Source organism: Pongo pygmaeus, chromosome 8 (assembly GCF_028885625.2).
Source record: "Pongo pygmaeus isolate AG05252 chromosome 8, NHGRI_mPonPyg2-v2.0_pri, whole genome shotgun sequence".
Lineage (NCBI taxonomy): Eukaryota > Metazoa > Chordata > Mammalia > Primates > Hominidae > Pongo > Pongo pygmaeus.
Genome location: NC_072381.2, coordinates 72,800,928 through 72,943,496, shown reverse-complemented (window position 1 = coordinate 72,943,496; position 142,569 = coordinate 72,800,928). Strand labels below are relative to the sequence as shown.

Sequence of the window (142,569 nt, the reverse complement as noted above, 5' to 3'; positions counted from 1 at the left end):
CCTGTCTCTGCTAAAAATACAAATATTAGACAGACATGGTGGTGTGCACCTGTAGTCCCAGCTACACAGCAGGCTGAGGCAGGGGAATCGCTTGAACCTGGAAGGTGGAGGGTGCAGTGAGCCGAGATGGTGCCACTATACTCCAGCCTGGGTGGCAGAGCAAAACCCTGTCTTAAAAAAAAAAAAAAAAAAATGCTGGGCGCAGTGGCTCATGCCTGTAATCCCAGCACTTTGGGAGGCTGAGACAGGTGGATCACTTGAGGTCAGGAGTTTGAGACCAGCCTGACCAACATGGTGAAACCCCCTCTCTACTAAAAATACAAAATTAGCTGTGCGTGGTAGCAGTCGCTTGTAATCCCAGCTACTCAGGAGGCTGAGGCAGGAGAATTGCTTGAATCCCGGGAGGCAGAGGTTGCGGTAAGCCGAGATGGCGCCACTGCACTCCAGCATGGGCAACAGGAGCGAAACTGTCTCAAAAAAAAAAAAGTAAAAAAGTTCCAGAGCTGCTTTCACTTCACTCTTTAATTTTGCCTAATTTAATCTTTATCAAATTGATATATTTATATAGTTTAAGAAGTCAAATAATACCATAAGACTAATAGCAATAGAAAGTTGTCTCCTCTAATACTTCCCTAATCTTGATTCCTGTCCCCAGAGGCAATTGATTTCAGTTCTTTTAGTCATTTTTTCTGGAATTTATATCTATATGTCTTAACATAATAACATTATTATTTAATTTTTCTTTAATAGTTAAAAATGTTTTTTTTTTTTTTTGAAACAGAGTCTCCCTCTGTCACCCAGGCTGGAATGCAGTGATGCGATTATAGCTCACTGCAGCCTTGAACTCCTAGGCTCAAGCAATTCTTCTGCCTCAGCCACCTGAGTACCTGAGACTATAGGCATCTGCCACTGCACCCAGCTAATTTTTAAAAATGTTTTGTAGAGATGAGGTCTCAGTATGTTGCCCAGGCTGGTCTCGAACTTGTGGGCTCAAGTGATCCTCCCACCTCAGCCCCACAAAGTGCTGGGATTATAGGTGTAAGCCACCGTGCCTGGCCTTACTTTTTTCTAGTTTTAATGGCTTTGATCAGCATATCCTTCATTTGAAGTCTCTACTTTTCAGAATTTATTAAAATTTCCACTCTAGACAAGTACATGACTACTTTTGGTAAACTTTCCATGGGCATATGAAAAGGATATATATTTTGTATTCGTGGTGTTAAAAATTATTATTATTTTAATGAGATGGAGTCTCGCTCTGTTGCTGAGGCTGGAGTGTGGTGGTGCATTCTCAGTTCACTGCAACCTCCACCTCCCAGGTTCAAGTGATTCTCCTGCCTCAGCCTCTTGAATAGCTTGGGCTACAGGCATGCATCCTCACGCTTGGCTAATTTTTGTATTTTTTTAGTAGAGACGGGGTTTCACCATGTTGTCCAGGCTGATCTTGAACTCCTGACCTCTCAAACTCCTGACCTCGAGCCATCCGCTCACCTTGGCCTCCCAAAGTGCTGGGATTACAGGTGTGAGCCACTGCATCCGGCCAAAAATTCTAAATGTACCTATTCAACTGAGTTTATTGATTTTATTGCTCAATCCTCTATACGTGATTATTGTTTGCTTACTTGATATATCAAGTTTTGAACATGTATATTAAAATGTCCAACTATATTGCTTTATTAATTTTGTCTGCAGTTCTAGAAATGTTTACCTTATATATTTGGCTGCTATGTTATTTGGTACATAAAGATTTCTAGCTTTTCCAAAGGTTTTTCTTTTTTCTTTTCCTTTTCTTTTATCTTTTCTTTTCTTTTTTTTTTTTTCTTTTTCTTTTTTTCTAGACAGGGCCTGGCTCTGTAACACAGGCTGGAGCGCAGCGGCGCCGTCTTGGCTCACTGCAACTTCCACCTCCTGGACTATAGATGCATGCTGCCACTCACGGCTAATTTTTGTATTTTTTGTAGAGACACAGTTTTGCTATGTTGCCCAGGCTGATCTCAGACTCCTGAGCTCAAGAAATCCACCCATCTCGGCCTCCCAAAGTGCTGGGATTACAGGCTTCAGCCACAGCTGCTTTTCCAAAGGTTTTTAAGTTACATAATATACTTTGTCCAGTTTCATGCTTTTGTTTTTCTTCTTCTTCTTTTTTTTTTTTTTTCTTTTTTCTTTTTTTTTTGAGACAGGGTCTCACTCTTCACTTAGGCTGGAGTGCAGTGGTGCGATCACAGCTCACTGCAACCTCCACCTCCTGGGCTCAAGCGATTCTCCTGCTTCAGCTTCCTGAGTAGCTAGGACTACAGGCTCCACCATGCCTGGCTACCTTTTGTATTTTTGGTAGAGATGGGTTTCACCATGTTGCCCAGATGGTCTCAAACTCCTGGGCTCAAGCAGTCCTTCTGCTTTGACCTTCAAATATGCTAGGATTACAGACCTGAGCCACCAGGCATGGCCTTTTCATGCATTTTTATCTTTTCACATTGATACTAATGTTGTGATTCTGATTTTTTTTCGTAGGCTGCTTTTGCTTGGTATCTCTTTGCCTATTCCTTTATTTTCAACTCTCCTTTTGCTTGGTATCTCTTTGCCTATTCCTTTATTTTCAACTTTCCTTTTTCACTTTGTTTTCGGTACATCTTACATTAACCACATATAGCTAGATTATTTTTCAATGCAACTGACAATCTCTTGAATAGGTGCATAAACCCATTCATATTTGTTGTAGTAACTGAAACACTTTTCTTCCTTTCATCATGTTTTACATTTATGCTTTATTTTGTGCAACATGGTTCTTTTCTCTTTATCTCGTTCTTTCCTTTTTTTTTTTTGGTCAAATTCTAGAATACCTGCTTTGGAGTTTCTAACCACCTTAAAGTTTTAGTTCTCTAATAATACATAAAAATTAAATAGCTACATTTTCCCCAATAAGATATTTTACTTACTTTTTGTTTTTCAAGGTAAGTAAAATTTTTAGAAAGTTTTGTGTTCCCTATTCTCTCCTCTTCTCCACTTAAGGTCCTGGGTTTCATTGATATCGTTTAACTTCTTTAGTCTCGGAGTATTTTTTTGTTTTGTTTGTTTTTATTTTTATTTTTTGAGATGGTGTCTCATTCTGTTGCCCAGGCTGGAGTGCAGTGGCATGATCTCGTCTCACTGCAGCCTCCGCCTCCTGAGTTCAAGCAATTCTCCTACCTCAGCCTCCTTAATAGCTGAGATTACAGGTGTGCACCACCATGCTTGGCTAATTTTTTTTTTTTTTTGTATTTTTAGTAGGGATAGGGTTTCATCTTGTTGGTCAGGTTGGTCTCGAATTCTTGCCTCAAATGATCCACCCGCCTCAGCCTCCCAAAGTGCTGGGATTACAGGTGTGAGCCACCTTGCCAGGCCTGTTCATTTGTTTTTAGGGAAACATTGTGTTTAATGGTGAAGCTTAGCACACCCCAGCACCAGGAATGGCATGGAGTCGCAGCAGCAGGGACAGGCAGGTGATCCCCACAGAGCCTCACATGGCAAAGAGGATGAGAAAGGCAACCATCAAACAGAAGAGCCCCGTGGCCTCAGACAAGGCAAAGCCCAGAATGGCATAGGAGAAGAGCTGCTGCTTGAGAGATGGGTTCCTGGCATAGCCAATGATCTAGCTGCCAAACACAGTTCCAATGTCAGCCCCTGAACCAGCCACACCAACTGTGGCTGCCCCAGCACCAATCAACTTGGCTGCTGTGTCAATGTCCCCAGAGACAACACTGGTCTGGAATTCTGTCTGGCCCCTGGAGTAGGGAGTTGCTGTAGGAAGCTGTTTAGATGAATTCTCTGGGCTATTCAAGAAGGAGGCAGACACAGGCCCGATTAGACCCCTGGTACAATAGCGGATCAGAGCTGGAGAAATGAGTAGTGCCCCGGTGGTCTATATTTTTTCAGTCTCCCAGCTTTAACCCTTGGTCTCAGCTGTCTTGGAGTATTTTTAAATATGGATTATTTATTCCAAGAGTTCTCACTTAAAAACATATCTATATCTACACACACACACACAAACACACACACACACACATACACACACACATCTCATACCCAGTCATGTTATCATAATCCATTTAGTTGTTTTTTTTTATTTTTATTTTATTTTATTTTATTTTTTTGTAGAGACGAGGTCTTGGTATGTTGCTCAGGCTGGTCTTGAACTCCTGGGCTCAAGAGATCTTCCCGCCTTGGTCTCCCAAAGTGCTGGGATTACAGGCATGAGCCACCATGCCCAGCCCTAGATTTTTTTTTTTAAATAAGTTTTATTGTTGTATTTAAGGTATGCAAGGTGATATTATGGGATACATATAGATAATAAAAAGGTTACTATTGTGGAGCAAGTTAATATATCCATCATCTCAGTTACCTTTTTTTTGTTTTTATGGTAAGAACAGCTACATCTACTCATTTAGCATGAATCTCATTGACAGTACAATTTTATTACCTAGAGCTCTAAGTAATAAAATTAGATCTACATTTTATTAGATCTAACTATATTAGATCTCTAGACTTCTTCATCCCTCAAGTCTAGTACTTTGTATTCTCTACCTATGTCTTTCCATTTCTTTCTCCCTCACTCCCAGCTCCTGGTAACCACTGTCTGGTTCTCTATCCTTGTATATTTCAATTTTTAAAATGACTCCATATATAAATGAGATCATGTAGTATTTTTCTTTCTGTTTGGCTTATTTCACTTAGTGTAATATTCTCCAGGTTCATCCATGTTGTGGCTAATGGCAAGATCTCGTTCCTTTTTAGGGCTGAATATATGTGTATATATATATGTTGTATACATGTATCAGTTTCTTTCTTCATTCATCTGTGGACAGACACTTGGGTTGTTTCCATATCTTGGCTATGGTGAATAATGACACAATGAATATGGGAGTGCAGATATCTTTATGAGGTGGTGATTTCACTTCCTTTGTGTATGTGCCCAGAAGAGGGATTGCTGAGTCCTAAGGTAGTTGTATTAGTCCATTTTCACATTGCTATAAAGAACTACCTGAGACTCGGTAATTTATAAAGAAAAGACATTTAGCTGACCCACAGTTCCACAGGCTGTACAGGAAGCATGGCTGGGGAGGCCTCAGGAAACTTACAATCATGGCAGAAGGCAAAGGGAAAGTAAGCACATCCTACATGTCTGGAGAAGGAGGAAGAGAATGAAGGGGAGGTATTAGATACTTTTAAACAAGCAGATCTCATGAGAACTCACTCAGTATCATGCGAACAGCAAGGGGAAAACCCTCCCCCATGATCCAGTCACCTTCCACCAGGCCCCTCCTCCAATGCTGGGGATTACAATTTGACATGAGATTTGGGGAGGGACACAAATCCAAACCATATCAGTAGCATTCATTTAGATTTAACTATATCTATTGCTCACTACTGTTTTCTCTTTGTCTTCCCCCATCTTGAAATTTCTGCTCTGATTTAAATTGCCATTTGGGGCCAGACACAGTGGCTCATGTTACAGGATCCTTGAAGGTGCCACTTCGCCAACCGGAAACCTCTGTGGCCGGTGGCGCCTTTGCCTGAGTTTTGCCTGGGCCCACTGGGCTCCTTCCCTGTACTTGGCCTGGCAGGCTGCACTTGACTCGCGCTACTGGCCTGGATCCCATGCCTACCAAGGGCGAGCCAGGCACAGAGCGGTAAATGGTGTGTGAGTGAGTGAGTATGGGATCTGGCCACTGCACACAGCCAGGCATGCCAGCTGTGGTTGGGTGGGCAACTCCAGGCGCCAGCATGGGTGCTGGCTCCCTGCAAGGCTGCAGCTGGACTAGGCATACCACAAGTGGCCTCCAGTGTGGGCATCTGGGAATGCAGTGGTGCCCAGAAGCTTGGGGAATGCCAGGAACCACAGAGCCCCAAACAGGGTGTCACAGCTCTGGCTTGGGGATCTCCTAGGTCTGAGCTCCCCAAAGGGCTGCAGCTCTTCTCTCCTTCTCGTGGTCCACAATGTGGCAATCCAGGGGGTGGGTGTGTTTCAGCCCTGTTTGTGTTACAGCTCTTTCAGTCCTGCCATTTGGCTGGGTCCCGAGTTCTTATCCTGTGTCCAGGAAGAATGAGGCACATGGATAATTGGAGGGTGAGCAAGGTGAAGAGGTGCTTTATTGAGCAATAGTGCAGCTCTCAGGAGACCTAAAGTGGGTAACTCCTTTCTGCAGGCAGGTTGTCCTGGCGAGTGCAGCTCTCAGCAGAGAGGAGACCTGGAGTGGGTAGTTCCTACCCATAGGCAGGTTGTCCTGATGTCTCTGTGAGTCTGGTTAAGTCCGGGGTTTTTACAGGCTTCAGAAGGGAGGAAGTGTGTGCTGATTGTTTCATGGGCAGCCATGGGTGGGCCTGGAAAAAACACCATTAAGTTCTCTCTCTCGGCTGTGGACTCTACCCAGAACTGACAGCCTGGCCCTATGCTTTAGGCCGTCCATGGCTTGAATGTGAGGCTTCACCAGGGACCTGCCCCTTTCCACCCAGGAGTCTATCTGCCTCCTGCCACCATCTACATGTCATCCATGGCACCCAGGCTGTTCCTGCCGAGGCCTGGCAGGCCAGCAGGCCCATGCTGAGCCACACTCAGCCCCACCTGAGCCTGCCTCCCAGGCTTGTTTGTGCCCAGAGTCCGGAGGGGGCTGAGGCGGCAGGGGGCTGGCATATCAGCACCATCCAAGCATGGGCACACCCGGCCGGGTCACGAGAGTACCCGGGCTTGGCCACAACTTTGCTCCGTAATTGGAGCAGCCACTGGGAGCAGGAAGAGGCCAGGCAGTGGGAGCAGGAACTTCGGAGCCTGCAGGGCAGGGGGCTTCCCGGGCCCCTGAGAGTGCAGGGATGCTTGGGTCTGCAGCTGTGGCTGGACAGCTGCAGCTGTGCCTGGGATGGCAGGGTTCCCACCCCGCCAACTCGGAAGGAGGTGGGGCTCCCATCTGTTCCTGGCTCCCACTAGCTCTGGCTGAGCTACGTAGCCCTGGCTGAGCTACGGAGACAGAGTCTTTCTCTCTGTAGGCCAGGCTGGAGTGCAGTGGTACAATCTCAGCTCACTGCAACCTCCGCCTCTCAGGTCCAAGCGATTCTCATGCCTCTGCCTCCTGAGTAGCTGGGATTACAGGCGCATGCCACCACACCTGGCTAATTTTTGTATTTTTAGTAGAGACAGGGTTTCATCATGTTGGCCAGGCTGGTCTTGAACTCCTGACCTTGTGATCTGCCTGCCTTGGCCTCCCAAAATGCTGCGGGTTACAGGCATGAGCCACCGCATCCGGCCGCATTTTATATTTTTTAAAAACCCAGAAAATCTTATCGGAAGCTTATGTCCCATTGGCCAGAACTGTGTCATCCAGCAAGGGGAGCTGATAATGAGTACATTTTACTCTTCCAGTCTCTATAGTGGAGTCAGAGAAGCGAACGGATGGAAATGGGGCTGAGTAGCCAGCCAACAGCAGCTGCTACATTTCTTCATCTTGGATTTCGCCTCCACGTCTCTTCTCTTTCCTTTCAGATTCCCACTTCTTTGTGTTTTTGCTCTATACTGCAAGATGTCTCTCTCACAATATCTTCCAGACCACTGATTCAATTCCCAGCAATTACTGTCTTCTAATGAATTGCTATATTTGAAAGTCATGTATGTTAGTTTGCAAGAATCTTTTTGAGTGTGCTCTGATCACATCTTGAGAGTTCCCATACCCTTTTCCCTCCTTTTTCTTTGAGGTTCTTTTCTGCCTTTCCTACTAGTTCACCTGGGGCTTCCTCCTTCGTGTTACCGAGTCCTCTTAAACAGGTGCGATTTTTCTTTACTTGCTCATGTTTTTTTCCTCTTGGTTCCCCATAGGGACAAGGCTGTTGATATTTCTAGAGTAGGGCAAAACCAGTAAGTGCTGGAAGATCATTTACTTTGTGTTCTCCTGGGCCCATGGCGAGGGAAGGGTCTGGCAAACTGTCACTTCTTCACTCTCTCCATCCCAGTTGTCCTCAGAGTCTCACAGCCAGCTAGGATCCATCAGTCAGCAAGTGCAGTTTCCCCTGCTCCACAGAGGTCAGGCGGGTAGGGCAGGCCCCCAAGGACCACGCACAGCCTGTAGCAGAAGCAGCCCCTCCCCGAGAAGAGTTCTGCTGGTGGGGTCATCTCCAGACACCAGAAATTCCCTGCCATCTGATGCCTTCTCTCTGCTGGCCTTTCAGCTCTCGCTCAGGAGACAGAAGCCCCAAACCTGTTCTTTTCCTTGGAGAGGTAGGGGCTCTCCTGGTCTTCAGGTGCACCTCAGGGCTTCCTGATTATGTTACCCAAAGAGTGAGTGAACTGACAGGGTAAGGGAGGTGAGGAACACTGGCATTTAATGCTTCATCACGGGACTTTCAGGATCACTGGAGCCATATTTATATAGGTTTGACTGTTGCTTAATGCCTCCATATTTGCTGTACAAACAGATGTTGTAAATCCAAGTGCATCTTTCCTGTTTCCCAAAACAGGCCTAGCAAGGCTTCTCTGGAGGCGTTCTGTCGGTAGTTTGATTGAATTAGATGAGTGGGTTATGAATAGAGTTCAAACAAAAGGATGGTATAGGAAATAAAAGAATGCATCACATGGTAAGGGCGAGTTTGTTTCAGGCTCAGTTGCGTGATTCGTATGCGCATTGTGCTGTAGTATATCATACATTTCCAGGTAATGTTAAAAACATACGAGCAATGCTAAGTTAGAGGACGTTCTGGGGGGCAGTTGATGTGGCTTCCCGAGAGAGTGAAATTGGAGGGAGTTTAGATCCTTTACTAAAAGAAGTCTATGACCCCTCTAGCTCCAGCTGACTTTAATTACAAGGTACCCTCACGGCAGTTACACTGCACTATAACTAACCACTAAATAGTAGGTGAAACTGTGCACCCACAGTGAATTTTTCAGCAGCCCCCAGCAGTGGTCTTTACCCAGCCCCCCTACTTCTATCCCCCAGGAATTCAAGGCTGACTTGGTTTCTCTGCAGTCGTTGTGAAATGCTTAGGGCTGTTTGCTCTGGCAGAGTGAGAAACTTTGGGCAAAAAATCTGAGACTGTCTCCTCCTGGGTAAACCTGGGAGAATCCTTCCTTTCTTTTTCTCCACACAGAGTGATTATGATGACCTATGAGAAAGAAAAACAACGGTTCAGTCGACACATGTTGTAACAGAAGATTATATTTTGTTAATGAAGCGTCTTCTGTTTTTTTCTGAACAAGGCTGAGAGGGATTTGGGTGTGTAAGATACAAAGTAGGTGCTGCCACTGAGCTGAGCTCAGTAAACAGGAACGAGGAAGTTAAAATACCCTGAGGGAAAATATAGGAAGTAGGAGAAAGCCAGAAAGTCTGGGAGCAGAGAACTGACACCTCCCAGAGACCCAACAAGATTGTCATCAAATGGTGACTGAATTTCAGGGGAAGCCTGGGGAAGGACAGAATTCTGCTGAATTCTGCAGAAGTCTTCAGCTGCCAGAAGTCTGAGGTGGGACTGCCAGAGAGTCAGCCCTCATGGCTGAGGGGACAGCTGGCTTCCATGTTTAATGAGCACCTACCTGTGTCCGGCACCCCTAGGCACCCAGACACTGGGGTGGCATCTGGAAGTAAGATGGTTCTTTCCACCCACAGTGCTGACAATCCAGCAAGGAAGGGGGCACTCTCCGAGTAAATCTGCACTTGGAAAGTGCTCTAATATATGAGGTGGAGGTGCTTTGTCAACTGCAAACTGTGAAATCCACCTTTAAGGGCTGCTGGTGTCCCATAGCAACCAGCACATGGCCGGACACTGTGTTCGTTTACTGCTGCTCATGAACCAGCAGATCCATGTGTCCATGTGTGTTTTTGAATGTAAAAGCCTTCCAGCCCTTCTTTTGCCCACCGTCCTCTATAGCCACAGGCTCAAATCCAGACCCCATTTCATTGTCCCCTAGTACTCTATCCTTGGTACCCTCAGACTGCCCTGGGAGCACAGCTGACTTCCCTGAGGCTCCCCTCCCCCAGCAGCACCCAACCTTTCCCAGAGTAGATGCCCTGCCCTCCTGAGTGACAGATGGAGCTGCTCGGGCCATGATGCCCAGGCACCGGGGCGTCCAACCTCTCTTCCAGTGTGAGTCAGGCAGGCCTGGTCCAACATCCCATCAGCCAGTGCTCCCCAGCTGCTTCCCCGGAATGCCTGGCTGAACCCCAACAAGGCCAAGCCCCTGCAGGCAGATGGCTCTGAGACTCTTCCTCTGTCAAAGCTCTGCAAGATGTCCCGGCGCAGTGGCTCATGCCTGTAATCTCAGCACTTTGTGAGTCCAAGGTGGGCGGATCACCTGAGGTCAGGAGTTCGAGACCAGCCTGACCAACATGGTGAAACCCCGTCTCTACTAAAAATACAAAAGTTTGCCAGGTGTAGTGGTGGGCGCCTGTAATCCCATCTACTTGGAAGGCTGAAGCAGGAGGATCGCTTGAGCCTGGGAGGTGGAGGTTGTGGTGAGCTGACATTGCACCACGACTACACTCCAGCCTGGGTGACAGACAGAGACTCTGTCTGCATCCCCCCCTGCCCATAAAAAAAAAAAAAAAAAAAGCTCTGCAAGACCAGCCTGGAGTCTCCTCATCTGGAAGGGCCCTCTCCTGTGGAGATAAGAGGTGTGAATGGCATTTTCTCAGCCTGCCAGCCACCTGGCATTGGCTACTTACAAGAATATCTTAATTGGAAAATGTGCAAAGGATAAAAACAGGAAATTTTCAGAACTGTATATCCTCAACCTCACTAATCATCATAGACATGAAAATTAAACAGGGTATTTTTCATTTAGAAAACATTTTATTGTGCAATACAGCACATAAATAGAAGAGGACATAAACTTAAATATATAGCCGTGAGCAACACACCACCCTTTTAGCTTGAGTTTCTCTATCCACTCATGTGGATGTTGGACACAATTATGTCTAAAGATCCTCCCAGCTCTGGGACCTCTTGAATCATCACTACTGTCAGTCTTGGTTTACTGCTAATTCCCTCAATGACCTGGGGAAATAGTCTAACCTGTTTTCTCATTTGTAATTGGGCATACAAACAGCTACCCACCCTGCCTCACAGCACTGATTTAGGTGGGTCCAAAAAGATTAAAAGCTTTTTTTTGGGTATAATAAACTATCAAGCAATCCAAAAAATTTTGACAGAAAGCCAGCCGGAAGACAGATACCTTATAAGGGTGGATGCCAAGTACAGGGCCAGCCCTGCGCTGTCAGGAAGGGAAGTGGCCCTGGGTGGGTCTCTGAGGCTTTCCCTCTGAGGGTGAGGGAAGATTTTCCCTCTACTCTCTGAGGGTTTCATAGATACACACACACACACACACACACACACACACTGCCGAAAAATGAACAAGTCCCAAAAGATGCGCAGTTGCACCTGGGGTCCAGGCTGGGAAACTAGTCATATGGGAGAAGAATGAACATCTGCACTTTTTTTTTTTTTAGACAGAGTCTTCCACTGTTGCTCAGGCCTCAGGCTGGAGTGCAGTGGCGTGATCTTGACCCACTGCAACCTTTGCCTCCCGGGTACAAATGATTCTTGTGCCTCAGCCTCCAGAGTGAGATTACAGGCACCCACCACCATGCCTGGCTAATTTTTGTATTTTTAGCAGAGACGGGGTTTCATCAGGTTGGCCAGGCTGGTCTTGAGCTCCTGACCTCAAATGATCTGCCCGCCTCGGCCTCCCAAAGTGCTGGGATTACAGGTGTGAGCCACCGCACCTGACCTGACATCTGCATGTTTCTATTTGAGGAGAACTCCCTTCCACCTTTTTCTTTTATAGAGGTGTGACCTCATCCTTACAAATGGAGGTACAATATGTTTTGGGAAATAGTTATTATTATATTGAACTTACTGTTGTGTGTCCTGCCCCACATACCCTCCCCACTGGGAGGGTACATCATATTACATCATGAAATGGCCCAGCACCCCTATGCTCAGTGACCCGCTAGCCTTCCCCAACTCATGCACCCAGCCATCACCCAGGGGCAGTGCACAATCAGAGCCTGTTGCCTCGAAAAGACTCACTGGACACAGTAGAACTCTAGTAGGCTCTGCCAGCTCCTGATCCCATCCCAGCCCTGGGACCCCAGCCTGGAGTGACCATCTCCCATAGCATATACCCACTTGCCAGATTCAGGACCCTTTAGTTTGGTTCTGTCATCTGGCCTGGGCCATTGTCCCCAGGACTCCCCAGATGTCCCCTTCTAAAGGCTTAAGATAGTTCCTCTGTGGGTTCCATAGGCTTCATACACCTGCTGGTATCACCTCTCTGCTCCCCCGACCACTGATGGGGATAAAGGCCCAGAAAGCCTGCTGAAGTCTTAGAACTTAAAGAACCTGACTTATGTCACACTTCCACCCCCAAACACACAGACAGAGCCTCAGGGTATGAAGAGAAGTTCCCAGCACACTCAATACCTTTCTACATCACCTTCAATGACTGCACAGGGCTCACAGCATGGTTGTGCCAATCATCCAGTAATAGACACCGTGGTTGGTCAGTTAGGTCATCATGAGGCCATCCACTCTCCCCAGCTGGTGGTCAGGAGCAGCCTTTCAGCAGGGAGAGCAGGGGACAGGAGGAAGGACAGGAGTCCTGGGGTGGGGGCTGCAAGGACGGCTGTTCAGTAGCCAAAGGTAGGAATGGGCCTAGGGATGCATGGAAGAGGATCTGGGCAGTCGGCCTTCTGTGGGGGCAGTGGTGGTGGCTGCAGAAAGGAAGCCAGAAGAAGCAGGGCTTTTAGAGGCAGCTCTCCAGGGGATTTCCAAAACAAGAAGCCACTGGGGTGACCCAGGCCCTTCTGAGTAATGAGCATTTTGCATGTCCTTGGAGGCTGTTGTCCCAAATCCCCTTGGGCCCAAAGTCACTAAAGTGTGCCCATCACCCCATGCAGGACCCTAAGAGGTGTGATCATAGCCTAGTCTGGTTGTTTGACAATCATTGCAGAATAAGTTGTGTAATTTGCAAAGTCAAGCACAAAACATAAATAATCACTGTTGTCTTTAATTTTCCTGTTAAGTATAGAGCATAAAACTTTAAGGAGGTTGCTTTCAACTTCAAAAGAATTAGGAACTAGTGCCATGGGATAGTATTTCCCGAAGTACATTTCAAGATATGCTAGTTCCTTCCTGGTATCTAGGGAAAATGTTGTGTCCTCAAATACAGTTGAGAGAGGCTACACATCCTTCTTTCCTCTTAGAGACACACTATACTGTATCCGTTCTCACTAAAGGCTATGAAGAAGTCCTGCAGTATTTCCCAGGCTTATTTAATGGATCCTTTTTTAAAAACAAACAAACAAACACTTAAAATCTCTTGGAACTACTATTTTGCAGTAACCTGCCTCTCCACGTAAAGTTTCAACTCCAACCACTATTGAACTGCCAATATTTGAGCTGAGTGTATTGTTCCAATTTGCTTTTTAACCACTTAGTTAAATGATTTTATTCTAACATAGCTGGGGCTACAACTGCATTGGAGTAAAAAGCACTTTGCTTGCTGGGTCAGGGGGCACTTTAACTTCTTTTTTTTTTTTTTTTTTTTTTTGAGATGGAGTCTCGCTCTGTCGCCCGGGCTGGAGTGCAGTGGAGCAATCTTAGCTCACTGCAACCTCTGCCTCCCGGGTTCAAGCGATTCTCCTGCCTCAACCTCCCGAGTAGTTGGGACTATAGGCACCCGCCACCATGCCCAGCTAATTTTTTGTATTTTTAGTAGAGATGGGGTTTCACTGTGTTATCCAGGATGGTCTCGATCTCCTGATCCACCCGCCTCGGCCTCCCAAAGTGCCGGGATTACAGATGTAAGCCACTGTTCCCGGCCCACTTTAACTTCTTAATGGAGAAAAATCAGTTTACTTCTCTGAACTTCAGTTTCCTCACTTGCCAAATTCCATGGGTTGTGAGATTTAAGAGGTAATTATGTGAAAGCCCCAGCTCAATGCCTGATGCTAAAGAAATAACTGGTAGAGAATGAATATAGAGCCTTGGGAGTTGAAAGACAGGAGTCATGGAAAACTTGGACAACGGTAGTCCTTTTTCTCCTTTCCCTTTTCCTTTCCTTTCCTTTTTCTTTTATCTCCTCTCCTCTCTTCTCCTTTCCTTTCTTTTCCTTTCCTCCCTTCTTTCTTTTTCTTTTTTAGAGATGAGGTCTCACTATGTTGCCCAGGCTGGTGTCAAACTCCTGGCCTCAAGCAATCCTCCTGCCTCAGCCTCTCAAAGTGTTGGAATTACAGGCTTGAGCCACTGTGCCCAGTGAAGTCTCTTTTCTTTCTTTCTTTTTTTTTTGGGGGGGGGTTGTTTTGTTTTGTTTTTTTAACTCATCACTCTACTAATGAGGATGAAGTCCCACTTCAAGAATAAATATATAGATTCAAAATTACAGTATTTGCGGGGAAGAACTAGAGGAAGAGGAAAAGAAGGGGATGGGTATTTGAGTTCCTTTTTTTTTTTTAAAGGATCTATGATGCTGGGCGTGACTCACGCCTGTAATCCCAGCACTTTGGGAGGCCGAGGTGGGTGGATCACGAGGTCAGGAGCTCAAGACCAGCCTGGCCAAGATGGTAAAATGCTGTCTGTACTAATAATACAAAAATTAGCCAGGCACGGTGGCAGACGCCTGTAATCCCAGCTACTCGGGAGGCTGAGGCAGGAGAATTACTTGAACCCAGATAGCAGAAGTTGCAGTGAGCTGAGATTGTGCCACTGCACTCCAGCCTCAGTGACAGAGCAAGACCCCATCTCAAAAAAAAAAAAAAAGATTTATGAATGTAACAGTTAGCTTTTGCTGTAAAACAAATTACCCCAGAATTTAGTGCCTTAACACAACAATCATGTATTAGTTCGTAATTCTGTGGGTTGACAAATCTGGGCTGGGCTCAGCTGGGTGGTTCTGCTGGTCTTGCCTAGATCCACTCACATGGATATTGTTAGCAGTTGGGCTGATAGGCTGGATGGGCTAAGATGGTTTCACTCACATGTCAGGCAGTTGGTGGCTGTCAGCAAGGAGCCATGGCTCTACTTCATGTGGTCTCTCCAGCAGGCTAGCTCAGAATTGTTCTCATGACAAGTCAAGGCATTTGATTCCTAGGCTTAGAACTCAAACCTTACTTCCATCACGTTCTATTGGTGAAAACAAGTCAGAAGTGCAGCATAGATTCACAAGGTGGAGAAATAGATTCTACCTCTTGATAGAAGCTGTAAGGAGTTCATGGTCATTTAAAATCTCTCAAATAGGCTGGGCGTGGTGGCTTATGCCTGTAATCCCAGCACTTTGGGAGGCCGAGGTGGGTGGATCATGAGGTCAGGAGATTAAGACCATCCTGGCTAACATGGTGAAACCCCGTCTCTACTAAAAATACAAAAGAAAAAAAAAATTAGCCGGGCGTGGTGGCAGACACCTGTAGTCCCAGCTACTCGGGAGACTGAGGCAGGAGAATGGCGTGAACCCAGGAGGCAGAGCTTGCAGTGAGCCAAGATCGCGCTACTGCACTCTACACTGGGCGATAAAGCAAGACTCCAACTCAAAAAAAAAAATCTCCCAAATAGAGGTTACTCTTATGTATTTGGTGTGTTGGGAAGAAGTCCATGTGCAAACTCCCTTGTGAATGGTTTCACAACTGCTTGAAAGAGTGTCTTCTTCCCTGTGTTTCCTGTACTTACTTCCTTTACTTCTTGCCCTTCCTCTCTTTCATCCATTCTAATAAGGCTTTCACCCCCACGCTCTGTGGAAAGAGCTCTCATCAGGTCATTGTGACTCACACCTTGCAAAGCCAATGGATGATTTTCTGTGCTGCCTCCGCTTGACCTCTCAGGACATAGTAGAAGCCTTGGCGCAGGTTGGAAGGGGAGTTCCCAGGACACTTAATCCTTTCCCATATCTCTTTCTCCTTCTCCAAGCTCCCTGTCTCCTCACTGGCCTTGTTTTCCTTCTTCCTTACTGACTGTAGCTTCTCTGTTTTCTTTGCTGCCTCTCTGCTTCTCAGTGTAGGAGGTCCCAGGGTCGGCCTTTGTCTCTCTTTTCTCTTCTTGCTATACTTTCTCCCTAGATGACATCATATAGGCCAAAGTTTAAATGGATCAAATGACTCTCAAATCTATATCATCCAACCCAAACCTCACCTCTGAGCCCCCCAGACAACTGCACCTGGATTTTGAAAAGACATCTCAAAAAATAAAATGGCCAAACAAAGAAATTGCATTTTTTTTTAAAGTATATGTGCTGCTGAAACAAGCACAACAGTAATTTGAGTTTTGGCCTAACCTCCCCTGCCACTCTTCTTTATCTTTCTTGCCTTTGTAAATGACAGCAACATCTACTAAGGGATCATCCTTGCTTTCTCTTTTTCTCACACTCCACACCCAAAGCATCAGTAAGCCCTGCTGGCTCTACCTGTAATATATATCCCCAATGCAACTGCTTGTCACTATTTCCAATGCTGTCCACCTAGTCCAAGTCAAAACCTTCTTGCACTAGGACTGCTGCAACGGCCTCCTAACCAGTCTTCCTCCTCCCTCCCCTTCTGTAGGTTCCCCCAACTCCTGTTCATCCTCCATACAGGAGCCTGCCAAAGCACAAATCAGATTCTGTATCACCTGCCTGCTTCAAACCTACCAATGGCCATCAGTGAAACTGGAAATAAATCTAAACCATTTTTTAAAGCCAAAGGCTCTTTCGTATGTCTCTGACCTTGCCTCCTTCCACTCTCCCAGGAACCCCTTGCATGAGCCACACAGATCTCTCCAAGGCCTTTCCTGTCTCCTGCCTTTGCACTTGCTGTTTCTTCCACTTAAAAGCTCTGCTCTCAGATCTTTAGCAGGGATCCATATCTGAAATTATACTTTTCTGTTTTGCTTTTTTTTTTTTTTCAGGCAGGGTCTTGCTCTGTTGCCCAGGCTGGAACGTAGTGTTGCAATCATAGCTCATTGAAGCCTCAAATTCCTGGGCTCAAGCAATCTTCCTGCCAGTGACTCCTGAGTAGCTGGAACTGCAGGCATGCACCACTGTGCCCAGATGGTTTAAAACATTTGTTTTTGTAGAGACAGGGTCTCACTTTGTTGCCCAGGCTGGTCTCCAACTCCTGGCCTTAAGCCATCCTCCCACCTCAGCCTCCCAAAGTGTTGGGATTACCAGCGAGCCACTTTGCAGGCTGAAATGATACTTTTCATGTGTCTGTTTTCATGTGTTGCATGTTCCTACAACCCCTCACTCTCCAACAGAATAGAACAGAAGCTCTTGTTTATCTTGTGCATCTTGTTTGCAGTTGTATCCTCAGAGCCTGGGCAGGACTTGACTCATAGGAGAAGCTTGTTGTGCATTTGCTGACTCATCTATTGACTGTGAGAATTATAGCTAAGATTGTTAGAGCTGGAAGAGAAACAGGCCAACCTCATTGTTTCACAGGTGGGGAAACAGAGGCACAGACAGAGACCTTTGCCCAGTGGCATGAATACAGACATACCCAAGTCAAATTGGTCATGCGTAATTGTTAGCTTCTTTTTCACAAACTGTAATAGCCATTAAAGGCAAGGGTTAGTCATTTCCCCCTAAATCTCACTGTCAAGTTATCACAAAAACAGATCTCAGGACGGATTCTGCTGCCCATACAAATGTCTATAAAACAAACATTTATTAGCTAGTAGCCACAAAATTGGTTCATACAACCTTTCTGTGAAACTCAAAAAGGCCCAGCTTTCTGTTCTTTTAGGAGCTCTTCCACCTTGCAAGAAGGGTCTGCTGGAGGAAAATACAATATTCTAAAGGCAGGATTCAGTCTGACTGATGGCTGCATTGGAATACTTTGGGACAGAAGCACTCTCAAGCCTTTAGCTCAGTGTATTATCCGTAAGTGAGAATTAGCAGCTTCCCAAGATTCTTTGACACTGTTTGAACAAGGAATGGGTGGTGCCAAAACTGTTTTAGCCAATCTAAATATCTTTAATACTGTTAATTTCTCCAAAGGAGACTCATTTCTAATACCTGTTATGCTAATTAATAAGCCCAGAATTTTACCAATCTATTCATTATGCTAATTAGAAAAGCCCTGGGGTGGATTGAGATATGGATATTTGCATGGGATACTGAGCGATTGTTCCAGACTCTGCACGCCTCTGAACTCCCAAGTTCATTGAAGTGAAGTTGGTAACTTAAAATCAGACATGGTGGAAGTATTTACTTTATGGAAATTAGAATCCCCCACACCAGCTAGTTTTTAAGTATTTACCAGTATATCAGTGGATAGCTGAGTAAGTGACCTCTGGAATGTGGCTTTCTGATAAGATGTTGGCTGACAACCTTACCCTCATGACTACCTCTGTACCTGTGATGCTTAATTCTGGCTGCACTTTAGAAATTACCTGGGGGAGTCCAGACACAATGGCTCACGTCTGTAATCCTAGCACTTAGGGAGGCTGAGGTGGGCTGATGATTTGAGGTCAGGAGTTCAAGACCAGCCTGACCAACATGGTGAAACTCCGTCTCTACTAAAATACAAAAATTAGCTGGGTGTGGTGGCGGGGGCCTGAAATGTCAGCTACTTGGTAGGCTGAAGCAAGAGAATCACTTGAACCTGGATAGCAGAGGTTGCAGTGAGTCAAGATCACGCCACTGCACTCCAGCCTGGGTGACAGAGCGAGACTGCCTCTCAAAAAAATAAAAACAAAAATAAAAATGAGAAATTACCTGGAGAGTTTAAAAATAATACTGATTACCAGGTTCCTGTTGGTGGTGATTTTGACTTGAATGCAGTGGGGCTTGAATATCAGGATACATTTAAAGCTTACCAGGTGCTTTTAATCTGCAGCTAGGGTTGCAGTCACACCTGTATGTCACACTATGCCACACATTCTAACAGTCCTACAAAAAAGTAATGGCAAAACCAGGATTTGCACCAGGCCTGCTGGCCCCTAGGCCAGAGTTCCTGGCTAAAGGAGGAAAAGTGGGAAACAGATGGCCATTTCTTCCGCGGTCTCAGTGTTTGCAAATGTGGTTCAGGAGGAGCCCTAGTGCTTGGGGTCAGGGTCAGGATTGCAGGTGGGGAGGCACAATGAAGGAGCCCAGCAGCCGGGGAAAGGCTGTGCCAGCCCCAAAGAGCTCCAAGGCTCTTTGTAGGGATGGTTCACCTCAAGGGCTTAGGGAGAGCTGAGAGGGCTTGCTAAGAAGCTTGTGTGTCACCAGGGAATATCTGAAAGATGAGAGAAAATGCAGCTGGCTGGAGAGGCCAGAAGGGAAGAATAGAAGTCCGGGGCAACTGGGAAGGGAACCTGTTGGAGGAGGGTGTGTGGCAGTTTCGACTGTAGTTTAAATATGGAGAATGAAAGGGAACTAGGAGGCTAAACTAGCCTTCTAGGGTATGAAGAGGGTTCCAAGCTTCTATGGGTGGGGAAGAGACTAGCGCCTCAAGTAATGGGTGTGGACTTAGCTCTGCAGGGCTGGGTGGAGGCTCTAGCCCTCAAAGAGGAATAAAAAGTTAGTCTTCCTCCTCAAAGGACAGAAAGGACAACTTTTTTTTTTTTGGGACCGAGTCTCGCTCTGTCATCCAGGCTGGAGTGCAGTGGCACGATCTTGACTCATTGCAACCTCTGCTATCCAGGTTCAAGTGATTCTCCTGCCTCAGCCTCCCGAGTAGCTGGGATTACAGGCACCCATCACCATGCCCAGCTAATTTTTGTATTTTTAGTAGAGCCAGGGTTTCACCATGTTGGCCAGGCTGGTCTTGAGCTCCTGACCTCGAGTGATCCCCCTGCCTCAGCCTCCCAAATTGTCAGGATTACAGGCGTGAGCTACCGTGCCTGGCCAGAATGGACAACTTTTAACACTATGGTAAGATGCCTTCTTGGCCCTCAGATAATCATTTGAGGGCAGCTTGCATTACTCTCTGGTTCTCTTTCCACCTTTTCTTTTCCCGGTTGTTTTTTTTTTTGAGACAGGGTCTTGCTTTGTTGTCTAGGCTGGAGTGCCGTAGCACAATCATAGCTCACTGCAGCCTTGATCTTTCGGGCTCGAGAAGCGATACCCCCACCTCACCCTCCCAAGTAGCTGGGACTACAGGCATGAGTCACCATGCTTGACTAATTTTTTTTGATTTTCAGTGGAGACGAGGTCTTGCTACGTTGCCCAGACTGGTCTGAAACTCCTGGACTCAAGCAAACCTCCCACCTTGGCCTCCCAAAGTGCTGGGATTACAGGCATGAGCCACTGTGCCTGGCTCTGGTTCTATTTCTCTACCCCACACAAACATCCTCCCAAGGTTTGTTTGTTTTGTACCAGGAAATTGGTTTCCTTTTACCCTTCCAGGCATGGCACTGCCTCCCTCCCCAACCCCCAATCTTGCTTTCTTCCTCCTAGGGCAGAGCTCTGGGGGCTAGAGCCAGCCTGGACTAAGTCTCTGAGTCTGTCCTCTGTTGAGTTTGTGTAGGCAGGAGCCCTGGGAACCCAGGACTGGGGACTTGTATGAGAGTGTCATTCCTGAAATCACCACTAGGGACCCCACCCAGCACTGCTAGAGCTCATGACCTCTGTGCCATGGATTTAATTACTGAAGGCCACAGCAGGGATTGTCTGGCTCCCAAGTCCCAGGCTGAGCTAGGCTTGGGAGACAGGAAACAACAGTGAGTAAAGCTGGGACCATCTAGCATGAGAGACAGGCTCACAGCTGCCTCTGGTCCCAGGCTGAGAAAAGGCCAGGTGGGAGGAGGCTGGGTTAGTGGCTGGCTATGTGCAAGAGAGGGAGCTGCCTCCCTCACTTATAGTTTCTGTTTGTTTGTTTTTTGTTTTTTTGAGATGGAGTCTCCCTTTGTCACCCAGGCTGGAGTGCAGTGGCGGGATCTCGGTTCACTGTAACCTCCGCCTCCCGGGTTCAAGTGATTCTCCTGCTTCAGCCTCCCCAGTAGCTGGGACTACAGGCATGTACCACCCTGCCCAGCTAATTTTTTTGTATTTCTTAGTAGAGACAGGGTTTCACCACGTTGTCCAGGCTAGTCTCGAACTCCTGACCTCAAGTGATCCGCACGCCTTGGCCTCCCAAAGTGTTGGTATTACAGGCGTGAGCCACCGTGCCCGGCCTTGTTTTTGTTTTTGTTTTTGTTTTGGAGAGAGGGTCTCACTCTGTCTCCCAGGCTGGAGTGCACTGGCACAATCACGGCTCACTGCTGCCTTGACTTTCCCGACTCAAGCGATCCTCCCGCCTCAGTCTCCCAAGTAGCTGGGACAACAGGTGCGCCGCCGTGCCTGGCTTTTTATTTTTTTTTAATTATGGAGTCGGGGTTTTGCCATGTTGCCCAGGCTGGTCTTGAACTCCTGGGGCTCAAGCCATTCGCCCGCCTCAGCCTCCCAAAGTGCTGGGATTACAGGCGTGAGCCACCGCGCCAGGCCTTCAACCTAGTTTGAAGATGGGGTTTCCCGGGAAGAACCCTTCCCAAGGCTGGGTTATCACCTGGCAAAAGTAGGGGACTTCCGAGGTCGTTTGGTGAAGGCCTTCAGCAGATCTGTTTCACGAGCAGACTCCAGCTCCACAGGGGCCTATTAGCCCCACCCTGGTCTGCCTCCCTGAGCCTTCCTGAGCCGAGCAACTCCACTTCCTTATTCCATTCACGTTTAGCACACTCATTTGCACTTTCAACACCTGGGCGATTAATTCTTGCCCTTTTCCCAGTTTTCCCTCTTGACAAGAGGAAAGCTTGTATTTCTATGTACCCCGATTAGGCACACTCGCTCTCTCCCTAGAGCACCTCTGGTTCACCTCTCCCACGCGCCCTGCGTTGCACAGGCGTTTCCAGAGTTGCACGCGAGCTCATTTGCAAGACCGTCTCCCCCTCCTATCCCTTCTTGGTCCCCTCTAGGGCCCAGGGCAGCAGCCCCGCCCCTGGCCCGCCCCTCCCAGAGGCTGGGCCGCCGCGGCCTCCTATTGGCCGCCAGGGCTGGCAGGCTTCCCGGCTGGGGCTGTGATTGCCGATCGCCAGTGTCAGTCCCGGAGAGAACGCCGGTGGCGGGGCGGGTAGCCCGGCAGCCGCAGGTGGGGCCACGAGCGCTGGCTGAGGGACCGAGCCGGAGAGCCCCGGAGCCCCCGTAACCCGCGCGGGGAGCGCCCAGGATGCCGCGCGGGGACTCGGAGCAGGTGCGCTACTGCGCGCGCTTCTCTTACCTCTGGCTCAAGTTTTCACTTATCATCTACTCCACCGTGTTCTGGGTGAGTGACCCCAGTAGGGCCCGGGGATGGGGGTGGGGACCCACAATCCGGCCGCCCCCTCACTGGCCCGGGGTTGGGTCCACTCTTAGCCGCTCCAGGGATTGCGCGGGTGAGCGCGCGCGGACTCCTTGTCTTTCTACCGCACATTCTGGCGGCCAGAGCTCAGCCTGAATTTTCAGCCGCCCTTTCGGGAGTGTTAGAGCCGGTTGCCGACCGACCGAGTGCCACCTGGCTCACCTGTGTGCACCGGGTGGGCGGTTTGCCCGCTGTGCGTCCGCTGGCCGGCTGGCTAGGCCGAGGTGACCGCGCTGGCCGCGCCCACCACGCCTACCCGGTAGGACTGACTGCCTCTGCATCGGCCTGTGGAGCTTAAGTAGTTAGGCTTTGCAGTCGGAGTTGGGAGACCTGGATTCCGGGTCTGGTCCCTGCTAGTTACTTGCTGATGCCCCTGAGCGAGACGCTTCACCGCTGCGTCTTGGTTTCCTCTTTGGTGGATGCACGTGCCTCCTGCGTGGCGAGGAGAAGTCCCCCAGACGAAGTCTCCTGCACTCCTAGGTGCTCAGTTTCCGCTGTCGCTGGGCTTCACCTCCTCCTCTGCCTTGTTAGGGGGCAGGATGGTAGTGTTTAGACATGAACCAAGCTTTGAATTCCGTCGCTCCGAGTGGTATTTTATTTTATATTTTATTTTTTATTTAAAACATTGCTAATCTCTGTATCGTTCCAATTTCAGTTTGTGCGTTTCTGAAATGAGCACTTGCTGAGCGATCTTGGGGAAGTTACTTCATCCCTCTCGGCCATGGTTTCCTCATCTGTAAATGGACACAGTAATTATATTCAACTTGTAGGATGCTCGCGGAGATTAAATGAAATAGGCCGGGTACGGTGCCTAGCGAAGAGCTCAAGAAGTGTGAGACATTATTACTATCGTGGGCAGGGAATTTGGACACCTGTGGTGTAAGCTGCCCCAAGAGATTGGGTTTCTGTAAGGGCGTTTCATATTAGGCTGGGCCCTAGTCTAGAGATGAGGATATCTTCCTATAGGCCAGCTCCGCCCCTGTCACTCCAGAATCGCTCTCTGCCTGCAGTATGCCACAAGAACAGACTTGCCCAGGGACCCAGGGTGGTCACTGACACCCCATTCCCACCAAATATACACACTCTTCCCTGGTGTCCTCCTTAGCCCCTTGCTGGGTCTCTTCTGCTAGCAGGAGCTGCTGGATTTGCCATCAGGACTGGCTTTCCTTGTGACCACTTTGTGGGTGGGGCCTTGCCTGGTAATCGGAGATCCAGATTCAGCTCTGTTACTGACTTATGGATATCTTAGGCAAGTCACTTCCCTGTTTTGGGCCTCAGAACTGTTCATTGACTTTTCCATCTAGAAAACTAGTCTGAGGCCAGTTTCCAATCCAATTCTCTGACTCTAGGTAATGTGGAAGAGAGATGAACAGTATGTTTGGGGGCTGGAGGATGGAGCAAGGACCTGTTGGTGGAAGCTCCAGGGAGACAGAAGGTCATATGTGGGATGGGAGTTGGGGGGTGATTTGAGCTATAAATCAGCGGTTGCATCAGAATCTACAGATTCTTGTGCCCTGGCATAGGTATTTATTTAAATTTACATAAGCTTAATTGTAGTAAATTACTTACTAGTATTAAGGTAATTCTAGTGTGCAGTCAGTATTGAAAACTGCTGCCCTAGATGGTCTCATAGGTCCCCTAAGTCCCCAGGATTTCTGTGCTGCCCTGTGTGGTCTGTGAGCCCTTCTCTCTGTAGATCAGAGTTGAAAGAGCCTAAGGTTGATGGGTGGGGAGGTAGGAAGATGGAGTTGTATTTCCAGCTTCACCCCTTCCCCAGATATGTAATCACAAACCAGTCTCTCTACCTCCTCACACTTCCATTTTCTCATCTATAAAATGAATAAGTGAATCTCTGCCTTGTACCTCACTGAATTGTTTTAGGATTAGTGATATGGGGAAAGAGTGACATATGAGCAAAATAAGTGCAGTACAAACATACGTCATGCAGTTAAATAAAACCGAACTCTAATTTTTAAGGCTTTGTTCTGTCGCGGTCCTTTGCAGCCCCCAGAGAAGCCCACCCAATGGCCCTTGCCTTGCTTCTCTTGGGCAGGGTGGTTCTCAGAACTTGGAATCCCTCCTCTGTCGACTGAGGTTGCCTTACCAAATCCTTAACTCCCATGCCTGGAAGTATTTCTGTTTAAAAGTCTCCACACCCATGCCAAGAACTCAGCCACCTGCCAACTCTGCCAGAGCAGCTCCAGGTGCCAGAGTTTGACTTCAGGGCAGGGCCCAGTGTGAGTAAGTAATCTGTCCTGGACCAGGTTTACTGTTATTTGGAAACCATTTACAGGAAAGCCTATTATCTCTGGTGCCATCTCTGGTGCCATCTCTGGGGTTGAGGGAAAGACTACTTGCTTTGTAAGTCCAAAGTGCTAACAATTTGCATCTCGGTTTTTAGGTCTGCAGGGGCCATAAGTTTTCTGACAGCCTTGTACCTTCTGTAAGACTTTTTGCTTACTTTAAAAATTACTACTGGGGCCAGGCCCGGTGGCTCACGCCTGTAATCCCAGCATTTTGGGAGACTGAGGTGGGAGGATCACCTGAGGTCCGGAGTTTGAGACCAGCCTGGCTAACATGGTGAAACCCCATCTCTACTAAAAATACAAAAATTAGCCAGGTGTGGTGGTGTATGCCTGTAATCCCAGCTACTCGGGAGGCTGAAGCATGAGAATTGCTTGAACCCAGGAGGTGGAGGTTGCAGTGAGCTGACATCGTGCCACGGCACTGTAGTTGGGTGACAGTGTAAGACTCAGTCTCAAAAAAAAAAAAAAAAAATTACTATTGGCCAGGCATTGTGGCTCATGCCTGTAATCCTAGCACTTTGGAAGGCCAAGATGGGCAGATTGCTTGAACCTGGGAGTTCGAGACCAGCCTGGGCAACATGGTGAAACCCTGTCTCTACTAAAAATACAAAAATTAGCTGGGCGTGGTGGCATGCACCTGTAGTCACAGCTACTTGGGAGGCTGAGGTAGGAGGATCACCTGAGCTCAGGAGATGGGGGTTGAAGTGAGTTGAGATTGTGCCACTGCACTCCAGCCTGCATGAGACTCTGTTGCAGAAAATAAAAAATAAAAAATAAATTACTACTGATAGAAATGCATGCATGGGCTTGGTACAAAATTTAGAAGCAGAAAAGGGTAAGGCCGGGTGAGGTGTAATCCCAGCACTTTGGGAGGCTGAGGCGGGCGGATCGTGAGGTTAAGAGATCGAGACCATCCTGGCCAACATGGCAGAACCCCGTCTTTACTAAAAATACAAAAATTAGCTGGGTGTGGTGGCGTGTGCCTGTAGTTTCAGCTACAGCAAGGGCTGAGGTGGAGAATCGCTAGAACCCGGGAAGCGGAGGTTGCAGTGAGCCTAGATAGCGCCACTGCATTCCAGCCTGGTGACAGTCTCAAAAAAAAAAAAGGAAAGGGTAGTGGTTAGTGACAAGCCTCCCCTCCCACCCTCTCTCCTGGCCTGCCCAGTCCAGAGGATGCCTTTGTTATCAGTTTCCTGTCACTCTTTTCTGAGCTATCGTAGTCAAAGGATGTTTTAGGACAAACATATGTATATTTAAAATAAGGTAGCATACTATACACAGAACTACGTATGTAGCCCCTCTTTCACTTAAATTTAAATCCACGAGAATTATGGAGCTCTGCTAGGAGCTGCCTCATTCTGTGTGTTGGCTGCATAGATTCCACTCTAGGCTATGCCACATTTATTTAATAGTCCCCAGCTGGGGAACTCTTAGGTTGTTCCCAGTCTTTCTTTCTGTCTTTCTCTCTCTCTTTCTCTCTCTCTTTCTTTCTCTCTTTCTTTCTCTCTCTCTTTCTTTCTTTCTTTCCTTCTTTCTTTCTTTCTTTCTTTCTCTCTCTCTCTCCCCCTCCCTCCCTTCCTTCCTTCTTTCCTTCCTTCCTTTCTTTCCTTCTTTCTTTCTTTCTTTCTCTCTCTCTCTCCCCCTCCCTCCCTTCCTTCCTTCTTTCCTTCCTTCCTTTCTTTCTTTCCTTCTTTCTTTCTTTCTTTCTCTCTCTCTTTCTCTCCATCCCTCCCCCCCTCCCCCCCCTTTCTTTCTTTCTTTCTTTCTTTCTTTCTTCCTTTCGTTCACTGAGAACAGTGACAGAGTGAGTATCTCTGAATGTGTCATTTTGCATGGGTGTATATGTCTGCGGAGTAATTTCTAGGAGTGGGGTTGTTGAGTTAAGGGGTATATGATTATCTATTATACATGCAGACACGCGCCTGCCATCAGTATATACAGCTTGATGAGTTTTCACAAAGTGAACACACCTGAACACTGAGCCCCCAGGTCAACCAGCAGAATGGACAGCAGAAGCCAGATACCCCTCGAGCCCTCTTCTAGGCACTATCTCTTATCTTTGGGGGTGATCATCACTGGATTATCTAGCAGTATAGAATAGCTTTGCCTGTTTTTGTATGTGCATTTAACATTTTCATGTTATTAAATTGTCCTATATAGAGGTGATACCAATTGTAATATTATTTACTTAATATGTTTATTTAAATTTACTTTCTTTTTTTTTTTTTTTGAGACAGAGCCTCGCTCTTTCACCTAGACTGGAGTACAGTGGTGTGATCTTGCTGCAGCCTCTGCCTTCCAGGCTCAAGCGATTCTCCTGCCTCAGCCTCCCGAGTAGCTAGGACTACAGGCGCCTACTACCACGCTGGGCTAATTTTTGTATTTTTGATAGAGACGGGGTTCTACCATGTTGACCAGACTGTCTCGAACTCCTGACCTCAAATGATTCACCAGCCTGGGCCTCCCAAAGTGCTGGGATTACAGGCGTGAGTCACTGCGTCCAGCCTAAACTTACTTTTTAAAGTTAAATTTCTTTTCCTTTTTTTCCCTTTTTTAAAGTATATATTTTTTATTTTCCAGGCACATAGGTTCAAGTTGCCCTGAATATGCACGCCTTTAAATTTATTTTTAAAAGGAGGCTTTATATCAGTATTATGAATGGGAAACCAAGACCCCCATCGTAAATAGCAGGTAAAGGTTTAAAGTAAATACAGTACAGGGAAAACAAAACAATGATACTAAATCCTAGCTGGATGTCATGGGTGCTGAAGGCTGTGACCCTGACGCCCACCCTCTCTGTTCAAAAGGTAGGTTGGCAAGTGCTTGAGGGGCTTAAAGACAAACTAGCACCCAAACTGAGACCCACTCCTTGATGCAATTGGAGGGGTCGAAAGGGCATTGAACGAGGAAAGCTCAGTCTGTAAGTCCCTATGATAGATATGCCCCTAAACCGCTTATGGTTATCTGTCCCACACTCAGGGCCCTCTTGTTTTCAGCAGGGAACTTTGGGGCTGCAAAAGGGTGTGTTTGAGGCTCACTTGGCAGAGCTGGCATGTACCCCAGGTCCCTGCATCCTCAGGCAGGTGCTCCTTGGCCCTTCCAGTAAGTCATGGAGATGTCTGCGGGAGAAATGAACTCACGCTGAGGCACTTAGAGCCTCCTTTTCCCACCACACAGGGTGAATCATTCTGACACATGCGCCCTCAGCCCGTTGGGGTCACACCTCTAATTTTAGCACTGCCCACAGGGTATCTTAGAGATCCGCTTACAGGACTGCTTTTCCTTGCTGGACCGTGGGCTCCCAGAGGTCAGGATTGTAGTTCATCCATATCCTCCTCTGAATGCTGGCCCTGGGGCCTGCGCACACAGTAGGTGCTCAGGGGAGGCTCGTTGCATGATGGTGATTGAGTCCCACTTGCACCTACAAGGCGAGGATCCAATTTGGGGCAGAGGCCTGGCTGGGGGTGTAACCCGCAGTGGTCAGGTCTGCTGAGGCCTTGAGTTTGCAAAGTGGGCAGGGCTGATCATGGTGCTACGGACTCTCCACAGAGCACCAAGCCTGTTTCCTTGATAACAGGGTAGGACTTTCAAGTGGGTAAAGGTGTCATGGCTGGGGAGTGTTGACTAATCAGAAGAAAAGGACTTGGTGGGAGTTGGGGGCAAGTGGGGAGGAGCTGAGGGTGGGTAGGTGGTGGAGGCAGCGAATGCCAGAGGCAATAGGAACTCTTTCTGGGCTTTCTCCGAGGATGAACCTGCTTATTAGAGCTTGGTCTGTGATTTCTTACATTTCTTATAGTTTAATGGTTAAGAGTGTGGGCTGTGTACCAGGTTGCCTGGGTTCAAATCCCAGCTCTGACACTTAAAGGTTAAGTGGCCTAGGCATAACTTCCATGCACCTCACCTACCTGAGAGTTGCTGAGAAGATTAAATGGATTAATACATCTGAAGAGCTTAGAGCGGTGCCTGGCACATGACAAACACTCCATCAATTACTCACGGATTAGCCGTTCTTTTCCTGCCTTCCTCTCTAGCCTTGCTGCTCAGGAGCCATAGACTAAGAATGAGAAGGGCTGTTAAAGACACCTCTAGTGCAGCCTTTTGAATTTACCGATAAGAAATCAGAGGCCTGAAGAGAAGTGAGTTGCCTGAAAGCCCACAGCAAGTCAGTGACAGGCCAAGACCAGATGGAGGCTGCCCGACTCCAGTTTCTTCCTCGGGCCCCCATGACCTTTCCAGGCGCCATGTATGTTCCTCCCTGGTGTCAGGGTGAGGGTAGAAGATAACCTTTCTGAAAGAGGCCACGTCCCTGGCCTCCCAGTGAAGCACTAGGTGAAGCCAGGCCAAAAAGAAAGCACTTCTCTGGAGACAGTTTCCAGGAGGAGATTTTTACTTTCGAGAAGAGCTTTATTATTTTTGTGAAAATAATACATGCGCATAGCTTAAAAAATTCAAGCCATTCGGGAAAGTACAACGAAAACAACAAAAGTCCCCTTTGATTCTACTACTGGGATTCAACCGCTGTTATATGTTGGTAAACATCCATCTGGACATCTTGTACATATATGTAGACATTTTACTTCTTTAATTATCTTTCTTATTGTGTTTGATTTGTCGAGCAGAGTTCATTTTCTGGCTCTAGGTAAGCATTCCAAATAGTGAAACTCAAATAGTGAAGCTGAAAGTGGGGCAGCCTTCATATTGGAGAAGTGGTCAGCCGTGCCTAATGGGCTGTCAGAGATGATCTCATAGCATCAGACTGGGCTCAGGCCTTGGGCACAGAGAGGTCCTCCCCTCCCCCAGTCTGGCCACAGAGACTTTAAAATCCAGAGAATCAGGGCTGCAGCCCTGCCAGGGGTTTGGAGAACCTTCCAACACCTTCATTTTATAGATGAGCAAACTAAGGCCCTGAGAAATGTCCTTTGCTCTTAACCTAGACTTTGTACATGGTCTCGTTCCCCGCTTTAATAGAGGAATTGCTTTATGTCATAGGACTGGACCTTGCTGCCTTTGGGTTGGTTCCTGGAGAAGCAGGAATAACCACCTGCCCTCCTGCCCGGAGCCCTTTCTTCCCAGGTGACTCACAATGCCACCCTGGGGTGGGGCTCACGGTCAACCTGATAAGGGACTGATAATGAAATCTCTGTACCAACTGGCTCCACAAAGGGGAAAGATGTTTTCTGGGTAAGTCTGGTCAGAAGAGGTTGAGGGTGGGGGAAAACAAAACAGACAAAAAAAAAAAAAAAAAATGAAACAACCTTTCCCAGAGAGAACTTTTAGATGTGAATGGGTTTGAATTGACTTCTTGTTGGAAGGCAGGAGCATTCAGTCTTAACCAGCCGTGCTCTCTGGTTGGTTGGTTTGTTCATTAAGTCAACAAATAGTTATTTGATGCCTACCGAATGCCAGGCACTGTGATACCGTGGTAGGTGTGGGAAACAACTATGAACAAGGCAGGTTTAGTCCAGGCCTTGGAAGACAGAGCAGTAAATAAGTATCACTTGTGATAGGTGCTAAGGAGAAAATTAGTGAGCAAGTGGGGAGGGATGGGTGTTTCCACTTTCGATGATGTGGTCAGGGAAAGCCTTTATGAGGAGCTGACATTTCAGCTGAAGCTCAAATAGAGAAGGGGCCAGCCATAAAGGCTTGTCCAGAGCATCCCAGGCAGAGAGAGCCATGAGTGCAAAGTCCCTGAGGCAGATCGCAAGCATGGCTGCAGCAGATGAGGAAGCCCGGGAAGGGCTGCGCTGTGGATGGAGAGGGTGGCAGGGGCCTGGCTGTATGAAGAGTTTGGGGTTCGAGTGACTGAGAAGCAGGTTTTCATTGTCAGGCCCTGTGGTCTTGACATCCAGAGACCTAGATCAGGTAGGTGTTGGCTATTCTGTGTGACACTGGGTAAAGGACCAGCTCTCTGAGCCTCCGAGATGCCTCCTCTGTGGGTACCCCAGAGGGCAGTGGGGAGGATCCTGTGAGATGAGAGGTGCGAAAGCACGGGGCCTACTCTAGGGCCCCCCACCCATGGAAGGAGGGAGACTCTAGGGCCCCCCACCCACTGAGGGAGGGAGACTGTAGGGCCCCCAACCTCCACGAAGGGAGGGAGACTCTAGGGCTCCCTGCCCACAGAGGGAGGGAGAGTCACCTGCGAGCCTTGCATTGCTCAGGGGTAGTTGGGGAGATGAGATGAGATGAGATGAGATGAGATGAGATGAGAACCTCTGGAATCCATCTTGTCAGAGGAGGCTTCTTTGCCCCTGGGGTACTCAGCCTGCCCAGAACAGATGGCTATGGAACCAGCTCCTCCAGCCAGCTGGTCTGACCCCTTGGGCGTGCATGTGGTCTTTTCCAGAGGCTGGGCCCCTCCCACCCCTTAGTTTCTGGGCTACCATGGCACACTGTCAGAGGCACTGGGCCACAACAGGCACGCGGGGCCAGGCAGGCCGTCTGAGAAGTGTCCTGCAAGGCTCTGAGGGGTCCCAGCCCTCGGTCGGCACGAGTTGTGCAGCTCCAAGCTAGGCGCCTGGGCCGGTGGAGGTGGGGAAGAGACACCATAGAGACACTGTAGACTTATGGTGTCACCTTCCCCCGCTAGAGGGTTGGCCTGTGAAGGAGATGGCAGCCACCTCTGCCTCTGGTGATGTGCCATGTTAGCCCAGGAACTAAGGGGTGGGAGGGGCCCATTCCCTGGAAAAGAACACATGCACACCCAAGGGGTCAGACCAACTGGCTGGAGGAGCTGGTTCCATCAAGGGCCAGTCTGAGCTAGACTGCCTGACTGTAGTGGCCTGACCACCACATTTTGCTTCATCTCTTTGAATTCTCAGAGTGACCCTTGAGCTGGGCAGGACAGGGGGTCTTGTCCTGTTTTACAGAGGAGTCCTTGGGAGGACTCTGAGAGCTTCCCTGGGCAGAGAGGCCTTGCAGAGAGGAGTGGAGATGAGTCTTGGGAGAGGGAGGGCGGGCTACAGAATGTTTTTTGGGCCTGAGTGTTGAGGTCAGAAATGCCCTCTGGGAAGACCAGGTCTGGAGACCAAGCAGACCTGAGGAGGATGAGCACTTCTTGGTTGGCAGGTGAGGAGAAGGTCCATGTGACAAGTCATGGACAACTCTCTGTGCCTTGGTTTTCTTGTCTGCTGGGAGGGGATAATTGTTGTGCTGCCCACAGGGGTGAGGCTTGGATGAGGCAGTGCCCACAGAGCTCTGAGTGGGCATCTGGCTGGGTAACCGTTCATGCAGATGCTGGGAGGACACACCGTCTGCCGCGTGTCTCGCCACACTTTGCTTCATCTCTTTGCATTCTCAGAATGACCCCGTGTGCCTTGTCCCATTTTACAGAGGAGGAGACTGAGGCCCTGAGCGGGGAAGTAACTTGTGTGAGAACCATCATTTGCGTCTGTTCCTGGGACAAGAACTGTTTCACTGTGGGAAAGGTGCCTGTTGGGTTTTAATTTTTTCCAGAAGGGACTTTCTCGCCAAGACATTTGCATCTGGGCCTGCAGTGAAGCAAATATTTCCCTGGAGGGTGGAAGGAAAACAGCCTTGGCCCAGATGGGCTTGTTTTTCCCTCTTCAGAACCCTCCCACTTCCTGCCTGGGAGAGCAGGAACCCCCAACTCCTGGGGCTGCTGGAAGTCCCTCTCAGGATGTTGCCTGTGACCTTGTATGAGTGACACAGGCTGTTTCCCATCTCCTACCAGAGGGTTGGCCATGCTGACCTCTCCGGCTGTGCTGGGTGCAGTATGGGGAGACTGTGGGGGTGCTTGGGGTCAGGGTGTTCATTTCTGGGCGCTCACTGTGCCAGGTGCTGGGTGCAGGCATGGGCACAGTGTGGCTGGTGGTGGGCTGAGGCCAGCCTCTGGCCCACCCTGTGGCAGATTGGGACCATCCCCTGGGGGGATGCACAGGATTCTGAGACTAGGTCACTTCCCAGAGTCAAAAGACAGGACCTTCTTGGCCAGTGGACCTTGACTTCATGGCTCAAGGCCTCCTACCCTGGGAGGATTTCACAAGAACACATGTCCACCACCCCCCGCCACCGCCCCCCCATCACCAGAGCTTCTGATTCAGTGGGTCTGGGCTAGGCCCAGGCACCTGTAATTAAAAAAAAAAAATTATAATGACAGGGTCTTGCTCTGTCACCCAGAGCAAGTGGTCCAATCATGGCTCACTGCAGCCTTGACCTCCTGGGCTCAAGTGATCCTCCCACCTCAGCCTCCTGAGTAGCTAGAACCACAGGCATGTGCCACCATACCTGGCTAATTTTAAAGTTTTTTTTTTTTTTTGTAGAAATAGTGTCTTACCATGTTGCCCAGGCTAGTCTTGAACTCCTGGGCTTAAGTGATCCACCTGCTTCCACTTCCCAAAGTGCTGGGATTATGGGCGTGAGCCACCGTGCCCAGCTTTATCTGTAATATTTTTATTTTTATTTTATTTTTTAAGTTTATTTTATTTTTGAGACGGAGTCTTGCTCTGTCGCCCAGGCTGGAGTGCAGTGGTGCGATCTCGGCTCACTGCAAACTCCGCCTCCCAGGTTTACGCCATTCTCCTGCCTCATCCTCCCAAGTAGCTTGGGACTACAGGTGCCCACCATCACGCCCAGCTGGTTTTTTGTATTTTTAGTAGAGACAGGGTTTCACCGTGTTAGCCAGGATGGTCTTGATCTTCTGACCTCGTGATCCGCCCGCCTCGGCCTCCCAAAGTACTGGAATTACAGGCATGAGCCACCGCACCTGGCCCTACCTGTAATTTTTAAACTTCCCTGGGTGATTCTAATGTGCAGCTGGAGTCGAAACCACAGCTCAGGGTGGTATCTGTAAGGGAATTCTGATGGTACTGGCGATTTCCAGGACACCTTTCTCTGCAGGTGAATCCTGAGTGATGTGAAACCTTCTTCTGACATCTCTTACGATCTGGACAGGTTCTCTGAGCTGGGGAAAGTTAGCAAACACAGTTGGGAGAGGCCCAGAAAGAAAGAGAACACTCTAGCCAGGGGTTTGGGAGAAGTGCAGGGGGAGTCAGTAGGGCCCCATGTGGGCGAGGAAGGGCTGGTGGAGGTATGTGGAGACCACTGGCCTGGGAATGTGGGAGACTATGGGAGCTGGCTTCTCCTGCAGGGAACCAGGATGTATGTTGTGGGAGGGAGGGGAGTCTGTGAGTTCTAGAATTTTGCTTTCCTTTTGGTTATCTTCAAAACAGTCTTTTACGTGCTCTAAAGGCAAGGTTTCTGTGCAGTTACCTTTGTAACTAGAATAAGTTTCTATAGAATCAGGCTTAAGTTTTATGAGTCAGGGATTCAGAAACTTGTGGGGTGGCCTGTGACAATTTTTCCTCCTTAAATGATATCTCGAGTTTGAGAACTCTCGATGCAGGATTATCATGTTGGAAAGCTGGCTGTGATCTCCAGGTCAGTGAACTGCAGTTCTGGCCCCCATAGGAGAGGTGTGGCAGGTGGTGGTCTATCTCTACTTCACAGATGGTGAAAGAGGGCCAGACAGGGGAGAGGACCTTGCTTGGGATCATGGTGGTAAGCTAGGGGCCAGTTAGCAGAAGGATGAGGCCTTGATTTCTCATTCTGACTGGTGAGCTCTGTTGTGAGTTGAGTCGTGGCCTCATCAAAAAGGTATGTTCTTGGCCGGGTGCGGTGGCTCACACCTGTAATCCCAGCACTTTGGGAGGCTGAGGCAGGTGGATCACTTGAGGTCAGGCGTTAGAGACCAGCCTGGCCAACATGGTGAAACCCCATCTCTACTAAAAATACAAAAATTAGCCGGGCATAGTGGCACATGCCTATAATCCCAGTTGCTTGGGAGGCTGAAGCAGGAGAATTGCTTGAACCTGGGAGGTGGAGGTTGCAGTGAGCCGAGATGGCGCTACTGCACTCCAGCTAGGCGTCAAAGCGAGACCCCGTCTCAAAAAATAATAATAATAAAGTATGAAGGAATGTATGTTTAGGTGCTAGAACCTGTGAATGTAACCTTATTTGGAAAAAGGGTTTTTGCAGATATAATTCAGTTCAAAATCTTGAAATGAAATCATCTTAGATGACCTGAGTGTGCCCTAAATCCAATGTCAAGTGCCTTTATAAGAGAAAGGCAGAGGGAGATATGAGGCGGACAGAAGAGGAGGCCATGGGCACACAGAGGAAACTGAGTACACGGCCTCAGTGTACTCAGTGTGCAGACGGGGGCAGACAAGCCGAGCAACTCTGGGAGCCACTAAAAGCTGGCGGAGGCAAGAGGGCTTCTCCCCTAGAGCCTCCAGAGGGAGCATGGCTCAGCAGACACCTTGGCCTCTGGCCTCCAGAACTGTGAAAGATTAAACTTCTGTTTTAAGCCACCCCATTTGTGGTCATTTGTTCGGGCAGCCATAGGAAAATGCAAGCCCTTCTGCCTCACCAGGTGGCCTTACTAGGGAGGGGCCCAACTGAGCAGGGCCGTGAGAACCACCTTCCTTCTGTGGGTTGTGCTGAAAACCAAGGGGGAAGGAGTGGGGCAAGAACAGAGGGGCTGGGGGAGGAGTGAGACTGTGGGGAGTGAGGCTTCTGTCCCATCCTCAGGCCAGGGGGCCATGTCCTACAGCTGGTTTCTTGGGGCTTCCCCTCTGCAAGGAAAACCTAATGGAAAGAGGTTAGAGGTTAAAACCGGGGAAGGTGGATGCGAGCTAGCTCTCAGGAAGGACTTGCCGGCTGTGAAAACAGTTAAATCAAAACTGCTTGCCAAGCTGAGCTGTAAAACGTGGGATTCCCTGACAGCTTCAGAACAGGAGCGTCACCCATTGTGTGGGGCAGTTAGGATGTGGTCTGAACTTCCAGTGGGTTGAACTTTGAGGGGCCGTAGAGGGCATCTAGTGTTACCCGTTCCTTTCAGAGAGAAGGAAACCAAGCCCCAAGCCACCGAGCATGTGCCCCTGGTTCTAAAACTCTGCCAATGGGACCATCTCTAGTGTGCAGGGGGGACAATGGACACTACTCAGTGGTTTCAAACCAGGAGCTTCCTCTCCAGCCAGGATGTGGGGACAGAGGCCTGACTTGTGACTTCTCACAGAGAAGGGAAGAATGTTCCCTGCAGGGTCAGAACCCAGGCTAGGGGAGCCCTGTTCATGCCTCTGGCTTGGTTCTGACTCAGCCTCTGACCTGGGAGGGACCAGGTCACAGGGACAGATGAGCCAGCCCTGTCCCTGTCCCCTTGAGAAGCTGGCACTCACTGAGTCCTAGCAGCATGCTCCGACAGCTGCAGACATTCTGTGATCTGGGTGGAGCAAGCAGGCCTGGCCAGAGTCTCCCAGGAGGCTGTGGCAGAGACACTTAGCTTCGGGGTGTTGGGCTCTGGGCTTCCCCTGGGGGTGGCAGTGGCCACTTGGCTTTCCAACCACTAGGCAGGTAGACAAGATGAGGGCAGGAGTTGTTCAGAGCAGAGACAAGATGAGGGCAGGAGTTGTTCAGGGACCCACAGACCCTGAGATGGGGTGGGGCCTACTTCTGGCCTGTTCATTTCTACAGTATTTTCCTTCTCCACTGTGGTCTTCTGGTGCCGGCCTCACATGGAATGAAACTTGACTTTTTTCAGCCAGGAATTCCCCCACACTCTATCTAGCTGGGTTGTGCCTTCTGCATCCTCCTAGGTTGTCCTATATTGTCTTTAAAGCTAACAATTAATGAGCCCTTCTTGTGTGCCAGGCTCTGGGCTGAGCTGTTTTCTAGCCATTCTCTCACTTCGACCTCCAGCAGCCTGAGAGACAGCGCTGCTCTTGCCTCGTTTGCACTTGGGAAGGAGATGCCCAGAGAGTTAGGTAACTCACTCGTGAGAGCTGGAGGTGGGGTGTGAAGCCTCTCTCTCTCGGCAGACTTACCGGCTTCCTTCCTGGCCTAGATGTTTGTTCTTCTTTCTTGGAAGAACTTTTCTTAGAGAGATGGACTTTTTGGGGATGGGTGGTTTGGTCATTTAGTCACTCATCAAACATGTTCTAGACTTGAGGGCGTCTCTGATCCTCCCCGAGGCTCTGCGCTTCCAGAAGGCCATCCCGGTTAGGTTTGTAACTTTATGCAGAAGTTACAAGACATTGCTAACACAGGGACTGGTATCTCTGCTGGAGTAGCACCAGCTTCCCAGGGCAGGGGCGACAGGCTCCCCTAGGGAGGTGGGCCGGTTGCCACCTTGTGTGGGGATGGAGGGAGCAAGCTGACCCGAAGTGGCACCAGAGGCCAGGGCCCGGGTCCCATTGGCTCTCTGGAGCTGCAGGAAGGCAGAAGTGGGGCCAGCATCACTGTCCTTCAGAAATGCATCCTTTAATTTTTATTTTTTTGGAGAGGATATGCCAGGGCGTGAGAAGTCTTGTTCCTGGTGAGGGAGGGTGGCCTGTGGTGTGACAGAGCACTGGCCTGGGAGCTGGGAGACCCTGGTCGCAGCTGCTGAGTGGGGGCTAATTTGCAGTGTGACCTTGTGGGAGTGCCAGCCTCTCTCTCAGCCTCAGATTCCCATCTGCAAAATCAGGAGATTGGGCCGGATCAGCGTCCCCCGGCTGATTCCTGGTGGTGCACAAGATGATTGTAGGTGGGCCATGGGAGAACATTTAAACATTTTAATATGCATATGGGAAGTGTGATGTGTATTAAAAAAATAATTAGTACCTCAAACTTGTGATTGTGTAGATCTTGATTAGTTTAGGTCAGGACCGTATTTACTTGAGTAAGAAAAGCCAGTGGGGTTTTATTAAAACATCGAATTAATAATAATGCAAGTAGCTGGCCAACCCGACCATGTGGAGATGTGATAAGAGAATGGCTGGAGTTTGGGAGACACTGGAAGTTCTCAGTGGTTCCTTCCAGCTCTTTTCTGGGAACGCAGGCAGTGTGGCACCTCCTGGTCAGGTGCAGACACTTAACACAGTCTGTGTACTGCTGACTGTTAAAGAAGGAAGTGGCTTCTCATTATGGTACAGCGTCTTACAGTTTACAAAGGAGTTTCACCACCTCAGGGTCTCCTTCGCGTGACCATTATATTCCCATGTCACAGTGGAGAGGCAGTTGGCGCTCTGAGGGAGATGGTCTGGCCAGCATCGCGCAGCTCATAAGTGGCCCAGTGCCTCCAGCTGGCCTGGGCTCTTTGCTGGGTCGCATCAGCGCCAGCCCTCTGGGAGCCCATTCCTGACCTTTACCTCCTTTCCCGGCTGCCACTTTCTGCACGGGGTTTCATGGTCATGTTGGCTTGTTGCATGCATCTTCTCTTGTCCTGATTTTCTTAAAGCAGAGGAGAAAAGGATTTGAGGTGACAAGTGACCCTCCCTCTCCCTTTCCCCAGGCCTCTTCCCCATGCAGTGAGGGGCATGTTCTAAAGCCCTCGGCACCCTGTTTCCTAATAGGTGCACTTGGATCTGTAATAGGTAGGTTCCCATTACAGCCTGTATTTAGCTCCAGGTAGCAGTTAGTGAAACATCTGGTTTGGGCATTAATTCCAGGCCAGAACAGGCCACCAGACCCAGGCCTCTGGTGAGCTGACCCTTGTCTGTGGCCACTGAGACTTTCCTAATGGCACTGAATCTGGTCTGGAGCTTTAGGCAAAAAGGAAGACTCAAACCTGTAGTAAACAAACCTCTTCCTTTAGCCAGGTGTGGTGGCATGTGCCTGCAGTCCCAGCTACTTGGGAGGCTGAGGCAGGAGGATCGCTTGAGCCCAAGAGGTTGAGGCTGCAGTGAGCTATGATCACACCACTGTACTCCAGCCTGGGCAACAGGGTGAGACCTTGTCTCCTCTAAACAAAACAAAACAACACACACACACACACACACACACACACACACACCTCTTCTTGGAAAACATAGAACTTGGTTGCTATAGAAAAGGTAAAAGAATATTCTTGGATATAGTTATAGCCACAACACTGTTATCATGCCTAAGAAAATACTAAGTTTATGCAAAAACATATCTAATTGTCCCTAAAACATCTCTCATAGTGCATTAAAAAAAATCAGGACCCAGCATCACAGTTTATACATTGCGTTGGGTTTCTTTTTGATAAAAAATGTCCCAGTGCATCTGAAACTTGAGGGGTGACCTCTGAGGCCCTGAATGTTATAGCTTCTGGGGTCCTGGTGTGGACTGTCATGTGTTACTTGCCTACATTGTACCTGATCCAAGACTTATTGGGGCCAGCTGGTTCCTTTTGTTGTTTAGGGGAAATTCAGAAAGCCAATTAGGAAAGGCTTGCCTGGAAAACTGTCCCCACCCATGAGACTCCAGCCCCCGGCTCCCTCCCCAACATTCTCATTAGGAGAGCTGATCGGTGTCTGGAAGCCAGACCCAAGGCTCCCTGAATCCTCACCCTTAATCACCAGGTGCACACACTGGGCCCTGTGTCAGGCACTGGGGAAAGATGCTCTAAAGAACTGAAAGACCCCCAGCTGGCTGCCCACAGCCTGCCTGGAGAGACCCGGTGTGCCCTGGTGTGGCCGGGTCATGGCTCTTGGCAAGTCAATGCACTGATGTGTGGGGCAGTGGTTCTTTGTTCCCTGGTTCTGATGCTTGGGGTAGGCTGGGGTAGGGCCGAGAGAGCCCCCTTCTCTCATACCAGACGGGGAGCATTATCAGGTGGCTGGAGTATCCCCTAATCAATACTTTCTGTATCAAGCTGCGATAGAGGAAATGGACTTTTTTTTTTTTGAAAAAGTTAAACGCACAGAAAAATGGAAGGAAGAATTCAAAGAACATCTGCCCGCCTCTGAGTTATCAGTTGTGAACATCTTGTCTTAACAGCTCTCTCTAAATAGACCACTTCTTTTTTTGCCAACCCAGCTACAAGGAGGCTGCAGTCGTTGTGACCCCACTTCTCTAAATACCTCAGCATTCGGCTTCCCAGAAAGGGCATTCTTCCTCACACCACTGCTGTCCATCTGATAAAAAAAAACAAAAAACAAAAAACACCATGAAATCAAACTTTTCAGTCCTATATACAGGCCACATTTCTTATGACATTCCTGTGTTGTAAGAAATATGTTTGTTCTTTGTCCCCAGTTCCTGGCACAGAGCTCTTAAAACCCTTGGAATTTCCTGATAGGAATACCTTTTGTTATTAATAATGAGCCCATTTAGTCACACCTAGTTTACGCTGATGCGATGATTTAGGGTAAGGCCCTAGATGGCCTTAGGATGAGGCGAATCACCAGAAACACCAAATAATTAGAGGGTTGGATGGTTCAGCCCCTCCTGTGGGCTGACAGAAAGGGTGAGGGTGGGGGTGGGGGTTGGGAGCTGGAGATTGAGCTCTATGTAAAACTTTTTTTTTTTTTTTCCAATTCTCAACCAGTAGAAGAGAAAAACTCTTGAACAATGAGATTTGATGAGCTTCTGGGTTTGGGAACTCACTGAGGTGTTGAGGGGTGGGCGTGGGCTCAGAGAGGGCCTGGGAGCTCCCTCCCCACCTTGCCCAGTGCATCTCCTCCCTCTGGCTGTTCCTGAGTTGTATTCTTTGTAATATACTGGTTAATATAAGTAACCCTGAGTTCTGTGGGCCATTCGTGCAAATTATCAAACTTGGGGAAGGGGTTGTCGGAACCCCTGACTTAAAGCCAGACTTTGAGTCCTGACTTGTGATTGGCATCTGAAGGTCAGGCAATCTTGTAGGCTCTTTTTTTTTTTTTTTTTTTTTTTTTTTTTTTTTGAGACAGAGTCTTACTCTGTCACCCAGGTTGGCCAGAGTGCAGTGGCTTGATCTTGGCTCACTGCAACCTCTACCTCCCAGGCTCAAGCAAACCTCCACCTCCCAGGCTCAAGCAATCCTCCCACCTTAGCCTCCCAAGTATTAGGTTGTTGCAAAAGTAATTGCAGTTTTTGCCATTACTTTTAATAATAATATTTTTTTAAATAGCTGGGACTACAGGTGCACGCCACCATGTCCAGCTAATTTTTGTATTTTTTTGTAGAGATGAGAGTTCGCCATGTTGCCTAGGCTGGTCTCAAACTCCTGGGCTCAAGCAATCTGTCCACTTTGGCCTCCCAGAGTGCTAGGATTACAAGCTTGAGCCACCATGCCTAGCCTAATCTCCTGGGCTTGAGCACATTAACCTGTGGGATCTGATGCTAACTCCAGGTAAATGGTTTCAGAGTTGAATTAAATTGTACGACACCCAGCTGGTCTCTCAAGAGAATCAAAGAACTGGCTGATGATGTTGGAAAGCACCTCATTCCCCAAATGTCCTTTGTGGTGATATTTTACCCAATTCAGGATCCACCCAAGGTTTGTACATTACTTCTGGCTCTATGTCTCTTTAATCTGCCCCAGCCTAAACTATCCTTACTTCTTTTGAGTCCTTTGAAGCCTCCAGGCCACTTGATCTGTAGAATGTCTGAGTTGTTTCATAGCTTCACAGCTTCCTCATGATTAGGTTCAGGCCACACATTTCCTGCAGGAGCATTTCACAGTGGGTGCAGCAGGAGGTACGGAATATCACATTAGAGGGTGCGTGCTATCTGGCCACACCATGGTTGGCCAGGCTGAACTTGACCAGCCCTCTCCATTGCAAAGGCACCTTTCCCCATGATGATGAACACATAGGCTGATGTGAAACACCCTGGTGAAAAAAGTTTTAAAAGTTAATCTGAATGTGAGACTCCCCTGCTTAAATTATTTCAATTATTTCCCTATTCCAGCCTCAAAATACATTGCCTGCTTCTGGACACCTTCACATGCCCACTGTGGTCCAGGCCACTGTCACCTAACATTGGTCACTGCAGTAGCTCCCTGACTGGCCCCTCCCACCTCCATCTCCCAGTCTCTTGGCATAGCAGTCCAAGCAACTCATTTAAAGATCACAGCCACGCGTGGTGGCAAGTGCTACTTGGGAGGCTAAGGTGGGAGGATTGCTCGAGCCCAGGAGTCCGAGACCAGCCTGAGCAACATAGCAAGACCCCGTCTCAATTATTTAAAATAAAAAAAGATCACAGTTGGAACAGAGCACTTCTCTGCAAACTTTCAGTGCCTCCCATCCACTCAGAGCAAAAGTCAGTCTTCTCAGTGGCCTCAGAGTCCCCTCCTGATCAGCTCACTGCCTCATCTCCTATATGCTCCCTCTCCAGCAGCCCTGTCCCCCTTGCTGTTTCTTGAAAACACAGGCACATCCCAGGGCCATGGTGCCTGCTTGGATGCTCGTTCATGTATCCGTGTGGCTTGGTCCCTCCTCTACTCCAAGTCTTTGCTCATATGTCACCCTCCCTGGCCACACTGACGGCCCCTTTCCCCAGCTTCCCTAGCCTTCCTCCCCGTTTTATTTTTCTTGGTAGCACTTATAACCATAGCACAGTATATATTTTTCTTACTTGTTTGCCTCTCCCCAAGTAGAATGTGAGCTCCACCAAAGCTGGGATTTTTGTGGTTTTCTTTCATTGCTCTCGTTGTACACCCAGTTCTTAAAATAGCAGCTCCCAAAGTGGGTCTAGGTACCTCTGGGTTCCCCTTTCAGGGGCTCTTGCATCTAGAACCACTTTCGTAGTAATACTAAGACTCCCATTGTCACTCTCTTGGGAGCATGTGATGGAGTATTCCAGAGGCACCTGAACACTCGATGTGGCAGTGGAGCCAATGAGGAGCAGATCTGAGAATCCAGCTGCTTTCTCAGCAGCCAGATGTTAACATTTACAAACATGTAGAGCCCACGCCACTCTGCTCACTCAGTTTTTGTGTGTTTTTTTGGTGAATTTTTTAAATAAAAAATATGCTATTTAACATATAAATCAATCTTTCTCTCTCTCTCTCTCTCTCTCTCTCTCCCCCTTCTCTCCCTCCCCTCCCCTCCCCTTCTCTTTCGACTCTGGTACCCAGGCTGGAGTGCAGTGTTGCAATCTCAGCTCACTGCAGTCTTGACCTGAGCTCAGGCCATCCTTCCACCTCAGCCTCCCAAGTAGCTGGGATCACAGAGCTGTGCCCCCACACCTGGCTAATTCTTCTTAGTTTTTGTAGGGATGAGGTCTCCCTGTGTTGCCCAGGTTGGTCTCGAACTTCTGGAAGTGAACCTTCCACCACCGCCTCCCAAAGTGCTGGGATTACAGGCGTGAACCACTGCTCCCAGCTGTCTCTTATTATTTCTAAATGAGCTAATAAATATTTAAAATAAGTCTCAGTTTTAATTTATGGTAAATAGTTGATGGATATCATCATAAACAAAAGCTCCAGAATCTTCAAACATTTTTACGAATGAAAAGTTCTGAGGCCAAAAACTTTGAGACCCACTGGCTTTAAACAATGCCTGGTGTGCAACAACCACTCAGTCAATAGATGTCATGTGAATAAATGGACTTCTTGGCTTAACCCATGAGACCTGGCCTTGGTGCTCTGGCTTCTGTGAACCTCCCTGTTCACCTCCCCTTCCCTTGTCCTCTGCCTGTCCTTGATTCCAGCTCTGCTGACCTGACCTGCTGTTCCTGTGGTACCTTCATGGGCATCTGGAACTCCTTATCCCTCTTGTCCACTTTAGGAATTCCTGCTTATCCATTAAATGGACTCAGTTCAAACATGACCTCCTCCAGGAAGCCTTCCCTCATCTTGCCTTTCTGATTTAGTGTCTCCTTCTCTCCGGCGCCTTTGCACACTTGATCACGTCTACCCCAGGGTTTTGCTGATTCCCGCATGTGTTGGTGTGCTGGTATGTCTCTCACCAGACAGAGCTCCTTGAGGACAGGAACTCTTCTTTTCTGCTTTTCTTGAGGACAGGAACTCATCTTTTCCCAATGTTTGGTACATAAGAGGTGCTTAATGTATGTGGAATCAGTGAGTGCTGGCTTGGAGTTCAGAATAGGGACTCCTCCCTCCCTGGAATTAACCCTGGACCAAAGAGGGTCTGAAGGGGAAATGGTTTCTGGCTTCTGACTTGGGTTTTGAAATGTCAGCACTACAACAGTGCTACGTGGTTACTGGGGAAGAAGTAACATTTACTGAGTGCCTGCCGGGTGCCAGGAGCTTTTGCGTGGCATCTGGCTTCAGGATATTGTGGTTTGTTTGGCCATTGTGAACTGGCTTGGGCCCTAACCACTTTCTGTCTGGCTTCCATGAGGAGAATGTGGTCTGGTAACTAAGTCACCAAACTTCTGTGAACTTCTGGGACATACTAATGCATTTGCATAGTACGTGTAGACTGTGAAGTTGTTGAGGGCAAAGTTGTATGTGTGTTGCTTGATCTAGCTACCATGCCCTGTATGCTGTCCATAAGAGATACCTGGAATTCCCTGTCCAAAGGGCATGGTTAATACTATCAATATTACTACCAGCAAGGGCTTCCCATTCAGAGGTGGATGTTCAGAAGTGGAGAGATATCCCTATAGCTGGGGTGATCCAGGAAGACTTCCCAGGGGAGGAGGGCATTTTGTTGTTGTTGTTTTTAGACAGAATCTTGCTCTGTCACCCAGGCTGGAGTGCAGTGGCACGATCATGGCTCGCTACAGCGTTGATCTCCTGGGCTCAAGCAATGGGAGGAGGGCTTTGAGCTGAGCTTGGAGGATGGGTATGAGCCCCTTTTGGCTTTATTATTTCCAGGAAACTGTCTCCTTTCCGAGGCTGCTATGGGAGGCAGTGCTGGAGGTGTGTGCCTTCATCAAGGCTGGGGAGGGAAGGCATTGCTGTCCGCTTTAGGGTTTTACCCTTGCAGAAATGTGACATCCTTGGGCCGGGTGGGACAGCAGAGGGCAGCCCGTGGGGGCGGAGTCAGAGTAGTGTGTGGGGTGAGGGGAGGAGGGGGGCTGCCCACAGTCCGCTGTTGTGCCAGTATTTGAGGGGAATTTCCATGGACTCCCGGAGCAGTAGAGCAACCCTCGGGGTTGTCATGCCAACTGGGAAACTGAGGCTCAGAAAAGGTAAGGGACTTGCCCAAGGTCACAAAGAGTTGATAGCAGAGCTGGGATTGGAGCCTAGGGTGCCCACGTGGCCAGCCGCCCAGTGCTCCTTCCCTTTCCCCTTTGTCCTCTTTGGAGACATGAGCCCTTGGACTGGGGCCATTTATCTTCATTAAGGCCCTGCATGTTCCAGACACTTGAGATCTGATTGCCTCCTCTGCCTTCTGTCCATAGTTCAGGGGCAAAGGGTACAGTTCAGATGTGGGATTCCATGCAAAGCGGGAAAGAATAAACCAAGGGCCACATATATAAAAAGCAATTTGATGCATTTCTTTTTTATATAGAAAACTACATCTAACATTAAAAACAAGATACATGAAATAATAATAAGCCTTAACATTGCCCAAGTTGTGTAGAGATAGTTTATATATGCCCGATTCAGCCAGGTGTCCCCTGGGAGCCGGCAGTTCTGACTGAGCCTCACATCCTCGGCTCCTGCTGTTGGAGTTCCCTTCATCTCTGCCCGCCCTCCTCCCTGCACCTGCTCTCCCCACCGCCTGCTCCTTTTCAGATGGCTCTCCCTTATGGTGGATTCTCCTCTCAGCAGCCCAGAGGGGTCAGGAGAGTGAGACCACAGGGCACTCCCATACCCCTTCCCTGGAACTCCTCTTGCCCTCACTTTGGGCCCCATGAGGATAACTCTCAGGCAGTCTCTAGGGAAGACCCTAGGCCAGTGGAGGAATAGGGGATGCATGAACCAGTTCCCAGACAGGATGGGCTCCGAAAGGCTGCCAGGACCTTGGACTGGAGGCTGTTGTATAGGACAAAGGCCTCCTGTCATCCCTGTGAGCCCGTGTCTCCTTTCAAAGGGTCTGAGAGAAGGAAGACCTGGGCCATCGTACTCACTCCTGCTGGTGGCGGCCTGCGGTTATGAGTGGTGGAGGCTTTGCTGATTGGGTGCTGTGGGCTGCTGAGGGACACAGTCCTGGCCGGAGGAAGGAGGAGGAGTGACCAGCAGTGCTTTGACACAGGAATATACCCCTGAGCGGTTACCCTGGGAGGAAGCAAGCCCCACTCCAGCCCACCCCACCCAGCGCTTCATTCCTGGGCCCCCTAAGCCCATACCCAGAATTCCAGTCTCCATTCCCCATTCCTACCCCTCAGCTAGAGCTCCAGCCCCAGACAGAGGACGCTGCTGGCCGTGGCCTGAGCTGGGGACTTCCTGTCTCACCGCCAGGGCCAGACGTCCAGAGTGCATCCAGGAGCACTGCCTTCTGCTCTGATTGACCTCTGGCTACTGAGTCAGCTGGGTCTGGGGGGGCCTGGCCGGAGGTCCACCCAGGGCTGAGATCTGGGAAGAAAATCACCAGACACCATTACCCATGTACGCTGGGGACACAGCCCTGGGAGGCAGGCCCGTAACTCTCTTGGTTTAGACACATGGAAGGTGGGGAGAGAGAGACAGGTCTGGAGAGTGAGGGAGAAAGAAAAGCAAGGGGAGGAGGGTGTTGGGTGGAGATGAAGTCGCTCTTGACTCTCCTTCCCATGGCTGTTTCTGTGGTTCTCTGATTAACCATGAGTCATTCTTATCCTTAAGCCTTGGAAGGCTCTGTTCCAGACTGGGATCATCTCAGAGTTCCTTCTTTGGGCTTACAGGCGTTTGAAGCCATAAACCATTTCTCAGATTTATTCTCCCAGCAGATATATTAGGCCAGTCCCTGTGCTCAGGGAGGGTGCAGTTGCATGAAGTCAAACTCCATGCATCCTTCAGAGTCCTTCTCTGGTTTCTCCAGGAGGAAGTAATTGCTCTGCATCTTGTCTCAGAATGCCTTGGTCAGTTATTTGTTCTACCGCTTCTACCTGCCTGTCTCTAAACTCTTCCCCAAAACAGCCCAGGGCATGCCATCCCCACTCCCACCCTGTGCTTCATTTGTGGTTGTTCTTGATTAGAAATTCCACTCTCTTCCCTGGCTGGACTGAATAACTGGGGTTTGCAAAACTCCCAGCCTAGCTCCTTCACAGCCTGGAATGTGCTGTGTGCCTGTGGGAGTCTTAAATCAAGTTTCTGCAACTATTGCCAACAGGAGGGGTAGCAAAACAGACTGGTGTGCCCACTTTGCTTCCTAGAGAGGTTTGTTTTCCAAAGGCCATGTTTGTCACCTTTGAACTGATGAACCCAAGACGTTAGATGTCTTTCTCCAGCTCTACTCAGACACCATGGAAAGCTTGAGGGAGGCAATGAGAACTGTTGTTAAAGAAGCCATATTCTTTAAAGAAGACATAAATTAAGAAGGGATTATTTATTTAATAATATTAATAAAGGGATAATTTACAAATAATAAATATTTATTTATTATTTATTCCACTTAGGAGCAGGAAGACCTGCTAGAGTAGAAATGCCATTTCTCCCCAGATGGATCTATAGATTCATTGTGGTTCCAATCAACGTCCAGTTCAGTTGATTTCCTCCCAAGACTTGAGAAGATGATTCTAAAATGTGTATGGAAGACTCGAGATCTAAGAATATCTAGGACACTTCTGAAGAAGACAGGAAGAAGAGACTTGGCCTACCAGATGGCAAGATGTGTTGTAAAACTGAAGTCATTACAATAGGGAGGTTTGTTTAGGGACAGACAGAATGACCAATGGAAGAGATAGGCAGAAACAGCCCCAGGCATATGTAGAAACTTAGAGTATGACAGTGGGGTCATAGCAGATCAGTGGGGACAGAAGGACTGGTTTGATCAATGTGCTCTGACGTTACCAAAAGTAACAAACAAAGTTGGGCATGGTGGTTCACACCTGTAATCCCAGCACTTTGGGAGGCTGAGATGGGAGGATCGCTTGAGCTCAGGAGATAGAGGCTGCAGTGAGCTATGATCACGCCACTGCACTTCAGCCTGGATGACAGAGTGAGGCCCTGTCTCAAAGGGTCTCAAAAAAAAAAAAAAAAAAAGTAACAAAAGCAGGCTGTGTCAGAGAATGTCAGGGACCGAGGATTACAATTCACCAGGTTCTCTGTACTTGATGTCCAGGTTTTATAAAGGAAGAAGTCCTGTCCAGAGTCAAGGCAGTGTTGACAGCAAAGTACTAGTGACAAAGACAAGTGAATGCGCCTTTGCTGGCAGCGGGAGGCAGCCTCTGCTGCTTTCTCAAGAGCTGGCTTTGATTTGGGGTTGTAGGGGAGCCCGTTCCTCAAGCATAAGTAGGGCCAGGTCAGTGGGATGGAGGTTCAGTGTCCCCAGAACTTAGAGTACCGCCTGGTGGTCCTGGAGGTAGGGCTGGTGCTCCCTAGGGGAGACAGAACGGGCCCTTTAGCAGTTTGGATTGGGGGCACTGCCAGGACCTCCTATCCTTGGTCTGTTTTGCTTTCCTTACAGGAAAGGGGAGTGGGACAGCAGGAACCCAGCTGCCCTGGGGATGTGGGAGAGAAGACTTTCTCCCGAGTGAGTTGGTGAATACTTGCTGAGCCTTCCCTAGCATGTGGCAGGAGGGTTGAAGTATGTGCCTTTTTCTTTTTCTTTGAGACAGAGTCTTACTCTGTCGCCAGGCTGAAGTACAGTGGCGCAATATTGGCTCACTGCAACCTCCGCCTCCTGGGTTCAAGTGATTCTCCTGCCTCAGCCTCCCGAGTAGCTGGGACTACAGGTGTGCACCACCACACCCAGCTAATTTTTGTATATTTAGTAGAGATGGGATTTCACCATATTGGGCAGGCTGGTCTCGAACTCCTGACCTTGTGATCCGCCTGCCTTGGCCTCCCAAAGTGCTGGGATTACAGACATGAGCCACTGCACCCAGCCACCTTTTTCATAAGGATGGGCTCTACCTTCAGAAAGGAACCTTGTAGGAGTGGTGAGGGGCAGCACCAGCGAGAGACGCTCTAGGCTTGTGCTGTCCAAAATGTGGCTGCCAGCTACCTGTGGTCAAATTTAACTTAAAGCAAAATAACATGGAAGGTTCAGTTCCTCAGGCACCAGGGCCCCATTTCGTGAGCTTGCTAGCCACACGTGGCTCGTGGATACCACACCAGGTGCTGGCATCATCTAGGAAGTTCTCTCAGCACTGCCGCTCTGCTATTGTCGGCTTTGTATTTTGCAAAGGTGTTTCACACCCCTTTCCCCCCAGTTCTTCATAAAAGGCCCGTCTGGTAACCTTAGTGGCTGGCCAGGCAGACGAGTTTTGGTTGTGAATCCTGACTCTCTCATGGGTTCTGTGCTGCTTAGTCTCTTTGAGCCTAGTCTGTGAAACGAGATTAGTTGTTCCTTGGATGTTTGAGGGGTATGTTGATTAAGGGAGATGAGATGATGCAGGTATGACCCCTGACAGGATAGTGGCACAGCATAATCACTATAAGAGCCAACAGGCTTTACTGTTTTACAGGTGAAAAATGAGGCCCACAAGCGGGAAGTGACATGGCCAAGGGTACTGAGCTCACCCAGGGAGGCCCAGAACTCCTGCCTTCTATGTTGCCTCTGCTGCTCCCGCCAGCACCCAGCTCTGGGACAGGCGAAGCTGGGGCAGCAGTGTGCAGAGCAGGTGGCTGTCTGCAGGATGGGCTTGGCCCGGGGCCAGGCAGGATGGGCCTCGGGACACAGGGCCTTGGGAAGGGAGGTGCAGGGTTTCTCTGGGCAGGAAGAGGGGGCCCTGCTAGTCCCACTTTATTCAAAACCTCTCTCAAGCCTTGGAGTTTAGCTCTTCCCCACCCCCTTTCAAGCTAGAAAGTCTGAAAAGCGCTTTGTTTTGGTCCAACACGGAGCCCCGGACCTCGAATGCTCCATTAGACGGTTGTGGAATGAAGTGGTTCTCAGGGCCTTCCAGGAACTGCGGGCTCTGGCAGGGGGCTCATGCTGATGTTCTGCGCTCTCCCTCTTCCCTGTCACTTTTGTTCAAATTCCTAGAGCCCTCTTCACCTCTCCATGGCAGGAATGTTTGCTTCCTGTAGACCAGGGGTTCTTTTTTTGTGCCAGGGACCTTTTGGTTCTCTGGGGAAGCCCGTGGATCGATCCTTTTTCAGAACAAGATATTTAAATGCGTAAAATGAAATACACACGGTTACAAAAGAAACAAGTTATAGTAGGATACAATTATTAACATTTTATACAACCAGATTTTTGATGTAATAATGTGCAACTTTATCAGCGCATTCAATCACATTATCAGCGCATTCAATCACAAGATCTAGCAGTGAGTCTAATACTATCATAATTTTGAAGTAATAAGGAATGTAAATGACATTTTAAGATATTCAGAATAATTGTAAAGTGATTTCTACTGGTGACAAAATTGCAGGTGCTGTTAATGCTACTTCAGTTTGTTGCCCACATCTCACATGGAAGGGACATTTCAGTTAGAGGTAAACAAAAGTAAAGATGTGGATTTTTCTCCATCTCCAGTTTGAGAGCTCCCTAAATTCCATCCGTTGGACCATCAGTGCCAGCCTCTCTTACTCTCCCTTCTCAATAGTCTTCTGGCCCCTTGTGAGCCTATAGAGCGTCATACAGGGCCTGGAACACAACAGAGCCTAGTATTTGCCCTTTGGGGGTGAAAATGGGCCTTGCAGGACCTCATTAAGTGCAAATTTGCCCCAGCTGTGGTGAGCCAGCCGGGACGGGTGACCAGATGCTTCCTTCAGGAGGCACAGGTGCTGGGATGCCTCATAGAGTCTCCTGCTTCCCAGCAGCTGCCTGGAACTGGGCCTCTCCCTGCACAGGAGGAAGCAGGGTTCCAGGATGCAGGGGGCCTTCAGGCCTGGTTCATGCTGGGCCACAGGGCTCCTCTGCAGCCTGTTGAAGACACCATGTGGTTCGCAAAGCCTGGGCTTTTGGGCTTGGCTGTGGGCTGCCAGCAGCACACGCTTTCCCTCTTTGGCCCCAAATGGGCATGGCCGTGTGCCCCCCACCCCCAGCCCTGTTTAGCTGAGGCCGTCCTGCTTGACAGATGGGCCATTTGCTTCCTGTGCTAGGGCTGAGTGGCCGGCTGCCTAGTGGAAGGCTATAATTAGCAGAGTGGAGCGGATGGGATTGCATGCTGGCATTGACAGATAATTTTATCCTCAGATGGATAAACTGATGTCATCAGAGATGTAAATATCATTTGGAAATTTTGAAGTTCCTGGGAAGGTTTATGCCGGCCTCTCCCCATGCCCGCTGCTCTTGGGAGCACTTGAATGGGGAGGCCAGAGGGGCCTGTGCTATATGGGGAGCTGCCTGGGAGTTGCCTGCCAGGCTGCTGGGAGGGTTGGGGTGGCAGCTTCTTCTGCTAGACCAGGAGAAATAGGGCCTAGGATGGTTTGAGGGAGTTCTTGGTTTACATTTGCTTTGGGAGCTTTTCCCATGGGGTTTATGGTCTGGAAATGTCTCAAGGCTAACTAGCAAGGAAATGGCAATGCTTTATAACAGCAGAGAGTGAGATCAGAGCAAGGGCAGTTTTGTTTTCTGCCAGCAAGGGTATTCTGGAGTGGGTCCCAGGGCTCTGGGGAGCTTGTAAAAATAGAAGAAGCCACTGACTGCCTTTATGGAGAGGGCTGGGGTCAGTTCTGCTCAGCACTGGGGCCAGTGTCAGCTCTGGTGTTTGGGGGATGGTTTCCAAAGCAGACTACTTTAACTCAGAAGCACAGTCTCAGGCAGGAAGGAGGAATGGGAACAGGCTGGGGGCAGGGGAATAGGGAAGGATGTCAGCTGTCCCCATCCTGCCAGGGAAGAAGAAGGATTTTTTTTTTACAACGGGGAACATAGAACTTTCAAAAGTATATCGGGCCAGTTCTGAAAATGTTAAGATACAATAGTTGTGTTGGTTCCACGACAGGGTGAGAATTACGCTTTTCATCGAAATGGAACATAAAACCCTACCTCTGCTACCCTCAACTACCCAAGTCCCTGAATATTTTATTCACTTCATGCCTGGGCTCTGAAAACTTCCATGCTGTATGGGGTTCTTATTTAACCATGATTCTCTGCTTTGAGGTGGATGAGCCTCAGGGCTCTTTTATTTGTCCAGGTTTAGAGTTTAGTGAGTGATTCCTCATGGGTGGAGTCACAGAGGAAGGGGACTTGGCCTTTTTTTTCTTTTCTTTTCTTCTTCTTTTTTGAGACGGAGTCTTGCTCTGTCACCCAGGCTAGAGTGCAGTGGTGCGATCTCGGCTCACTGCAACCTCCGCCTCCCTGGTTCAGGCAATTCTCCTGCCTCAGCCTCCCAAGTAGCTGGGATTACAGGCATGTGCCACCAAGCCCGGCTCATTTTTGTATTTTTAGTAGAGATGGGGTTTTGCCATGGTGGCCAGGCTGCTCTCGAACTCTTGACCTCAAGTGATCTGCCCACCTCAGCTTCCTAAAGTGCTGGGATTACAGGCGTGAACCACTGTGCCCGGCCTGGACTTGGCTTTTTAAAGGCTGCCCACCATTGCTCTCCGAGGACCTAGGGCACTTAGGCTGCCCTCAAACAGTGATTTCTCCATGTTCTGGGTTTTGGAGCATGACTGTGACTGTCCAGATAGTCTCTGGTTTACCTTTGTCTACCAAAAAGTAGATATTTTTCATGGTCTCCATTTTCCTGTAGAGGGTGAGTATGTGTGTGTGTGTGTCCTGCCTTCTAAGGCCAACTTGTTAGTAAGTGGCTGGTGGCTGAGCTTGTCAGTGTCTTGAGTCCGTGCTGGCCTGTGTGTTGAGAAGGCATCCTTCTAGACTGGGGAGAAGGGTCTCACTAATTCTGGATTAATTTTCAAGCCAAGGGGAATGGCACTTAGCCTTGAAACATAGCAGAGTACTGGATCCAAGTGAGATGGTTTCCTGGTAATCCTCTGTTATCCCATGTTTCTGCATAAGCTCTGTCTGCTTATTTGACTTTTGGCATCCCCGTCACGCATCAAAGCTTAGGAGGAAGCAGTCACTTCCCTTTATTCAGGACTTAGCTCTCTTTAGAAGGAGGTCACGGGCATCTACTTAAGGACATGATCATCAGTAAGGAGACCCATGAAGTCAGTTTAAGGCTCAGCAGCCCTGTGAGTGGCTGGAGGGGCGGCCTCCTCGGTGTTCTGCATGGTGACACTGGGGTGGCTATGCTCATGTCACCTCCCGCCAACATCTGTCTGTATCATCCCTTCCTTTCCTTGGACCCTAGCTGACAGCACCATGTCTTCCACTTACTCTCCCATGTTGCCTTCAGCTTAGTGGAGAAGTCCAGTTATCTGATGACTTGTCCCTGCCCTCCGGAACATGAGGCCCAGAAAGTCAGAATCCTTGGAGAGGCAGGGGACTGGGTAGACAGTGCCTGACTTGAACTCAGAGGGTCTATTGGAAAGCCCAGGTCTTGTTCATTCAGCAGATGTTGATCATAAATGCTGATTCTACTTCCTCAGTGTCAGAATGTCTGGGTGCTGGGGATGCCCGAAGCAATTGAAAAATCCCTCCTAGAGCTTATGTTCTAGTGAGGAAGACAAATTAAAAAAAAAAAAAAACCAACCAGAAATAGTGTAGTATGTTAAATACTGGTAAGTGCAAAGGAGAAAATAAAAAAGAGAAAGGAGATCAGGAGTTTCACGGGGAGGAACTTCCCATCTGTAAATAACGTGGCCCTGAAGGGCCTCCCTTTGCAGGCAGCAACAGAGCAAAGAAGAGAAGGAGATGGGGGAGTAAGCCATGAGTGTGTCAGGGGAAGAGCATTCCGGGCAGTTGGAACTGCCTGTGCAAAGGCCCTGGGGTGAGCACACATGGCAGTTGACAAGCATCAAGAAGCCTGGGTTCTCCTGGTGGAAAGTTACAGGGTGTTCTGTAACAGCATGTCCACTGTTAGAAAAGTTGAGAGTGAGGGATTCTACTTGCGAATTCCCTTAAAATTCTTCCTGCTCCAACCTTTGGCCTTCTCTGTGGTCATCCTGAAAGTAAATTCTGTGTTATGGTACTGTGTGAAATGTCTGTTGCCCTGAGCACAGGGTGACCTGCCTGTTTAATACACGTCGTGGCGGCCTTGCACTTCCAGGTTTGTAGTGTTTCCACATTCATTCTCTCGCGAAAGCTGTGGTGTGAGCAGTGCAGAAATGAATGTCTTCATGCCTGTCTTTCAGATGAGAACACAGACTCACATGGTCAAATGCCTGTCCAAGGCCCAGGGTTAGCAAGTAGCAGAGCTGGGGCCCAAACCTATGTTCTCTGACCCTCCAGCCAGTGGCATTTCCCCTAACCCATCTATACTCTTCTCTAAAGTGGCATCTCCAGACAGGGTCTGTATTAGTCTGCTAGGGCTGCCATAACATCAAGTACCAGACTGAATGGCTTAAACAACAGACATTTATTTTCTCACAGTTCTGGAGGTTAGAAGTCCAAGATCAAGGTGGCAGGGTTGATTTTTTTTTTTTTTTTTGAGACTGAGTCTCGCTCTGTCACCCAGGCTGGAGTGCAGTGGCACAATCTCAGCTCACTGCAAGCTCTACCTCCTGGGTTCACGCCATTCTCCTGCCTCAGCCCCCCGAATAGCTGGGACTACAGGTGCCCGCCACTATGCCTGGCTAATTTTTTGTATTTTTAGTAGAGACGGGGTTTCACCATGTTAGCCACGATGGTCTTGATCTCCTGACCTCGTGATCTGCCCGCCTTGGCCTCCCAAAGTGCTGGGATTACAGGTGTGAGCCACCACGCCCGGCCTGCAGGGTTGATTTCTTCTGAGGCTTGTCTCTGGCTTGTAGACGCTGCCTTCTCCCTGCGTGTTCACACAGTCTTCCCTCTGTGCGTGTCTGTGTCATAATCTCTTCCCCTTATAAGGACACCAGTCATATTGGATTAGGGCCACCTTAGTGACCTCATTTTAACTTTAATTAGTTCTTTAAGGGCCCTGTCTCCAAATATAGTCACATTTTGAGGGACTGGGGGTTAGGATTTCAATAGAGAAAATTTGGGGAAACACAGTTCAGCCGCTAACAGGGCCCTTTCTGTGTTGTAACCTGGGGCAAGCCTCCCCCACAGCAGGTACCACAGCCCCAGATGACTCTTTGCTTTAGAAAATCAAGTGACCTCAGTCTCTCTCTCACCCTCTGTTTTCTTGCTGCAGCTGATTGGGGCCCTGGTCCTGTCTGTGGGCATCTATGCAGAGGTTGAGCGGCAGAAATATAAAACCCTTGAAAGTGCCTTCCTGGCTCCAGCCATCATCCTCATCCTCCTGGGCGTCGTCATGTTCATGGTCTCCTTCATTGGTGTGCTGGCGTCCCTCCGTGACAACCTGTACCTTCTCCAAGCAGTGAGTGGACCACACCACCCCTCAGCCGGGACTCCCCAGGAGAGCTGGGGTGCCTGCCCCTGTGCCCTTGGGCAGCTCAGTTTCTTTTGTCCCTGCCTCAAACCACCTCCTTTAGAGAGCTCCTTAGATCAGCCCATCTGATTACACTGGCCCAAGAATGCCCAGGCCACCTCCCCTCCTGCGTGTAAAAGCTGATTTGAATACTATTCTTACTTAAACTCTGTGTTCATCTGGACGCTCAGTTGCGAGTAGGAGAAACCACACTCAAATGAGAGCAAGCAAAGAAAAAAAAGGAGGTGGTGGTGAGTCATTAGCTCATGCAACCAGCAAACCCCACACTGGGTCCAGGGGTTTAGATGGCGCCACTGGGCAGGGTTGGGCAATCTCCCCAGCCCCTCCCAGCCGGGGCTGCTCCCTTTGCAGTGGTCACTGCCGGCCTCAGGCCAGCAGAGTCCTTATGGTTCTAGATCTCGGGGAATCTTTCCTACCAGCTCTGGCCAAAGTCCCAGGACTCTGGTGGGCCTGACTTGGGCCATGTGCCCATTCTGGGATGGGGCATGGAGAGTCAATCCTACCTGCATCCCATTATTGTGGGGTGAGGGATGACTCCCCAAAGCTGGGGGTAGTGAGTAGGCAGATCCATTCACTCTGCACTTGTGTGTCTCTTGACCTCATTGTCTCCCCTCATATGGGAAGCCCCTACGATCCGCTGTAAGCCGGGTTTGGGTGCTACTTGAGGCTGGAAGTTGCTGAAATCAGTTTGGGTAATGCCTGCTCTCTAGTAAAGGGCAGAGGTGGGGGTGCATATCCTCTAAGCTTCAGCCATCCCCCTCACCCACTCTGGAGGATCTGGGAAGTCACATCTGAGGGCTCTCTGTGGGGAGCTGGACATACTGCCCCAGCCTGCCCATTAAGCCAGGCCCAGCCCCTCTGGCTCAGTGGCAACGAGGCCCAGCTCTCCTTATGGTGGTGGGGGAAGGGCGTGTTCTTCCACATAGACCCCTAAGACAAATGGAGGTACCCATCTGGCTGGGACAGCTGAGTCACTCTTCCTTCCCTCCGGCTCCAGAGACAGGTTTTCCTGGGGTCTGCCTGTCCACGTCCACGTTCTCACAGGAGGAAGGGGCAGAGGCCTAGGAGCTGCTAGGAGCTCCCCGAGGGATGCTTCTCTTTGTGCTTGCTCTTGGAGCAGATGGTGCATCCCCTGTACCCCACACATGCCCTCTGCTCCTCTCCAGGTGAGTCTCTGAATTCTGTTTTCCAGTTCATGTACATCCTTGGGATCTGCCTCATCATGGAGCTCATTGGTGGCGTGGTGGCCTTGACCTTCCGGAACCAGGTGCGCCTGTGGATTTGTGTATCGGCCATGTGTGTACGGAGCACCCACTGTGGGTGCCTTGGGCTGTTAACTGGGGGTACAGCAGTGAGCAGGGCAGATAACTCCCCACGGAGCTTTCATTCTGCTGAAAGAGAATGACAGGCACTGAACAAGTAAAGCAGCGACTAAGAAAATGAACCAGGATGACATGAGAGTTCCTGGGGAGGAGATGGGAGGACTGTGCTGAAATGGTAAAAGGAGCCAGCTGAGTGAGGTCCCAGCAGAGGGAAGCTGAGCAGAAATGAGCTTAGCATGTGAGCAAAACAGCGTGGAGGCCACGTGGCTGAGGGTGGGTGGGGTGGGGGGGGGGCGGAAGGTGAAGTTGAAAGGGCTGGCCAGGCAGGTCACAGAGGTCCTTGTAGGCCATGAGTTAGGAGCTTGGAGTTTTTTCTAGAGGTGGCAGGAGCCTTTGGAGAGTCTTATGTGGGAGGCGATGTGACCCAGTTTATATTATACCATGGCTGCTGAGTTGGGGAATGGACAGTGAAGAGTTGAGGGTGTACACAGGGGCCCAGCTGGGTGGCTGTGGGGGTCATCCTGGGAATGGGGTAAGATGGCTTGGACCGTGGTGGAGTTGGTGGACCGGGGCCAAAAAGGCGATTTGGTGTATGTTTTGGAGGCAGTACCATCAGAGGCTGTTATGCTGGCTAGAGGAGTGAGGAGAGGGGCAGGTTGACAGGCTGATGCCTGGCATCCTGGCCCTGGCAGGGTTTGCAGAATCCGGGCCCCTTAGAGCCAGAAAGGTTCTCATGGCTCCCGGCTCCAGCTCCTTCAAGCAGGATGTATGCGCCTCATACTAGCTGTGCCACCTTGGGCGAGTTACTTGGCCTCTTGGATTATTAGGGGACACCTAGCTCACAGATCTGATGAGAGAATGCCTGTGAAGGACTGGGCATGGTTCTGGCACATAGTGGTCAAGGCCCCACAAGAAGCTGGTGGTGGAGCAGGGCTGACTCCAACCCAGGGCTCCATCTTTCCTCCCATAAACTTCTTCCTTTGTCCTCATCCTGCATTGCTGCCATAGGTGGGGCTTGAGGAGCAGGGCATGTTTGCAGAAGCCCCATTCTCTGTGTCCACTGCCTGGCCTGCACCCCTCCCTACCCCAGACAGCTTGGTCCTGGTGCATCTGGACAGTTGCTGCTGGGACATGCGTCAGGGCTGTGAGCCAAGTTATCTTTTTTTAAAAAAAAATTGTTTGTTTATTTTTTCGAGACAGGGTCTCACTCTGCCACCTAGGCTGGAGCAGTGGTGCAGTCATAACTCACTGCAGCCTCGAACCCCTGGGCTCAAGTGATCCTCCGGCCTTAGCCTCCCAAGTAGCTAGGACTACAGTCATGCACCCCTGTGCCCAGCCAAATTGTCTTTCTTGTCAGCAGTTGCTCTTAAGGCAGCAGGTGCTCTCCCACACCCTGGGTTGTGCAGACCTCTCAGATGGCCCAGGGTCTGGCCCTGTGAAAATGTTCATGGGAGTGCCTGTGATTCCAGCCCAGGTGGGAGCAGGGACCACTCAGTTCTGCTGGGGCCTCCTGCAGTGGGACCTAACCACAGGCGAGTCTACACACCTGGAATCCAGGGGCCTTCCTGTCTTATGAGCCCCAGGAAAGGGGCTTTATTCCATTTGCCCATGAGGCTGCTTCTCCCTTTTCCTCTTTTCTACCTGCCCCTCCCTTTGCCTCTTTTCTGCTTATCAGAAAAGATAAGCCTGCGGCTTTCCAGGGGCTACGGGTTAGTGCTTTCCTGGCTGGAGCCCAGGTCCAGTTTGTGGCCAACTAAACAGACTCCTGGATATAAGGAGGAATCTCCACCAGCCCGTGACCCTGGGCAAGGTTTCTGCTGCTAGGCATGGCTTGATAGTTAGACTGAAGTGGCTTCTCCACTCATACAGGGGCAAGTGGCCATCCTATCAATGGAGTCATGGAGGCACACAGGAGTTAAGAATTCCCCTGAGAGCACACAGCAAGGCAGAGGTGCCTCAGGAATGCTTCCCAGTCCTGTCTGGCTACCTGCCCCTCCCTGTCCCTCTTTTCTATTTGTCAGAGCCTCTCTTCTGAGCTGGCAGATCCAGGATGCTGGTTTACTTTTCAGCAGCTGTGAGGGGAGACATCTTTATTTCATTTGCCCATGGGGCTGCCTCTCTGTGCAGCCAGCAGAGCTCCAGGCCACCCTGCGGCTTTCCGGGGTTAGCACTTTCCTGGCTGGAGCCCAAGTCCAGTTTGTGGTCAGCAGCATCCATGGCCTTCATAAACTATCCTCCAATGATGGGCAGCAGTTCTGGTTTCTAGTGCACTGCTGCAGAGGCCATCTGATTTGTCATTTTCCAGTGCCCTGTAGGTCAACAGAACATCACCTCCTTCTTTCAAGTGATGGAGCTGGGCTGAGATGAAGGCTTTGGCTGGCGGAACGTCCAGGGCCCCTTCAGTGCTCACAGCTTGGGTTTCCGTGGGCCTGAGGTCAGGCCTGACAATTTCCCGTCATCCCCAGACCCTGCAGATGTTATAGTCTGTGAAGGGTGCTCCTTCCCCTTGGGTGGTGTCTCCTCATGAGGAGGGCCTTGGTATGCAGCCCAGGAAGGGTCCTCACTGACACCTCTCTGCTGTTTGGAGGCTCAAGCCATGATTCGTCATCTTGAAAACTTAAAAAATGAGATACAAAATTATAAATGCAGTAAGATCTCTACAATTAAAAAAAAGTAGGTCTAGAAAAAGACTTAAATTAATGAAAATATCAGCATATGAACTCATATTTCCTCTGAGGGATGAGACTAGGGTGATTTTTCTCCTCCCCTTTATATTTTTCCCTAGCTCTCAATTTTTTTTTATAATCAATGGGAAAATATCACAAAAAGAAAAATAATATCCCTTCCAACTCTAATGTGATATGATTTTGTAAAACAGGAGTCGGGCCAGTGGTGTGGATGGGGGAGGAGTGGCCTGGCTGTTGATCACGGTAGGAAGGGCAGTGTATGATGGAGAAAAAGGTGAGGAGCAATCAAGGTCAGCTTCCAGGAGGAGGTGATTTCCCAATTCCATTTTTCCCTGATCAAGAGGATTTCTCTGAGCCACAGTGTAACAAGTTCAGTCTCCAGTGCCATGGGCCCTGTTAACTCTGAGTATCTACTTATGACAAATCAGAACAAGTCATTAGGTATTGGGGGAACCCACCCCCAGTATTTCACCATAGGTTCCTTCTATTTTCCATAAGTGTCGGCCAGCTGAGAAATAAAGAGAAAGAGTACAAAGAGAGGAATTTTACAGCTGGGCTGCCAGGGTGACATCACATTATCAGTAGGACCGTGATGCCCACCTGAGCCTTAAAGCCAGCAAGTTTTATTAAGGATTTCAAAAGGGGAGGGGGTGCAAGAACAGGGAGTAGGTCACAAAGGTCACATGCTTCAAAGGGCAAAAAGGAGAACAAAGATCACATGCTTCTAAGGGCAAAATCAGAAACTTCTGATAAGGGTCCAACAAAGATCGTAAGGCAAAGGGCAAAAGCAAAGATCACAAGGCAAAGGGCAAAAGCAGAATTACTGATAAGGGTCTATGTTCAGTGGTGCACATATTGTCTTGATAAACATCTTAAACAACAGAAAACAGGGTTCGAGAGCAGAGAACCAGTCTGACCTCAAATTTACCAGGGTGGAGTTTCCCAATCCTAGTAAGCCTGAGGGTACTTCAGGAGACCAGGGCGTATTTCAGTCCTTATCTCAACTGCAGAAGACAGACACTCCCAGAGCAGCCGTTTATAGACCTCCCCCTAGGAATGCAATTTTTTTCCCAGAGTATTAATATCAATATTCCTTGCTAGGAAAAGAATTTAGCGATATCCTCCCTACTTGCAGGTCCGTTGATAGGCTGTCTGCAAGAAGAAAAATATGGCTCTTTTTGCCCGACCCCGCAGGCAGTCAGACCTTAGGGTTGTCTTCCCTTGTTCCCTGAAAATCACTGTTATTCTGTTCTTTTTCAGGGTGCACTGATTTCATATTGTTCAAACACACGTTTTACAATCAATTTGTACAGTTAACACAATTATCATAGTGGCCCTAAGGTGACGTACATCCTCAGCTTACGAAGATAACAGGATTAAGAGATTAAAGTAAGACAGGTGTAAGAAATTATGAAAGTATTATTTGGGAACTGGTAAATGTCCATGAAATCTTCACAATTTATGTTCCTCTGCCACGGCTGCAGCTGGTCCCTCTGTTCGGGGTCCCTGACTTCCTGCAACAATTAGGCTAAGGATTACATGTTGGGTCCTCAGCAAGGTGCACAGACCATGGCCACAGCCAGGCATTGAAAGCTAAACAGACTCCCGGATATAAGGAGGAAACTCCCCCAGGCTCTGACCCCAGGCAAGATTTCTGCTGCTAGGCATGGCCTGACAGTCGGACTGGAGCTGCTTCTCCACTCATAGAGGGGCAAGTGGCCATGCACTGAGGATCTGGGCACAAAGCAGGCCTTAGGAGCAGGAGAAGTACGACACCCTGACCCCAGCCAGGGGCTGGAGGAGGACCTGAGTTACTTCCCCAGTTGTGTGGGTCTCAACCCTCTTGACACCTGCTTTTGTCCCAGCTTGTTCTGGGGCTTCTCGTGAGGGTGTCAGGTGTCAGAGGTGGGCAGCTCCTCATGCTCCTAGCCAGGTGCAGCTGAGCATGGACACCTGGAGGGTCCGGGCAGTAGTGGGTGTTTCTATACCCCCATCCCAGGCCTCCTCTCTCTACCACCAGGGTAGGATCAGTGGGCATTGTGGTCCTACCTGACACTGTGGTCAGGGAACAGTGGGGAGCACCAGCCTGCCTATTTTATCATGGCACTGGCACAAGCTGGCTCTGGGCACAACCTTGAGGTCAGAGGCAGGAGAAAGTAGGCAGCACCATGGCTCTCTCGGCCAACACCTGAATATATACAGTTTTCCCTTGGTGTCCGAGGGGGATTGGTTCCAGAGCATGCCCCCCACCAAAGGATACCCAAATCCATGCATGCTCAAGTCCTTTACATAAAATGGTGTAGTACTTGAATATAACCTACACACATCCTCCTGTAAATCACTCCTAGATTACTTGCAAATACTTAATACAGGGCCAGGCGCGGTGACTCCATGCCTGTAATCCCAGCACTTTGGGAGGCCAAGGCAGGTGGATCATTTGAGGTCAGGAGTTTGAGACCACTCTGGCCAACATAGTGAAACCCTGTATGTAGTAAAAATACAAAAAGTAGCTAGGCATGGTGGTGGGCACCTGTAATCTCAGCTACTAGGAGGCTGAGGCAGGAGAATTGCTTCAACCCGGGAGGCGGAGGCTGTGGTGAGCCATGAGCGCGCTACTGCACTCCATCCAGCCTGGGTGACAGAGTGAGATTCCGTACAAAACAAAACACAACACAACACAACACAACAAAACAAAACACAATCAGATACCTAATACATTGTAAATGCCGTGTAGATAGTTGTTTATGCTGTATTGTTCTTTAATTTGTATTATTTTTTACCACTGTGTTATTTTTTATTGTTCCTTTTCCCAAATATTTTCCATCCACTGTTGTTTGAATCTGTGGGTACGGAACCTGTGGATGTGGAGGGCTGGCTGTGTATCCTTCCCACCTACAGCAGAGCTGTCGGCCTTCCAGAAATAGAAAGTGCTCCTCGCTGGTTTGGCCAGACTCCCCCACGGGTGTGCCCCACTGTGGACAGCCGTTGGGGAGTGAGGCTGGAGCCCCCAGTCCCAAGGACACTGAAACATAACCCTCTCCCACCATGGAGATGAACCTGTGACCCCGGCCAGGTCTGAGGAAGGGTCTGGCAGATGCTCACTCCACACGCCCCTTCCCGCATTCTCTTTTCTTCTGGTCCCCTGGGTTCTCTTCCATTCCTGATTGTCACATTGGGCTTCTATTGGGACTGGAGCAGAGGCTAGGGTCCGAGGGCAATGAGGATGAATCCCCGTTCTAGAGGGACTGAGGAAAGGCTGAGATGATGGCTTGGCTCCAGGCGCAAATGAAGGAAGAAAATCCTGGGCCAAGCACCTCTCCTTCAAGTTTTTGTTTTGTTTTTGAGACAGAGTCTTTGCTCTGTCACCCAGGCTAGAGTGCAGTGGTGCAATCACAGCTCATTGCAGCCTCGGCTCAAGCGATCCTCCAACCTTAGCCTCCTGAGTAGTTGGGACTACAGGTGCATGCCACCATGCCTGGATAATTGTGTGTGTGTGTGTGTGTGTGTGTGTGTGTGTGTGTGTGTGTGTTTGTGTAGATGAGGTCTCGCCATGCTGCCCAGGTTGGTCTCGAACTCCTGGACTCAAGTAATCCTCCTGCCTTGGCATCCCAAAGTACTGGGATTATAGGCAGGGACCACCATGACCAGCTCCTCCTCCAAGTTTGAGAGCTAGGCCCACACTAGGCCAGCAGCAGGGCCTTCCCAACCTCAGGTCTCAGGCTGACATGGAAGCGGTGTTAGCCAGAGGCAGCCTGAGGGAGCCCCAGGCCACTCCTTCCCCAGAGGGGGTCTTGGTCCTGTGCAGGCAGCTGGCCTGGTAGGAGGCTTTAGCGGCCACCCCTTCCACTCCTTTTCCTACCCATCTGTCCTCTGTGTTGGAGGAGCTGCCACCACATGCCTCACCCCCTTCAGTTCCTCATTCATTTAAAAACTCTGAGAGAGGGGTGATGTGGAGGCTTCAGATAAAAACTAGATTTAAAAGAAAGCTAGAAAGGATAGTTCTTCATAGCTTTCTCTGGTGCTTTAAACAACATGCTTTCAAACCTTGTGGCTTTTGATGTTTGCTTACTCTTTGCTTAATTTAGCCTGGTTTTCTAGTCCTCACTGGAGCTGCCCCTGCTGGCATGGCCTGGTTTGGAGGGGAATGGGGTGGGGGCAGTGGCACTGGGTATGTTGGGCATCTGGGAATGGCAGAGGAAGCTAGAATTCTCTCTTCCCTGTCCTCTGAGTGGCTCCCCTGGTCTCTCGGAACATTACCAGTGCTGTCAACGTCGGCATAGCACTTTACAGTTAAACTGCACAGCCAGCTTGCCTCACGGGATCTTCTCACACCCCCCCCCCCCCCCCCCACCGACCATCGCCCCTCACAGCACAGGAACCATCTCAGTGTCCTCCTCGTCTCCCTGGTACACATACAAACGTGCACACACATACAAGTGGTGCACACTTGCAAGAACCAGCATGCCTCAAAGAGCTCCCTAATGGGGGTTGGGGGCAGCTGCTGTCCGTGAAGCCCAGGGACATCTGTTGCTCCTGCAGGGCCCCCCTTCCCCCAACAACAGGGCTCAGCTTACCAGATGGAAGGCCGAATTTTCCCAGGCCCCTCTCGCAGCCCGAACCTTGGAAAGTGCCCAGGAGGCGGGATGGTTTGGGGAGGCAGGCTGGGGCTGCTCACCAGAGAGGCAGAGCCTTTCCCCACAGCCACAGAGCAGCCTCTACTCTGCCACTTCCCCTCCTTCCTGCCCTGGGCTTCCCACCTTCATGCCACCCTGTTGGCAGCCCTGGGAGAGTCCGAACAGCACAGTGGCCAGTGGGGGTGCTGCAAGTGGGCCAGTGGGCCCGGGTAGGTGCAGAGGGACATGGTGGGCCAGGACTGTGTCTGTGGTGCCTTCAGAGTAGGGGGAAGCCACCCGGGAGGAACCTCCCCATGTGTGGCCTTAGGCAAGGCCCTGACCCTGGCGGCACCCCATGAGTGCATAGCTCAGCCAAGCATGTCGTTCAGTGCTGTAAGCTCATTCCCCTGCCCCACCCTGGGTGGCAGACTGGCCCCACCCTGGTATCCTGTTTTTTAGGCACCCCCAACCACACCCCAGCCAGCTGGCCTGTCCCTTCATCACCCAGAGGAGTAGGCACCCAAGGATGGACAAGCTTCATGACCTGGGGGCCTCTGGGAGGTGGGCCTGGGGCCAGGAGAGTCCTTGTTCTGCCTGGGCTGCTCGGCTGGAAGGCAATGCTCCCACCCAACTTCTGCCCCGGGGGCCAGTGCCAGGTCTGCGAAGGGCCGTGGGCTGGTGAGTTGACAGCTGCTCACAGGAGCCTGCATCTCCTCTCTCTTCTTGGGGCTGACTCCAGTCTTCTGCAATCCCAGGCCTGCTCCAGAGCTGCTGTTTATCATCAGCAGAGGACTTTCCTTCTGGCCATGAAGGCCAGTTTCCCCGAGCCCATCTCCTTTTTTTTTTTTTTTTGAGTCTCGCTCTGTCACTGGGTTGGAGATGCAGTGGTGCCATCTCAGCTCACTGCAACCTCTGCCTCCCAGGTTCAAGCGATTCTCCTGCCTCAGCCTCCCGAGTAGCTGGGACTACAGGCACATGCCACCATGCCCCGCTAATTTTTTTTTTTTTTTTTGAGACGGAGTCTTGCTGTGTCGCCCAGGCTGGAGTGCAGTGGCATGATCTCGGCTCACTGCAAGCTCCGCCTCCCGGGTTCACGCCATCCTCCTGCCTCAGCCTCCCGAATAGCTGGGACTACAGGCGCACGCTGCCACGCCCGGCTAATTTTTTGTATTTTTAGTAGAGACGGTGTTTCACCGAGTTAGCCAGGATGGTTTCGATCTCCTGACTTCGTGATCCGCCTGCCTCGGCCTCCCAAAGTGCTGGGATTACAGGTGTGAGGCCACCGCGCCCGGCCGCCCCGCTAATTTTTGTATTTTCAGTGGAGACAGAGTTTCATCATATTGGTCAGGCTGGTCTCGAACTCGTGACCTCAGGTGATCTGCCCACCTCGGTCTCCCAAAGTGCTGGGATTACAGGCATGAACCACCGTGCCAGGCCTCCATCTCCTTCTTTACCTTGGCTTTGAGCAGAGCGAGGCTCAGGGAGGAGGTGGGTGCTGCAGTCTTTGTTCCTCTTTTCCTGATCCTGGAGATAATTTTGGGAGATGGCCCCAAACCAGAACCTTGGTTTCTTAGCACCTTAAAGTGTGTCAGGCTGGGAGTTTGACACCCTGGTCCCAGCGTCTCTCTGCCAGTGGCGAGCTGGGCGACCTCAGACTAGCCACATCGTTCTCTGGGCTGCAGGGTGTTTGTGAGAGTGGGGTTGGCCAGGACTCGTGCCTCAGAGGCTGCCTCCATTGCAGTCAGTTTTTTGAACAAGAGTTGGGGCCTCGGTTTCCCACGGGATTTGTTTTCCACCAATGACGTGGGGGTGAAGTAGTACCATAGAGTATTTGTCTCCTTGAAAAACAGACAAAAATCTTGAATAATAACACCAGGACCTACGATGTGCTTGGTGTCCTGCTAAACACCTTCACAGCTTTTGTTTATTTAAATCTCACAACATCCCTATGAGGCAGAGATTGTTTTCCTCCTGATTTTGCAGGTGAGCAAACAGAGGCTCAGAAGTTAAAAGAAGTAGCGGAGGCCTGGGTGGCTGTAGGGAGGTGTCCTTGATTATGAGGCTTGACAGCCCCTCTGAGACTTGGTTTTTGATCCTCAGAGCTCGAAGTTACCTTAAAGATAGGTCTACGGGTTTGGTTCACAGTTGGGAAGCTGAGGCCCAGAGAGGAGAAGTAAGCCGCGATGGGGCCTGGAACCAGGATCCTGTTGTCCCAGCGTACGCTGTGGTGCCACCCCCGGGAATTGTCTGGCTCTTCAGTCCGGCACCGGAGCTGAGAATGCCCCCTTTGTCCCCCGTCTCTGCTGATACTCGACCTCCGTGCTCTGAAAGCTGCGATTGTTACAGTGAGCTGGGCTGCCCATGCTCCTGCCCCCGCCCCTTCCCACTGTGGGGCCCTTTGTGCTCCTGGGTCTCAGCACAACAGCCGGGCTGTTGATCCAGAAAGTGCAGCGTGACTGGGAGAGGGCGGCCTGCCATGTTCCTCCCGGCAGGGATTGTCCCAGCCTCAGCCGAGGGGGACCGAGTGCTGCAGTGATGAAGAGAGCAGCCCATGAGGGAGGTCAGGAGACCTGAATTCCAGTCCTGGCAAGACCCCACCCAGCCTGCTCTGTGACCTCACTCCCTCCCCAAGTCTCGATCTCCTCATCTGTAAAACAAGAGGCTGGATGGTGGAGGAGTGTGGAGAGGGGCTCTGGAGGGCAAAGGGAAGATTCCAGCGTGGGCCCATCCCTGGGCGGTAGAAAGAGCACTGGGCCTGGAACCAGGACAGCCAGGTCTCAGCTCAGGCATGGCGGCATCAGAGCTGTGTGTCCCCAAGCACAGCCCCAGCCTCTCAGGGCCTGGGCTGTGTGGTCTGTAAAGGGAGTGGAGTGAATTACTCCTGCTGGGACATAGCACAGGCACTCAGGCATCAGATGAACACTGGAGGCACGGGGAGGATGTGTGGGCAGGGAGGTCATGGGCATCCAGGGTGGGGAGTGGAGGGGGCTCCATGCTGGCCGGGCGCGAGCTGCAATGGCATAAGGCATTCTCTACCCATCCAGGCTTCCGGGAAACCTTGGGTTGGACTCCGGGAGTGTGTGGTTCTTTTCCTTTGTAATTTCTCCTTTTGAATAGACCATTGACTTCCTGAACGACAACATTCGAAGAGGAATTGAGAACTACTATGACGATCTGGACTTCAAAAACATCATGGACTTTGTTCAGAAAAATGTGAGCCAGGCGCTTTGGGGTAGAGATGTGCCTCCTGTGCCCTTAGCACTCCATTCAGGCCCCTGCTCAAGAAGATGGGGTGGGGGACCAGGTGACTTATCCATTCCCAAAGCAGGTGGCTGGCCAGGTTGGGAGGCAAGAGTGAGCATGGATGGCCCACCAAGGATGGGGAAGCCAGGGCCCAACCTTCTCAGCCAGTCCTCTGCCCACATTCCTGGCCCAAAACCTTCACACCCTTCTGTCCCTCTCCAGTTACACTGGCTTCCTGCCCCCTACCCCCAAATAAAACAAAGTCAGGTGTCGCTACAGGCAACCTTGCAGGGTCCCAGGGCACCACCCTCCAATGGGCAAGGATCCTCCTTCCTTGAGGTGTGAGCAACCTCAAGGGGAGACACCTCCCCCCGTCCAAAGCCCCCTCTGCCAAGTCTCTTCAGTGACAACTCACTCCTTGTCAAGTTAAAGACAACCCTGATCAGGAGAAAGTTCTTCACTGATTTCAGTTTCCCCCAAATATGGAACAGTGAACCAGACGCCTCTCTTACTTTCATGACACTTCCTTGAATGTGATGATGATCCTGTTCCTTTTGGGACACCATCTCTCCCCTCTAGGTCCACCCAAATCTGTTGGTGGAATAATAATAATAATAATATAATAATAATAATAATGGCAGTGGTAGGGCCAGCTGCTGTCCTAGGTGGCTTTTGTACATCAACTTCACTTGGTCCTCAGCCTCAGCTTCCTCACCTGCGTAAGGGGAATAATGACAGGAAGCTCTTGGGGCGTCGTCATGAGGATTACCTTGACTTAATTCAGGAGACGTGCTTAGAACAGTGCCAGGCACAGGGTGAGACCACAGTGCCAGTTGCGGGGATCATTGGTATGTTCTCCTGGGTGAGGACAAGCAGAGTGAGGGCTGCAAGCCCACTCAGCTGGGACGGCACTTCCTGGGACATAATCTTGGGGGCCTCAGCTGGCCTGGACCCCTGTGCCAGCTCTCAGTGGGGAGTAGCCTCTCCCCACATGCAGGGCCACTTGGCTGTGGCCGCTCCCTTGGCCCAGACTTTCTCTTCAGTCACAACAGGTGCAGCCTCTGGAAGGCCTTTTTCTGCCAGGGACGTGCCTGCCAGCTTGGGCTGGGAGAGCTGACTTCTGCTCCGGGTGGAGTGAGATGTTTTTATTGGAACCAGCCTTTAGCTGGCTTGGGGATTTCATTTCTCCTGGGGTAGAGGTAGGAGGTGATTAATGCTGAATGGGCGCTTGCTTGGTGCCAGGTCCAGTGCTGAGTGCTTCATGCATGGCACTCTATGTAATCACAGCTCAGCTGTGCAGAGCTGCCATCCTTATTCTTGCTTTACAGACAACCATCTGAGGCTCAGAGAGGCTGACCAACTTGCCTGAGGCTGCACAGCAGGGAGTGGTGGTCTGAGGATTTGACCTTGGGTCTGTTCCATTGCAAAGCAAATGCCCTTTGAACTACATTGCAGAAAGACAGTTCCAGGTCCCAAAACCTGATGGCTTAAGGGGCACTGTGGGGACTCTGAAAGGTGTCTGGCTACCAGGACGTGTACCGCAGCCCTGGTTGAGCCCTCCAGTCCCAGCTCCCTGCTTCAGCTGGCTGGCAAAGCTTTGCATGGTCCAGCCTGTGCCGCCCTTTCAGCCTCATGCTCTGCACTCTCTCTGTTCCAGGCTTGCTGGCCTCCGCACCTGCTGCTGAAATACAAGCTTGTTTCTGCGTGGGGCCTTTGCATGGGTCGGCTGGCTTCTTTCTGTTTCCATGTTTCAGATGAAATATCCTCTCTACAAAGAGCTCTTTCATGACCTGCCAACCTAGAGCTGCCCCTCCCCACTCTTCCCCGATTTCTTCATTTCCGGGGTGCACAGCACCTTTCCATCCAGTGCTCACTCTCTGTCTCTCTACTGGAATGTGTTCCACCTGAGCAGGGGCTGCGTTGCTTTTGCTCACCCTGTCTCTCCAGTGCCCAGGACAACGCCAAGACAGTGCCCAGGCACATACCAGCCATCAGGAGGGTTACTAACTACTTCCTACAGGAGCGGGGAGGGGAGGCAGGGAGGGGCTCAGCTAAGGGGAGAGCTCCAGGCAGGTTGTGAGGTGCGGGTGCTCTCCTTGCTAAGGGCAGGGCCAGCTGAGCTGGATGGGGTGGCTCCTAGGGCGGGTGCAAAGGTCGGTTGAGGTGCAGGGACTTTCACAGAATCATGCTTGGTCTCTGGGACTTTAAGGGCCATCTTTTCCAGCCTAGCACCTGCATTTGGGGACACAAAGATGAAGAAAGTGAAGGCCAGTTGTCAAGGAAGGACCTTTCCTCCCAGTGCCTAGTCACTACCCTGATATCCCACCAAGAGGCAGCCCAGCCTTGGCTTCCATACCTCTCCAGTGACAGGGGGTTCACTACCCTCTAGGCAGCCATGCCACACTTTGACAGCTCTGACTTGAAAGTGTACAGCCTCTCCCTGCCCCAGGGTGACCCACATAATAAACTGCGTCCGTCTCCTGACAGGGCCCCTTCCTGTTGTCTGAGCAGGGCCTGGGCGATGACGGCAGCTCCTCTTTCCTGCTTGCTTCCCTCAGTTCAAGTGCTGTGGCGGGGAGGATTACCGAGATTGGAGCAAGAATCAGTACCACGACTGCAGTGCCCCTGGACCCCTGGCCTGTGGGGTGCCCTACACCTGCTGCATCAGGAACACGGTAGACACTGCTCCTGTGGGGGCTGGGGGGCTGTCGGGGACCCCAGATGGTACAAATCTTCTCTTGTCTCTCTTCCCAACTTGAAGATGGGTGGTGTGGGTGGATGGCAGGGAAGTAGCAGTTGGTGGCAGAGCAGAGGCTTTCCTGATTCTCAAGGGCTCCTGAAAGTGGAGCTTCTAGGGGTCGGGGGTAGGGAGACCACGTCTTTCTTAGTGGTGTTGGTTAACATCTATTGAGCACCTACCTTGTGCAGGCCTGCTCTGGGCACTTTGGTGGTATTTACTCATTGACTATTCACGACAACCCTGTGAGGCACGTACTGTTATTTTACCCACTTTACAGATGAGGAAATTGAGGCACCCAAAGGCTGGGTGTCTTGCCCAAGGTTGGCAGGGCTGGGATGAAGTGCAGGCAGCTGTTGCCTGAGCTACACTCTGGAGAACTGTGCAGGCCAGGTGAGGGCAGGAAGGAGAGGTGCCCAGGCCAGGGGAGCTTAGCGGGGGTAGCTGGCTCTGCAGCATTAGTGGAGGCAGGCAGGACCTGCACCTTGGGCATCTCCATTGGTCTTTGGCCTTGAGGTCCAGGTGATCATCAGCAGCAGAGTACTTGGAAGAGGGTCTGGTGACGTAAATGCCAGCCTCTTCCTCTCCCCAGCACAATCCTCTCGGCTCTGTCACCTTGGTCATTTGGGATGATGTCTTGTGTAGTCAGCGCTTAAGTGAAAGGCTTCATCAGTCCTTGTGTTTGACAAATGTGTCCAGAAACTGTTTCAGGATTGGAACGAGGTGGAGAGCTTTGCAATTACTCATGGCCCAGATAGTCATGGAAAGTTTCTCTCCTGACATCGCCACCATTCTGTGCCCACTGCCGGATTCTGTAAACCAAGCAGCTGCGGGTGGGGGCCTCGCCCATGAGTCAGAGAGCCAGTGCCAAGTGCACTAGCTCTAAAAAAGGCCGGGCCAGGAGGGAAGCTTTGTTTGGAAATGTTAGCTGCCATTTTAGGGTAGTTCTCTGGGAAGTGGGGTGCTGAGGAGGAGCAGAGTTTCCAGAGAGGCCTGCATGGGTTGATCCTGAACCTCATCACCCAGGGCAGCAGCATCTGAATACCTAAGCTGAGATGTGGAAGCCGAACTTGTATTCATTCATTCATTCAACAAATATTGGCTGTGAACCTACTCTATGCCAGACACATTTCCAGGTTCTGGGGGCGTAGCAAACAAAGTCTCTGCCCGCATGGAGGTGACATCCTAGTGGAGAAAACTGACAAAATAAGTAAAAGATAGAGGGTCATAAATGCTAAGTAGAAAAAGAAAGTAGGGCATGGAGGATTGCAGTTTGGGATACTGAGAAAGGTGGGATCTGGGTGAAGCTCTGAAGAAAGTGAGGAAGGTGTCTGGGGGAGGGGCATTCCTGGCAGCAAGAACAGCTGTGCAAAGGCCCCAGGTGGGAATCACCCCAGGGCGTCTGAGAAATGCATGGAGTGGCTGGAGCAGAGGGAGCACAGGGGAGGATGGTAGGAGGTGGAGTCAGGGAGGTCATGGGTACCCCGAAGGCCACAGGCAGGACTGTGGGGCGCCCTTGAGTGATGGACCATACAGGGCTGCATGGAAGAGTGGCACTCTGACTTGGTTTTACAAGAATCAGTCTGGCTGTTGTGAGGGACATGCTAGATGCAGGGATAGAGTTAGGGGCTGATATGCAGTGATCCAGGGGTCACAGGTCATCTTGTCCAGGAAGGTGCTCTTGGATCAACACCTGTGGAAGCGGGAGCCAGAAGCGGGATTGGGCAATGAAGGGAGTTGAGCAGTGATGCAGCCTCAGCTCAGTTCGGCTGGAGGCCTCAGCCACATCTACGAGGACAGCCCTTCAGAGTTGTCCCCTACTGGGGTGAGGGGGCCAGGCCTTCACAATCCCACCCACATTGACCAGGCATTGCATGAGTCCAGTGGTCTGCCCAAGAAGGGACTTGCTGGCTCTGTTCAGCCAAGAACAGACTAATATAGCAAGAGGAAAGAGAGGGATTGATTGATGATAAGGAATTGGCTTGTGTAATTATGGAGGCGGGCAAGTCCCAAGATCTGCAGGGTGAGTCGGCAGGCTGGAGACCCAGGAGAGCTGAGGGTGGAGTTCCCATTCAAAGGTTGGTCAGGCTTCAAACCTAGGAAGAGCCAGCATTTCAGTTCAAGCCCGAAGGTAGCCAAGCAGGGAGAATTCTCTTATGGTCACTGAGGAGAGGGCAGTCTTTTGTTCTGTTCAGGCCTTCACCGATCAGATAAGACCTCTCCCCCTTGGACAGGGCCATCTGCTTTACTTAGTCTGCTGATTTAAACATTAGCCTCATGCAGAAACACCCCCGCAGAGACACCCAGGATAATGTCTGGCCAAATATCTGGGTATCCCATGGCCCGGTCATGTTGACATACAAAATTAATGATCACATGAAGTAGTTACTGCAGGGGGCTGACAGCTAAGGGCTCCCCACAGCATCCCTGCACCAGGGAGGAGAAGACAGATGCTTGGAGCTGGGTGGTGGTGGTGGTGGAAGTGGCAAACCGTGGTGACATTCTGGCTGTATTTTGCAAGTAAGCCTACAGGATTTGCTGGCATAGCAGATGTGGGCGATGAATGAAAGAGAAATCAAGGAGGATACCCAGGTTTTGGTCTGAGCCACAGGAAAGACGGGGCTGCCACTGCCTGAGAGGGGAGGACTGCAAGGAGGCAGGTTGGGTGACCAGGAGCTCACCGTGGACATGGGGGGTTTGAGAGCCTGTTCAGCATCCCAGCAGGGATGTCAAAGATGCGGTTGGATATAGGAGTCTGGAGTTCTGGGAACGACTAGGCTAGGGGTGTAAACACAGACATCATCTGCAGAGAGGATAGAATCTAAAGACAGCATCTGAATGAGAGCACCGAGGTAGGGAGGAGCCTTCCCCTGGCCGGGGTTATCTGACCCTGTGTTACACATGACCATTGATTCTCCCTGTGCCACCACACCTGGATGATTTTCTCTAAATGTGAAACAGGGCGTTCCCTTCCTCCATAGAACTGGTTGATTTGTGTCCAGATCTATTTATTTTACACTGTACTATTCAACCTGGGATTTGAATGAGTACACAGGAAATATGTAGTGTAAAAAACTAAAATAGCATTAAAAATCAGGACTGTGGAAATTGTATTCTCAGATAGGAGGCCTAGATGATGGAGAAAAATATAAAATCCTGCTATCTAAGCCTCAGGACCTCATGGACTCACTGAAAAGGAGCTGAGCCTCGTGTCTGGTGGCTTGGAGCAGGGCTCCGCCACCTCCGGGCCATGAACCAGTACTGGTCAGTGGCTTGTTAGGAACCAGGTCACACAACAGGAGGTGAGCAGAGGGTGAGGGAACATTACCACCTGAGCTCCACCTCCTGTCACATCAGCAGCAGCATTAGAGTCTCATAGCATGAACCCTATTTTAAAATGTGCATGCAAGGGACCTAGGCTGCGTGCTCCTTATGAGAATCAAACTAATGCCTGATGATCTGAGATGGAACGGTTTCATCCCGATACCATCACCCCCCACCCCCCGCACCCCATCCTGTGGAAAAATTGTTTTCCTTGAAACCAGTCTCTGGTGCCAGAAAGGTTGGAGACCACTGGCTTAGAGTTTCCTGGCAACCAAAAGGAAAAGGGAGACATGGTCTGCTACATTGTTACTGTTGAGCAGAACATACCAGTTCTTCAGGGAAAGTAACTTTTTCCCTAACACTCAGCTTTAAAAGAAATGTCTTATGTGAGCTTCCAATAGAGGATTTGAGCCATAGAAGTTCACAAAGGGCTGTAAAATCTGGTTATACCAGGATATATCCCTGGGAGATGTTGGTGCAGAGGGCAGAGTGCTTCTACATTAAATGGCTCCAGACTGCTGTGCCTGCTGAGCTCTTGGGACCAATTTTCATGTACCTCCCCTCCCTTGTTGTTGGCTACCCCTTGGGGGCCTGTTGTGAAGGCCCCTCTCCCTGTCCCCATTAGCTGCTCAGTCTTTTCAGGGTGAGAGGATGCACACACGAACGTTGCTGTGATCTTCTGGCTGCCCAGGAGTCCCCCTTCTGACTTCCTGTCCTGTGGCCCCGTGCAGGATGGAACCTGGTCTTGGGGCCTGTGAACTTCAGCAGAGCCTCTTGCAGAATATCGATTCTATGGTCAGGCAGGTAAACCCAGGCAGGCTTTACTTTTGGAAAGACTATGGATGCATCGTATCCCCTCACCCCTTGGTGGGGGGCTCTCCTGGCAGGGTGAGGTGAGTCCCCCCTGGGCCTGGAGAAGGGTTCTGGGCTCAGATGCCAGAGAGGCCTCTGCCAGTTGCCTGTGTGCTAGGAGACTCATCCCCCAAGGTCATCAGAGCTGGCCCAGTGAAGTCACTCTTGTCACCTCCCTACGTACCATGCAGCTTACCTATTTGTTACGCTCATTATCTCCCTGTCTACAGTGTAAGTTCCATGAAGGCAGGGACTTTGTCTTGTTGTTCTGTATTTCAAGTGACTAGAACTGGGATTGGCATGCAATAGGTGCTTAGTTAATATTTGTTCAATGAACGAATGAATGAACCAACGAGATGGGAAGCACTCACTCCCATCACGTGCCGATGCACCTGCTCTCCAGGCCTGACCCTCTCCATAGGGGTTGTGTTTATGGCCTGGAAGGGCCAAAAACACTGGCTGACTAATGCCCAGTGGGCACTGGGCATGGCTGGGACTGAGGCTACCTGGAGAACCAGCTAAATCAAGAGAAGTTATCTTGCCTGCACATCAAGCCCTGACATTTAGAATGACCTAGATGACATCTGAGGCCCAACCCTCTCTCTTGGAAGGAGAGAAAACACCCTCCATTACCTTTCCAGAGGCTGGAATTGCGAACAAATCACGCCAGCCAGCATTCTTGTGCTTCTCCATGTGCCCAGCCCCATGATAAGCACTTTATATGTGTATCTCACTTTATGTCCAAAACAGCCCTAGGAGGTGAGTTCTGTGATCATCACAACCTATTCATTCATTCATTTGCTCAGTTAACAAATACGTATTGAGTACCTCTGCGTGCCAGTTCCTTAGCAGCCCACCTAAGGTTGGTCACAGCTCCTAAGTGGCAGAGCAGGATCTGGACCCAGGAAATGTGACGCCAGAGGGCATGCTGGGGGCTCTGCTGTTGCCCTCCTGAGTCATCACTGGCGCCTGCAGCACTCATCCCCCATGGCAGCGTTCACTTAGATATAGAGGAGCAGGGCTGGGGGAGGTCATGGGCTGGACCAGGAAGTCTCACTTTCTTCCCTGGTGGTTGGAGAAGGAGACCCTGCACGGCACAGGTGGTGATGGGAAGTGCCCGCGGCAGCCTGTGAGTTAGGGCCTGCCTGGGGAGGGGTTTGATGAGGTCTAGGGCGTGACCACAGGTTTCCCTATGCCTGAATTAATCAGTAGTCGGGAGTTCTGGAGAGCACCTCTCTTCCCAAGAAGGAAGTTTTGGCAGCACTCTCCGCTGGTGAAGCAGTGGTCTATGGAACAGGGTAGCGTGGCCAGGGGCCCTGGCCTGGACTTCGGGTAAACCACAGCTGACCCTGTGCCAGCTGTAGTCTGAGGTTTTCCTCCCCAAGAGCCAGCAGCGCAGGAACAGCCCCACCCCGACCTCTGAGACGGTGCAGCCCCAACCTGACCTCTGAGACGGTGTGAGCAAAGCGGTGCTCTGGGGCAGTCATAGCCCGGGAGCCTGGGCAGCACACCTTTCTCTGGGGTCCTGATCTGCTGCTAGTGGAGGGGTGGTTCTCCCATGTAAAAGTCATGGAACCTGCATTCCTACAGTTTTTTCACGGGGCATTTCTTGGAGGAGGAGGTGGTTATGATGGAGACTCAAGCCAGACTGCCTGGGTTGGAATCTCAGCTCCATCCCTGCTGGACAGTGCAACTCTGTGCTTCGGTTTTCATCTGTAAAATGGGTAGGATAATAGTGCCTTTTTGAGTTAGAACCATTATAAATATTAGCTATTATACATTTCCATTTCAGACAGAAGTTGTCAACACCATGTGTGGCTACAAAACTATCGACAAGGAGGTAATGTCTTTGAAATGCCTTTCCCTGGAAATGTTGCTCTTCCTGTTCCACCCTGCGGTGATTGGAGGGGTTTATTGAGGTCGGGGTCCTGGCCACTGAGATTTTCCAACATTCCTGGCTGTGACCCAGAGCCAGGACTGCTGGGGTTTTCCACCCCCACCCAGACACAGAAGGGCTCAGGGAACCAAGAATTCCCCCAGGCTGGGAGATGCCACCTGTCAGGGTTTGCTGAGCACCTACTGTGGGCTGGTCCACATGAAGCCACCACGGCCCTTCCTGGTACCCACAGCGTGCTGTGTGCCCAGCCATGCTCAGCACCAGCTTGCCTCTGCCCCTGGGGCCACCTGGGACCCAGGAGTCCTAGAGGATGGTAACCCCCTCTGGGGGTTGCTCCTGGGTCGGCTTCCTGGGCAACACCCCTGGTCTAGGAGAGAAGCAGGGGTGGTGCTGAGAAGGGACCTAAAAGGAATGGTGACCTGACATGCAGAACAGTGGCTTTCAAAGTGGGGTCCCCAGTCCAGCAGCAACAGCGTCCCCTGGGAATGTGAGAAATGCACATTCTTTGGATGGGGCTAGTGGGTGATTCTGACACATGCTTGAGAGCCGTAGACCAGCAGTGGTTCTCAGCCCCTCAGAACCAATGGCCATTTTTATAACAAACAGTGATAATGTCCTATTTATTATCCCCAAGTGAAATTCACAGATAACCTACCTACATGCCCAATTCCAATATAATTAACATAATGATCTGAGATAAAGTAGAAATGAAATACAGCAATTTACAGCTGTTTAACATAGTTCATCATGTAAATGCTTAGGCAGTGGGGGGTGCAGAAGACACAGTGTAGTCAGGTGTCTGCACTGATGTGAGGCATCCCTGAGGCTATAGTAGCTACAGGGCAGCTGATATTGGGCATTGTGTTGGCGACTCACATACCATGGGCATCTTTTTTGCCATTGGCATGGTTTTTAAAAATGGTGAACAATTCTTGATAAAGTTCTGAATTAAATAATGTGTAATCATTCCTTAATTTATCTAGTAGTACTGGAAAAATCTTTGCATATTAAAACCAGTGCAGAAATGCTTTTTTTTTTTTTTTTTTTTTCCCTTAAGAGACAGACAGGGTCTCACTGTTGCCTAGGCTGGCCTCAAACTCCTAGGCTCAGGAAATCCTCCCAACTGAGCCTCCATAGTAGCTGGGACTGCAGGCACAGGCCACCATGCCCAACTCTGCTTTGTTTTTTATATGTACCTGGAGTGGGGCTATTGGCTTGGATAATTATAAATAGGCTTTTCATGTATGGAAAACATCCATGAGGCTTTCATGCAGGGACATCTGAGAAGCACACAGGCAGGGCAATTGTTTGTGGAGTAGGATTACCCTGAACTCTGCAGTCCCTCAGCCCCCAACCTCAATTGCTGGGGCAACCAAAAGTGCCACCACGGTGTCCCCAGTCCTCTCTGGAGAACAATACTGTCCATTAAGAATCAGAATCTAGGGTCACCTTCTCATGCTGCATATGGGAAACTGAGGATCACAGCGGTTGAGGGACTAGCCTGGACCTTGTGTAAATGGCAGAGTCGGGGCTGTGGCTCTTGCCAGGCGAGGTCCTCTGCTGGGCTGACCCAGCTCCTTCCCATGCAGCGTTTCAGTGTGCAGGATGTCATCTACGTGCGGGGCTGCACCAACGCCGTGATCATCTGGTTCATGGACAACTACACCATCATGGCGGGCATCCTCCTGGGCATCCTGCTCCCCCAGGTGGGCAGGCCATGGGTTCAGAGAAAGTGTGACTTGGTGATTGCAGAAGGGCAGAGAAGGTGCAGAAGGGAAGAGCGAAGAGGCTTTTTTCACAGAAGTCCAGGACTTGCCTGGGGAGGGCTGCATGGCTGGAAGGAGGGGCGAATGGCAATAGCAGTGGTGGTGAAGCTCTTCCAAGTGCTGCGCAGGCACTGCTGCTTCACTTCTTTTTGTGAGGGAGGCACTATTATAATGCCCATTTCACAGAGGAGGAAACTGAGGAGCAGCAAGCTTTAGTGACTTGTCAAGATCCCCTAGATAGTGTGTGGCAGAGCTGGGGTGGAGGCAGGAATCCCAGAAGGGAGGGGCCCTTGCTGATTGGGCACAGCGAGGAGCTCTGGGATTTCCTGGGAGGGGGAGAGGGGGCCCAGGTGGGAGCTTCTTGGGCAGTGTGGGTGCTGGGAGAAGTCTCTGCTGTGGGTGTTGCCCAGGTCACACAGGACCATGAGGGCTTGGGACTGGCTGCTTGGGTTTCTGGGACCCGGGAGCTGCAGGGAGGGCTGCCCTGATGCCCAGCAGGCCCTCACCAGCCCTGCCCCTTCTTCTCAGTTCCTGGGGGTGCTGCTGACACTGCTGTACATCACCCGGGTGGAGGACATCATCATGGAGCACTCTGTCACTGATGGGCTCCTGGGGCCCGGTGCCAAGCCCAGCGTGGAGGCGGCGGGCACAGGATGCTGCTTGTGCTACCCCAATTAGGGCCCAGCCTGCGATGGCAGCTCCAGCAAGGACCGTCTGGGATAGCACCTCTCAGTCAACATCATGGGGCTGGACAGGGCTGTGGCCCCTCTGCCCACACTCAGTATTGACCAAAGCCAGGGCTGTGTGTGCCTGTGTGTGGGTCCCACGGCTGCTGCCTCCCAGGGGCCGGAGCCTGGGCCTCCCCTAAGAGGCTTCCCCGAGGCAGCTCTGGAATCTGTGCCCACCTGGGGCCTGGGGAACAAGGCCCTCCCTTCTCCAGGCCTGGGCTGCGGGGGAGGGAGAGCCTGGGGCTCCGATCAGGGCCCATTTCATCTCTGGCAGTGCCTTGGCCAGTGGTATTCAAGGCAGTTTTGTAGCACCTGTAATCGGGGAGAGGGAGTGTGCCCCTTGGGGCAGGAGGGAAGGGCATCAGGGGAAAGGCAGGAGGGAAGAGCTGTCCCCGCAGCCACGCCCATGGCCAGGTTGGCCTCTTCTCAGCCTCCCAGGTGCCTTGAGCCCTCTTGCAAGGGCGGCTGCTTCCTTGAGCCTAGTTTTTTTACGTGATTTTTTTAACATTCATTTTTTTGTACAGATAACAGGAGTTTCTGACTAATCAAAGCTGGTATTTCCCCGCATGTCTTATTCTTGCCCTTCCCCCAACCAGTTTGTTAATCAAACAATAAAAACATGATTTTTTTTTTTTTTTTTCCTTTCCTGTGTGCTGTTTTGTTGGGGTGGGGGTAAGGAAGGCTGCAACCTGGATTTGGAAACCCCTTGTGGATGCGAGGATGAAGGGGGTGCATGGGGTGAAGATTTGGCATAGCTTGGGATACAGGCCGGGGGTGGGGGGCGGGGGGGGAAGCCTCAGGGCCGGAGGTGACCACGCCTATTTTACCAAGAACCGAGGGAAACAGCCTGGGCCAGGTACAGCATGAGGCTCCACCTCCAGGAAATGGGGTGGACGGGGTGGGGGACCAGAGAAGCGGAGTTGCCCACAGGTCCACCTACAGCGCTCCCTGCAGCCCTCAGTGTGCCCAATGGCTGCCGCGCAACGCATGCAGAGCGTGGTGTCGGTCGACCCCTGCTGGAGATGCCGGGACTTGCGTGGATCAGTCCACCCAAAGTTTCGGGCCCCAAGACATGGGATCTAGATTTTTTTGTGAGGCTCTTAGTAGCCAGGGCAATAGAAATAAAGTAGCAAGAGGCCGGGCACGGTGGCTCACGCCTGTAACCCCAGCACTTTGGGAGGCTGAGGTGGGCCATCACGAGGTCAGGTGTTCAAGACCAGCCTGACCAACATAGTGAAACCCCATCTCTACTAAAAATACAAAAATTAGCCGGGCATGGTGGTGCGCGCCTGTAGTTCCAGCTACTCAGGAGGCTAAGGCAGGAGAATCGCTTGAACCTGGGAGGCGGAGGTTGTGGTGAGCTGAGATCATGCCACTGTACTCCAGCCTGGGCAACAGAGTGAGACTCCATCTCAAAAAAAAAGAAATAAAGCAGCAAGAGCCCCAAACCTGAAGAACTCTAACGGTGGGAACTGTCTATACACCCAGAAGTTAAGTGGTCAGATGCTTGGTCTGCCATGGGTGCTAAACCCATGTGTAAGAAGGGGCAGGAGGAGGGTATTTTAAAGTATGCAATAACACAACAATAACAAACACACCAGAGAGCATACTTTGCCAGGAACGATATTAACTCCTTTAATCCTCATGACTAGGGTAATTATTATCTCCATTTTATTAGTGGGGAAACTGAGGCACAGGGCAGTTAAGTAACTTGCCCAGGCAGGCAGCTGGTAAGTGACAAAGCCATGACTTGAGCCCAGGTAGGATCTCTTGAGCCACTCAGCCCCTCTGCTGTACTGTCTCTGTTGCCTCCTGTGCACACATGGTACTAGGCGTGCAAAACCAGTGGAGGCTGCAGCTGCTTCTGAAGCTCTGTCCCGGGGATATTCACTGTAGCCACTGCTGCAGCCTCTGTCTTGTCCCACTTTGACCTAATGGACACAAGGCCAGGTCAAGCTCTGTGTCTGGCTGGAGGCCTTGTAGTCCTGGGGCTCTGGCTGTTCTGAGAACCACTTTTGTGCCCAGAGGGGAGATGGCAGCTGCCTTTAGGGACAGCAGGATGGCAGAGGCACCGTAGGAGACAGGCTGGTCTGAATCACTTATCCAAGGTCACATTACCTGGAACCCGGAACCCGGACCCCTTGTCTTCCCTGTTTCCAGCACCACTTACAGACACCCCTCTACCTCACACTGCACCCCTGGCCAGCTGCTTGTGTGGACCAGCACTGGTGCCACAGATGGCTAAGCTCCAGCAGACACTCATCTCCTCTTTTCCAAACCTTGGTCACTCACCTCTCAAGAAATGGAAGCATAAATATCTTATTTTTTTGAGAAGTGTGTGTTCATATCCTTCGCCCACTTTTTGATGGGGTTGTTTGATTTTTTTTTTTTGTAAATTTGTTTAAGTTCCTTTAAATTCTGGGTATTAGCCCTTTGTAAGATGGATAGATTGCAAAAATTTTCTCCCATTCTGTAGGTTGCCTGTTCACTCTGATGATAGTTTCTTTTGCTGTGCAGAAGCTCTTTAGTTTAATCAGATCCCATTTGTCAATTTTGGCGTTTGTTGCCATTGCTTTTGGTGTTTTAGTCATGAAGTCTTTGCCCATGCCTATGTCCTGAATGGTATTGCCTAGGTTTTCTTCTAGGGTTTTTATGGTTTTAGGTCCTATGTTTAAATCTTTAATCCATCTTGAGTTAATTTTTGTATAAGGTGTAAGGAAGGGGTCCAGTTTCAGTTTTCTGTATATGGCTAGCCAGTTTTCACTACACCATTTATTAAATATTAAATAGGGAATACTTTCCCCATTGCAGGTTTGTCAAAGATCAGATATTGTAGATGTGTGGTGTTATTTCTGAGGCCTCTGTTCTGTTCTATTGGTCTATATATCTGTTTTGGTATCAGTACCATGCTGTTTTGGTTACTGTAGCCTTATACTGTAGTTTGAAGTCAGGAAGCGCGATGCCTCCAGCTTTGTTCTTTTTGCTTAGGATTGTCTTGGCTATACAGGCTCTTTTTTTGTTCCATATGAAATTTAAAGTAGTTTTTTCTAATTATGTGAAGAAAGTCAATGGTAGCTTGATGGGGATAGCATTGAATCTATAAATTACTTTGGGCCGTATGGCCATTTTCACGATATTGATTCTTCCTGTCCATGAGCATGGAATGTTTTTCCATTTGTTTGTGTCTTCTCTTATTTCCTTGAGCAGTAGTTTGTAGTTCTCCTTGAAGAGGTCTTTGACATCCCTTGTAAGTTGTATTCCTCGGTATTTTATTCTCTTTATAGCAATTGTGAATGGGAGTTCACTCATGATTTGGCTTTCTGTCTGTTATTGGTTTATAGGAATGCTTGTGATTTTTGCACATTGATTTTGTATCCTGAGACTTTGCTGAAGTTGCTTATCAGCTTAAGGAGATTTTGGGCTGAGACGATGGAGTTTTCTAAATATACAATCATGTCATCTGCAAACAGAGACAATTTGACTTCCTCTCTTCCTATTTGAATACCTTTATTTCTTTCTCTTGCCTGATTGCCCTGGCCAGAACTTCCAACACTATGTTGAATAGGAGTGGTGAGAGAGAGCATCCTTGTCTTGTGCCGGTTTTCAAAGGGAATGCTTCCAGCTTTTGCCCATTCAGTATGATGTTGGCTGTAGGTTTGTCATAAATAGCTCTTATTATTTTGAGATATGTTCCATCAATACCTAGTTTATTGAGAGTTTTTAGCATGAAGGGATGCTGAATTTTATTGAAGGCTTTTTCTGCATCTATTGAGATAATCATGTGGTTTTTGTCATTGGTTCTGTTTATGTGATGGATTACGCTGATTGATTTTTGTATGTTGAACCAGCCTTGCATCCCAGTGATGAGCTAACTTGATCGTGGTAGATAAGCTTTTTGATGTGCTGCCGGATTTGGTTTGCCAGTATTTTATTGAGGATTTTTGCATCGTTGTTCATCAGGGATATTGGCCTGAACTTTTCTTTTTTTTTGCTGTGTCTCTGCCAGGTTTTGGTATCAGGATGATGCTGGCCTCATAAAATCAGTTAGGGAAGAGTCCCTCTTTTTCTGTTGTTTGGAATAGTTTCAGAAGGAATGGTACGAGTTCCTCTTTGTACCTCTGGTAGAATTTGGCTGTGAATCTGTCTGGTCCTGGGCTTTTTTTGATTAGTAGGCTATTAATTACTGCCTCAATTTCAGAACTTGTTATTGGTCTATTCAGGGATTCGACTTCTTCCTGGTTTAGTGTTGGGAGGGTGTATGTGTCCAGGAATTTATCCATTTCTTCTAGATTTTCTAGTTTATTTGCATAGAGGTGTTTATAGTATTCTCTGAAAGTAGTTTGTATTTCTGTGGGATCAGTGGTGATATCCCCTTTACCAATTTTTATTGTGTCTATTTGATTCTTTTCTCTTTTCTTCTTTATTAGTCTTGCTAGCAGTCTATTTTGTTAATCTTTTCTAAACACCAGCTCCTGGATTCATTGATTTTTTTGAAGGGTTTTTTGTGTCTCTTATCTCCTTCAGTTCTGCTCTGATCTTAGTTATTTCTTGTCTTCTGCTAGCTTTTGAATTTGCTCTTGCTTCTCTAGTTCTTTTAATTGTGATGTTAAAGTGTCGATTTTAGATCTTTCCCACTTTCTCTTGTGGGCATTTAGTGCTATAAATTTCCCTCTAAACACTGCTTTTGCTGTGTCCCAGAGACTCTGGTACGTTGTGTCTTTGTTCTCATTGCAGGGACATGGATGAAGCTGGAAACCATCATTCTCGGCAAACTGACACAGGAACAGAAAACGAAACACCGCATGTTCTCACTCATAAGTGGGAGTTGAACAATGAGAACGCATGGACACAGGGAGGGAAAGATCACACACTGGGGCCCTTCAGAGGGTGGGGGGCTAGGGGGAGGATAGCATTAGAGGAAATACCTAATGTAGACGATGGGTTGGTGGGTGCGGCAAACCACCATGGCACGTGTATACCTATGTAACAAACCTGCACGTTCTGCATGTGTATGCCAGAACTTAAAGTATTAAAAAAAAAAAAAAAATGAAATGGATGGAAGCAGAGTACCTGGAGAGGGCTTTGTCCATCCTGTGGTTGAGGACTCCCTGGCCGTGACACCCTTTTGTGTTTTAAAGCCAATGACATTATCTTGGCCTCTTGTCTCACAAGGATGGAACCATAAACCAGTCCTTTCCCACACCATGACACACATAGAAAATAATAATATTTGTGCAGCCTACATCATTTGTGAAGCTGAGGAGATTTGTGGGCTTTGCGTTTCGATTTATTTGTTATATAATTATTTTTTATAAGATGCATTAAGGAAGACTGATTTTGTATAAAAATGTCTAATACCATATTCTTGAAATATATTTTTAACAATTTATGGAGGTACACTGGATATAAAATAAACTGCGTGTATTTAAACTGACAAATGTGTCAGTGAAACCATCACTACAGTCAAGATAATGAACATATCCATCACTCTAAAAAATGTCCTCTTGTCCCTTTGTAATCTGTTTATTATAGCCCTTCCCACCATCCACACCGTATGCTCAAGCAACCAGAACTGTGCTTTCTGTCTCTATAAATTACTTGGTGTTTTCTAAAATGTTATATAGGTGGACTCATACAGCATGCACTCTTTCTGTCTGGCTTCTTTCACTCAGTAATCAAGATTCATTCATTTTGTAGCATATACCAGAAGTTCATTTCTTTTTATTGCTGAGCAGCATACTGTTGTATAGATATACCATGGTTTATTTATCCATTCACCTACTGATGGACGTTTGTGTTTCCAGTTTTTTGTTGTTGTTACAAATAAAGCTGCTATGAACACTTGTGCATGTGTCTTTATAAAATAAACACATACTTTTATTTCTCTTGGGTAAATATCTAGAAGTAGATATTTATGGATTATATGAACTATATGTTTAGCTTTTTAAGAAACTGCCAAATTATTTTCCAAAGTGATTGCACAATTTTGTATCCCCACCAGCAGCGTACGAGAGTTCTGGTTTCCCTACATCCTTGCCAGCAGTTGGTATGGCCAGTTTTTCTTAGTCATGCTAATGGGTGTGTGGTGATATTTTATTGTGGTTCTGATTTGCATTTCCTTAATAATTAATCATGTTGAGTGCTTTTCGTAGACATATTTGCCATCCACATAATTTCTTTGCTGAAGTGTCTTTTGAAATATTTTCTTAAAAAATTAGATTGTTTTTGTATTATTGAATTTTGACAACTCTTTGTATATTCCTGATACAGGTCCTTGATTAGTTGTATGATTTGAAAAATTTCAGTCTGTGGCTTGTCTTGTTCTCTCTCTCTCTCTCTCTCCTTCATGTAGAGATTTGGTCTCACTCCATTGCCCCGGCTGCCCTTGAACTCCTGGGCTCAGGATCTTCCCACCTCAGCCTCCTAAAGTGCTGGGATTACAGGCATGAGCCACCGTGCCCAGTCTGTGGTGTGTCTTTTCAGTCTCTTAGTGGTGTTTTCCAAAAAGCAGGAGTTTTTAACTTGATGAACTCCAATTTATCAATGTTTTCTTTCATGCATGATGCTTTTGGTGTCATAGCTAAGAAATGTTTGCCTAAACCAAGGTCACAAAGGTTTTCTCCTACATTTTCTTTTAGAGTTTTATAGTTATGTTACAATTATGTAAAGCTCTTACATTTAAGTCAAGGATTCATTTTGAGTTAATTTTCTAATATGCTACAAAGTACGCATCAAAGTTAATCTGTTTTGTACATGCATATCCAATTGCTCCAGCACCACCTGTTGAAAGCAGGGATGAATTTCCACTGAATTGCCTTGGCACCTTTGTTGAAAAACAGTTGTCCATATATGTGTAGGTTTACTTCTGGATTTTTCACTACGTTTTGGTCAATGTTGCATAGCAAATGTCAGAGCAGACATCCTTGACTTGGTCCTGATCTTAGGGGGAAAGTGTTCAGTCTTTTATCATTAAGTATAATGTTAGATGTAGGTTTTTCATGTACATTCTTTATCCAGGTTGACTAAGTTCTCTTGTATATCTAGTTTACTGAACATTTTTGTTGGGACTAGACATTGGGTTTTGTCAAATGCCTTTTCTGCATATTTTAAAATTTGCGAATATGGTGAATTTCATTGATTTTCACATGCTGAATTAACCTTGCATTCCTGGAATAAGCCCCATTCAGTGATGATATAGTACCCTTTTAATATATTGTTGGATTTGGTTTGTTGAAATTTTGTTTCGGATTTTTGCACCTTCGTTTAGGAGGATTGTTTTCTTGTAAAATCTTTGTCTCATTTTGGTATCAGAGTCATGCTGGCTTCATAGAATTAGCTGGGAAATATTCCTTCCTTTTCAATTTTCTGGAAGAGTTTGTAGAATTGGTGGTATTTCTTCTTTAAAAGTTTGATAAAATTCACTAGTGAAGCTACCTGGAAAATCTTCTTTGTAGGAAGATTTTAAACTATAATTTCTTTGATGGATATAAGACTACTTATTTCTTCTTGAGAGCTTTGGTAGTTTTTTCCTTCAAGGAATTTGATAATTTCATCTAAGCTGTCAAACTTATTGACATAAAGTTGTTCATAACACTCCCTTATTATTCTAGAACTGTAGTGATTTCAACTCTCTTATTCCTGGATATTGGCAATTTGTCTTTTTTCTCTTTTCCCTAATTAGTCTGGCTAGGGTTTATAGATTTTAAAGATCTTCTCAAAGAGCCAGCTGGACCATTCTCATGAGCATATAAATAAGCTCTTAGTATTCCCATCTTAAACAAGCACACAGACAAGCAGAGCTCTCCTGATGATTTCTCCTTTGCAGCCCCTGCCCTGTCTTTCTTTCCCTTCACAGCAACTGCTTTGAAAGAGTGTCTGTCCTCTCTGTTTCTGTTTCCTCCTCTCCCGTCATTCTTGGACCTCCCTAATTAGACTCTTGTCCCACTTGGCCCAAATTGCTCTCATCAACTTCACCAGTGACCCCTGCATTGCTAGGTCCTGTGTCTCCGTGGCATTACTCAGCTTCTTGGCTCATCTGCCACATGTGGTCAGTTGATCATTCTCTCCTTCTTGAAATGCCTTTTTGTTTTTCCTCCAAGACACCAACCTTGCCTAGTTTTTCTCTTACTTCTGAGGCCCCCTCTTATGAGTCTCAGTTGTTGATTTCACTTTCCCAACCTCTTAGCATTTGAGGGCCTCATCTGTCTTTTCTATCCACAATCCCTTGTTGACCTCATCCAGCCTGGAATTTGAGGTCCTATCCACCACTCTAGCCTCAACCCTGGGTCCCTGCTCTAGTCAGCAGGTCGCCAGGGCTGACGCGGTTCATTCATAGCTCACACGGTTCCTTCTGTCCTCTCACAGGAAGATCTAGCTCCCAACACTTTCACATCCTCCCCTGCCTTCCCATCTCCTCTGAGGCTCATTTCAATTCTGTGTGTGGAGGGACTTCTTTTATGATCACCCATTTTGCAGGAGAGGAAAGATAAAGGCCAGACTAGCTTAGTAAGTTGCAGTCCAAGAGGCCCTGCCGGCAACCTCAGAACTGACTCCTTCCAAGCTCTTGCCTTGGCTACCACCTTCCTGGGGCCTGAGAAGCACCTGGAAATATTATAGGGCCACAAGCTCTGGCACAAGGTCCTGGCTTTCCACAGCTCGTGACCCCTTGGAGGGAGCCTGATTTGCAGTCCTAGAACCCAGGTAGAAGGCACAAGTGTTTCCAGCAAGAAAATAAGCAGAACTGACATGGGAGCATGTGGTCGCTAGGTGGCGCGGCTGGCCCACTGCTTGGCAGCCAGCACTCAGCAACTCCACCCTCTCCACTCCCTAGAGCCTGGGCACATGCCTGGGTGGCAGCAGGAGTCTGCCTTCCACCCCATACCCCAAAAGAGCAGACCACAAGGTGAGGGAGCCTAAAATACTATAGGTCCTGATTATAGTAGGTGCTCAATAAATAATTGTTGACTAAAAGAGTGATCATTTTGTAAAGTTCGGATAGATGAGACTTTCCCATTCCCATTTCATAGGCTGGGAAACTGAGGCCGGATACTAACAATAGGAGTAACAACCAAGATTACTGTTATCGGCTCTCATTCGGTCATTATGTACCAGGCATTTGCTTAGCACATTTTATTCTTCCTCCCATTTAGTCATCACAGCAAAAAGGCAGGGCCTTTATGATTTGCATTTGGCAGGTAAGGCCATAGGGGCTTAGAGATCAGCTGACTTATTCAAGTCATACAGTTAGTGGAATAAATGGAAGAACCAGGATTTTAACCACTCTGCCTGCATCTGAGTAGCTGAGTAGGATCAGGGCCAGTGCTGCCTCCTTCCCCCACCAATAGGATCTGAGGTGAAGTCCTCCAGCAGTGCCTCCACCTGGGCATCATGTGGCCACCAGAGGGAGGCCTCGGTCTTTAGACAGCTGCAGAGGGGCCTGGACTGAGGCTGGGGAGGGTGGCCATGACTTAGATGCCAGAATGAGAAGTGGGAGTACTAGGGCTCTGGAGGGCAGGTTCTTCATCTGCAAAAGCAAGAGGATGATCCCCACTTGGCTGGGTCTCTGTGAGGAGGACATGGGATCATGCATGGAAAGTTCTTAGCCCCTGCGAGGGCTCAGCACCCACCCCTCCCCCAGCACTTGCCCTTGCACTGAACAGGCTATATAGTAACAGGTCATGATAATAAACTGCAATCACTGAGGGTATCCATTTCACTGATTCGTTTTTGTATGGTCAGTCTCCACCACTGGGGGGTGGGATCGGGATCTGCTTTCTGCTCTGCTGTCTCCAGAAAGATGAGGTTGTGGTGCCTGGGACATAAGGGGTGCTCACTAAGCAGGTGCCAACCCAGGGAATGGAAATGGCCTGGAGCTGTGGCCCCTGCGCTGTCTGGGCCCCCAGGACTCAGTGGGCTCACTGGATCCCATGTGTGAGCCCCAGAGGGCCAGGCTCAGCATATTGGACTCCTTATAGGCTATGGCCAAACCTTTGTCCCTCTCTGGCCTCTACCTTCTCCTCTCCAGAAGGGGCATCTAAGGCTTTCCAGGTGTAATGGCTCAGGGAGTGGCTGTGCCAGGTGTACAGGTGCCCTTTGATGCCACCTGTCACCTCGCTGGTGGCTGTGCTGTCCCTTCCTCTCGCTGCTCCTGTGTCTTTTCCTCTATCTGCCAAAGTCAGCATGCCAGGGCTGCCCCCAGCCCCAATATCCAGTGGAAAAACCTAGAGAAATCACACAAATAGAAAATATCCACATCAACTTGAGAAGCTAAGCCTGCGTTTGAGGCAGTTCTTGGAGCAGCTTCTAGCAGGGGCCCAGACCGACACCATCAGCAAGGAGCTGCCGGGGGCTCGGCCTCCTGAAGGAGGTTTTTATGACTGGCCTTAGCTGCCCTCCTGCGGCTGACAAGGACTCCACTGGGGAACCTCTGGGCAAGTCGGTGGAGGGCACCTCAGCATCATCTGGGCCTTGCTGGCAGCAAAAGTGGGTCTCAGAAACCAACTCCCATGAGAGGAGCCACCCGGATAGAGAGTGGGCAGTGAGAGCAGGACACAGGTTCCACCGCAGAGCAGCAGAGACACCCAGAAGCTCCTGGTCCACGGTGCCTGGGGGATCAGAAGGACTCACACCTGGAAGGAGAACGGGCCTGTGGAGAATGTTACCCTGGCCAGGACCCGGCTGGCACCACACACCCCAATATCCCTGCCTTGGCTCTGTGAGGAGGGCTCTGCCAGGGTTTGAGGGGCCTGCGTGGGGCCAGGGCAACCCATGCATCCAACGCCATGTGGAAATAACTCTCCATTAGAGGCGCCACCAGGAGGAAAACTGGGCCCATGGGAAAGGGGGCAGCTACAGGGAAAGGAGAACAAGAGGGCGAGGATTGCGTCTTATGATCACTGTAGCTCCTGCACCTCCCAAGACACATAGTAGGTGCTCAATAAATCTTTGTTGACTGGACACACAACTCAGAGTATACCCTTCCTCAGCTCTACATTGTATTGGCAAAGACGGAATATGTGTACTTCAGGCTGTATGTAAGGTACAAGAGAATACTTCCATTAGATAAGGACAATCCGTGGTAGGAGACAGTGATAAACAAAAAATACAGTAACTGACTTCAGTTTGCATTGAACGCAGCAAATAGCAGACCTGAAAGTGTAAAAATCAAATGCAAGATATCAAAGGGCCAGATGGAGAAACGTGCAAAGGATGCAAAGGAAAAGGTTATGGACAGAGCATCACTGAGAACACACAAGAACAAGGGTCACGGGTGTCTCACCCGAGTGCCTGCCATGCCCTCCCTCTACCAACACCCCCGCCACCCCAGAGTAAAGGAAGCAGAGGAATAAATAGAAGTTATTAAAGAAGTAAACTGTTGTTTTTTTTCTTTTTTTTTTTGAGACAGAATCTCACTCTGTCACTCAGGCTGGAGTGCAGTGATGTGATCTCGGCTCACTGCAATCTCTACCTCGTGGGTTCAAGCGATCCTTCTGCCTCAGCCTCCTGAGTAGCTGGGACTACAGGCACGCACCACCACACCCAGCTAATTTTTGTATTTTTGGTAGAGATGAGGTTTCACCATATTGGCCAGGCTGGTCTCGAACTCCTGACCTCGTGATTCGCCCGCCTTGGCGTCCCAAAGTGCTGGGACTACAGGCGTGAGCCACCGCGCCCGGCCATAAACTCTTGATTTTAAAAAGTAAAAGAACTCAGTAAAATTAACAATGTGCAACTTCTGTGTCAGTCCTTCCCAATGTCTTCAATATTTATAGAGAAATATAAAATCTATGAGTTCCCTAGGTAAAGGGAGGAGGCACCCAGGCCCTGGGCTTTGGGGATTAGAAACTCAACTGCCTGAGGCCCACTCACTGCCCGCAGATGAGCCCTAGAGACGCTCACATAGGTGCCCTAAGAGACGGTCACGAGGGTGTCTGTTGCAGCGTTGTTTATAATAGTGAAAAATGGGAGGACTGTGGTATGTTCCTGCGTGGAATATTATACAGCACTTTAAATGAAGGAACTAAAGTTCCATGTATCCATGCTCAAGAACACAATGCTGAGGAGAAAAGCTAGTTGCGTAGTGATACGTAGGGCTGGGCGCGGTGGCCCATGCGTGTAATCCCAGCACTTTGGGAGGCTGAGGCAGGTGGATTGCTTGAGCCCAGGAGTTTAAGCCCAGCCTGGGCAATGGGAGACCCGGTCTCTACAAATAATAATAATAAAAAAAACTAGCTGGCCGTGTGGGGTGCGCCTGCAGTCCCATGTTCTTGGGAGGTTGAGGTGGGAGGATCTTCTGAGCCCAGGAAGTCGAGGCTGCAGTGAGCTGTGATCGCACAATTGTACTCCAGCCTAGGCGACAGAGGGAGACCCTGTCTCAAAAAAAAAAATAATATATTGCTTATGGATGTCTATAAGAAGAAAAGTAAAAAATAAAAACTGGAAAGAGATATATCAAATTCATGAGACTCTGTAAAGGGAAAAGTAAATGCGCCTGTGGATCAAATCATATTCGACTTTGTACAGCTTTATTTATTTTCTTCAAAAATCAGAAACAAAAATGTTCAAATGTGAATATTTGTTCATTAGGGATATCCATAGATGGAAATGTATGTTATTCTCAGTAGCTTTCTCTACTTTTTGGTGAATTTTTTTTATTGTGCTAAATATATTAATACATAACATAAAATTTACCATTGTAACCATTTTTTTTTTTTAGAGTTTTGCTCTTGTTGCCCAGGCTAGAGTGCAATGGCGTGATCTCGGCTCACTGCAACCTTTGCCTCCCGGGTTCAAGCAATTCTCCTGCCTCAGCCTCCCAAATAGCTGGGATTACAGGTGTGTGCCACCACACCCGGCTAATTTTGTATTTTTAGTAGAGATGGGGTTTCTCCATGTTGGCCAGGCTGGTCTTGAAGTCCCGACCTCAAGTGATCTGCCTGCTTTGGCCTCCCAAAGTGCTGGGATTATAGGCATGAGCCACTGTGCCCAGCCCCGTTTTAACCATTTTTAAGTGTACAATCCAGTGCCGTTAAATATATTCACCATGCAGTGCAACCATTGCCCCATACATTTCCAGAACGTTTTCTTCATCCTAAACAGAAACTCTGCACCCATTCAGACATACATCCCCACCGCCCCCTCCCTCAGTCCTTGTAACCTCTATTCTATTTTCTGTCTCTATGAATTTGCCTCTTCTAGGCTCCACACAAGAATAGAATCACACAATATTTGTCCTTTTATGCCTGGCTTATTTCACTTAGCATAATGTTTTCAAGATTCACCCATGTTATAGCATGTGTGAGAATTTTGTTACTTTTTATGGCTGAGGAATATTTCTGGCTGGGTTGGTGGCTCACACCTGTAATCTCAGCACTTTCGGAGGCAGAAGCAGGTCGCTTGAGTCCAGGAGTTTGAGACTGGCCTGGGCAACACAGGGGGACCCCATCTCTACAAAAAATACAAAAATTAGCCAGGTGTGGTGGCACACGCCTGTAGTCCTAGCTACTCGGGAGGCTGAGGTGGGAGGATCACTTGAACCTTGGAGGTGGAGGTTGTAGTGAGCCGAGATTGCACCATTGCATTCCTGCCTGGGCGACAGAGCAAGACCTTGTCTCAAAAACAAACAAACAAACAAAAACCCATTGTATGCATATACCACATTATGTTTATCCATTTATCTATTGATGGACATTTGGGTTATTTCTACATTTTGGCCATTATGAACAATGTTGCCATGAATGTTGATGTACAAATATCTGTTTGACTTTCTGCTTTTGATTCTTTTTGGGAGTGTACATCTAGAAGTGGAGTTGCTGGTCATATGGTAATTGTACGTTTAGCTTTTTGAAGAACTGCTGAGCTGTTTTCCACAGTGGTTGCACTGTTTTACATTTGTACCCACAATGCCTAAGAATTCCAGTTTGTCCACGCACTTGCCAACACCTGTTATTTTCCTTTTTTCTTTTTGGACAATAGCTGTGATAGGTAATTTCATGTGTCAACCTGACTGGGCTGAGGGCTGCCCAGATAGCTGGTAAAACATTATTTCTGAGCGTGTCTGTGAGTGTGTTGCAGAAGAGATTAGCATTTGAATCGGTAGACTGAGTAAAGAAGATCTCCTTCCCCAGTGTGGGCAGGCATCATCCAATTCTTTGAGTGCCTGAATAAAACAAAAAGGCAGAGGAGGCCAGGTGTGGTGGCTCATGCCTGTAATCCCAGCACTTTGGGAGGCTGAGGAAGGCAGATCATGTGAGGACAGGAGCTTAAGACCAGCCTGGCCAACATGGCGAAACCCTGTCTCTACTAAAAATACAAAAATTAGCCAGGTGTGGTGGTGCACACCTGTAGTCCCAGCACTTTCGGAGGCTGAGGCGAGCAGATTGCTTGAGGTCAGGAGTTTGAGACCAGCCTGGCCAACATGGCCAGAAACCCTGTCTCTACTAAAAATACAAAAATTAGCCAGGCGTGGTTGCAGTGAGCCGAGATCACACCACTGCACTCTGGCCTGGGTGACAGAGCAAGACTTTGTGTCAAAAATAAATAAATAAATAAATAAATAAATAAATAAATAAAATAAATAAATTAAAAATAAAAGAAAAAAAGCAGAAGAAGGGCAAATTCATTTTTCCTGCTTGAGCTGAGACATCATCTTTTTCTGCACCTGGACATCGGTGCTCCTATCTCTTGGCCTTTCAGACTTAGAGCAGGACTTACAACATTAGCTCCCTGCTTCTCAGGCCTTCAGACTCAGACTGAATTACATCACCAGCTTTCTGGTTCTTCAGCTTGCAGAGGGCAGACTGGGGACTTCTTGGCCTCCATAATGACATGAACCGATTCCTGTAATAGATCTCCTTTATTGTATATCTCTGTATATGTTATTGGTTCTGTTTCTCTAGAGAACCCTGATACAACAGCCAACCTAATGGATGTGAAATGGTATCTCCTAGTTTTGATTTGCGTTTCTCTAAGGACTTGTGATGTTGAGCATCTTTTCATGTGCTTATTGGCCATGTGTAAATCTTCTTTGAAGAAAAGTTAATTTGGGGCCAGACATGGTGGTTCACGACTATAATCCCAGCACTTTGAGAGGCTGAGGTGAGCAAATCATTTGAACCTAGGAGTTTGAAACCAGCTGGACAAATGGCAAAACCCTGTCTCTACAAAAAATACAAAAAAAATTAGCTGGGTGTGGTGGCAATGCCTGTCATCCCAGCTACTGGGGAGGCTGAGGTAGGAGGATCACTTGAGCCTGGGGAGGTCGAGGCTGCAGTGAGCAGTGAGTGCAGTGGCATGATCCCACAACTGCACTCCAGCCTGGGCAACAGAGCAAGACCCTGTCTCAAAAAAAAAAAAAAAAAAGGTCAATTTAAGTCTTTTATCCATTTTTGAACCAGATTGCTTTTTTTTTTTAATTGTAGGAGTGCTTTATATATTCTAGATATCAATTACCTATCAGATATATCAGGAGTCTCCAACCCCCAGGCTACGGACGGGTACTGGTCCGTGGCCTATTAGGAACCAGGCCGCACAGCAGGAGGTAAGCAGCAGGTGAGCAAGCATTTCCACCTGAGCTCTGCCTCCTGTCAGATCAGTGGTGGCATTTGATTCTCATAGGAATGCAAACCCTATTGTGAACTGTGCATTCGAGGGAACTAGGCTGCATGCTCCTTATGAGACTCTAATGCCTGTTTCATTCTGAAACCATCCCCTTCCACCCTGCCCCCATTCATGGAAAAATTATCTTCCATGAAACTGGTCCCTGGTGCCAAAAACGTTGGGGACCACTGAGATATATGATTGGCAAATATTTTCTCCCATTCTGCAGGTTGTCTTTTCATTTGCTTGATAGTGTCCTTTGATACACAAGAGTTTTAAATTTTGATGAAGTCCAATTTATCTATTTTTTTTTTGTCACCTGTGCTTTTGATGTCATATCCCAGAAACCATCACCAAATCCAATGTCAGGAAGATTTTCCCCTGTGTTTTCTTCTAAGAGTTTTATAGTTTTAGCTCTTACATTTAGGTCTTTGATCCATTTTGAGTTTTGTGTATATCCAGTTTTTGTATATGGGGTAAGGTAATGGTTCTTTGCATGTGGATATCCAGTTTTCCCACCATTTGTTTAAAAGACTGTCCTTTTTCCGTTGAATGGTCTCGGCACCATTTTGTTTTGTTTGTTATTTGCCTTTCCCTTTTAATCCTTTTTCTGCTCCAACTCTCAAAAAATTACTCCAAAAACCCAGTAATTAAACAAAAGGGAACTCAAAGAGCCAAAGCAAGCCAGCCCAAGAGTAGCAGGCTCCCTCCCACAGAGGCCAAAGTCTGGATGCTGGGGTCTCCACCCCAAGCCTGGTAGTAAAAGCTGATAAAGAATAAGGTCGTTCTAGAGGCTAGCAGTAACCTGGCCCAAAGGGGCTTTCTGCAAGAGGGCACCCCTAACAGGGCCAGACTGTGTAAGAAGTGGTATTTGTTGGCCTTGTCAAAGAGCTCCTTCCCACAAGCATCTGGGAGTTGGGTGTCATGTACCCGATAGGAAGCCAAGCCAAAGGCCCCAGCTCTGGACGAGGCACCCACGCCGGTGGAAAGCTGCCCCTGGCCCAGCCATGGCTGTGGATCATCAGGCGCTGGATGAACAAACATCCTTGATACCCTTTTGGAAACTCATTGGCCATAAATAAGTTTTATTTCTGGGCTCTGTACTTTATTCAGTTGGTCTGTATGTCTATCCTTAGGCCAGTATCAAATGGTTTTGATTACTGTAGCTTTGTAGTAAGTTTTGAAATTAGGAAGTGTCAGCCCTCAAACCTTATTCCTCTTTGCCAGGATTGGATTGGCTATTTGGGGTCCTTTTTCTATACTTTTAGACTTGTCAAAGTAAAGGGGATGGAGTGAATGTGTAGACTCAGGATTCACTCTGTATTCAACAAAATTTAAAGAAGGAAATCTACAACTAGATATATATTGATAAGTATTTTAACATAAACATCTCTGTTTTATGACATTTCAGAAATAAAAAAGAATTATCTCATAATATAAGCAGAAAATAAAGGTTACACACAAATTAACAAAATCAGTGTGGCCCTCAGTCCTGATGGTTCAGTATTACAAGATTTAGTTATAGTGTATCCATAGATCAAATCCAGCTGGGCATGGTGGCTCACACCTGTAATCCCAACACTTTGGGAGGCCAAGGCGGGTGGATCACTGGAGGCCAGTAGTTCAAGACCAGCCTGACTAACGTGGTGAAACCCCGTCTCTACTAACAATACAAAAATTAGCTGGGCATGGTGGTGCGCCTGTAATCCCAGCTACTCAGGAGGCTGAGGAATGAGAATCGCTTGAACCAGGAGGTGGAGGTTGCAGTGAGCTGAGATTGCACCATTGCACTCCAGCCTGGGTAACAGAGTGAGACTCTGTCTCAAAAACAAAAACAAAAACAAAAAACAAACAAACAAAAAGATCAAATCCAAAACCCATTTCTAGAAAAACTCCTTCTTCGTGAAGAACACAAAACAGCCATAAGCCTGTATGTGCCAAACTGTGCAGCAGTTAAGTAAGCACAATAACATATTTTAAAGCTACAAACAGAACTTACAAACTAGAAAAAAAAAAGGAAAACTACAATCATAGTGGGCGATCTAAACATAAATTTCAGAATTTGACAATTCAGTAGACAAAAAAAAAAATAGACAAGGAAATTGGGGGTTGAATAATTAAAATAACAAGATTATATATATATATGCATTTTTTTTTTTTTTTTGAGATGAAGTGTTGCTCTTGTCACCCAGGTTGGAGTGCAATGGTGCGATCTCCTCTCACAGCAACCTCTGCCTCCCAGGTTCAAGCTATTCTCCTGCCTCAGCCTCCCAAGTAGCTGGGATTACAGGCGCCTGCCACCACGCCCCACTAATTTTTGTATTTTGAGTAGAGACAGGGTTTCACCATGTTGGCCAGGCTGGTCTCGAACTCCTAACCTCAGGCGATCCGCCTGCCTCAGCCTCCCAAAGTGCTGGGACTACAGGTGTGAGCCACTGTGCCTGGCCTATATGCATCTTTTTTTAAAAGGGACAAGCCTAGCTCTGTTGTCCAGGCTGATCATGAAGTCCTGGCCTCAAGTGATCCTCCTACCTCAGCCTCCCAAAGTTCTGGAATTACAGGTGTGAATAAACACTATTAAATGAACTCATTTTTTAGAGTTCATAAAATGTGAAATTTAAAATTATCAACAAAAGGAGAACAAATTATATAAAACTTACAGGATGCATTTAAAACTCTTCATAAAAGAAAATATGTAGACATAAAGATTTTTATTATTTAGAATAAAAGACTTAAACCAGGCTTATGCCTGTAATCCCAATACGTTGGTGCAACTGAGGTGAGAGATTGCTTGAGCTCAGGACTTCAAGATCAGCTTTGGCAACATAGCAAGACCCTCATCTCTTAAAAAAAAAAAAAAAAAAAAAAGAAGACTTTAAACAAAGTTAATTAAGTATTCAACCTGGCCAGGCACAGTGGCTCACGCCTATAATCCCAGCACTTTGGGAGGCTGAGGCCAGCAGAGTTCGAGACCAGCCTGGTCAACATGGTGAAACCCTGTCTCTACTAAAAATATAAAAATTAGCCAGGCATGGTGGTGTGCGCCTGTAATCCCAGCTACCCAGAAGGCTGAGGCAGGAGAATTGCTGGAACCTGGGAGGCAGAGGCTGCAGTGAGCCGAGATCATGCCACTGCACTCCAGCCTGGGGACAGAGCAAGACTCTCTGTCGAAAAAAAAAAGTATTCAACCTAAGATAAAGAAACACTGATGATTAACACTGATGAACAATATTAAGCTCCTATCTGATGTATCTGAAGAAAATAATAATAATAAAAGGAATAAAATAGACAAGACACTGTAGGGAATTTCTAAAAGATAAACATTGAAATAAGTAGAAAAGAAAAATTGGGGAAAAAATTTAATAAAACCAAACTTTATCTTCTATAAAAGATAAAGAGTTCACCCCCAAACAAGCCTGGATAAGATTGAGAGAGTAGAAAAGAAGCTAAAATATACAATATTAGGAAGAAGAGGTATGATATAACCACAGATATTGAAGAGATGAAAAGAATTATAGGTGAGTATAATATGCAACTCTATGGCAGTAGATTTGAAAAAACTAGAGAAGTGAATCATTTTCTAGAAGATTATGTTACCAAAACTAATTTTAAAAATATCTCAAATAGGTCTGTAGCCATATGCAAGATTAAAATGTGATTAAAAGTCTATGACTCAGTACAACTCAATAATAAAAAGACAAATAACTCAATTAAAAATTGGGCAAAGAACCTGACAAGATATTTCCCCAAGGAAGATAAACAAATTGCCAAATTGTCAACATCATCAGAGAAATGCAAATTAAAACCACGATGAAATGCCACTTCACATCCACTAGGATGGCTAGAATGAAAAAGCCAGATAGCTGGGCACCATGGCTCATGCCTGTAATCCCAGCACTTCTGGAGGCCGAGGTGGGCAAATGGCCTGTGCCCAGGAATTTGAGACCAGCAAGGCAATATAGTGAGACCCTGTCTCTACAAAAATAAAAATTAGCCCAGTGTGTTGGTGCATGCCTGTAGTCCCAGCTACTCAGAAGACTGAGATGGGAGGATTGTTGGAGCCTGGGAGGCTGAGGCTGCTATGAGCCATGATTACATCACTGTACCACCTGGGTGACAGAGTGAGACCCTGTCTCAAAAAAAAAAAAAAAAAAAGCCAGATTATAACAAGCATTGGTGAGAATATGGAGAAATTGGAACCTTTATACATTGCAGTTGGGAATGTAAAATAGTGCAGCCACTCTGAAAAACAGTCTGGCAGTTACTCAAATGATTAAATATAGAGTTTCCATATGACACAGCAATTTTATTCCTAGGTATATGCCTAAGAGAAATGAAAACATATGTTCACAGAAAAATTTGTACACAAATGTTTATGGCAACATTATTCATGGTGGTCAAAAACCAGAAACAACCCAAATGTTCATCAATGAACAAATGGATAAATAAGTTGTGTTATGTCCATACAGTGGAATGTTATTTGGCCATAAAAGGTACTGAAATTCTAATACATGCTACAGCATTGGATGAACCTTTAAAACAGGGGTGTCCAAACTTTTGGCTTCCCTGGACCACGTTGGAAGAATTGTCTTGGGCCACACATAAAATACACTAACATTAGTGATAGCTGATGAGCTAAAAAATTTAAGAAAGTTCGCCGGGCACGGTGGCTCACGCCTGTAATCCCAGCACTTTGGGAGGCTGAGACAGGCAGATCACCTGAGATCAGGAGTTCGAGACCAGCCTAACCAACATGGAGAAACCCTGTCTCTGCTAAATATACAAAACTAACTGGGAGTGGTGTCGCATATCTGTAATCCCAGCTACTGGGGAGACTGAGGCAGGAGAATCATTTGAACCCAGGAGGCGGAGATTGCAGTGAGCCAAGATCGTACCATTGGACTCTAGCCTGGGTAACAAGAGTGAAATTCCATCTCAAAAAAAAAAAAATTTTAAGAAAGTTTAGGAATATGTGTTGGGCCACATTTAAAGCCATCCTGGGCGGCATGCAACCTTTTAGCCATGGGTCAGACAAGCTTGCTTTAGAACATTATGCTAAATGAAATAAGCCAATTGCAAAAGACCACAGAACTATGTGTTTAGATTCATATGAAATGTGTAGCATAAGAGTTTATGGAGACAGAAAGTAGATTCATGATTGCTTGGGACTGTGGGTGGGGATAGGAAAGTTAGAGGGGTGACAGCTAGAGGATATGGAGCTGCTTTTTGAGGTGATGAAAATGTTTTAATTTACTTTAATGATGGTTATATATATCTGAATATACTAAAAACCATTGTGTTGTGGGATCTTTGGGGTGTCACTTTTCTGGCTGGAAACCTCTGTGGCCAGTGGTGCTTTTGCCCAAGTTTTGCTCGGGCTCACTTGGCCTGGCACACTGCACTCATGCTATCCGCCTGGATCCCATGCCTGCCAAGGGCGAATCAGGTGTGGAGCGGCGAGGAGTATGTGAGCGAGCGTGGAGTCTGGTCACTGTGCACAATTGGACACACTGGCTGCTGCCGTGGGGCAGGCAGCTTCAGGTGCCATCTTTCTGTGACGCTGCGGCTGGGGCAGGCGCACTGCAAGCAGCTTCCCTGGCTGGCATTGGGGAATGCAGCGTCACCTGGAAGCTTGGAGACACCAGGCACTGCAGGACCCCAAAGAGGGATACCCAGCTCTGGCTGGGGAGCTCTCAGGTCTGGGCTCCCCAAAGGGAAGCAGCTCTTCTCTCCTCTTCGCCCACAACATGCTGGGCAAGGGGCCCACCCTGTTGGTGTTACAGTTTCAGCCCTGTTGGTGTTACAGCTCTTTTAGGGCGGCAGTTCTTCTCTCCTCTTCACCCACAACATGGCAGGCAAGGGGCCTGCCCTATTGGTGTTACAGTTTCAGCCCTGTTGGTTACAGCTCTTTTAGCCCCACCATTCAGTGGGTCTCAATTTCTTGTCCTGTGACCAGGAAGAATGAGATATGCAGACAAGTGGAGGATGAGCAAGGTGAAGAGGAGATTTATTGAGCAATGGAACAGCTCACAGAAGCCTCACAGAGGATAGCTCCTTTCTGCAGCCAGGGTATCCTGATGAGGGTGCCCTGATGCGAGTATTGAGCTGCTAGCAGAGAGGAGACCCTGGAGTGGATTGCCCCTCTTTGCAGCTGGTTGCCCCATCCCATGCTCAGCTCTGGCTAAGCCTGGGGCTTTTATGGGCCTCAGAGGGGAGGAAGTATATGCTGACTGGTCCATGGGCAGCCATAGGCGGGCCTGGAAAAGGTACCACAAGTTTCCACTCCAGTCCGTGGGACCGGCAACCCAGCCCCCAGCTTTCAGACCCTCCCTGGCCTGAAGGTGGGGCCTCACTGGGAATCTGCCCCCTTCTGCCCAGGAATTTGTCTGCTGTTCATGGTGCCCTGGCTCTGCCAGACTTTTCTCCAAGATTGGAGTGGGTGCCAACAGCAGGGAGAAGCCAGGCAGTGGGAGCAGGCACTTCTGAGCCTGCAAGGGAAGGGGGTCCTTCCCGGGTTCCCAAGAGTACAGTGATGCCTGAGTCTGCAGCTACAGTTTGGGTGGCTGCAGTGGCACCTGGAGAATTCCCACTGCAACTCAGAAGGAGCAGGGCCCCCACTTGTTTTTGGCTTCCACTGGCTCCATGGAGGTGCAACCCCATGGCTCATCCCCGCTGCAGCAAGTGTGATAGCAGCTGGCCCAGCCATCTGAAGTGCCCACTGCCATCAATTGCACAGTACATTTTAAATAGGTGAATTGTGTGGCATATGAATTATATCTCAATTAAACTGTTAGAAAATCCGTGACTTAGAAATGTATCAACTCTGGATGATTTTACAGCTTTCTATAGTATTAATAAGGTAATATTAACTTCTGTAACTTCCCTCCTTATATCTCAGGGGCTTAGCACAATAGAAGTTTACCTTCTATTCACATAAAGACCAAAACAATGTTTCTCATTGTTAGGTGACAATCTCCCAATAGTATTTCAAGATTCCATGTTACTTCCATCTTATGTGTCTACTATCTTTATTTTTTTATTAGTTTACTTTATTTCAACCATTTTTGGGGAACAGGTGGTTTTTGGTTACATGGATTAATTCTTTAGTGATGTCTCAGATTTTGGTGCACCCATCATACAGTGTACACTGTACCCAATGTGTAGTCTTTTATTCCTTACCCCCTCCCACCCTTCCCTCACAAGTCCCCAAAATCCATGATCATTCTTATGCCTTTGCATCCTCATAGCTTAGCTCCCACTTATAAGTGAGAACACATGACATTTGGTTTTCCTTTCCTGAGTTATTTCACTTAGAATAATGGTCTCAAGCTCCATCCAGGTTGCTGCAAATGCCATTATTTCATTCTTTTTTATGGCAGAGTAATATTCCATGGTGTGTGTGTGTTTATATATAGGTATCTCACATTTTCTTTATCCACTCATTGGTTGATGGATATCTACTATATTTAACAGGTGGTTCCAAGGTCATTGTAAAAGAAGGTGCAAGGAGGATGGAAAATTGAAGGTTCCTATGCCCCAGGTCTGGAAAGGATCTGCTTCTGCCCTGTTCCGTTAGCCAGAACTCAGTCACATGGTACCCTAACAACAAGCAAAGCTGAGAACTGTAGTCTAGTGTGGGCCCAGGAGATAGAAGAACTGCTGAGTCCTTATCAAATTTTAATAAATGGAAACTTTGTTATTCTAAATTATTCCAGATGGTTGAAAAACATTGCTAGCCACTTTATAAAGCAAACATGACCTTAATAACAAAATCTGATGAATAAGTTCCCAAAACTATTTAGCTAAAGTCCGTAAAATGGCCTACAAAATTATAGACCAATTTCACTTAAGAATATAGATGTGGCTGGGTGTGGTGGCTCACGCCTGTAATCCCAGCACTTCGGGAGTTGGAGGCAGGTGGATCATTTGAGGTCAGGAGTTCAAGACCAGCCTGGCCAACATAGTGAGACCCCATCTCTACTAAAAATATAAAAATTAGCCAGGGGTGGTGGTGCGTGCCTGTAATCCCAGCTATTTGGGAGGCTGAGGCTGAAAATGAAAATCTCTTGAGCCTGGGAGGCAGAGGTTGCAGTGCCCAGCCCAGGTGACAGAGTGAGACTCTCTCTCTCTCTTTCTCTCTCTCTCTCTCTCTATCTATCTATCTATATATATGCAAACATTCTCAGTGCACACAGTTTAAAAGTAGAAAATCTGTCAACATAAATGAAGGATACTTTAAAGACAAAGATCACATAATTCTGTCAATAAATGCTAAAAATACTACTTATAAAATTCCAAAGTGATCTCTTATAACAACTCTAACATAGGAATACGAAGATTATAACTAGACAGGATTAAGGCTGGGGTTGGAATAAAAACTGCTCGGAACAGGAAAAATAAAGATGAAGTAAAGAGCTGATCTAGGTAAAAATGGAGCAAGGGAAACAGAACTAGGAAATCTAAGCAAGCAAGCCACTGTATTTTTAACACTATGTAGACACAACAGAAGAGATTGATGTAGTCATAGAAAATATCTTGACTATTGCTTTTTCTAAAAGTTCAGGGAAACTAATTTCACATAAAAATAAACAAGAAATACTGAGGTCAAATCTTATTCAAAAGTATTATAGGCTGGGTGTGGCGGCTCATGCCTGTAATCCCAGTACTTTGGGAGGCCGAGGCGAGTGGATCTCTTGAGCATAGCCATTTGAGACTAGCCTGGGCAACATGGCAAAACCCCGTCTCTACTAAAAACACAAAAACTATCTGTGCATGGTGGTGGGTGCCTGTAGTCCCAGCTATGCAGGAGGCTGAAGTGGGAGGATCATCTGAGTCTGGGAGGTCAAGTCTGTGGTGAGACATGATTGTGCCACTGCACTCCAGCCTGGGTGACACGGTGAGACTGTCTCAAAAAACAAACAAACAAACAACCCCAAAGTATTGTAAGAAAAAAGAGAATAAGGGGGAGAATAATATTACTACAAACAAAAAAGGCATGCCAGAAAGACATGCCTGCACAAAAAGTCAGTAAATGTTGTATAGCACATAAACAGAATTAAAAACAAAAACCACACGATTATCTCAATAGATGCAGAAAAAGCATTCAACAAAATCCAGCATCACTTTACAATTAAAACTCTCAGCAAAATCGGCATACAAGGGACTTCCCTCAATGTAACAAAAGCCACCTATGACAAATCAAGAACTCAACCCCTTTTACATAGCTGCAAAACAAACAAACAAACAATCAAAACAACAACAACAAAAAACCAAAAAAACAACTTAGGAATATTAACCAAGGAGGTGAAAGACCTCTACAAGGAAAGCTAAAAAACACTGCTGAAAGAAATCATAGATGACACAAACAGATGGAAACACATGCCATGCTCATGGATGGGCAGAATTAATATTGTGAAAATGACTATACTGTCAAAAGCAATCTACAAATTCAATGCAATTCCCCTCAAAATACCACCATCATTCTTCACAGTTAAAAAAGATTGTTTTAGAATTGTTTTTAGAATATGGAACCAAAAAAGAGCCCACATAGCCAAAGCAAGACTAAGCAAAAAGAACATATCTGGAGGCATCACACTCCCTGATTTCAAACTATACTATAAGGCCGTAGTCGCCAAAAGAGCATGGTGCTGGTATAAAAATAGGCACATAGGCCAATGGAACAGAATAGAGAACCCAGAAATAAACCCAGATACTTACAGCCAACTGATCTTCAACAAAGCAAACAAAAACATAAAGTGGGGAAAGGACACCCTTTTCAATGAATGTTGCTGGGATAATTGGCAAGCCACATGTAGGAGAATGAAACTGGATCTTCATCTCTCACCTTATACAAAAATCAACTCAAGATGGATTAAGGATTTAAATCTAAGACTTGAAACTATAAAAATTCTAGAAGATAACATTGGACAGACCCTTATAGACATTGGCTTAGGCGAGGATTTCATGACCAAGAACCCAAAAGCAAATGCAATAAAAACAAAGATAAATAGCTGGGACTTAATTGAACTAAAGAGCTTTTGCACAGCAAATGAATAGTCAGCAGAGTAAACAGACAACACACAGAGTGGGAGAAAATCACAATCTATACATCTGACAAAGGACTAATATCCAGAATCTACAATGAACTCAAACAAATCATCAAGAAAAAAGCAAACAATCCCATCAAAAAGTGGCCTAAGGACATGAATAAATTCTCAAAAGAAGGTATACAAATGCCCAACAAACATATGAAAAAATGCTCAACATCACCAACAATCAGGGAAATGCAAATCAAATTGCAATGCGATACCACCTTAGTCCTGCAAGAATGGCCATAATCAAAAAATCAAAAAACAGTAGACGCTGGTGTGGATGCGGTGATCAGGGAACACTTCTCCACTGCTGGTGGGAATGTAAACTAGTACAACCACTATGGAAAACAGTGTGGAGAGTCCTTAAAGAACTAAAAGTAGAACTACCATTTGATCCAGCAATCCCACTACTGGGTATTTACCCAGAGGAAAAGAAGTCATTATATGAAAAAGATACTTGCAGATGCATGTTTATAGCAGCACAATTCGCAATTGCAAAATCATGGAACCAACTCAAATGCCCATCAATCAATGAGTGGATAAAGAAACTGTGAGATATATATATATATATATATATATATATATATATATATATATATATGAATACTACTCAGCCATAAAAAGGAATGAATTAATGGCATTCACAGCAACCTAGATGAGATTGGAGACTATTATTCTAAGTGAAGTAACTCAGGAATGGAAACCCAAACATCATTTGTTCTCACTGACATGTGGGAGCCAAGCTATGAGGACGCAAAGGCATAAGAATGATACAATAGAGTTTAGCAGCTTGGGGGGAAGGGTGGGAGTGGGCAATGGATAAAAGATTACAAACAGGGTGCAGTGTATACTGCTGGGATGATGGGTGCACCAAAATCTCACAAATCACCACTAAATAACTTACTCATGCAACAAACACCATCCATACCCCAATAACTTATGGAAAAAGAAAAAATATGGAAAAAAGAAAATTAATCAAACCCAAGGAGGGGTTCATGGGAACCCCAATTTATAGTCAGCTGGTCAGAAGCACAAGTAAAACAACCTAGGGCTTGTGATGATTGGCATCAAAAGTGGGGAGCAGTCTTTGCATACTGAGTGCTCAACCTGTGTTATCTGATGCTGTATCAGGTAGATAGTGTCAGAATTGAATTAGTAGATACCCAGATGGTGTCTGCTGCAGAACTGATTGCTTGTTTGGTGTTCTGGGAAAACCCACAGACATTTGGTCATAGATGTATTCTGTATTAGATGTGGCATGAGAGCAGAGGAAAAACAGTTTGTGTTTTCCACACAATACTCTAGGAAAATTACTAGGCTTTGAAGAAAAATAAAAATTCTCTGGTCATCTAGGCAAAAAACTCCTTAAGTTAGAAGTGAAAGAAAATTGGATTATTATCATACTTTTAGGCAGTAATACTTCATGCCAGAAGAAAATGGAGTAACATATTTAAGATCTTCAGTGAAAGAAAGTGTAAACCAAGGATTTTATATCCAGCAAAGCTGACTTTTAAGTACAAAAGCAGAGACAAACTATTACCAACATGTGGGGAACTCAGGGAACATTGTTTCCATTGCCCCTTCCTGTGGAATCTACTAGAGGAGCTTCAGACAACCAGAAAGAATAGAGAGACATCAGCGTAAAGACTGATGGTGAATGTTAACATATAGATACTTGTAGAATGTAATGGTTATATGATCTGATTGTGTAATTATGGTACAATCCCCCAAAATAATGGGGGCACAAGGAGAATGAAAGAGCTTATCAAAAATGTTTTAAAACGTTTTCAATAATCGTATTGGTGGTGATAGCATTAGTATGACTATTCTGATACTGTTGTGTGTACAATGTGGAAAAAAGCAAATGAGTGTTTATGAGATTTCTAATCAGTTGATCCTCTGTGTATTGATAACCAGAACTCTTGGCATGGAAGAAAGAAGATACAGATGTAATATAGTAGATGTTAAATAAAAACAGTATAATATAATATTGGGCCAGGTGTACTGGCTCATGCCTATAATCCCTGCACTTTGGGAGGCTGAGGTGGGAGGATTGTCTGAGGCCAGGAGTTTGAGATCAGCCTGGGCAACAGAGTGAGACCTTGTATCTTAAAAAAAAAAAAAAAAAAAAAAAAAAAAAAAAAAAAGCAGGGTATGGGGGTGCACACCTGTGGTCCAAGCTACTCGGGAGGCTGAGTGTTGGAGGATTGCTTGGGCCCAGGAGGTCGAGGCTGCAGTGAGCTGTATTCATGCCAGTGCACTCCAGGTTGGGTGACAGGGTGAGATTCTGTCTCAAAAAACAAACAACAAAACCCCAAATTCTAATATTGAATTTGAATTGGAAAACCCAGTATGAACTGTTGAGGTATTTTATCTTAAAATATTTATATATTTTATTTCTATTTTCTAGTTCTATTGACCAAAAACATCTGGGCATAATGACCACCCAAATGCGATAAGCATTCCTAGGACCAAGATTATAGCACTGAAATACCCTTTCCTATGAAAAACAAACCAGGCTTTTAGAGAAGTATTGTGAGAGGAATCTGGAATATCTTATCATACCAGATAGAGAGGAACTTCTTAAGCCACAAAGGTTGTGTCAAAAGGACCCAGGAGTCAACTTGAAGAGGCTCCCAGTAGCCAAAATGGGACAATGTGAGCTTCAATGAGGATAATAATTATAATGGACTGAAATCTATCAAATACTTAACCCATGAGTTAATAATAATACTTAAAAAATGAAACCCACAAACCAATTTGTCTTTTTTGGAGGGTGACAGAGAAGCAATGCGTTGTCTTAGATCCTGGTAATTAAAGGGAAAGAATCAAACATTTATGCCACTTCTCTTATATGAACAGTACCATGGAGTAACCAAATAGTAAACACCTTATAAAATCATTCTAGCTAAGAAATAGAATATCTGGTGTGATTTGAAAGCTTTCACCTTCAGTGTCTAGGGCCAGCTTTCTGCCCCTGGCACCCACACCCAATTCCCTGAGGCTATGGTTCCATTTATTTCTATGAATCCTGGCCCTCATTCTCATCTGACACATGCCCTTACATTCAGGAGATGCTCAATAAATCCTCCCTAGAGTGATGTGAACCCAGTCCAGAGTGAGACTTGGCGGATGTGTGGCTTTGAGGGATAGAGAGCCTGCTCGCTGTCCATCCCCCATCTCAAGGAAGAGCTGCAGAGATTTTTTCCCAACTCTCTCCCACTGTCCCAGGGGTTGTGGGGGCAAATCCTGTGCCTGTTCCTAAAACCCAGACCCAAAGGAGTTCAGAAATGGCAAGGATGGAGCATTCAAACCTGAACCTACTTAGTAGGAGGAAAGGTCAGAGGTCGCTTAGTTCATCCCACTGCCACCAATTCATGTACAGGATTGCGGAAGCCACCTTTTTGGGAATAAAAATGTTTGACATCCTGTCATCAAGCACTGGGCCAAGGGGACTCAGTGAACAGGTTCTATTTGACACTTGACTGTAACCTATCCCTTCCTGACTCCAGCCTCAGATCAATTGCTACCTCAATTATAAAAATCCTTGCCCCTGACTGCAGAAGAGTGAATTAGAGCATGTGAATGACTCCATGGGAGCCATCTCAAGGTTCTGATCCAGCATTTGACCAGCATTATATTGTCATGTAAGAGTCACACATGCTCGTTGACCATCCCTTCAGATAGTATTTTTTGGCCATCTAACAGGTACCAGACACTATGCTAGGCATTGAAATACAGAGGTATGAAGAAGTGGTGCCTGTCCCCAAGGGTTTCATAGTCTACTGGGGTAAAGAGATGGCACAGTGGGTGTATTCATCTGCTAGGGCTGCCATTACAAAATATCAGATTGGGGTCTTAAACAACAAACATTTATTTTCTCCCCATTTTGAAGACTGGAAGACTAAGATCAAGGTGCTGGCGGGTTGGTTTCTCCTGAGGTCTCTCTCCTTGGCTTGCAAATGGCCACCATCTTGCTGTGTCCTTTTCTCTGTACACACCCATTCCTGGTGCCTCTCTCGTCTTATAAGAACACCGGTCCTGGTCGGGCGTGGTGGCTCGTGCCTATGTAATCCCAACACATTGAGAGGACGAGGTGGGTGGATCACTTGAGGTCAGGAGTTTGAGACCAGCCTGACCAACACGGCGAAACCCCATCTCTACTAAAAATACAAAATTAGCCGGGAGTGGTGGCACACACCTGTAATCCCAGCTATTTGGGAGGCTGAGGCACGAGAATCACTTTAATCCAGGAGGCAGAAGTTGCAGTGAGCCAAGATCGTGCCACTGCACTCCAGCCTGGGCAAGAAGAGTGAAACTACATCTTGTTAAAAACTAAAAATCACACCAGTCCTATTCCATTAGGGCCCCAACCTTATGACCTCATTTAACCCTAATTACCCCTTAAAGGCCCTGTCTCCAAATACAGTCACATTAGGGATTAGTGTTTCAACATATTAATTTGTTGGGGGCGGGGTAGTTGGGAATTCAATCCATAACAGTGGGTTTTAAGAATTATAGTAAAGGCAGGACCAGGCTGCAAGGCAACAACTGTTCACTCTCATGACCATGTGGCTGACTGGGAGCTGGGCTGCAGCATCGTGAAAGAGTATGGCACTGCATATGGCTGGCCTGGGAAAAGATCAAAATATAATATCTGAAGTCTGATTTCTACTGAATGTGCATTGCTTTTGCAACATCGTAAAGTTGAAAAATCATTAAGTGAAATATTGTAAGTCAGGTACCATCTGTGCTGAAAACTGGGTGGCTTAGAACAGCAGAAAGTGATCATCTCACAATTATGGAGGCCCGAAGTCTGAGATCAAGGTGTCGTCAGGGCCAGGCTCCCTTGCTCCAGCCCTCTCTCCTGGCTTCTGGTAGTTACTTGGCTTGTGGCAGCAGAAATCCATAATCTTCACATGGCATTTCCCCTTTTTATAAGGACAGAAGTCATCTTGGATTAGAGGCCTATCCTGCTCCACTATGACCTCATCCTAACTCATTACATCTGCAATGACCCTATTTCCAAATAAGAACACATTCTGAGGTTCTGACAAGTCAGGACACCAGCATATGAATTTCTGGGAAGAACGTGATTCAGTCCCTAACAGGAAGCTCTGGAAAGAGTCCTGGCATGATCTGATGGAGGCCCAAACTAAGGAAGTGGTGGTGTGGATCCTGAGGGTGGGGACTGGGCATTGTCTTAGTTCAGGCTGCTATAACAAAATAGCATAGGCTGGGGGCCTTAAGCAACAGACGTTTATTTCTCACAGTTCTGGAGGCTGGAAGTCTGAGATCAAGACCTGCATGGTTGAGTTCTTGTGACAGCCCTTAGGGCAGTTGCAGACAGCCATCTTCTCACTCTGTCCTCATGTGGTAGAGAGGAAGCCCTGGAGTCTCTTCTTATAAGGGCACTAATCCCATTGTGAGGACCCCAGCTTCATGATCTCATCTAAACCTAATCACCTTCCAAAGGCCCCATCACCAAATACCACCACAGTGAGTGTTAGAGCTTCAACACAGGAATGGAGGGGGGACACAAACATTCAGTCCCTAACAGGAATGGATTTGAAAGTTACTGATACGGGGGTTTGCCTGGTTTAGTGACAGCTGAATGTGGGTTGGAGAAAGAGGTAAGAGGTGATGACACTGTCTGAGAGGTGAAGACCCCTCCTCCCAGGACCCTGGCTTTTCTGAGGGCATGAAAAATGGCACCTCTGATATACAGAGGGCTGACAGAGGAGCAGGAGGTTTTTTTGAAGATATTGAGTGGTTTTAGGCCCAGGCTCTGGAGTGAGACTCCTGGGTGTGAATCCCACCTTCCCCACTTACTAGCTACAGTGGCCTTGGGTAGTCCCTTAACTTCTTGATGCCTTGAGGGGAAGTAACAGCACCTGAGTCACAGGAGTGTGGGACTCCACAGAGGGTGATAATCCACATAAAGTGCATCACTCAGCCTGGCTCACAGTCAGCACTCAGTGAGGTCACTCATGACCATCACGATGACTGACTAGAGGCTCCATAGGCAGCTGGCATGAAAGGAATTCTGGTTTGAGAGATCATGACCAGCCTGAGAGTTATCTTCCCACCTCCAGTTCCTTCCTGTGTGTTGAGAGCTTGCATGCACGTGTAGACGCCCCAGCCTGTGTGTCCAAGCTCTGTCCACAGCTCCCTGCAAAGAGCTAGATTAACTTACCCTGCAGTAGTGTGCAGTATGAAGAAAAGGGAAGCCATTCCTGGTGAGAAGCTTGAGGGACGACTAGTCAGAGAGAGTGTGAGGACATGAAAGAAGGGACAGAGAGATTCCAAATGAAGGGGGTAGTCAACAGCCTCCAATACTGAAGGGATGGAGTCAAATGAAGGCTGAAAAGTCCTAAATTTGGATCATAGAAGTCCTTGGTGACATTAGCAAGGACAGTCTTTTGGAGACAGAGAGCAGTTGATAGAGTAGGAGCCAGGCCTGGGGGCTTGAAGGCCTCTGTGAGATGGAATGGAAAACCAAATATTGTATGTTCTCATGTATAGGTGGGAGATAAGCTATGAGGACACAAAGGCATAAGAATGATATAATGGACTTTGGCGACTTGGGGGGAAGGGTGGGAGGGGAGTGAGGGATAAAAGACTACACACTGGGTATAGTGTACACTGCTCAGGTCATGGCTACACCAAAATCTCAGAAACTACCACTAAAGAACTCATTCATGTAACAAAAAAAAAAAAAAAAAAAAAAAAAAAAAAAAAAAAAAAAGAAGAAGAAGAAGAAGGCCCAGCCCCTGCAGGATTAAGGAATAGAAAATTCAAAGGAAAAGGAAAAGGAACAGGGCTCAAACCAGAGAGTGTCTCTCTCATGCTGAAGAAGTCTCCAGAAATTAGTTTGGGGCTGATTCCATGGCAAGAGGAGCTCAGATTCCTTCTATTATGTTGCTCCCAAAGGAATAACCTGTCTCCAGATTTACCTCAAGACCAATACAGCTGCTCCTGCTCCAGCCATCATGTTCATGTTCCAGCTAGCAAGAAGATGGGAAAGAGTGTACAACACCCTCCTTTTAAGGAAAAGACCCAGAAACACATATATCACTTTTACTTATCTCACATAAGCTAGAGCTTAGCCCTCAGCCACACTTTGCTGCAGGGGGATGCTGGAAAATGTAGTCTTTTTTTTCTTTTTGAGACAGAGTCTCACTGTCACCCAGGCTGCCATAGCCACCTGAATAGCTGGGATTACAGGCATGCACCATGATGCCTGGCTAATTTTTGTATTTTTAGTAGAGACAGGGTTTCACCATGTTGGCCAGGATGGTCTCGAACTCCTGATCTCAAGTGATCCACCTGCCTTGGCCTCTCAAAGTGCCAAGGTGGGTGGATCATGAGGTCAGGAGATTGAGACCATCCTGGCTAACACAGTGAAACCCCGTCTCTACAAAAAAAATTTAAAAAAATTAGCCAGGCGTGGTGGCAGGCACCTGTAGTCCCAGCTACTCAGGAGGCTGAGGCAGGAGAGTGGTGTGAACTCAGGAGGCAAAGCTTGCAGTGAGCTGAGATTGTGCCACTGCAAATGTAGTCTTTATTTTGGTGCCCATGCACAGCTTAAAATCCTCCCAAGATGAAAAAGAGGAGGATGAATATTGGGAAATAGTCATTTGGCCACTGCTTGTAGGCAAGGGGGCATGAATGTGAGGGGATTTCAATCAGAAGGCTTCTATTTTTTTCTCCATGAATTACGAGGTGAGGTCCCCAGTGACAAAGTGTGGTGGGAGGGTTGAATGTGGCACCTGAAGTTTTCAATTCTTGAAGGGGAAGCTGGCTGCCCTAAGTGGTGCTGGAGGCCTGGGTGAGAGTGAAGTCTGTATGTCTGCTCTATGGAGGATTTACCCCAACATGCTTGCATGCTGGAGGGCAGAGCTGCCACAAGGTGGACTCTCTGAGATGGGGTCTGGGGATCTGGGCATGTGGTTAGAAATATTCAGGAAATGGACCCTGGGGTCTGGGCTCTGTAGGGAAAGCAGTGTGACCAGGAGGGAGGGGCGAGGTCTTGGAGAAGGTGAGGGAGGTCAATGGGGATGTGTCCTGAGTTCAGGAGGAGAACTGTGGGGCCAGGAGGCTGCAGCTGGCAGGAAGACTCCAGCATTTGCAACATCAGAGTAGATGGCCCTGGGTGGTGCCAGCCTCCAGGGTGTGGGCTGCTGAAATGAAGTAAAGGAGAACGTCCCCAGACTGAGGAACAGAGGTGCCAGGTGAATTTTCCTCAGGATGTGGAAGTTTCCCAGAATGATGGCAGATGGAGGGGAAGGAGTCACTGTGATACAGGGGCTGATGTCCTTGTAAATATTGGGACATCACCATGTCAATCAGACAGTGACCATGAGTGATCACTGGGGGAGGTTCATACTGGAAAGAATATACAGGAAGTGTTTGGGGGGTTCAGTGGGAGGAGGGTAAGTTAGGGGTGGAGGAGGGCAGACCAAGAAAGGCCAGGAGGAGCCCACCTCTTGCATCAGTATGACCTGGATGTGAGACATGGAGTCAAAGGAGATCATTTTGGAACTTTAAGCAAGTAGTTACTTCCTACATACAATGGTGGTACCGGCATTTGGTAAATACACCCATTCCAAATGGGAGAAATTGGCCAAAACAAAGGAGCTACATGCAAGTCCAAAATCCCATAGCCTTGGGCAGCTGCACCCCTGTGGAGGATGATGGCCCTCTTCTCACAGCTCCACCAGGCAGTGCCTCAGTGGGGACTCTGTGCGCGGGGGGGCTCCATCCCCACATTTCTCTTCCTCAGTGTCCTAGCAGAGGTTCTCCCTGAGGGCTCCACCCCTGCAGCAGACTTTTGCCTGGACATCCAGGCGTTTCCATACATTGTCTGAAATTTAGGCAGAGGTTCCCAAACCTCAATTCTTGACTTCTGTGTAGCTGCAGGTTCAACACCTGTAAGCTGCCAAAGCTTGGGGCTTGCATCTTCTGAAGCAATGGCTTAAGCTATACATTGGCTCCTTTTAGCCACGACTCGAACTGAAGCAACTGGAATGCAGTGGTCCCCCAAACCATTTTTCCCTCCTAAGCACCTGGGCCTCTGATGGGAGGGGCTGCTGTGAAGTTCTCAGACATTCCCTGGAGACATTTTCCCCATTGTCTTGGTGATTAACCTTTGGTTCCTCGTTACTTGTGCAAATTTCTGCAATGGGCTTGAATTTCCCCCTAAGAAATGAGTTTTTCTTTTCTATCACATTGCCAGGATGCAAATTTTCTAAACTTTTATGCTCTGCTTCCTCTTGAATGCTTTGGTGCTTAGAAATTTCTTCTGCCAGATACCCTAAATTATCTCTCTCGTATTCAAACTTCCACAGATCTCTAGGGCAGGGGGAAAATGCCACCAGTCTCTTTGCATAGCAAGGGTGGCCTTTACTCTAGTTTTCAACAAGTTCCTCATCTCCATCTGAGACCACCTCAGCCTGGACTTCATTGTCCACATCACTATCAGCATTTTGGTCAAAGCCATTCAACAGGTCTCTAGGAAGTTCCAAACTTTCCCACATTTCTCTGTCTTCTTCTGAGCCTTCCAGACTGTTCCAACCTCTGCCTGTTACCTAGTTCCAAAGTTACTTCCACATTTTGGGGTATATTTATACTAGCACGTCACTCCTGGTACCAATTTACTGTATTAGTTTGTTCTCATGCTGCTAATAAAGACATATCTGACACTGGGTAATTTATGAAGGAAAGAGGTTTAATTGACTCATGGTTCTGCAGGGCTCGGGAGGCCTCAGGAAACTTACAATCATGATGGAAGGGGAAGCAAATACATCATTTTTCACCTGGCAGCAGGAAGGAGAAGAATGAGCAAAGGGGGCCGGTGTGGTGGGGGGGAGCCCCTCATAAAACCATCAGATCTCATGAGAACTCACTTACTATCACGAGAACAGCATGGAGGTAACCGCCCTCATGATTCAATTACCTCCCACTGGGTCCCTCCTATGTCATGTGGGGATTATGGGAACTATAATTCAAGATGAGATTTGGATGGAGACATAGCCAAGCCGTATCAAGCAGTAAATCTAACAATTAAGATACACAGGCTTTGGAATGAGACAGACCTGGGTTTGAAAGTCTTGGCCACTACCAGCTGTGCAATTTTGAGCAAGTATTCAACCTCTCTGGACCAAAGTCTCCACATTTGGATAGTGGGGGTAGGAGTGGGGTATTTATCTTTCTCCCTTTAGGGGAAGTCTTTCATGGTTGGAGATACACATCACTGCCTTTCCATCCCATTTCCCCCTATTTCTTTGCTTTGCCTAGAAGGCCATGAGGGAGGACTCTGGAAGATGTCTGAATACTAGGAACCCCGAGGGCCAGAAGAATGCATTCATCTGTGGTTCAAGCTAAGTATGGGTAGTGCCAAGATAGTTTCTGATTTGGTGTCTATCACATACAGTGATTCCAAAGGGGGGTAAGACATCCTTCCTCCTGCCCCAGCATCAGCCCTTTGCAGTCTATCTCGGTCTGCTTTTCAAGTATCCCTAATATCTTGGAACTTCCCCATGGTGAAAAGTCTCCTTCCTCCCCTTTCTGACCCCATCCCTGTGCCCAATGCCCAAAGGACATTTGGAGGGATGCACTTAAAATCAAATTCGTCCACTGTCTATTTGCTGAGATAAGGTGTGGTGACAACAGCAGTCCAAGGGGACTACTAGCAGCCTCAGAATCCAGCCACCCAGCCCTAGCCTTGTCAGGGCCACTCCTGGGCTGGGCACGCTGGTAGGTGGGGAGGGAAGGGCAGCATTGTCAGAGAAGACAGGCCAAGCTGCAGCTGCCCTACTGGGAGGCCGGGAGGCCTGAATAGCTTCACAGCGCTGGGCCCTGCTTGCTGAATGGGGGCTTGGCTCCTCCCTGGCGGTAGTCCGGAATAGATGACATTTTCATTGCAAGCTAACAAGGGGAGAAATCCAATTACTTCACAAAGAGGCTCCTGAAGGGGCCTCACAGCCTGGAGAAAGAAGGGGAGGAGAAGAGGGGGAGAGGGAAGGAAGAAGGGGAGTGTGTGTGTGTGTGTGTGTGTGTGTGTGTGTGTGTGTGTGTGTGTGTGTGTGTAGGGAGGCTCCCACCCAGACCAGGAAAGGAACAAAGCCCTCAGGCCTCCAGGACATGGCCTCCTGCATACAGGCAGGGAGATGGAACTGGGGGGCTTTTAATTGATTTCCAGTGGGTCAGAGGGTCTGCCTGGAAACTCCAGGTCCCTGAAAGCTCCAGGCAATCAGGCTTCCTCCCTGTGGAACAACCTGAGTGGTGCAGAAGAGGCGTCAGCCCTATTTCTCTGCCCCATCAGACTACGGTTTCCCTGACCTGAGTCATCAAAGACCCATTATACACTTTTTTACCTTTGTTGCATCCACCTAAACTAGTAATCCCTTTTTAAAACATTTATTTGAAGTGTATTATTTAAGCTCAGTATTTTGGAAGTTTATATCCTAACTGCAAATAGAAAAAGTAGAAGCTAATTCTAAATAGAAATATAATTCAAATAACCCAATGTTGTTGAACCTTAGGGAGCTGAAAGCCTTGGGCTCTCTGGGGTGGAGGGTGGGAGTGGTTGGGTGCTGGGGTTAGCAAATGTTTGCAATCCAGATTTCTCCCAGGTCTAATCCAGGAAGAAGAGGATTGAAAAGGGAACATCTCCCTCCCGCAGGGGTTCAAAAGCTGCTCCAGGCAAGGCTGTGCCTCCAGGCCTTCCACACCTGCCCCCAGGGCAGTGGGTGTGGCGGCTTCACGGCCTTGCTACCCTTAACTTTGGTTGCCCAACAGCTGTCTTAGTCCTCTCTTTTCCTCTTCCGGAAAGAGAGGCAAAGTGAGGATCGATTGAGTACTGGATAGACCTACTTTCTGTGAGTTGTGGGGTGGTCACTGGAGTCCCAGAAAGTGTGAGGGGCCTGGGGGAGGTGGAGGATAATGGCAGTTCCAGGGCCACAGGCGTGTCCAGTCTCCCGCTCTCCCTCCCCTTCGACACGGGAGGAAGGGCTACAGACCCCATCCAGGAGGAAATTAGCATTCGCTTCCTCTGGCTCAGCCAGAGCAAATCGGCCTTCAAAAGCCAGCGGCCTGGAGGCCACACAGCGCGCCCCTTTGTGGCTCCCACGCCTTGCCTCATCCTCTCCCCCAGCCGACTGAACTCCCCAGCTCCGAAGAGAGCAAATGGGAGTCTCCTGAGGCACAAGGACCTGGGGTGGGGTGGGGCGGATCTTCCTCAATGCCCTCTCCAAACTGGGGGTGCCGCCTGCTTCTCCTGTCCTGTGGAGGCTTTTTGGTGAGCTTTGGTCCCAAAGGAGTTTAGGCCCCAAGGATGGCACAGTGCTAGTTCTCAATCCCCCTTCACCCCCGGGAGATTCAGGCCAAGTGGGAAGGCTGAGGGAGGGGCAGTGCTTGCTAGAGGGCGTGGCTTAGGTTAAGCTCCACTCACTCCGATTTGTGTCCAAAAGTGGACAAGGACCACCCTGGGCTTTGGGGACTTCCTACTCCCCTCTGATCTCCCCAGGTCATCTCTGTTCTCAAAATGCTGGAGGAGAGGAGGCTAGGGAAATGCGGGTTTGATTCAGAGACTCAGGGCACCCCTAAGTCCTCAGTGGGCTCGCCAGTCAAGTCAGATGCCTGGGGAGGGAGGCTGAGGGGAAGGGCTAAGGTGAGGATGATCTGCACAGTCGGAGGCAGTCAAAGAAGCTTAAAGAAGGTGAAGAAAGAATAATCATAGCCAACAAAAGCAGGCACCAGGATTTCCTAAACACCTAAGGGATTAACTGCTTTACCCTCCACTACTCTAGGAGGTAGCTGAGGCTGGCTAACTTGCTTAAAAATCCCAGCTAGGCTAGGCGCGGTGGCTCACGCCTGTAATCCCAGCACTTTGGGAGGCGGAGGCAGGCGACTCACGAGGTCAGGAGTTCGAGACCAGCCTGGCCAACATGGTGAAACCTCGTCTCTACTAAAAATATAAAAAATTAGCTGGGCGTAGTGGTGGGCACCTGTAATCCCAGCTACTCGGGAGGCTGAGGCAGGAGAATTTCTTGAACCTGGGAGGCCGAGGTTGCCGTGAGCCGAGATCGTGCCACTGCACTCCAGCCCGGGTGACAGAGTGAGACTCTGTCTCAAAAATAAAACAAAACAAAACAAAGCAAAGCAAAAAAACAAAAAAACCCCAAACAAACAAGAATCCCAGCTAGTGGGTGGCCGAGTTTACCTTGTATTTCCTTGCTATCTACCCATTCCTAGTCCGTATTCTTCACCTCCTTGTGGCATTTGATTTTGTTAAGACTCAATCTTTTAGCTTCCAGAACTCCACTCTCTTCCTGGACTCTTCTAACCTCTCTGATCATTCCATGTGCATCTTCCTATGGGCCCACCCAGGGCTTCTGCCGCCAGGGCAGTGTGTGTATGCACAAACAGAGAGGCCGCATAGTCTCTAGATTCCAGATACTCTCTGGAGTAGTGCAGTTTGGCAGTGTTGGCCCTACCCCTTGAATGTGCCTGGGGTTTATTCCTTGGCCTTCTCGTCTGTAACCAGACTCATTGTTTTAACATTATCTCTTCCCTGATGACTCCCAAACTTTTGTCCCCGTTCTTGACAAATCCCATGGCCTATGGGACACATTCACCTGGATAACTCAACTCAAAAACACCAGAGGCCATCAACTGAACTCATGCTTCCTCCAAACCTTCTCACACTGGAATTTCTGTCCTAGGCATCCAAGGTGGAAACTCTTGGGTTCTCATTGATTCAACTCTGCCCTGACACCCTCATCTCCCTTTCCAACCAAACACCTCTCCTGCCCCATTGTTTTTGCCAACCCAACATCCAGTCACCAAGGTAATTCTGCCTTTGAAATCTCTCCTGCACCTCCCCCTTCCTCATCTACTAAGTCTCCATCATCTCATACTTTGACTATTTGACATAGACTCCTAAGAAATGTCACTGCTCAGTCTTTCTGCTGCAGACAAAGAGCCCTTCAAATCCAGTCTCAGAACAAAAATCTCCCTGCTTGAAGAGTTCTGTGAGGCTGGGCACGATGGCTCACACCTGTAATCCCAGCACTTTGGGAGGCTGAGGTAGGCAGATCACATGAGGTCAGGAGTTCAAGACCAGCCTGGCCAACATGGTGAAACCACATTAAAATACAAAAATTAAAAATTTAGATACAAAATTTAAATTAAAAATTAATTAATTAAATAAATTTTAAATTAATTAATTAATTAAATTAAATTAAATTAAAATTAATTAATTAATTAAATTAAATAAATTTTAAATTAATTAATTAATTAAAATACAAAATTAAAAATACAAAAATTAACTGGGCATGGAATCACATGCCTGTAATCCCAGCTACTAGGGAGGCTGAGGCAGGAGAATCTCTTGAACCTAGAAGATGGAAGTTGCAGTAAGCTGAGATGGCGCCACTGCACTCCAGCCTGGGCAACAGAGTGAGACTGCATCTCAAGAAAAAAAAGGTCTGTGCCATCCCTTAACAAAACTTGTATCACTTGCTCTTCATCTTCCATGTGCTATGCACCCTATACCTCTATAGGCACTTATCTAAACATTCCTTGTCTTTTCATATTTATTCATTCACATGTCCCATAATTTTTTATTTGATATCTTCTATGAGCCAGGCCCTGTGCTCACTGCTGGGAGAGATAAACATGAATCAGACCCTGGCCCTGCACTCTGGAGGATGAAGTCTAGTCTTCATGTTGTTGCTCTTCTGCCATTTTTATATTCCCTTTTCCATCAGAAAATGTCTACTCTCATAAATAGGAAGTCTTATATTTTTTCCCACATATCAGTGCATCATTTTGTGTATGCACTCCTTGGAGTATATACAGTGCACTTTGAAGACATCTGGACTAAGACCCAGAAACAGGAAGTAAATAGTCAGAGTTTTTTGGTTGAAAGTGACAGAAAACCAGTTCAAACAAGTAGGAAAGGAAATTTATTGGTTCACACAAGCAGGAAGTGCCGAGGTAGAGCTGACCTTAGAGACTCCAAGAACACATCACCTGTCATTCCCTCTGTCTGCCTCCTCAGGCCTTCTACTCTGATGTCTTCTATTGCAGAGATGGGTGAAGAGTAGATGGTAGATCTGGTGGCAGAAAGCTATGAGCTTATGTCAATCCAGCCTAGTGATGCCCCTGGAAAAATATGTTCTTTCCTAGCGTTCATCTAAAAATCTTAAGAAAGGGTTGTCATTGACCCAGTTTGGATAATGTATTCATTCCTGAACCAGTAACTGAGGCAAGGGGATGAAGAGCTCTGAAGGGATAGGCTTGAATCACATACTCATCCCTGTGGTCTGGAGGGCACTGTGACTGGCAGCTGAAGAAGAACCATATGGAATTGGGGAGGAGCAGTTCTCCAAAGGAAGGTGAGTGCTGTAATCAGAAGGGGGGAAAGGATCGGGGGCAGACAAACACAAAAAATGCCACTACAGGCAGTGTGGAGGCAAAACTAGACTACTGATCCTTGATTCTTTCCATTGCATTACGGTGTTGTAGCTAGATGATCAAACCACATATCCCTCAGAAGACAGGTATGATCCTAAGATAGTCCAGTCCTCATTATTGTACAGGAGCTACATGGGTAGAACATTTCCTTACTCCTGATGTTTCTTTCTAGACTTCTGCTTCCAATTGTAAGGGAAGCCCTATAATTGAGACAGACTTACCATTCTCCTGTAAACAGAAAACTTGACAAAACATATGAAATAACAGTTTTCAGACAAAGGACTGTGATCTTTGAGAGAATGGAAACAAATGAGGTGAGCCCTGTGATCACCTGGCTTTCTGCTGGAGATTTCTGGTCTGTGATGCAGGGATGGGGAACCCAAACAGAGCCTGGTGGTCTTGCTGAGTTGAGGAGACAAAGAAGAGAATTCAGGAGGTTGAGGCAGCTAGGGTTTGCACGTAGTGGAAAGATTTTTACAGAGAAAGTTTCAGAAACATGCATAGAGCTCTTTTGAGTTCCCATGAAGCTAACTAAAAAAAAATCCAGGGAAAGGACAATTACTTGGGAGAAGTAAGATAAAAAGATTCTTAGAGTTCACACAGGTTGGGGAATCATTTGAGGTTCTACTAAACAGGATGGAGAGACATTGCTTAATATGTGAGGCATTTATATATTTGATGAAAGATTCCAGGAGGGTCATATTTCAATGGTGGGGCTAACCTAGCTCTAGAGTGAAGGTTACTGTAGTCCCATTTTTTAAGAGCTTAAAAACAAGCTTTAAAAAGATTATAGTTGTCTTTTAATGGCCTCCAGGACAAAATGCAATCCCTCTTTAATGGAATACAATAAAATCAAGCACTCAATGATGTAAATTTGCATTACCCAGCATCTAATCAAGAATGACTAGAAATACACAGAATTAGAAATATGTTACCCATAATTACATGTGGATGCTAAAGCAACTCCATCTTGGATACTAATCTGCCATGTTGACTTCTGATTAACCCTGTTCTGGGAATGCCTGTAAGGTTTCTACTTTATCTGTTGTTATCATGTGTGTTGCCCAGAGGTCAAAACAACCTTGATCATAAATTCTTCTCTCAGGCAGACTGACACAGCATTCTTGCCTTTCCTGAGGAGCTGAATTCAACTGTCTTATACAGTCCTTCCCTATGGTATATAAACCCTGGGTCTGGGGCAGGGATAATGGTGTGGGGATCCACCATTTTGTCTTACCACCATCTGAGACATGGCTTCTGTTAATAAGTCCCTATTAAACTTTTCTTTCTGATAAACTGGATTTGTCAGCCTCTTTCTTTGGATTCTCAGCTTCCTTGGCCTTTGGAGGTAGGTTTGCACAGACCTGCTCACTACAGAATACTAGGAGAAAAAGCAATCAATGAAAATATATCTGGAAATAACAGATATTAAAATGATTCTTACAGATATGCTCAACAATTTAGAGAAAAGCATGAACATAATGAGGAAATAAATTGAAGATAAGAAGACTCAAACAGAACTCCCAAGGGAGGAAAAATACAGTGTTTGAAATGAAAATGTTACCAGATAGGATGAAAAGCTAATTAGATACTGCAAAAGAAAAGATCAGTGAACTTGAAGACACCACCTTAGAAAAGATCTCAAACGAAGCACAGAGGAAAAAAAAAAGAGTGAGATAAAAACCAATATCAGTGACCTATGGGACAATGTCAAGCAGTCCAACAGACATAACACTGGAGTCACAAAAGGGGATGTGGGGGCAGAAAAAACATTTTGAAAAATTAATGGGCAAACATTTTCCAAATTTGATGACAGCTATAAATCCAGATCAAAGAAGCTCAAGGAACCCCAAGCATGATAAATAAAAATAAAATCACACCAGGGAGCATTAAATTCAAATTGCTGAAAGCCAGTGATAAAGATAAAGTCTTAAAAGCAGTCAGAGGAAAATTAAGAAAAGACATTACGTACCTAGGAACAAAGATAACTATGACAGCAGACTTCTCATCAGAAACTATGCAAGCTGGAAGACAATGAAACATCTTTAAATGCTGAAAGAAGAAAACCCCAAAAACCTATTAACCTAGAATTATATTCACAGTGAAAATACCTTTCAAAAATGAAGATGAAATAAAAATTTTTTTTAAATGCAGGCTAAAAGTAGTAGAATTTGTTGCCAGCAGACTTGCTCTATAAGAAACATTAAAGGAAATCCTTTATGAGAAGGAAAATGATATCAGGTAGAAACTTGGATCTACAGAAAGGAGTGAAGAAAGCAGGAAATGACAGAGATGTGGGTAAATATAAAATATGTTGATTGTGTAAAGCAAAAGTAATAATGATATATTTGGCAGTTTATAATACATGTAGAAATTGTATGATGAAAACAGCACAAAGGATAAGAGGGAAAAATGGAAGTATCATGTTGTAAGGTTCTTAAGGTATACATGAAGTATATAATATATTATTATAATCTTATTTGATGGTAGACTGTGATAAGTTAAACAAGTATATTGTAAGCCCTAGAGCAACACTAAGAGAGTAACGAAGAGGCATAGCTACTAAGCCAATAAGAGAGATAAAATGAAATCTTGATGTTTCCTTCTGTGTGTAGGGACCCCATTGGTATAACACACTTGGTTTCTCCCTGCTCTCTCTTTCATTCTGCTCCAGCAAATACTGAGTGACTTATCTGATTGGTGAGTTTGGCAGGAGCAGTCCAGGCTACTAGGTAGCTCAGCCCCACCCTTGAGTACAAGCTACCTGAAGTGTAAACACATTTCTGCTCTGCCCTTGTGAGCAGGAGAGGCTAGTAATGGTCCAGTGTTGCCTTTGACCTGTGGGCATGTCTGACTAATTCTAGGTTTCCGTGTTTAACAGTCTGCTTGACTGCAACCATGAGCCATGTTCTTCAAAGTCAGCCTCATTGGTAGCAAATGTGATATTTGGTCTCTATCTGCCTTGCTTCTTTGTCTACTTTCTTAATTGGTTTAGAAATCAGTATTTATGGAGAAACTTCCCCCACTACAATGGCTGGCTTGACTGCCAGCTCCTGGATAGGAAAAGGATACTGGACTCCTCTGCTACCTGCCATATGTGATTGACCTTGGGAGCTTGAGCATGGGATCCTGGAAGGGGAAGGGATTGATGGTAAGACAAGGTAAAGAGAAATATTAATGCACAGGTACCCTGTGAAGTGTGCTGGACCTCTGGCTCAGAAAGGACCAAGGGAGCCTCAGGCGAGTCCAGTGGGGAGGGACAGCCTCAGCTTTCCTCCTCTCACTCCCCTGCTCAGAATCTACAATATCTCTGCCCCCCTCAGCCAGGCAAGTTATGGCAATGGCACAAGCTGGGGGAAGAAGATCTGGATTCTTTGCCTAGCTGGGCCACTAATTTTCTATGTAAGCCTAACTGAGTTATGCTCCTCACCACCCCCACCTCCACATTCTGGCCTCAGTTTCCCCATCTAGAACAAAGAAATTGTGCTAAATAATATCTTGTAGTGGTTCCTTCTTGCCTTTGTGGTTTCCTTATCTAGATCAGAGACTCCAGCCTAGGGCTACGTACAGACTTACTTTGTTTGGCCCACGCTGTGTTCTTTTTTTTTTTTTTTCCGGTTATTTGCTGACATTGGGAAGATTTCACACACAAATCTGAATTTCCAGTTTCTTTTGAATTCTAAGTCTTAATTGCTACATAGAAATAATAAGCTGGATTTAAGTGGCTCTTGGGCCCTTTAGGGGCATGGGGCCTCTCCAGGTGACCACAGCCCTCACCGGGCCCTGCCACTCATGCATGTTGCTTGCTTGCCCTGAAGCACTTGCACTGGGGTCTCTGCACAGAGAGTGGGGCAGCTGCGATATGAGCCCAGGTCTCTGGCAATCTAGGCCAGTGTGATTTCTGCTATATTCTGTGGCTAGTCAAGCTCTCTCCAGATGGGTGAAGAGAAAAGAGGGACAATATTTCAGAGCTGCCTGAGTTTATTCTAAGGGAAGCTGGACATGGGATGGGGAATGAGACAAAGAACTTCATGGGTGCATCAGGTCTCTGGTGTGTGGGAAACACAAGCAGAATCAGAAGTTCCCCTGGCCTTTCCCTGGGTCCTCTTTTTCCCACCCCCAACTAGTGGCTGAGCCAAGAGGCTGGAGCTAAAGCCCCTCCCCCATTGGCAACTTTACTGATCCCTCCCCTAAACTTTCACTCCAGTGGTTAAATCATTGTCAGAGACACAAGGTCAGGCTACCAGCTGGCTGCCCCACGCAGAGGAGGCCAGTGGTGGTGTTAGTGCAGGGGAGAGCCTGCGGGACAACCTGCTTTGCATCTCCACAGCCTCGGATCCCACATCACACAGCCCAGTTGTACTCCACAGGGTTCCTAGCCCAAAGTGACGCTGAGAGGTAATCTCAGCTCTGCTGACACCTCACCCAGGGAAGGCTCAAGGGTTCTGGGGTCAGACAGACCTGGAGTTGAGTCCTGACTGCCTATCAGCAGTGTCAATCAAGGTCAACTGAATGCTTGGTGCCTCAGTTTTTTCATCTGTCAAATAAAACAAATAATAAAAGTCCTACCTCATTGAGATGTTGTAAGGATGCGATGACAGAAGGAGCGTAGAGTGGCAGCACTTGCTAGGCTTTCAGTAATTGTCCATTTTCTTTCCTCCCCTTGGCTCCCAGGGATCTGGTCCTGGGAGTCCTGGGAGTCCTGGGAGTCCTGGGTCTCAGTGTCCTATAGGCAGGGAAGATCATCTAGAAATCAAACATGAAAATATAAAGCTATACTTTAGCTTTTAGGATGGCAATGAGAAAGCAGCTTCTACTTTTTAATGATGAAATCCCTTAGACTAATCATAATTTACAAAGGATGCAGCCCACTCAGTCCCCACAGCTATTGCGTGAGAATGATATAACTGCAGTCCCCACTTGCAGATCGGAAAACTGAGGGGCAGAATGGCTCAGTGAGTTGCTCATGGTCACAAAGCTAATAAGTATCGGAGGTTGCTTCTGTTGTCGGTTTATATCTGGCCATGGGGCAAGGCTTTGCCCTTTTGAAGACTCAACTCACATGGTAGGGGATTGTCTCCCCAACCCATCCCCACTATGGGAAGTGGAACACTTTTTCCTGGCCCTTTCTCACCTGGAATACTCATGATGAATAGTCATATCTTTCTCCTTTTTCAAAGCTAGTAGAAATTTTGCTGCCTCTGGGAAGTCTTCCCTGTTTTAATCTCCTGCAAAGATTTTTCCTTCTTCACCCTGACTTCTATGCTGCTCCCAGGGTACCCATCTCCCAGGAGCACGGGGCTTCTTATCTGCCAACTCAGCAACTCCTCTCTCTGGTTGGAAGGCTGGATGACAAACCCCTGGAGGGTGGGAGCCATGCTACATTGGCCTCCATTCCAACCTCCAGCCATGGAGTGCCCTCCTCCTACCCCTTCTTCCTCACTCCCATCCAGGATGCACAGTCCACAGGCTTCCATAACACAAGTACAATCCTCTAGCAGTATGTAGCAAAAGCCTTAAATAGCACATAGCCTCTGACCTAACAGTTCTACTTTGAGGACATTTTTCTAAAGACATAATAAAAAGATAGGCCGGGCACAGTAGCTCACACCTGTTATCCCAGCACTTTGGGAGGTTGAGGCAAGTGGATCGCCTGAGGTCAGGAGTTTGAGACCAGCCTGGGCAATATGGTGAAACCCCATCTCTACTAAAAAAATACAAAAATTACCCAGGATTGGTGGCATATGCCTGTAATTCCAGCTACTCTGGAGGCTGAGGCAGGAGGATCACTTGAACCCGGGAGGTGGAGGGTGCAGTAAGTGGAGACCGTGCCACTGCACTCCAGCCTGGGTGACAGAGCAAGACTTGGTCTCAAGAAGAGAAAAAACATATATGTATAAAAATGTTCATCTCAGTCTTATCAATAAAGGGCAAAAATTGGACACAACCTAAATATCCAGTAGGGGATTTTTGGTTAAATATAATACTTTGCCTCAGTATACAGAATGTATGTAGTGATTAAAATGAGGAAGTAGATCTGTATTTCATTAGCACCAAAAGAGGTTCATAAGATATGAAGGGTAAAAAGATTATAAGACAAAAAAGTATAGATTGACCTCTCTGTCTCTCTCTCTGTCTCTTCGTGTGTGTGTGTGTGTGTGTGTAGATAGATAGATAGAGAGAGATATATATATAATATCTACCAAATATAAACAGTGGTTCTCTCTGGGTGGTAGGATTAACAAGTGATTTAAAATCTTTTACTAATCTATACTTTCTGCAGTGAGTTACTTGAGAAATTGAAGAAATAAGTAAAATATTTATTTTAAAGCTGGATGCCACAAGTTGGGCTCCAGGGGCATCTAGGTAGCACTCCCCAGCTCTGTGGGAGACCCAGTGAGGGTAGGGGAGTCCGGGGGGGTGGGGTGGGCAGCAGGGGCATCAGGCTTGGTTCCTGGCCTGAGTTGGGCACTCACTCTCCATGAGCGACCTTGTCAGGCCAGGTGACTGTCCCACCCCAGCCTGCACCTGCTCTGTTAATCTTCCATGTCCCAGCCAGGTCGACAGAGCCCACTGTGTCTATTGATCTAAGAGGAGGGTGTGAGGGCCCAGGAGGGGTTCCTGCTCCATGCCTGTACCTGCCGTTGCTCAGCAGCTGGGGCCTGGGGCAGGAGCCCTTGAGGGGGGTCGAGTTTGTCAGGGCTGATGGATGAGCTGCTGCAGGAAGTGGGAAGGCTGCTCTCCCCTGCAACTTCTCCCCACCTACCTGGTCCAGGCTGTTCCTGGCAGCGTTAGTCCCCTAGGCAGGATGGCTAACAAAAGAAGCCAAGTTCTTCCTGCAAATGTCCATCAACCACCTGTAGACCCCTCCCCCAGCACACATCTGCAGTACCAAAAGTGCTCTCATTTTAACCTCCCCTGAGCCCAGGAACAGGCAAATCAGATACTAACTTTGTCATAGATGAGAAAGGGAAAGCAATTAATATAGAATTAAAATGGCAAGATAGGTCTATATTTTATTGATATTGAAAGATGTTCAGAATATCTTAAGTGAAATAAGCATAGTATAGCAAAAGTATAGCTTGTTTTTCTTCATATATATATATATAAGTCTGGAAAGATGACTACCAAATGTTAACAGCAAGTGAGCTGGGATTTGACCAGATCTTTGGGCTCAAATTCCATGCTCATTTCACCATCTCTCATTGCCTCTTCATCCTGAAATTCTTCCCTCCTTAAAAGTTCCTCCATCTCCAGGTAGCCTCCTGGGACTCCTTATTCTGCTGTGGCTTGGACCACCTCAGTCATTGTAGAAACCCTCTTCCCTCACAAGTGCCTGAGGTAGCAAGGCTGCATCTACTTTGAAATGTGTACTTAGGACAGTCCCCCAGCTGATACAGTAGAGTCCCTGCCCTTACCCCATTATACGAGGCCTCTCTCCTTCCCATCCTCTGGCATGGTCCTGATGGCACAGCATCCAAGAAACGAGGCTTATGCATATCATTCCCAGGGAGGGCTCACAGGTCTGCACCTAGATTACATTTACTCTTCTTTTGCGCACTGTCCCACTGAGCTTGGCTAACTGGCTCCCCAGGCCATACGTGATGAGGGGCAGCACACTAGAAAGTGGGTGACTCGCTGCCAGAGCTGGGCAAGCTAGAGTAGACAAGGGCAGCAGAGAGAGGAGCTCAGGCCCCACGGCAGTTTGGGGCATGTGACAAAGGGATGAGCACATCTCAGGAGATCCAGGGGTGCACGTAATTGGCCAAACACACTTGTGATAGCTCTCTAATCACCCAGACAGGCAGACACAAGGAACTAACACTTGCTTGTGTTGTTGTAGCTTTTCTTATTTGCTACACACTTGAGGATGGCATGTGCTCTGTTTAAGCAGGTACGAAATCATGCAATACTTTTAAGAGAGTGTGTTCATTCACTGGGCCACCATAACAAGTTATTACATACTGGGTGGCTTAAAACAACAGAAATGCATTCTCTCGCAATTCTAGAGGCCAGAGGTCAGAAATCCTGGAGTTGGCAGGACAGCACTTCCTCCAAAGCCTACAGGACAGATTCCTTCCTTGTTCCTTCCAGCTTCTGGCGGCCCCTGGCATTCCCTGGCTTGTGGCTACCTAACTCCCGTCTCTGTCTGTCTTCACATGGCCTTCAATGTGTCTCATGTCTGTTTCTTCTTCTCTTTTCTTATATGGACTTGTTTTTGGATTTAGGGCCTCCCCTAATCCAGGATGATCTCATCTTGAGATCCTTAATTATATTTGCAAAGACCCTTTTTCTAAAGACGATTTACAATGTCCCGGTGGATATTTCTATTGGAGGGCCACTATTCATCTTACCACAGAAAGTTTCCTGTCTAAAATGGTTACATATTTTTGAAACATACCACCTTAATATTGAACTGATTAAACCGCAGTTTGGACTAAATGTTTCTATGAAGAAGAGCGCATTTCCCAAGCAGGCCAGGTGTGTGGGACCTGGATCTACTTGAATTCCCAGAGTCCCCACCACAGATCAGGGTACATAGAGGAACTCAGCAAATTCCAAGGTGATTGGCTCATTCAATTTCTTTTACATTCCTTTCTCAAACTCCACATGGTACAGTGGGAAATTGAAGTGAAACGAGGAAAGATCATTAGTCTTTGAGTTGGGAGGCAGGAGTTCAAATTCCCTTTCTCTTTCTTGCTCACTCACTTCTCAGCCTTTGAGCGCCTCTCCCAGACCCTTCACATCCACGCTTCCCCCGCGAGGCTTTCAGCAGTGCAAAGTGTTCCACATTAAAGAAGCTATTCCTGCCATTCCACCATAGGCATTAAAAAAAAATTGAAGTACTGCTGTAGCTGGGCACAGTGGCTCACACCTGTAATCCCAGCACGTTGGGAGGCTGAGGTGGGTGGATCACCTAAAGTCAGGAGTTTGAGACCAGCCTGGTCAACATGGCAAAACCCCATCTCTACTAAAAATACAAAAAATAGCTGGGTGTGGTTGGGGGTGCCTGTAATCCCAGCTACTCCGGAGGCTGAGGCGGATTTGCTTGAACCACTGCACTCCAGCCTGGGTGACAAAGCGAGACTCCATCTAAAAAAAAAAAAAAATTGAAATACCACTGTATTCATTAATTAAAGCTTTTAAGTGATGACATTACCCTCTAACTTAAAAATAATACAAGCTCAGTGCAAAAAACTAACAAAATGTAGAAGTGAGAGGAAATCCTGTGATTGCTCCGCTTAGTTAATGAATGTTTTTCAAGATGTTTTTCCTAATCCTAAACGTGCCTATATCTTTTATACAAATGGTTCCATTCCATACCTCTAAAAGAATGTTCATCATCTTTTATCCAGAATTTTTAGATATTTTCTTGTGGAATGATTTGCATGTTACCTTGTCTGTTATCTTGTTTAAAATCCAGTTTGTTTTTTCGACTAAGCAACATGCTGTGAACATTTCCCATGACAGTAAGCAGTATTTTACAATACAGTTTTCTATGGGTATCATAACCTATTGTGTGATACATAGAATAATATCTGTTCTCCATGGTTGAACACTTCTCTTTGTATCTAATTTTTTTCCCAGTATAAAGGATAATGTTATGAATACCTTTGTTGAGACATTTTAATGCAATTTCTGATAATTTCCTCAGGAGGATTGTCTGGGACAACAAAATTGTCTATTTTAAGGCATCAGATAATACTGGAAACAAAGGCTGGATCAATTTCTAAAAAACTTAAAGTAATATATGGACATGATAAAAATTGTAAAAGTACAGAAGATCACTAATCGTGACCATGACAACAACATCATCAATAACAACAGCTAACAGTCACTGATGGCTTCATGCAGTCTCTTCCTTTTATATTTTATATAGTGTACACTTACCACATATTATATTACAGATTCTATACTTAATATTTATAGCTATCCTTTGAGAGAGGTACTATAATTATTCCTATTTCACAAATGACATTGGGGTTTAAAGACGTCTTCTACAATCACCAAGCTGGTAGGTGGCAGATTTGTCACCTGAACTCAAGGAGCCTGACTCTGAAGCCCATGCTGTTGAGCGCTACAATCTACTAAGGAGGGAAGCAGCTCTCAGGCCTCCTGGAAAGGTCTGGGCAGAGGAGAGACAGGAGCTGCAGGCAGGAAGATTAGGTGATGGTGTGTGGGTGGCCCTGGAGGGAGAGGTGGTGGGGAGGCTCCAGGCAGGACCCCCTGTGTGGCTGGGGAACAGTACTCTTCAAGAGGCAGGACAGGGCGGGATCCACAGGCACTGCAGAGGACAGTACACAGGCAGGCGAGGTGAGAGTGGCACCAGGGTTCTAGCTTGGGCAGGTGGGTGGCTGGTGGCCCCTTTCACACAGGTTGCAGAGGAGAGGCCCAGCTCTGTAGGGTTGTGCTCGTGAACCTGGCCTATGCCTCCTTCTGAGGCTGAAGTGGCTCCATGTTCAGCCCCCCTCCCTTCGCTAGCACGGGGTCAGAGGTGCTCACTGAGGTCTGTGGGAACCAGATCCTGTCTCCCTCCCTCCTGTTTCATGTTGTCACAGTTTAGACACCCATCGCCACCACCCTGCCCTTGTTGGGGTTGGGGGGGCTGAAGTTTCCCGATCTACTTTCCTTGCCCCTAAAGAAAGGGGGCTCACCCCTCTCCTTTGCCCCAAGTGTTGATTGTTCTCACAAGAGGCAGTGACTGGAAAGGGGTCTGCCTGCTAAACATACACCTCTTTCTACCTCCCCTCCCCTCCTGTGGGCCCAGAGTCTCAGCCATTATTCCCTAGGCCTACAGCAAAGCCATAGCCCATAAGGTGTCCAGTAAGAGGCCCAAAGAGCAGGGGGCAGCCTGGCCCCCACCTTCCTTCAGTTCAGTTTTATTAAAAATACCACCGCTGCCACTGAACACCTACCACTTGCTAAGTATTCAAGGGACACAGCGATGTCCTAGACATGGCCCCTGCTTTCAAGCCACGACTCTGGGCCCAGACAACCAGAGTCCTACCTGGGGGATAGAGTCTGTGTCAAGGGGACAGAGGCGTAGCCATCCATTCTAAGTGGGGGAGTCCAGGCTGAGCCCCTGGCCCACTCAGGGCTGGACCCTGCTCTGCCACTATCTCTGTTGTGACCCTGGGCCAGTCTCTTCCCCTCTCTGGCCTTCAGCCTCCACAGCTGTGAAACCAAAGAATGGGACTCAGTGGTCCCTGAGGCCGTTTCCAGCCTGGGCTTGAGGGAGTTTTGTTCCTGGAGTCCTTTTGAGCTGTTGCTGGCTTTTTGCGATGACTTTTTAAAAGCAGTGAGTGAGAAGAGGCGGGGTGGGGGTGGAGAGCACGGGAAATGTAAAGAAATTCTCAGACTGGTCTGTTGCTTTTTGTATGTGGACCAGGGACTGGGAAGTGCTGGGGGGAGGGCGAGGGGAGAAGGCCAGGGATGGAGTGAGGAGGGGGAGAGGAGGGTGCCTGGAGGGGACAGAAGAATGAAATAAAGGCAATCCAACAAAAGGAAGTGAAAAGTGAATGACAAGTTTGAGGCTGCAGGCCCTAGGCCGGCTAGGCCTTTAGGGGGAAGAATGGAGACAAACGAGCTGGATTTTCATGCTTGGTGGACGTGAATGAAGGAGCATCTTTTAAAACCCTATCAGGAACTCTTTGGATTGTCGTTAGATCTGGAGAGGAGAAAAGAAGGAGGGAGGAGATTGCTGAATTTGGCCCCTGGGTGTGAAAATCTCCCAGATTCTTCGCTGGCTGCTGGGGGGCTTCAGGCTCTCTCCTTGCCAGAGCCAGGCACACCTGGGCCCCTGAAAGCTTTCGGTAGATTATTTGTCATTCTGAGGGCCCTTGAAATTCAGTGGTGGTCTCCTTCTGCTCTTGGTGGGTGATCCCACACTGGAGCTACAAGGAAGTGGGGGCTGGGGGTGAGCTGGGGGGAGCTCCAGGCTTCTGGCTCCTTGGAGGGTGACCAACCATCTGGGTTTGCCAGGGACATGGGACTTGCAGTGCTAACACCAGAAAAGTCTGGGACAAACCAAGATGACTGGTCACCATACTTTTGTGTGGGGGTTGGTAGGGACAAGAGGGGAGGGAAATGAATTGCTCAAGGCTGGTCCCACAAAGCCCTGGGGTTAGGCTGGTACTGGAGCCTTGGTCCTGGCCTCCAGCAGGCATCTGGGATACAGGCTGGGAGGATTTTTGTTTGTTTGTACTTTAAAAAAAAAAGATAATTTGAGACTCTTACCTATGACTGGATATTAGATCATGTTTCAGAATTTCTCATGCATTGTAAAAATAGTTTGGTGGTTATGTTTTTAAAAATATTCTTATCACTTAAAAATGGACACTGAAGAATTTACCAGTGGATGATAGAGACCTGGGATGTACTTTAAAATATTCCACCAAAGAAAGTCTGTGCAGGTTTGGGGTGGAGCAAACCGATGAAATGCGGTTGGTAATGAATTGATGGTTGCAGAAGCTAAGGGATGGTGTGTGAAGACACATTATTCTGTTATTTCTGCTTTTGTCTATGTTTGGAAGTATCCAAAATCCAAACTCAAAAAACAAAGAAAAGAAAAGGGGAGCATATCAGTGATGCAAAGTAGCAGTGGTTAAAAGCACTGGCTCTGGGTCAGGACAGCATGGGTCCAAGTCTAACTTCACCTCTTACTGGGTAACTGGCAGCATGTTATTTAACCAACATCAGTGTTATCATTTGTAAAATGGGAATAATAATTCTAATAATTAGTCTATGATCTCAGAGACTAACAAGTGGAAAGCACTAGCAGTGTGCCTAGACATAGCACACTCTCAATAAAAATTAGTTGTCGTTAAGAAAAGATAGGTGATTTGTGGGGAGGACATGCCGTTTCAGCCCAGAGGTCCCTTCGGAGCTTGTATCCTGGGAGTGTGGGTGATTTCCTGGAATAAACCTGTCCTGAAGAGGTTGGCTATCGGGACTCAGGCCTCACCTACATAATGCACCCAGGCAGGCTTCCTCCCTTCCCATGCCTTCAGCCTGCAGAGAGCCCTCCGCCTGCCCCTATTTTCTGTTCTCAGTCTTATGCGTTTGGCAGAGTTTTCTCCCTACCTCCTCCAGGAAGTCTCAGTGCCGTGCTTATACCTTCATGCCTTTGCTTGACCAGTTTTCCTGTGGTCTCTGTCAGTCAACCAAAAACTGTAGTTTTGGGCAGTTTTGGGCAGGTCGCAGGATGAGCACACGGAAGCTCAGGGATGTGCTGGTTCACACGTAGTGACAGCACACACACAGAAACAAGTGCATACACGTGGCACACACACATACAACCCTCAGGCAGGTATGTCAATACCTGCTAACAAATGGAATCACAGGTTAGAAAGCCTGAGATGCAACAGCAGAAGAAGGGGGGTCCTGGCCTTGTTCACTGTGGGGTTCATGGTGCAGAATTGAGTACACTGTGAGCACTAGATGCCAGGGGCTGTCAGCAACTGGAGCCAGGTTCACTGCTGAGGTCTGTGTTGTCAGAATTCAGTGCCAGGTAGAGGGCCATGACGATGAGGCACTTGCCTTCATTTCACGGGACTGCACCAAGAGACCTGGACACTGGAGGTCAAGAGCTGAACTCCTGCCAGGATGACAGTCATTCCTGGTGGTGCAATAGTCACAAGAGTGGAAATCTTAAAAGCCACCATTTATTCTGCACAGGTGCTGGCACTTGCCTTGTGTTACTTTATTTAATCTTGACAACTACTCTATAAGAAAAGTAACATTGTATCCTTTTATAGTTGAGGAAACTGAGCCTCAGAGACATTAGGCCATTGGCTGAATGTCACACATCTGAGAAGGGGCAAGGCTTGGATTTGAACCCCAGGCTGTCTGTCTGTCTTTGGATTCAATACTCTCAGCTACAGCATTATATATGCAATTTCTGCTGAGCAAAAAAGATATTGGGGAAGAATTTACTGTGGAAATTACGTGCTATCTGGAATTTGTTTCAAAATAATTCATGAAGAAAGTGCCGGGAAAAATGGGTGGGGATGTAGGTGAAATATAATTGGCTCTGAGTAGATAATTCTTGAATCTGGGTGATGAATATCTGAGAATTCATTATGCTCTTCTCTCTACTTTTAAAATTTTCCATAATACGTTTGACTTGCTCTGGGTTCTACCACAGGTTCCACCATGAGTGACCTTGAACATGTTGCTGAACCTCTATATGCTTCTAGTTCCTCACTAGACTTGGCTCCATCTGTCCCCAAATAATTGCAAGATTGCAATGCCACTCAATCTATGCCCAGGGAATAAAGAGTGTAACAACACCTGGATCTGCTGAGACATGGGTCCCCTTATTTCTAAGGGCAGCCACAGAGCCCTTTTAACTAAAGATCTTTCTTTTGCCTCCCACTTCCCAGAAAGAAAAAGTCAGAGAGCTGCCTGTGCATTTGGTCTGTGTCGGAACTCCAAGAATGGAAAAACAAAAATAAGTGTGTGTGTGTGTGTGTGTGTGTATGTGTGTGGTGGGGGAATGTGCAGTGTGCTGCTCACTCCACCTGTGTGGGTCTCCTCTTCTCCCCTTCCAAGTCGCCACTTGTTCATTCCTCATTCAAAAGGGCCCTGGGGGCCCCAGGCAGAAGGGTAGTGCCCAGACCCTGGGGGAGGCAAATGAGGCTCTGGGCCTCCCAAACACTGGGGATGATAAATGGGGTCCGAGTCTTTCAGGCTTCATTATAGAGTCACCATGGGTTTGCCCAAACCATGGCAACCGATTCAAGCAATGATTAACCTAATAAAGCAGAGGCAAAGGGGAAAAAGATGCATTCAAGACCCCAAGTCAGGCCCTGGTTCTCTAGAGGCAGTAAATTTCCCTTCAGTGGGTGCGGTGTTCAGGCCCCAGACATCCTAAATCTATGCCTCTGGGAGTGGGGGCAGGGAGGCCTGTGAAAGCCTGTGTGAATGGATGTCAAGGATCAGCTGGGGTGGCTCAAATGCACACAGAGCAGTCCCCTGGACCCTTCTTGGAAGCCAACCCAGTACTGGGGACAGGAAGACATCTGCTTTAGCCCCAGGAGTCAAATTACCTGGGCTTTCTTTTTTTTGAACTCTGGTATATTTGACCCTGAGGAGGTAGTGGTGTGTGTATGCCTGTGTGTGTGTGTGTGTGTGTGTGTGTGTGTTTGTGTGTGTGTGTACATGTGTCTGTCTGCCTGTCTCTGGGGTGTGGAAAGCAGGTAGCAAAGATTTCTATGTTTGATCTCAGCCAAAAGGCCGAGAAGCAATTGGAAGCAAAGGTTTCTGTTACTGCCAATGTGATGGGCAGCCTGTAAAATACCCACCATGATCTCTGCCTCCTGGTATTCATGTCTCTGTCTTGGATGTCCCCCCTTCACACCTTGGTTGCTTGCATTGAGGGAAGCCAGTTGCCATGTTGTGAGCCACCCTATGGAGAGGCCAACATGGCAAGGAGCTAAAGGATGTCTCTGGCCAAAAGCTAGTGAGGAACAGGGGCCCTCACTGCAACAGCCTTTGAGGAATTGAATTCTGCCAACAACCACATAAGTGGGCTTGGAAGTGGCTCCTACCCTAGTCAAGCCATCAGGTGAGACCACATTCCTAGCTGACCCTCTGACTGCAGGCTCATGAGACACCTGAACCAGCTAAGCCACACCTGGATTCCTGACCCACAGAAGCCACGCATAATAAATGTTTCTTGGTTTAAGGAGCTAAGTTTTGGGTAATTTGTTATGCAGCAATAGCTAACTAGTACAACAGAGGCAGTGTAGCTGGTGATGATGTTAGGATAGCAGGAGCCTCAGTTTGTCTCCATAATGATCAGGTTTGGGTGCTTGGGCAAGTCCCATTAAACTTGCCTGGTTAATTTGGGAAGGTCGGTCCTGGCTCATGCTTTCTTCACTAGTCATCTGTAGGAATAAGACGGAGATGAGACGGGTGCTACAATGAGTTTGCCTCATCTTCATCTCATGAAATCCTGTGAGGTAAGTGCGGTTTTCTCCATTTTTGTAGCTGGAAAAACTACAGCTACAGCAAGTTACTTGCAGAGGCTAAGTAACTTGCCCAAGGTAATAGAATTAGGAAGTACTGGAGTTGAGACAGATCCCAAGCCTCATGCTCTTTCCACTGACTCAGGAGGGATCTGAGTTTCTCAGGAGGGATCACCTACACATGAACTACTGGCATTGTTACCAGTGATCTCAGAAACAATGATACAGTACTGTTGTGATAATCTGTTCTTACTTAGTCAGATGGGACATCTTCTAAAATAGATTTATAGGCAGCCAAGGGCAGGTTATTTTTGTGCAGAGGAGGATATGAAGCAGGAGGGTTAGTGGGTCTCTATATGACTCATTCATCCATTCATTTATTCAACAAAATTCCTTGGCCTTTATGTGCTAGCCAGTCTGGGGAGGGATAAAGATTTCTAAACAAATAACTGCAATGCCTTTTATTCATTTATTAATAGTCAATTCACTCACTTATTAATTCATTCTAAAAACATGTGGCTTTTGGGCTGAGCGCAGTGGCTCACACCTGTAATCCAAACGTTTTGGGAGGCCGAAATGGGAAGATTGCTTGAGTCTAGGAGTTTGAGACGAGCCTGGGCAACATGGCAAAACCCCATCTCTACTAAAAATACAAAAAATTAGCCAGCTGTGGTGGTGCATGCCTGTAGTCTCAGCTACTCAGGAGGCTGAGGTGGGAGAATCACCTGAGCTTGGGATGTTGAGGTTGCAGTGAGCTGTGATCACATCACTGCACTCCAGCCTGGGCAACTGGAGTGAGACCCTGTCTCAAAAAACTAAAAAAAAAAAAAAAATCACAAAATATATGACATTTAGTCCAAAATGGGTAATCAGTGTTCTGCTCATTGGAGACATGAAGATGAACATAGTCCCTGCCCTTGAGGAGATCTCACAGATCAATGGAGGGTGCAGATAAAAAATAACTACACTACCTGCAAAATGCTACAATACTGATGTATGCAGGATATTATGGGAGCAGGGAGCAAGGAGGGAGGCATAGTACAGAGAAAGCTCCCAGGCAGAGGTGATATCCATGTTGAAGGTTTGGGGAGGGAAAACGAGAGAGAAGGTTTAGACAGACAGAACAGTGTGTGTGTGGGATGGGGGGAAAACCACTGAAGGGGTACCTGAGTGTGTGTAAAGGGAAAACTTCAAGCAGGTCATCACTTCTGGAGGGTAAATATCAAGGCAAATGATGCATTGTGAGAAAGAGACTGGTGTGGCAGGACTCTGGCCATAAGCATACCTGACTTTTGATGATAAAAACAAATAATAATAGCATATGTAATCCAATTTAATCCAGACCACGATGCTGTGGTAGAGTCTGCCCATTGCCTGCCAGAATCCATTCTTCACTTCTTCTAGACACGTAGTCCCTCTTCCAGCTAGATGAGGCCAAGTGTTCATATTCTCTTTGTGAAATGTGAGCAGAGGTGATATGTGCTACTTCTGAGCATAAGCTTTAAGACAGTAGGTAAGCCTCCTCCATGCCTTATTTCCCCTTTCCACTGGCTGGGACTTATGGCAATGCAGCTTCAACCATTTGGTTGGCAAGGATCTGGGAGCTGGTGGAGGAAGAAGATGAAAGGATCCTAGTCCCAGAATGATGTCATGGAACAGAGCTTCCCACCCACCTGGAATACTCACCTCAGATTGAATTATTAGAGAGTCTCTGCTACAGCAACCTAGCTTTAAGCTTTTTAGAACTCTAAAAGGTAATGTTGCCATCCCCATTTTATGGATAAAGAAATGGAAAGAAAGATTAAGGAATTTGTTCATGTTTATACTGATTGTTAGTGAACCAGCTGGAAATTGAGCCCAGATTCATATAAATTCACAGCTCACACTATACAATTCTTCCCAGTTAGAACATGAGCTTTATCCTATGGAAGGATTGGAAACCATTTGAAGATTAAACAGGGGAGTTACAGTGTTATATTCACATATTAGATGGGAACTCTGGCTGCTGCTTGGAGGGCACAATGATGAGTGTCAAGATTAGAAGTAGGGCCAGATATGGTGGCTCATGCCTGTAATCTCAGCACTTTGGGAGGCCAAGGTGGGAGGATGACTTGAGCCCAGGAGTTCAAGACAAGCCTGGCCAACATAGTGGGACCCCATCTCTACAAAAATTGTTTTTAAAAATTAGCTGTGTGGTGGCATATGCCAATGATCCCAGCTACTTGGGAGGCTGAGGTAGGAGGATCGCTTGAGCCCAGAAGATCAAGCCTGCAGTGAGCCGTGATCATACCACTGTACCCTGGCCTAGGAGACAGAGTGAGACTCTATCTCAAAAAAAAAAAAAAAAAAAGACTAGACGTAGAGAGATCAGTTAGGTATTCTCTGCAGATAAGGGATAAAAGCCTGAACTAGGGCAGTGGTCACAAGGAAGCAAAGGAGGAGCCATGTTCAACAAAAAGTGAGAAAGGAAATCAGCAGGACTTGAAGGTTAACTAGATATGGGTAGTGAGAGATCAAGATGAACTCCAGATTTCCAGTATGAGGGATGCTGCTTAGTGAGATCAGGAAAAGGGGACAGCATTAGCTTGGGGAACCAGGAGAAGATTTCCATTTTGGACTTCTCATTTTGGGTGCCCTAGGGACATCTGGACATTTGATCTTAGAGCTCAGGAAGGGTAAGTTTACCAGGAAGGGATGGGTGACTCTTGGCCTTTCTCCTAGTTTACAATACACAGGGGTGCAGAGAAAATTCAAATTCATACAAAAGCCCCTTCCTCCCCAAAATGGGGGAGAATGAGTTTTTTTTTTTTTGAGAACGGCCTCATTCTGTTGCCCAGGCTGTAGTACAGTGGTGCGATTTCTGCTCTCTGCAACCTCCACTTCCTGGGTTCAAGCAAGTCTCATGTCTCAGCCACCTGAGTAGCTGGGATTGCAGGTGTGTTCTACCATGCCTGGCTCATATTTTTATTTTTAGTAGAGATGGGATTTTGCTATGTTGGCCAGGCTAGTCTCGAGCTCCTGGCTTCAAGTGATCTGCCCACCTCGGCCTCCCAAAGTGCTGAATTACAAGTGTGAGACACTGTGCCCAGCTGAGAAAGAATAATCTGAGGCAAATAAAGATGCTAATTATAGTAAATACCACTTATGGAGGCTTAGAAGGCTGGATAAGCATGTTTAATTAGTACAATAACCCAATTAAGTGGCTACTATTTATTGTCCCATCTTCATAAATGAGGAAAATGGTTCTTAGGAGAGACAAGGGGGTTTAATTGAAAACCACTAGGTTGTAGCAGACTGGGACTTGAACCTATGTCTGTGGGGTTCCAAAGTCGTATCTTTTAACCACTCTGATCTCCTGTATATGCACCTGGAGGACTTCCTTTGGTCTTTGTTCTTGGAATAACTAAAACTTGTAACCCAAAAAATGAGAGCCCGGTTGAGGGCAAAGTTCCAAACCAGTTCTCCCAGCTAGGGCTGCCTCAGCTTAAATTTTAAAAGTTGTTCACCTCAGGCCTCTCAGATGCTGTCAGAAAGTCCTAAGCTGGTTACTTAATTCTAGCTCCATAATTTGTAAGGTTGGGAGTCCTAAGGTGCACAGAGATAAGGGCAAGTCAGTTAGTAGCAACAGAGCCCTTGCTTTCCTTATCGCATTAGGGAAACCTGACAGTCCTCCGGGTCTGCATGTCCACAGGGGGCCTCCCTAGGACTACGGACTGGAATCGTGGGCAGAGGGGGTTGATAGGTGGTTTTCAGTATGAGAACGCCTCACTCCCAGACGCATCTCTCGCGCTGGATCTACGTGGTCATTTCAGCACCATGGTCAGGGGCGCGCAGCCGCATTTCAGGATCTCAGAGCAATTGCTAGACAGGCTTAGCTAGACAGGCGTCGGCTCCGTCGGCCTTGGCCCACGGATCCCAGAAGCAGAGGCAGCAGACAGGAGCCTGGAACTTCGTCAGGGGTCCAGGGAGGCCAAAGCTCAGGGACCCCTGGACCTTATAAGACCCCAAGGACCCGATTCTAGCCAAAGGACGTATTACTGTAGACTGATTCGCCATCTCCAACACTCCTATCTATGGGCACAGAGGAAAGAGTTCCAAACTGCTAGCTTAGAACCAGGGCGTCAGTCCTAGTTTGTTGCAATAACAACAAACTAGGTCCATAGGTGTGACCACACTGCCTTGCGCACCTCACTGGCTCTAGGAGGGTACTGGGGATAAAAAGTGTCTAGCCTCAAGTCACTCACTGCTCACTTGGCCCTTGGAAGGCAGAACAGCCAGGTAAGGCTAGCGGTGTCACCACCCCCCACCCCACCCCTCCACTGTCTCACACGATTTTGTTAAAATCTGTCTGCAGGGATTTTTAAAGGGGGCAGACGGAAAGGCTCACAGCAGAGAGTATTCCTTATATAAATGTAATTACAATTTACCCAGAGGTTGTTCTGTGCCACATTCTCGGGTGAATCCCCCATACCCTCCCCACACTGTCTCTAGTCTCAGGGTCTGAAGGGTTTTTTTCACCGCTTCCGGTCTTGAGGGGACTGTGACGCCGTTCACCTTGTGCCAGCCTTGTGTTAGGCACCCAGAAACCCAGCGAAAGGATATTAGGAACTCTTTCCAACTTCTCTTGTGGATTAGCTGAGGCAAGGAGACTTGTCTAAGGTCACACCGCCCGGTAGTCCGCGAGGGAGAGAAGGGACAGTGTGCGCCTGTGGGGTCGCGTGCGCCCCGGGCCCCGCCTACCTTTGTGCCAGCCCAGCGGCCTGGCTCCCAGACATTAGCATTCCAATGGCCCCGGGACGCTTTGTCCTCCGACTGAGGCCGGCTGGGGGTGGGGTGGGATGGGGGCAGGGCACCATAAATCTACCTGCTTGTGTGCCAGCGCGGCTTGACTGGAAGGAGGCGCAAGATTCATGTGCTGTTTTTCTAGAAGTCAGTCTTGGGCTCAGACAAAAGCAGAAGAAGCGGGGAGACCCATTCGACGAGAGGGTCTTTCCTGCCCGGGTTTCCTGCCCGGGTTGGAGTTTCAGGGAGCTTGGGCACAGGCGGCGATCTCAGAGCGCAGCAGGCTCCGCAGCCGAAGAAGCGTTGGCTGACGGAGAAGAGGCGGGCTCCGGGCAGAGACCGCTAGCAGCGCGGTTTAAAAAGCCTCAGGACTCAAAACGCCGCAAGAAGTGGAAGGCGGGGACGGTGGTGCAGAGCTAGTTGGACAGGCCACCCCTAGAAATGTTTCTGAGCCCTTCTTGCTCAGGGGTTCTTTGGAAAGAGGCATGGACGAGGTTTCCCACTCCAGAGTGATTCCACACACTTAGACGGAGCTCATCCAGCACGGAACCCTAAACTTTGCCTCCGTGATTCAAAGAAACCCTAAACCCTCCTCCGCCTTCTCCTGACTTGGAGAGTGGGGCTGACAGCTCCGGGGGTCTAATCCGCCCCAGCCCAAGGTGGCGGCCCAGCAGCCCAGTTGGTTAACCCGTACGTGTGTGTTTTAATTTGTGGGGCGGAGGACCAGTCTGTGTGTGTTGGGTGACTAATGGCTCCTTAATGAGCGCCCTCAAAAGCAGGAGAGGGACTGGGCTGTGGGGGAGAACGCAGCTCACCCGGTTACCGCCTGGAGAACGATAGCCCAACAAACGCTCCTCCAGCTTCTGGGGGTAGTTTGTACCCAGAGAGTCCCCTGCCTAGATGATGAACACTACTTCGCACAGCCTTACACAGGAAGAAGAATCTTTCCACTTGAGGAATTCCTCTCCAAATCTTTAGTCCTGCCCCAAATGCCACCTCCTCCTGCAAGCTCCCGGCACTCCAGCCCCAAGGTGGCAATTTGATGTTCCATCCTGTGACTCATATCTCCCCCAACCACCAATATTTCTTGGGCCTTAAGTGATTTTGTATATATCCTTGCTACTGTTCTGCCAGAATAGAGAGACCTTCTTGATTTTTGTGTCTGCCTACCCCCTACCCCTAATGCCCAGCAAATCACAGGTGTTTGCTTGGTTTGCGCAACTCCCAAGCTGCTGACACCTGTCCCCGAGCAGTGCCCCAGGTGGAAAGTTGGCTATTGCAGAGGTCATCAATAACCCATTAATCTCCTCCTCCCAGATTAAAGCCACAGAATGAAACAAGACCTTCGTTCATTCGTTTGTTTGCCGTGTCCCTCTTCCCGCCCTCAAATCCTGCCGCTGATAACTGAGACAAGTCTCCTCTGAGCTAACTTTAGAGATTTGTAGTAAAGAAGAGGAAAATTTCCATTCGAATTGGGTAGGGCATAGGAGAGAAAGAGAGATGCAAGAGGCATTAACCCCTGAGAAGACACCACCTTTGCACTCTAATGTGCTGGAAAAGCAACCTCACCACCAGCTCCCGGGGCCTGGCAGCAGCGCACCCGACCTGGGTTGGCCCACTTCTTCCCAGGACACCCCTGGCCAATTCAAGGAGGCCTCCGGAGTTCACTAGCAGGTAGGGTGCTCGTCCTCCACTTTCCTATTCCCAAGCAGCAGGCGAACTCTGGATCCTTACAGTTTAGACCATATTCTCTGAGGTCCTAGGGGTCCCTGAAGTCATGTAGTGGTGCTCTACTGGCATTCCTGGGACAGATTTCAGTGCTCATGCTGCACCAGTCCTATTCCACCTTGCCAGTAAGATAGATGGTGTGGCTGGAAACCTTGAACAGTTTCTTAATAAGTTTTCAGTCAAGGCTGCCAGGTGATGAGGGAGGCGGCGTTGCCGGAGATTCTAGCCAGACACTCCACCTTCTTTGCTCCAGGCTGCTCAGTTCAACGAGTTCAAGACACAGCCACCTCAGTGCCTGGGGAGTAAAATATGCTCAGGGGATTTGCTAGGCCTCTAAGCACCTTGGGAAAATTCCTAGGATGCCCAGCCCAGCCGTGTTTCCGAGGACTCTGACTCTGCAATTGAATTATTACTGTCTCCCTTCCCCAAGTGCAACCAACAGTTGCTCTAGAGCTAGGCTGGTGGAGTTGGGGAAAGGGCCGGCAAGTGAGAGTCAGTAGTCCTAGTTGGAGGCTTGTCTTTCTTCTAAACCACTCTTTGAAATAAGAGGAGTCATTGCCCTATATAGAAAAAAGGGAGCTGGACCAATAATTACTTAGAAGACTTCCGACTCTCCAAACCCAATCTGCCGTGGCTCTAGCCCAGACCTCTAGAAACAGTGTCATCCCTCTCCTTGGACAGAGGTGCTCTTCCTCAGCTGTAGTGACTGTGGCCCTCCTCTCCCCAACACACAATGGAGTCACCTTGCCGAGGCTTCTTGAAGGTCCTTTTTTTTTTTATTGGCTTAAAATCTCATCCAGCAATCCCTAAATAATCTAATATATAAAATATAGACTTTTCCCTGCTGTGAAATCTCATTAATAAATACAAATGTGTAAAACAAGGGAGGGGCCATATAATTTACTGTACCAAAATTGATTTCAAAAGACATCATATAATTTACAAACCGATTAAAAAAAAAAAAAGATGCGCGGTGCTCCAGGCACCTGCAGCGCAGCTCACGTTTCAGGCGCAGTTCGCAGGGAGGCTGGGGAGGTGCTCCCTGGCCAGGCTAGCGCTTTCCCAG

At 47.9% G+C, this 142,569-nt stretch overlaps 2 protein-coding genes and 2 pseudogenes across 3 annotated transcripts in view; 1 reads left to right on the top strand and 3 right to left on the bottom strand.

Annotated features, from left to right (window-relative positions):
- Nucleotides 1-3,490: 3,490 nt before the first annotated feature.
- Nucleotides 3,491-5,636, bottom strand: LOC129045052 (ATP synthase F(0) complex subunit C1, mitochondrial-like; annotated as a pseudogene).
- Nucleotides 5,637-21,950: 16,314 nt separating this feature from the next.
- Nucleotides 21,951-78,486, top strand: TSPAN15 (tetraspanin 15). 2 transcript variants are annotated; one of them, XM_054435768.2, is made up of 8 exons: nucleotides 21,951-22,199; nucleotides 54,425-54,610; nucleotides 55,875-55,949; nucleotides 66,422-66,517; nucleotides 69,106-69,222; nucleotides 75,253-75,300; nucleotides 76,947-77,063; nucleotides 77,652-78,486. In XM_054435768.2, the coding sequence occupies exons 1-8, from the start codon at nucleotides 22,104-22,106 to the stop codon at nucleotides 77,799-77,801; spliced, it is 885 nt and encodes a 294-aa protein (XP_054291743.1). In that variant the 5' UTR covers nucleotides 21,951-22,103; the 3' UTR covers nucleotides 77,802-78,486. The 2 variants fall into 2 exon arrangements, with proteins under 2 accessions (XP_054291743.1, XP_054291744.1); XM_054435769.2 differs by lacking the exons at nucleotides 54,425-54,610; nucleotides 55,875-55,949 and having other exon boundaries at nucleotides 21,960-22,199.
- A 15,628-nt stretch (nucleotides 78,487-94,114) lies between these two features.
- LOC129006404 (transmembrane protein 256-like) lies at nucleotides 94,115-94,457 on the bottom strand (annotated as a pseudogene).
- Nucleotides 94,458-142,476: 48,019 nt separating this feature from the next.
- The window catches only part of NEUROG3 (neurogenin 3), a 1,724-nt gene continuing 1,631 nt past the window's right edge, over nucleotides 142,477-142,569 (bottom strand). Inside the window, exon 2 of the mRNA XM_054436565.1 lies at nucleotides 142,477-142,569. This exon is cut by the window's right edge and continues 1,253 nt beyond it. The gene's annotated coding sequence lies outside the window, so the exon portion shown is untranslated.

Bases quoted from the DNA above. Each gene is read 5' to 3' on its own strand.
- TSPAN15 (XM_054435768.2), top strand. From the start codon at position 22,104: ATGCCGCGCGGGGACTCGGAGCAGGTGCGCTACTGCGCGCGCTTCTCT. The intron at 54,611-55,874 runs GTGAGTGGACCA...TCTGTTTTCCAG, and splicing joins ACCTGTACCTTCTCCAAGCA to TTCATGTACATCCTTGGGAT. The intron at 66,518-69,105 runs GTGAGCCAGGCG...TGCTTCCCTCAG, and splicing joins TGGACTTTGTTCAGAAAAAT to TTCAAGTGCTGTGGCGGGGA.